This window comes from Ambystoma mexicanum, chromosome 8, assembly GCF_040938575.1.
Source record: "Ambystoma mexicanum isolate Mex_15411 chromosome 8, UKY_AmexF1_1, whole genome shotgun sequence".
Lineage (NCBI taxonomy): Eukaryota > Metazoa > Chordata > Amphibia > Caudata > Ambystomatidae > Ambystoma > Ambystoma mexicanum.
Window position 1 is genome coordinate 572,951,883 of NC_090929.1, and position 144,179 is coordinate 573,096,061.

A 144,179-nucleotide genomic window follows, 5' to 3' on the forward strand; every position below is an offset into this window, starting at 1 on the left:
TAAATGTCAGGATGGTTGAAAGCCTAACTTGCCCTATGCTAATGTGGGATTTCCCTAGCCGAACAAAACTAAGGAGTCTGATTCAGAAAGTTCCACTTAAAAGTCTGTCTGCGTCCAAAACCTATCCATGCCCTCACAACTAAAGCTAAACAATGTGTAGGGATGGCAACAGTAATGATGATCAAAACAAAGTTCCGAGCTTCTTCCAGCTGTTAGCTTCCTTTTCAGCTCCCCTTCCCCAAGTTCAAGAAAATTCCACAAAAGTCTCGAGATTACCTTTCCCAAGTTCAACAAATCCTTGGGGTTGCCTTCCCCAGTTTCAAGGTAACACATTTCCACACAATCCTTGGGGGTTTGTTACCCAGGTTCAAGACAATACAGTTCCACACAAGAGGGTCTTGAGAGCTCTGTACTGAAGACAGCATTGAAGTTCATCAAACCTCAGGGTTCCCTTCCCCAAGACTTTAAAGTAATAGTAACTTGACACTCCTTCTGAATTGCACAGTTTACTTACAGTGCTTCTTCTTGGCTTGTTTCACAATGTCTTTAACATTTACAATTGTGGGCTCCCTGGTCTAGGCGAAGTTGACAGGCCACATTGTCCACCCATCACAGGTTGCATAACCAGGATCCCTAGGCTGTTCAGCCCAAACAGGTTCTTCTGTATCTGCACCTGTGTACAGATTCACATTCACTTGATTTTTCTGCATTGGCCTCTAGGGTTTTATGTGCAGGGCTAAACTCTTTTGGATTGCCAACCTTTCGGTCATGCTCTTTCACTCTTGTGCTCTTATTTCATCTGTTGCTTTCAATTGGGCATTTTCACTTTTAACTTTCATCAGCCCGTAGCTTTGCCCCACAGTTCTCATTCAATTTGGTATTGAATATGCCTGATGTAACTTTTCCACGTAATTCTTATTTAGCTCATGGCTTTGGGTTTATTTCAATCTTTTATGTGTCATTTTATCTGGCATTCTATTTTTCTTCATCCTGGCTTCCTCTCAGGTCCCACCACAGCTGCCTCCTCACATGCAAGGTCTCATGCTGGTCTCTGCAACACAGGCATCCCTGTTGGTAATCCTCTTGTGCTTTCTGCCGCTCCTCTTATACACCTGCAACCACTTGACAGGTTGCAGGTGTGAACACTCTACGTGATTTGACTGACTGTAGTTAGAGGGACATGCCTGAGCTTCACAGTACTTTGCATGCATGTTTCTCGCCCCAGTATTAGAGTGGTGAAAGGAGTTGCTAGTGTGCATTACTCCTAGTCGCCTCTTTCTCGCCCCAGTATTGTCATAGGTAAAGTGTGGGAAAATGATTGGAGTTGTTTTACAATATCTCATAAAGGCTGGGCAAGGGTTTGGTTGGTTTTCAACCGAGAAATAGGTATTCCATGTCTCGCCTATTGGTACCCAAACCCCAATCACCAAGGACCCTCCACCGAGGTGATGCTCCCTAGCTTCTCCACCCCCTGGGTCAGGATCCAAAAGCAAAGGCATGCCCCTGGCCACCCGAGAAGATGATCCAGGGGGAGTATGGGTGAGGATACCTTCAGGTTTCTCACACCACTATGATCAACTGTATTACATTAACATAGTTGGCTAGTAACATTTTAAGGAAAGATTCAATACAATTATATGCTGCACATGTATTGTATATTGATCATATTTACAGGGGTAAGTAAAAGGCTAAATTCAAGAATTGGGGGATTGATGAAGGACTGCTGAGTAGGTAGATTCAACATTCTCAGCAGTCTTCCATCAATCCCCCAATTTTGTAGTTTAGCCCATAACCTAACCCTAGTCACCTGTTACATGAGAATTCAATGACCATGGTATGCTTACAAAACAATTAGAAACCTTTAGATGTTTAAGGCAGGAGTGTGAACTTGGCCTTATTATCTTTTAATTGTATATGGTTGCCCTAGGTTCTAGTCTTGCAAAGGTTAGGTTGTTTCTCCCTAAACCGGTTATGGATTGCATCTCTTTGTTAACATATGCTGACAATCTATTACAGCTGGAGTCTACAAAAATTGGTTTTCACCTACAACTGGGTAAGGTAGAAAATGATTCCACTGAAACTGCTGTACCATTCTTAATTCAATGTAAAACACATAGAGGGACATTTGAAATGAAATGGTAAACACCTGCAGGGAACCAGCAATGGTTACCCTTTGCATTTATCCTTACATGTTGATCGTCCCTTGCATGCAATTTGCATCACTCTCAAAGCAGGGTGTAAATATAAAGAGTAAAGAAGTCAAAATCACCTTTACTATTTACTTTCATCTCTGATTTGAGAGAAATAAAACATGGCCTGTGAATATGCTTTGCAGGCAGTGTTTCATAATGGATTCCAATGGAATATACCCGCCCATTAGCAGGTGCTCATGTGATACATATTCCATTGGAATTCATTTGTGTTACACATGCCTAAAAACACACATTATCATCTGTGAACATTTATTAAAATCATTAGTTTGACATCAACCCTATCTCTTTACTTCTTCATCCTCACATCTGATATCAGTATCACATGCTCCATTTTTTTAGGCCCCACCAGAAAGAATGTGTGGATATTCTAAAAGCTACAGAATGTTTCTGAATAAGCTACACTAGCTATCATTTTCTGTCAGCCTTTCCTCGTTCTGCATCAAAGGCGGCATTCCTTTTGTCTTATCTAGGGAGTGTGCCTGCATCCTGGGCTTATCCCTTATTCAAGAATAACGATATGTTGCTCTATGATTTAGTTGCTCTGACTAAAGATCTGGCCCTTGTGTTCGGTACAATCTACCAAACCCAGGCCTCAGATCTGGAACTCTGGGAACTACATCGGGCTATCAAGGATTGTTATAATATGTGTCTTGGTTCAATCAATTGGTAGGCACTACCACATGGCCTGGAGCCAAAAAGACATAATTGTTTTATACATTATTTAAGAGATAATCTAAATGATGCACTGTCAGGGAACCCCTCTATAATCTTCAACTACTATGTTTGCAATCTTCATTGCTTTGGTTTTACATATCAATCAAAGGATCATTACTTTAAGTGGGGGGGTGCAGAAAGCCTGAGCTCCATTGAGTGCCCCTCCTCAATGTTATATTATGTTATGTTATTTTGCATTTATATAGCACCTTATATACCATTGGTATGGTCTGAAGGCGCTGTTAGGTTGAACGCCCTTGGGAACCGAAGTTCAGGTCAGTAGAGAGAGTAGAGAGAGTCAAAGGTGCATGTGAGCACCGGTTATGTGTGCAGCTGGTGCGGAATTCATGTAATAGCAGCTTTTTAGCGGTAGGTGTGGTGGTTGAGAGATCTGTAGTATGTGTTTGTTCTGGCAGGATTTATCCAGACCGAATGTGGCTGTGTTAAGCCTGAGGAGAACGCCTGGCTGGGGGGTGTGTAACCTGCAGTGTTTACTTAGAATGATGGGGAGTGAGCGGCAGGTGTAGGTATGAGAACAGTTATACCGAATGGTGTCATAGTATCTCTGTGTTCTAGTTGAGTGGTGATGTAAAGAAGAGAGTAAGCGTGGTGGTGAGATATGATGGGTTATATGCTCTTTCAAGCGTTCCCAGCATTCCAAACCATGCTATGTATGTCACGCAATTCAATGCACTCCAGTCTGTTCCATGCACTCTTATTCGTTCCCCTTCTACGCACTCACCCCCTCTATGCACTCACCCTCTCTACGCACTCACCCTCTCTACGCGCTCATCCCCTCTACGTGCTCATCCCTCTACACACTCATCCCCTCCACGCACTCATCCCCTCCACGCACTCATCCCCTCCACGCACTCATCCCCGATACGCACTCATCCCCTACCCACATTCATCTCCTCTACGCATTCATCCCTTCTACGTGCTCATCTCTTCTATGCACTCATCCTTTCTACGCACTCATCCGCTCCCCGCACTCCACCACTTCTCGAAGTCATCCGCTCCCTGCACTCATCCGCTATGCGCACTCATCCGCTCCCCTCATCCATCTGCTCCCATCCGCTCCCTGCGCTTATCCGCTCTAAGCACTCATCCACTCTAAGCACTCATCCACTCTATGCCTTATTCTAAAACCAAAGAACAGATCCCATCTCCTGAGCCCATGCAGGTTGCAGGTATAACAGTGTCCTTGTACTTTGAAGAGACAAAAAGTGCCAAACATCTGGAATCTGTTCATACTATGGAAAATACAGACAGGTTATCAGGAATTTCCCTAAGGCCCCTCCTCTGAATCCGTCTGGAAATCCCATTAATAGTCTTGAAGGGACCATTAGGTGAAATAGACATAGCTCCCTGTTGGCAACACCTGGCTAACACTATGCAAGCTTTAGTTTCTCACATAAACAAATTGGTTGTCCTGGCCTGGATCTCTGCAGGTTGATACCTCTGCTCTCATTGCTTAAATGCAGTCCTTTAACAAACCCATGAAACCAAAGCCACAATCGGTACATGTTTGGGGCAGATGGTACAGCTCTTTCTTCATGATATTGGAATGCATCATTGACATTTCTTGCCTGGAAATACATTAAGGAAATGTAATCTTTGACTTGACCAATTTTTCATTGATAGAGTGATATTAGGCTTGCCATAACTGGTGTTTAACAACCGCAACATAAACTGGGTATAACACAGAGTCTCATTCAAACCCTGGCTCTGGAACCACACACAATAATCTCTTCTGGCACATGGTTTCAAGCTAATGTGGTCACTCATAATTTACATAAAAGCTGCTCCTCCACATGTTGCACAGGCTATTTACACATATTCAGTAGGGCCCAAACCACCACACTTGACCCCAAAGTGAGTATGATTGTTCAATTATATTAATTCTGGGAGATAATATCCCATGTGGATGGATCTATACTAGTCTATAAAATGGTCTAATTTGACATTCCAGGCTTCCATCCACCTATACACAATGTTTTATGTCTAAAAAGGAGATGAACTCAGGCCATGTATTGATTACCAGACCCTCAATAATGCTATGAAAAAGATACCTATGATTCCTCAGATCTGACTTAATGGAACAAGGAAACATTTAGGATCTGCCCAGATTCACACCAAACTGGACCTAATGGTTGTATAATTATGTAAAATATTGTTCTGGTGATGAGTGGAAAACTGCACTACAGATTCAATATGTGCTATTTGAGTTCAAGGTCATGATATTTTGCTGTGTAACTCCCATGCAACATTCCAACATTTTCAGTTAAACCCTGGATTAGCTAGTTAGTTTATATTCTAGTCTATTTATCTTGCCTCCCTGAAGATGAATACCACATTTCCAGTTTATTGCGGAATACAAAAGAAAACAATGCATCAACGTAAAATCTGAAAAATGGTTCTTCCAACAGACCAAAATCAAATGCATGTAATGCAGACTGATGCCACAGAGTATCCAGATTGACCACAACAACTACAGGTGGTTCTGAACGGACATCAACCGAACACCTGAAGGCCTTGCACAGTTTCTTTGGCTTTGACTTGAATATTGTTTTTGGCATCTGATTAGGGAGTTTTCATCTATTGCTGCATCCATGACAAGATTAACCACAGCCATGGTTCCCACCCGTAAAGAAACATTTACATCAGCTCCATTTCTTCAGCATGTGGACCCACTGGGACCATTCATTGTGGAAGCCAATGCATCTGATTTTGCCATTGGGCTTGTTTTATCTGTAGGAATTAGAAGAGGTAGTAAATAGAGGCAAGGGGATTCATGTGGAAAATGCAGACATCAACTAGCTGATGCTCATTACAAATGGAAAGACACACATTCTGGCAATGACACATTTTAAAATGGACTAGTTCAGGGCAACGGGTCATCTGTCCGGTTTGCACTGTGCACATACTAACCTAAACTAATGAATTAGTAACCCTTCCCATTAATTGGTAACCTGTCTTTAACTAATCAGTGCAAAGCAGGCTCAGATGAGATGTCAAAAGTGAGGTGTTTTTACAATGGAGAGAAAACATGCAAGTGCAGTTTACTGGCATGATTTCATTACACAAACTGTGAGGAAAGAAATGCACTCTTGAGAAGACACTATTGTGTGCTGCAGGAAGCATGGCCTTTTTGAAGAAGGGAGTATTGTACAAATCTGCCTACTGAGACTTTTCAGGGCTTCAGACAGGAATAGGGAAAAAGAGTGCATACATCTGATTGTGCGCTAATCTATGGTTTCTCCTAAATTGATTTTTTAAAATGCAGGGGAACTATTGTGTGGTAATTAAAAAGTTAAAAGCCAGTTTGGATGATACAGTTGAACAAATAAAGTGCCTACAAACGGAATTAGAGCAATCTAACACAAACATGCTGTTTAAATCTAATGAAATGGATAAGCAGCTGTCTCAGAAAAAAAGGCAGTTTGAGGAGAGAGAACAAGAATTCATTAAACTAAAAGGGGTCATAGATGCAAGAAGACATGACAAGAATAATTCCATTTTGGAAATGTAAATGCTGCAAAAGAATAATATGGAGAAAGAAAAGGAATGTTATGCTATAGAACAATAAATGGTTAAAATGTTAGAGGGGAGTGACAAGAAGGACAGAGAGTTTGATCAGTGCCAAATGAAAATAAGTGAAATGCATGCCGTGATTAATAAGATTAGTGATGAGAACTCTAATCTGTGTCAGGAGGCAGGACAACTTCATAAACGGCACAAAGTTTTGGAACAGCAAACATTTAGTTTTAAATTTCAGGAAAGGTGACAAGGCACTACATTTAACAGAGTTGAGATTATCCATAGCCCTTCCCGAAGGAATGATGTACCAATAATTATTTCTGTGGCTAGGCCTGATTGTAGCCCATTGGGGGGTTTTGACTCACCTGCTGGTGGTTACTATCAGTTCTACCCACCAGAGAAAAGAAATGAGAGACAGAATAATGCACCCCAGAATGTGCCAAGTAACACTATCAAAATAATGAAATCCATCAAAACTTTGATTAAACCATTCAAAAAGGGAAGCGATTGTTGTATAGAAGACCATTTAGAAACAGTACATGATATATTTAAAGACCTTAAGATACCTAGGGAACAGTATAGTCAGTACTTGCACCTAACGCTTGACTTTTCAACTGCTAGTGTCATTCGGGTCTCAATGAGCAGTAAAACCTGTCAATGGCAGACTTTGAGAAAGAGTTAGACATCATTTCTCACCTTACCAGCCAATGCAAGATGCTAAGAAAATGGCGTATACAATGACAGCATAGCCAGACATGTTACCTTGCCAGTTCCTCCAAGAATTAAAAAGAGCATTTTTCCATTTTGATGTGACTTTTAGTCCTAATTCTGCAGAATGTAAGACCGCATACTTTTATGGTCTCCAAAAAGACATTATATCAACCTCAATTTGCGAATTTGACAGAGAAAAATCAGTAGAGTGGATAGTAGAACAAGGGACTAAACTGTATGAGGTAATCGATTGTCAGACAGAGGAAGGGTCTAGGAATAGAGAGACAAAATCATAATCTAAAGATTCCAGACCAGCAATAATGCAGATGAAATCTGCAAAAATGGCACTTGAATCAGCCCAAACTCAGGCAGGGAAAGATAGGACACCTAACCAGAGAGGACGCCACCCCAAACTCCTATCTTCCAATCAAACGATCCGAGCAATAGAGAGACTTACATTAGTCCTAGATATTTGGGTGATAACTTTAGGGTAGGATTCCGACCCGATATGTCAGGCATGAATAACCATCAAAATCAAAATCAAAGGAACAATGACCAAGACCAGGCCCTGGGGTCGCAGAGCAGGTTTGTCCCTAATATCATGGCATATGGCCAACAAGAGAGACCATGGTATGTGGATAGATTCATTGAAAATGGAAACAAACATAGGGGATAGTTCCCGCCAAATGATAGACAAAATATTAATTATGTCCCGCGCCATTATAACCAGTCACCACCACTATTCGACCACATTCAAAGAATGGTCACACCGTGTTCTCCACCTCCTATGGCGCATGAGGTCAGAAACAACCCAAATAGAAACCAATCTCCTCTGAGGTACCAGAATAGGCTGAATCAAGGTGAATTTAACCAATATCGGCGTAGGCCACAAAGAGCAGATTCTAGAGAAATGGGGCCTCATTACGAGTCAGGCGTTAAGGGGTTAATGGCACCACAAACGGCACCGACCCTTAACGCCTAATTACAAGGTCCCTTAGCGCCATGGTGATTTTAACGCCTGCTTTTTGCAGGCGTTAAAATCTATGGCGCTAAGGGACCATGGTGCTAATTACGCCACCGTAATTTACGGTGGCGTAATTAGCGCCTTCCCCACTCCCATTATGCCCTATGGGGCAAAAATGGGAATGGGGAAGGGTAAAATGGGAAATGGGGATTTACCGCCCCACTCACCTTGGAATGGGGCGGTAAATCCGCCATCCACCATGGTGTAAACATAGTTTACACCATGGTGGTAAGGGTACGACCCAGGCGGTAACTTACCGCCTGGGTCGTAATGAGGCCCATGGACCAATTTCAATGCTTTGAGGCCCAAGTTAAAATGTTGTCTGAGCTAATAGGAAAACTCTGTGCAGTCCAAAACAGCTGCCAAGTGAAGGTGCAGAATGTCAGAGGAGTGATCTTGTGCGTTCTAATAGCCCATACACTGATCGAAATAGAGAAGCCCATGAATCATCCCTGTGTAATGGTCCTGATTTTCTTGCTGACCCAAAAAATAAAAACAAACACAAATGAAAGTGAAACAAGGGATACTCACACAAACAAAAAGGGTGTGTGGTTCAATTTAGGGCTGAACCAGACTATCGAGGTGTGTGCAGATGAAGAACAAAAAGGGGAAAATGAACAAGAAAAATCTGAAGAACAGAGAGACATAGTTAAAAAGAACATTTTATGTGAAGATAAAACACCTAATGAAGAGGTAGGATTAGTTACTAAAATATCCTCTCTTGAGAGTCAGAATACTGGTGAAATCCAGACAGGAAAAATGGTAGTTCAAAAGGAGGGTGCAGGCCAGTCACCTGAGGAGTATTTTCAACCACAAATATTTCAAGAGACCAAAAGGACAGGCACTGTGCAAAACTCAGATAGGTGTAATGTGCCAGAAATTGATAGGCTGCCATTTGACATTTCTGAAAATGCTCAGTCATAAGGCTGTGGTGAGAAAACTGAACAGAGAGATATTTGGTCGCCACGGTCCAGATGGGTTCTGAGCCCATAAAAATAGGCCAAGGAATCTAAAATTAAGTGGACAAAAAGGAGGGAAAATATCCTTTCACATGCCCATGTGTTTAGCGAGAAGTGAAAAGGGGCTGAGGAAGGTGAGTCCTGAAATCAGAAAAAAATCACACTTTTTGTGTGTGCTAGAGGAAGTTGAGGACAGGTATTATGCTCATATCACTGTAGACAGAAAATGTAATTAATTTGCAATGATTGACATGAGTGCACAGGCTATGATCATGTCCAAAGAGTTAGTAAAGAGTATCAATGAAGGGAGATCTGCACAAAATCATATAAAAGTGAGTCAAAATGAAGGCCTTGTGCACAGTTTCAATGGTGAGTAAATACCTATCAATGGTGTCAGTGTGGTTCACATAAAGATAGCAAAACACAGGATGAGACAGGAAGTATTGATCACATCTCTCAGTGAAATATATTTTCTAATGGGGACAAATTGCCTGAAAAGGTTGTCGCCCCTCATTGATCTGGTAAATGGGGTTGTATGGTCCCTAGCAACAAATAGACAAGGCCTAAGAAAATGATGCCACAAAACAACAGTGTAAAAGAATGCCATGCTGTGGCTAAGTCAGAAGATGCAGTGTCACTGTCATTCTAATGTGTCAGGGTGAGATGTGAGGTGAAAAAGAGAAACAGTCTCTAGAGATATATTTGGACCCCAAGAAAAAATGGCAAATGGAAATAGATGAAAACACATTGCGATTTAAAGGGAGAGAAATGCAAGCCAAATGGTACTACCGAGGTAAACACAAAAAAACACATTTCATCCCTTTATGAAATACACATAGAAGATGGACAGCCATGGATCCCTATCCTGTTGAATGAGCAGTCTGAAGTGATAGAAGCTACTTTAGCACTTGAGCGGAAAGAAGTTTCATTAATGAGAAAATGCTTCAGCAAATAATTGACAGGGAATGTATCCCAAAGTTCAGAATAAAAAACCAACACATTTTTGGGTTGGATAATCCGGAGTCAGGAAATAGAGTCATAGGAAGATGCATGCTAAGAATCATCATTGGCCCAAAGACTATTCATCACAATGTGTGGATAGTGAGTGGGGCACGAAATACATTCTATCTGGAAAATGACATTATGCACAGAATGTGTATGCTGCTAGACTTCCTAAATCACAAGGTTTGGTCCAGGTTGGGAGGATCTGCACCTGAACTTGAGGACAAGAGACAGGCTTATCATTTCGCACAGATGGTTTCATATGCGATTAAATTACAGGTGAGAAAGGGTATTACTATCCCTGCATATTCAAGACAAGTTACAATAGCGCTAAAACACAGAAAGGGACAACAGATGAAAGATTCTGATGCATTTCTGTCCCTAAATGAATCCATGAGGCAGCAAGTGCTGGAATGTGAATAGAGATTGGGGATGGACCTATTAAAATCCTTGTGGATAATAAAGGATGCAGGGATATTCATTTAGTGGAGAATTCAGCGTTAGGAATGGAAATACAAAAATCTCATTATACTGCATATTTCAGTAATGCAGTTACTAGGAATATCCCTGAAAGATATGTGAATGCACAGGGTGAGTTGCCAGAGTCTTTGGATTCTCAACCTAAAGGAATATTTAAAATTCAGTCTGTGTATCCTTATGAATCAAGTGAAATAGTGTGCTGTCACCAAGATAATTGAATTCTGTTTGATTTAAACTAAAATAAAACACAAACACAGCATATTGAAATGGAAGTCAATATTCCAAAATATTTAAATGTGTCAACTCTCCAAAGAGATACAGCCACACGGTTAGAGGAGAGTACAGAAGTTCTTCCGTTAGAGGAGTTCCCAACCTTTTCAAAAATGGTAGAAGAGCAGGTTCAGACGCATGCACGAATAATGAAGAAAAGGATCAGTTGATAAAAATATTTGTGGAATTAAAAGAAGTTTTTGACAAAGACGCGTATAATTGTGGCCTAACCGATCTACATGTTGCCAGATTACCAGAGGGACATGGTAGGGAACCAGTATTTGTGCAACAATAGTGGTTTCCCAGGCATGTTTGGAATCATTAGCTGAGATAATTAAGAGTCTAGAGTCCAGAGGAATCATTAGGCCCATTCATAGCACATCAAATACTCCCATATTGGGTGTGTTAAAACCTAATGGACAATGGTGTTTGTGTGCCGACCTACAAGAGTTAAATAAGAAAGGACCTGCTTCCAGGTGGTCACTTCCATTTATTGATCAGGGTCTCACACAGGTCCACGGGTCAAAGATGTTTACCACATTAGATCTTACAGCTGAATACTTGTGTGTGCCACTAGCTGAAGATATCCAAAACGTGTTTGCATTTTCTTTTGACCATGACCAATATGCATGGTCCCGGATGCCTTTTGATTTTGTCAATAGTGGGAGTGAATTTGGAATATTTTTGAGGAAGGCACTCCTAGATGAAGCAGAAAGGGAGATAATAGTTTATGTAGCTGATGTGCTAATTAAAAATGAGAATCTGAAAAGTAATTTCGATGAGATTAGACATGTGCTTGGTCAGTTACAGAAGGCGGGAGCTAAGGTATCTTTACAGAAAGCACTATGGTGTAAAAAGAAAGTGAACTTCTAAGGTCATGAGGTGACTGCGAATGGGTTGAAGCCACAAAATAAAAAGGTGGAGGCAATACAGAAATTGAAAGATCCTATTAATTTGAAAGGGTTGAAGAATTTGCTAGGAATGACAGGTTATAACAGGAAATGGATTGAAAATTATGCAGGAATTACACAACCTTTAACCAGATTATTAAAGCAGGGTGTACCCTGGAAGTGGGAAAAGGAGCAGTGGGAAGTGGTGGGTAGGCTGAAACAATGTCTCATGAAGGTGCCATGCCTGGCGTATCCCATAAAGTACCAGGAGTTCTTTGTATAGATAGGGTTCACTGACCAGTGTATGTCAGCATTGTTATCTCAAAGGCATGCTGTGAATAACAAAACTATTGCATAAGCTAGCAAGGCCTTATCTCAGGTGGAAATTTTAACAGAAGCGGCAGCCCTGATGGCGGAACCTTGGGCTGTGTACAACAGTGTATAACAAGAGGGGTTGTTAGCTGCCGATTTACAATTAGAACACACCGTTAGTGGTGTATGTTATAATGTTCTAACTGAACTGTATTGGTGTTCTCTTGAATCACCAGTGACCCAAATTGATCATTTTGATCATTTTTGCTATTCAAATGTAGTTTGTTTATAAGACTAGTATCAATCACAGTCTTGTTCATAGTCTCATTAGTGTAAAAGGTACATGGATTTAATTACATGTTATACAGCAACATGGTAGTAGGGGAATCAAGGAGATACATGCCATTTGGCTGAAATAGATAAGAAAAAAATGAAAGTGATATGCATATATATATTATGGTTATGATTTCCCTTCCTTTTTTCTCATGCGTTATATGCCGTCTCTTCCACAGTCCCTACTCTGTTGACTTTCGTGACACTTGTGGCAGCATTTTTGATTTCAAGATGTTATTCAATGTCCAGATTACTATGATGTGTACTCTATTTTGTTGTATATTAATGAATGCGTTGCCTTTGGTACACTACAACATGGCCGCCTTGTGTACAATACATTGTATTGACTTGTGCCATGTGACGCTCTATGCGTTGTTACCATAGAGTTTGAATTACGTTTTAAGGAGTCCCTTGTCTGTGTTTTCCATACCTATGTGAACAAGCGGTCGGAGTACCACGAAACTCGTCATTGTGTTATTTCAGGTTCCTCTTTTCTATGCACTTTTGATGAATAAAGAACATTTGGTGCTGCCTGATTTTGCCGTCACGCCTTTCATTTTGCTGAAGATTGGATTCTCTTTATTCAGCTGCTTTCTGGAGTGCAACCCACTGGTTTTGCCCTGTTCAGGGGCTCAATTTTCGTTTGAAAAAAAAATATATATATATATTCAGTGTAAAATCTTTGTTAAAGGGACTTTATGGTTAAGTTGCGCTACTAAAAACCTATGAAATTCAGTGAAAAATCTTTGTCAAAGGGACGTTATGGTTCCAAGTAAAACCAAAAAACCCTTGAAATTCGCCAGTTATGGTAAGCTAAGCAACCATAACTCGCGCCACCACCGTGCACTGCTAAGACTAACACCCAGGACATCAAAGATGATATCACAAATGTCATTGATGACATCACTGATGACATCACATGTGTATGTACTTTTCATGAAATATGTGTACAAGGGATTCTTATTATAATGTTGCGAAACAAGTGTCAAGGATCATTGCAATAAATATCATACCCTAATTAGTGCATTGAACAATGCATTGATATAAATAGCATTCTATTATGGGGTTCTATCTAGTGTACTAAGCTACTCATACAGAAACATAACATTGTGTGCAGTGTACAAGATGAAGGTATAATATTCGTAATGTTAATATATTGAATAATGAAATTATAATTGTTTTCTTAATAGATTTTTGTGGACTGTGAAATATGTAATAAGTAGCTAATAAAACACATGTATTACATAATTGCATTACTATAGACAAAACAAAAAGACACAAGAACACATACCAGGGTATATACAGGGAAAGTAAAGTTAGCAAAAAAGCACAAGTAGTAGCAGAAACAATTAATAATTTAACTGATTATTTTCATGCACATAAATGATTGCTCTGTTTCAAAGCTGCTATTTACCCTAGGTATATGTATCACTTGATGTGATTGGACCCTAAGGAAAGTAGTGTGAGTACAATGTATACAAATATGACCATATACAGGGAAAGTACAGCCAAAAAAAAAAAACAGAATTATCGGAAAGTGCTCATAAGTCTATTGATTATCTTTATGCACAAAAAGGATTGCTGTCTTTCAAGCTTGTGTCTTCCCGTATGTATATGTTTCATATGATGTGACTGGACTCTAAGGGAATTACTGTAAGAACCTACTTGAAGGATACGTCTACAAATAAAATAAAATGTTTAGTTTCTCACTGTTATTGAAGAAAACCATGTGGCCTAGATATGTCAGCAAAAGAAAAAAGAGGGAGCCAGACATGTGATGTCATCAGTGATGTCATCAATGACATTTGTGATGTCATCTTTGATGTCCTGGGTGTTAGTCTTAGCAGTGCACGGTGGTGGCGTGAGTTATGGTTGCTTAGCTTACCATAGCTGGCGAATTTCAAGGGTTTGGAACCATAACGTTCCTTTAACAAAGTTTTTTCATTGAATTTCATAGGTTTTTATTAGTGCAACTTAACCATAACGTCCCTGTAGCATTTTTTTTAACTAAATTTTTAAGGTTTTTATTAGTGCAACATCACCATAACATCCTTTTCAATAGATGAAGACCACTAACATCTTATGTCCTCAAAGTGGGAACGCCGGGTGGTAAAAAAAAAAAAAAGATTTTCCTTCCAACAAAATCTTTTACCAAGATGGCCACCATGGAAAGGGAAGGCGGGGTGTATAAAGAACACAACAGGGCATGAGCCGGAGGTGGGGGGAACAGGGGACACACATGGGCATGAGCGGGGGGTGAGAGGGAAGAACCGGGTACAAACGAGGCATGAGCAGGGGGTGGGGGGGGAGAAACACGGGGCATGAGCGGGGGTGGGGAGGAACATGAGGGAGACACGGGGTATGAGCGGGGGGTGGGGAGGAACAGAAGGGAGACACGGGGCATGAGCGGGGGGATACAGGGCACACACGGGACATGAGCGGAGGTGGGGGGAAAGGAGAGAGACAAGGGGCATGAGCGGGGGGTGGGGGAATACGAGAGAGACACGGGGCATGAGCGGGGGGATGGAGGGTAACAAGAGGGAAACACGGGGCATGAGCGGGGGGTGGGGAGCAACAGGAGACAGATACGGGGCATGAGCGGGGGTGGGGACAACAGGAGACAGACACGGGGCATGAGCGGGGGGTAGGGCCAACAGGAGAGAGACACAGGGCATGAGCGGGGGTGGGGACAACAGGAGACAGACACGGGGCATGAGCGGGGGGGTGGGGAGAACAGGAGACCAGACACGGGGCATGAGCGGGGGTGGGGACAACAGGAGACAGACACGGGGCATGAGCGGGGGGGTGGGGGGCAACAGGAGAGAGACACGGGGCATGAGCGCGGAGTGGGGGATACAGGAGACAGACACGGGGCATGGGTGGGGGCAACAGGAGACAGACACAGGGCATGAGCAGGGGGTGGGGGGAACAGGAGACAGACACGGGTCATGAGCGGGGGTGGGGGAACAGAAGACAGACACGTGGCATGAGCGGGGGGCTGAGGGGCAACAGGAGAGAGACACGGGGCATGAGCGGGGGCTGGGGGGGCACAGGAGACAGACACGGGGCATGTGCAGGGGGTGGGGGGAACACGAGGGAGACACGGGGCATGAGCGGGGGGGTGGGGGGTACAGGAGACAGACACGGGGCATGAGCGGGGGGTGGGGGGCAACAGGAGAGAGACATGGGGCATGAGCGGGTGGGGGGAACAGGAGAGAGGCATGGGGCATGATCGGGTGGGTGGAACAGGGGACAGACACGGGGCATGAGCGGGGGGTGGGGGGTACAGGAGACAGACACAGGGCATGAACAGGGGTGTGGGGCAACAGGAGAGAGACACGGGGCATGAGCGGGGGGTGGGGGAACAGGAGACAGACACGGGGCATGAGCGGGGGTGGGGGAACAACAGAGACATACACGGGGCATGAGCAGGGGGTGCGGGCAACAGGAGACAGACACGGGGCAGGGGGTGGGGGGCAACAGGAGACAGACATGGGGCATGAGCGGGGGTGGGGGGCAACAGGAGACAGACACGGGGAATGAGCGGGGGGTGGGGGGCAACAGGAGACAGACACGGGGCATGAGAGGGGGGTGGGGGGCAACAGGAGACAGACACAGGGCATGAGTGGGGGTGGGGGGCAACAGGAGACAGACACGGGGCATGAGCGGGGGTGGGGGGCAACAGGAGACAGACACGGGGCATGAGCGGGGGGTGGGGGGCAACAGGAGACAGACACGGGGCATGAGAGGGGGGTGGGGGGCAACAGGAGACAGACACAGGGCATGAGTGGGGGTGGGGGGCAACAGGAGAGAGACACAGGGCATGAGCGTGGAGTGGGGGGATACAGGAGACAGACACGGGGCATGGGTGGGGCAACAGGAGACAGACACAGGGCATGAGCGGGGGGTGGAGGGAACAGGAGACAGATACGGGGCATGAGCGGGGGTGGGGGGAACAGAAGACAGACACGGGGCATGAGCGGGTGGTGGGGGGCAACAGGAGAGAGACACGGGGCATGAGCGGGGGGTGGGGGGACACAGGAGACAGACACGGGGCATGAGCAGGGGGTGGGGGGAACACAAGGGAGACACGGGGCATGAGCGGGGGGGTGGGGAGGTACAGGAGACAGACACAGGGCATGAGCGGGGGGTGGGTGGCAACAGGAGAGAGACACAGGGCATGAGCGGGTGGGGGGAACAGGAGACAGACACGGTGCATGAGCGGGGGGCAACAGGAGAGAGGCATGGGGCATGATTGGGTGGGGGGAACAGGAGACAGACACGGGGCATGAGCGGGGGGTGGGGGGCAACAGGAGAGAGACACGGGGCTTGAGCGGGGGTTGGGGGGAACAGGAGACAGACACAGGGCATGAGCAGGGGGTGGGGGGAACAACAGAGACAGACACGGGGCATGAGCGGGGGGTGGGGGCAACAGGAGACAGACACGGGGCATGAGCGGGGGGTGGGGGGCAACAGGAGAAAGACACAGGGCATGAGCAGGGGGGTGGGGGGGCAACAGGAGACAGACACGGGGCATGAGCGGGGGGGAGAACAGGAGACAGACACGGGGCATGAGGGGCAACAGGAGACAGACACGGGGCATCAGCAGGGTGTGTGGGGCAACAGAAGAGACACGGGGCATGAGCGGGGGGTGGGGAGAACAGACATGGGACATGAGCGGGGAGGTGGGGGCCAACAGGAGACAGACACGGGACATGAGCGGGGGGTGGGAGGAACAGAGACAGACACGGGGCATGAGCGGGGGTGGGGAGAACAGGAGACAGACACGGGGCATTAGCACGGGTGTGGGGGGCAAAAAGAGAGAGACACGGGGCATGAGCGGGTTGGGGGAACGGGAGACAAACACGGGGCATGAGCGGGTGGGGGGAATAGGAGACAGACACGGGGCATGAGCGGGAGGTGGGGGGGAGGGGGAGAGACACACGGGGCATGAGCAGGTGGTGGGCGGGTGGGGGAGAAACACACGGGGCATGAGCAGGGGGTGGGCGGGGGGGAGAGACACACGGGGCATGAGCAGGGGGTGGGCGGGAGGGGGAGAGACACACAGGGCATGAGCGGGGTGGGGGGTAGGGAGAGAGACACGGGGCATGAGCGGGGGGTGGGGGAAGGGGAGAGAGACACACGGGGCATGAGCGGGGGGTGAGGGGAAGGGGAGAAAGACACACGTGGCATGAGCGGGGGGTGGGCGGGAGGGGGAGAGACACATGGGGCATGAGCAGGGTTGGGGGGAGGGAGAGAGACACACGGGGCATGAGCGGGGGTGGGGGGAAGGGGAGAGAGACACACGGGGCATGAGTGGGGGTGGGGGAGAGGGAGAGAGACACACGGGGCATGAGCGGGGGTGCGGGGGAGGGAGAGAGACACACGGGGCATGAGCGGGGTTGGGCGGGAGGGGGAGAGACACACGGAGCATGAGCGGGGAATGGGCGGGAAGGGGAGAGACACACGGGGCATGAGCAGGGGGTGGGCGGGAGGGGGAGAGACACAAGGGGCAGGAGCGGGGGTGGGGGGAGGGAGAGAGACACACAGGTCATGAGCGGGGGTGGGGGGGAGGGAGAGAGACACATGAGGCATTAGCAGGGGGGTTGGGGGAAGGGGAGAGACACGGGGCATGAGCGAGTGTGGTGGGGTGGGAGAGAGACACACGGGGCATGAGTGGGTGGTGGGCGGGAGGGGGAGAGACACACGGGGCATGAGCGGAGGTGGGAGGGGGAAAGACACACGGGGCAAGAGCGGGGGTGTGCGGGAGGGGGAGAGACACACGGGGCAAGAGCAGGGGTGGACGGGAGGGGGAGAGACACACAGGGCATGAGCGGGGGTGGGGGGGAGGGAGAGAGACACATGAGGCATGAGTGGGGGGTGTGGGGAAGGGGAGAGACACACGGGGCATGAGTGGGGGGTGGGCGGGAGGGGGAGAGACACATGGGGCATGAGCAGGGGCTGGGCGGGAGGGGGAGAGACACACAGGGCATGAGCGGGGGTGGGGAGGAGGGTGAGAGACACACGGGGCATGAGCGGGGGTGGGGGAAGGGGAGAGAGACACACGGGGCATGAGCGGGGGGTGGGGGGAAGGGGAGAGAGACACACGGGGCATGAGCGGGGGGTGGGCGGGAGGGGGAGAGACACATGGGGCATGAGCAGGGGTGGGGGGAGGGACGAGAGACACACAGGGCATGAGCGGGGGGTGGGAGGAAGGGGAGAGAGACACACGGGGCATGAGCGGGGGGTGGGCGGTAGGGGGAGAGACACATGGGGCATGAGCAGTGGTGGGGGGAGGTCGAGAGACACACGGGGCATGAGTGGGGGTGGGGGAAGGGGAGAGAGACACACGGGGCATGAGCGTGGGTGGAGGGGAGGGAGAGAGACACACGGGGCATGAGTGGGGGTGGAGGGGAGGAGAGAGACACACGGGGCATGAGCGGGGGTGAGGGGGAGGGAGAGAAACACACGGGGAATGAACGGGGGTGGGGGGAAGGGGAGAGAGACACAGGACATGAGTGGGGGGTGGGCGGGAGGGGGATTGACACACAGGGCATGAGCGGGGGTAAGGGGGCAGGAGAGAGACACGCGGGGCATGAGCGGGGGTGGTGGGGAGGGAGAGAGACACACGGGGTGGGGGTGGGGGGAAGGGGAGAGAGACACACGGGGCATGAGCGGGGGGTGGGGGGAAGGGGAGAGACACACGGGGCATGAGCGGGGGGCGGGTGGAGGGAGAGAGACACACGGGGCATGAGCGGGGCATAGGGGGGAGGGAGAGAGACACACAGTGTTCGTTTGCAGGCAGCAGATCCTGCTCCTCGGCCCTCCGCTGGCCACCGTGTGCCGATGGCGTGAGCGGGGGGCTGGAGGAACAGGGGAGACACGGAGCATGAGTGGGGGTGGGGGGACAAGAAGGACACACGGGGCATGAACGAGGTGGGAGGAATAGGAGACAGACACAAGACTTACCGTGCAGGCGGTGAGGAACAAAGATGGCGGGCGTCTCTGAAGCCAGGCGCACTGCACGCTTTCACCGCATCCAATGAGAGAGCACGTCAGATGTCCGCGGACATCACGCAAGCTGCTTGCCCAATCACCGTCCTGTCCGCGGAGCAAACAGGGAAGTGTGTCCGCGAAGCGAACACAGATATCACTGATTTTTTTCACTTACATTTTTGTCATTTTTTTAAAAACTACTGGACGGATTTACACCAAATAAAGCAAAGCACGCTTTCGGGACCAAGCCACCGCTCCTGCCACAGATTTGGTGTAAATCCAGTGGTTTGGGCTGTAGGCGTGAGCAAAGTTTTTTCCCATTATGTCTATGGGGGAAAAAAAAGTTTAGGGACCCCCCCATATAACTTTGCCCCCCCGGACGAATCCTCACCAAACTTTGCAAAAAAATTCAGAGTGATCCAAATACTTTTTTTTCCAAAGTTTGGTGAGGATTGGTCCAGGGAGAGCGAAGTTATAAGCCGCCCAAAAAGTGCTCTTCCTATGGAAACACCAACTTAACAATAACTACATGGCCACTACCGTATGTTGAATAATGAAATGATAATTGTTTTCTTAATAGATTTTTGTGTATTGTGAAATATGTAATACGTAGCTAATAAAACACATGTATTACATAATTGCATTACTATAGACAAAACACAAAGACACAAGAACACATACCAATATGGGTATATACAGGGAAAGTGAAGTTAGCAAAAAAACACAAGTAGTAGCAGAAACAATTCATAACTTAACTGATTATTTTCATGCAAATAAATGATTGCTCTGTTTCAAAGCTGCTATTTACACTATGTATATGTATCACTTGATGTGATTGGACCCACAGGGAAAGTACAGCCATAAAAAAAATACAACAGAATTATCAGAAAGTGCTCATAAGTCTATTGATTATCTTTATGCACAAAAAGGATTGCTGTCTTTCAAACCTGTGTCTTCCCGTATGTATATGTTTCATAAAATGTGACTGGACTCTAAGGAAATTACTGTAAGAACCTACTTGAAGAATACGTCTACAAATAAAATAACATTTTTAATTTCTGACTGTTAATAAAGAAAACCATGTGGCCTAGATATGTCAGCAAAAGAAAAAAGAGTGAGCCAGACCTGTGATGTCATCAGTGATGTCGTCAATGACATTTGTGATGTCATCTTTGATGTCGTGGGTGTTAGTCTTAGCAGTGCACGGTGGTGGCGCGAGTTATGGTTGCTTAGCTTACCATAACTGGCGAATTTCAAGGGTTTTTCGGTTTTACTTGGAACCATAACCTCCCTTTAACAAAGTTTTTCACTGAATTTCATACGTTTTTAGTAGCGCAACCTAACCATAATGTCCCTTTAACAATTTTTTTTCACTGAATTTCATAGATTTTCAGTAGTGCAACTTAACAATAATGACTTTCACTTTATACACATATCATATGGAACTGACTGAATCTCTTCTACTGTACTTGATGTCTGCGAACTCATTTAATGTTCGCGGACATGTTCGAAGAACAGTACCACTACCTAAAAACTCTGGGGGGGTATGTTTGATTGTTATATCATAACATAGGAACATTTAACAAATTCCAAAAGAAGCACACAAACACATTATATGTACTAATACATAAGAAATGTAACCCATATATACAACACACTAACCATTCATATAAATGCACTATGTTCTAAAATGGAATATACCACAAGAAAATAAATTGGCTTCCAACATAATTACCTCACAAACACGACAGAACTGAGAACAAGAGCAGACCCACTGAGTACATAGGACACATCTTACCTGAACTAGTAAGTGTACTTAATTTAATTCATATATTTATAAACTTTCTGTATTAGATAAAAAAATATATTATCTTTTTTTTTTCTCTCACAGAAATGTCTAGTACAGTATAGAAGAAAAAATTGATTTATTGTTAACTAATTTTAATAATTTGAAAACTTTTGTGGAAGATCATTTTAAACCCAAAACCTCGTACCATTGCCCCACATGTACTTGTCCCTCCTCACCATATCCCAGTCAATTATCCCCAAACCCTCTCCATAACCCAAAACGTTTTGATGAGACTTCCATCCCTTCTTCACCTAATAACAATCATGATGAAACCCCTAATTCTCCTGTTTTTGTTTCTGTTTCTGCCTCACCTTCTCTGTCATAAATTAATAATATATGTTAAATAAAGTTTAATTTTTATATTGTGTTGTAAATAGTTTCGTTTTTTTTTTAAAACAATGTAGGTGTCCATGGACAGTGCAGGTGTTCTGAAAGGTTCGTAAATAAATGAAAATGGAGGTGTCCCGAAGAACACTATACCTGTTTGTACTGTTCGCTAGCAAGATGAAACTATTCTAAGAACACACGCGGTGTCCTGAAATGCTCGTAAAAAAAACATTAAAGTGTCCTAAAGAACACTATATCTGTCCGTAGTGTTCGTTAGCAAGTTCAAACTGTTCTAAGAACACACGCGGTGTCCTGAATTGTTCGTAATTAAACGAAAATGGAGGTGTCTTAAAGAACACTATACCTGTCCGTACTGTTCGCTAGCAAGTTGAAAATGTTCTAAGAACACATGCAGTTTCCTGAAATGTTCGTTTCACGTGTGATGCAACTTTAATTAGTTCAGGACCCGAACAGTGTCCGTAGAACATCAACGCGCATGCGCTAGCCAATCTCCGTGCGTTTGGTGTCCTGTGGACATGCACTTCCTTCGTGGACTTGTTCGCGAACGGATCATATGACCGTGCCCACGCTGATCGCGTGTTCTGAATGCGGACACTGTTCGGGTCCCCGAACAAATGAAAAGGACATTTTCAATTAATCCATAATATTTTTCAATAAAATCTCACCATGGCACAAGTCCGACATAGTAATCCTGAGTTTCTACATACCTTTTGAAACTTTTCAAACTTTTTTTTGTGTTCGATCTGTCCGCGGACCGCGCACAAGCACCCCTATAAAAGACCACACCCTAGAGCTCATTCTTATTGTGTTTCTGGCTTTTCTCCAGAGCACAGCGAATTTTGCTGCCAACTGCAGATTTCCATCTGATGGCATCCCTGGCTGCTGAACTGCCACCTGGTGCTGCACCAAATTCAGCACCACCCCCACCCCATCCACCACCACCACCTCCCCTAGGGCCTGAAGAGGGGAACAGGAGTCAGGATGCGGAGGAGGAAGAAGAGGATGATGAGAATGAGGTAGAGGAAAACCCTAATATCCGCACTAGGCGTGAGTTTTGGGTGTAGCTGTTATTTACCATTGATGGGAATGTTCCTAAGGCTCGTGCGAACCGTGTTACCTGCAATGAGTGCAAAATGATGCTCAGTCGCGGGAAGCACGGTAAGTACAGCTTTGGGACCACTACTATGAAGCGACACTTGAGGTCATGTCACTCTGGGGCTATTCGCAGGGTTGTACCTTGCGAAGAACGTAGCAGGTTGATTTCCTCTACTTCATCCTCTGTTTCTGATCCTGTCACCACAATGACCACCTCTGTGGGACAGCGTCTTCCTGAAGCTGCCTCACAGGCCATACAGAATGCTGATGACCCTTACCTTTCGAGGGTCACAGTTGTATGTATATACTGTGACACATTACTCTGCAGGGGGGAGCGACTTTGTTATGCTTTTGAGACTATCGTCTCAGAGCACGAGAAGATCTGATCACTAACCAAATAAAACCCACTCTACATCTTCCTCTCTCAGCTCGCCCTTTCTTATCCCTGTGGTTGGTGTCCCCCCCTTTACCTTCCTACAAAATATCAAAAATCAAAAAAAAAATAAGGCTCTTTCAGAGCCACCTTTCACAGTTAAAAAATAGAAGTGAAAATAAATGAAGCAGGGCTCTTTGTATTTTTTAGAAGTCCGCTGACAGTTCGCGAACATTTTTTAAAAATTGGGTTGCTACCCCATCACAAACATTGCAATTTTCTCTGGGAGGAAGTGGTGGCTCTGAAAAGAGCCTTTGGGGGGTGTTTGTAAGTCAAAAATTATAAATGCTTAACACCTACTTCAAAATGGATGTTGTAATTCCGAAAAAGGTCGCAATGCATGTTGTACATTTCTCAGAAAAATCTGATTGCCACCATAAGTAAGATGGACTTCATCTTTGCGAAAAATGTTTGTACTACGAAACAGAATATTTTCTTTGTGAAAAGAAGACATGCCAACATCTTTTAGAAAGGCACAAACAGCTTTATTAACATTGTGCCTTGCTTTTTCCATTTGTGGACCAAATGAAGAAGAACGAAGCCACATTTGTCTCTGCGCAATCCGTGAAAATATCACTTGAGAATTAGGAAACATGTCCATAACCTTCCCAAGTCCTTCTTTCATAGCAAATTGCAAAAAAATTCCAGTCACATGTCCTAAACTGTTCCCTCCACAATGAATTCAAATTATGTCTGGATGTTGCTCTGTCTCCAAAGTAGCACAGAGAGGTAGCAAGTCCAACCACTTCATTCCACGTACTCCATGCCAGTGTACTTCCACATGTGGGAATCCAAGATCTACAGCTACTCCACAGCTTTCTGCATGCACCTTCAACCAATATATCCATGAATCTCCCAAAATCCATACAATCTTTTTCCTAAAATACACAGACATAGCTATCTGTTGTTCTCTCAGCAAAAACAGTATATGAGAAACTCTCTTCTGGCACAACACACCAACTAAACTTTCCTGACCAATCCCTTTTAGTACTCATTCTCATTTGCATGACTTCTGAACCCAAAAATCCCCGGATGTAACTCCCGATGTCCGCGAACTACCGCCATGTCCGCAGACATATCGTAACATGAATAGCCTTTCTACCATTTCCACTTCACTCTCTCTGCCATTCCCTCATTGGATGTAGCTAAGAAATCACATGACCATGCACCAATCACATTCAAGACCTCTACATCTAACTGCATCATCATAGATCAGCACTGCAAATGTACTGTGAATCTCTAAGAGTATAAGTGTCATATCATTGGCAAGCACCATCTACCAGAAATACAGTACAAGTCTCCAAGATTTCTACTTGCAGCTCCATGCATATCCATATGCATGAACACAAACTTCAGGTATGCATATTTTCTGTACAGTAGATGAACACATTTTCAAACAGACTTTTAGCTTGTGTAATCTATAAAATGAATTTACTGTATTTTTTTCAATTTCCTAAAATCAACTATCACTTATAAACCTTTATACTATTTACTTTCTTTATACACACACACTCAAATCATGTTAAACTAACATTTTTTAAAATGAAATATATAGACTACATATATTCAAACAAAATTGCATGCAAGCACAATCTATGTTTAAATCTTTAAAAAAATACTTATACAATTTAATATTTTTTGTTTTTATTTATTTATTTACTTAATTACTTTAATTTAGACATGACATTGAGGCGCTATTACCTAGAACAGCTTAGTTACAGAAATAGTGGTATTCACTGGTATATTATAAATTTCACAAGACATAGTAAAGATATTTTTTTTGCTACAGTTAGTCATTCAATACAATTTGTTCATTAAGAACATATCATATGTACTGAATTGATGCAATGTATCTTATGTAAATAAATTAGTTTAATGGTTTTAAAGAAGGCACTGAGGATGTCAATTAAAAAAATCAATATCTAAATTAAAGACACTTCTATATACAAACAAAGTTAGTAATTTGAAGCTTTTACAATTGCAGTGAAGACCAGTCTTCTGAAAAGAAGCAGCCGAATTCGAATAACAAAGAAGAACTAAGAAGTTAACGGTTAATTTAAGAAAAAAAGTAAGTAGAATATCACCATAATATTTGTATTATTAATCAAACATACTATAACGTTAATACAAGCTATTTCTGTGCCTAAAAATAGAGATTGTGTACCATTTTGTCCAAAAATCTCCATGTCTTAAACAGCGATTTACAGCCAGAATGGCCCACAAATTCCTATTTTTGGACACACAAATTACCCAACTGAACCGCTACAATTTTCATATTATAGAACAGACAACTGTTTTAATTGTATACATTAGATTTACTATTTGTACTTTTCCACACCACTAGCATACTTTTTTTTTGTCATCTGAACCCCAGTTTACTAACACATAAATTCAAGAATACCTATCCCTACTAGTTGTAGTTCCCAATGCACAATCACACACTACACTACATACATCTTTATCTTCTTACTCAAACACTCATGCACACAGCAGACATACATTCCAGAACACCCCAACCCATATCTTCTTTATTTTTTTAACAGACCGTAAAGAATGCCTACCAAAAGTTAAGTCCGTAGAAAGCAACGCAAAAGTAGAGCAAATGAAAATAAAAGTGTCCAACATAAGCATCCATCGCTAGCAGAATTTGTAAAAAAAGTTGAAACAAAACAGCTAATACAGTCATTTAATGAAACATAAGAAGTTTCAAGTACAAAAACTTTGCCTCCTCTATCAAAATGTAAAACAAACCAAAAAATAATTAACAGAAAATCAGCTATCACTACAGATAAAACTACTTCTTCAAATTTTAATATAGTGCAAAGTAAGCATACCAAGAAAAGTATTTTAGCCAAAATGTACCATCACAAAGTCCTTCAAAATCTTATAAAAACAGGAGAGAAATCAGGTTCAATGCTTAAAACCTATCGTAGGAAATTAATCTTAGAAGCGTTGATGGACAGTGCAATTCTTTTCAAAAGAAAGTTATTTATTTTACTGTTAAACTAAGTGAAATCACTAACAAAACTAATAACTGAATTACAAAAAAGACTTCTCAATAAGCGAAATGTCAACAGAAAGAACTTCTTAAGTATCTGCGGAGCTGAATGGAATCACAATACGAGCACAGAACCATATTTTAATGAAGAAGCGTACAAACAAAAGCAAACAAATATAATTGCCATACATAGCAGTGGTCGAGGTTATGAAAAAGTGAATAATACCATAATGGAACAAGAAGTACTCCTTACAAAAATATGCCCTGAAAACTTAGAATTATCCCTCCATTCAACTGAATCAGAACGTCTAGTGTACAAATGGCCATGCACGTCAATGTGTAACATTCCCAAACAATGTTTCAAATCTTTACGCCAATTCCTCAATAAATATGTAAAAAGCAAAGACAAAATCAAAATTAAATTACTGCAAAATATGGATACCTGTCCAGTGCGCAAGTACACAGGACTACAAGGACATTCATTGGCCTGCATTACAGGACCTACTTGTAAAACCACTTTCCATGATATCAAAAGGATATCAACACATCATTCAACTATAAGAAATCTAGTCTATAAACTGTACTATGCTAAAAGTCCTGCTTTAGCACTAGCAAAGTTAAATAACATCCTTCTACATAGTACAGCAAAAGACCTACTTGAAGAAATTCACTATATCCAGAAAAAATATTTTGGAAGTGAAAGCCATTTACAGAATGAAATAGCTTTACACCAATTAAGCAACAATTCTACACATGGCAACCTTTTGCTAAACACATACAAAAAAGAAATACTAAAATTCAAAAGCACATCAGCTGAAGTACCAAACCATGTATGTGTATGTTGCCGTAGAACTTTTTATAAAAGTAACACAAAAACTGTGGACCTATCATACAAAATAGAAGACAATGAAGATTCTAAATGGTTTGAATTAGCTCTCTACCTTGTAGCAGAAAACAAATACGAAATAACTGAGCCCTTAATACTTTGCAGTTACTGCACTATAAAACTTGACAACAACCAAACTCCTTCACGTGCTATAACAAATAATTTGGAATTATACCCAGTACCAAAACCCCTACAACAATTTCATTTATATGAGAGCATCATAATTCAAACAGTACACTCATTTCAAGCAATAATACGCCTTCAACCAAAAACAGCAAAAAAACCTCCCTCTGAATTGGTAAAAGGCATTCGTGGAAAAGTATTTTATTTACCATTAGATCTAAAAGAAAATGCGCATACTCTAGGAGTGCAACGTCCAATGCAGCAATCTTTAATTATCTTAGTAAATGGAGTACCTACAAAAGACAAAAAAATATGGCAACAGCTGGTAGATTTATATAAAGTTAGACAAGCCTTCCAATATCTTAAAGAGAATAATGAATATTACAAAGAAATTAATATTGAAGAAAACTTGAACGATGCAACTGAAATAATTCAAGAAACACAAGAAGCTGGTTAATTTGAGCTACTAGATCCTGCTACAATATCAAATACTTTAGATCATTATACAATTCATCCTTTGCACTGTAATGACACCGTAGAAGATGTACTTGAAACTTACCAAATGCGTCAAACAAAAGGATCGCCAATCAGCATGTGGGAAAAAAGTATAGAAGCACGTGCTTTTCCTCTACTCTTTCCTACTGGCAAAGGAGGACGGTATGATGATAGACCTATTCAAATATCAGCTTCAGAATACCGCTCATTACGGATGTATTCTGAAGTTCCCAGATTTAGACAAAATGTGGAATACATATTCCACCTACTCTTTGAAAGTGAACCAGCAACTTTATGTTACGGAGTTGCACACATATTAAAATCAGGATCACACTTTCAAAATATGACAGCTATACAATTATTAGAAAAAGTGCAACAAACGGATGAGGTTTTACAATCAAATATTACAAATCTATTAGCAAATATGCGTGGTACTAAAGAGTACTGGTTTCGACATCATGGAGATGTACGTTGTATGATCAGAAACCTTGGCCCACCCACTTGATTTGTTACATTAAGTTGTGCAGAATATGCATGGGAAGATTTACATGAATTCCTAAGCATATCAAATAAAAACAAAACAATCATAGATATACTAACACCTGGAGAACTTTGTTCTTTGGATCCTGTTAATGTTTCAAGATATTTTCACCATCGCTTCATTGCTATGCTACATTTTATTTGTAATAAAACTGTTCCTCCCCTTGGAGAAGTGCACCACTTCTTTTGGAGAAAAGAATACCAAGCCAGAGGAGCACCACATATCCACATGCTTTTATGGATTAAAGATGCTCCTAAATTTGGTCAAGACAGTGATGCCACTGTTTTACAGTTTATTGAAAAATATGTCACTTGTGAAATTCCATCAGAAGCCACAAATAGTGATCTTCATGCACAAATTTTACAATTTCAAAGACACACATGTGGAAAATATTGTCGTCACAAATACAAAAACAAAGGGAAATACTACACCAAATGCCGATTTGGTTTCCCTAGACCAGTTACAAATACAGGTCAAGTGAACAACCTCATGTCTTCAGTTAGACATAGTGTTAAAGGTAAGTCACCTAAAAATACATATTACATACAAAGAAAAGAAGAAGAAAAATATATCAATGATCATAATGCAATCATTGCCCACTTATGGAATGCAAACATAGATGCGCAGTACATTGCAGACAATTCTACTGCAGTTGCACGATATGTCCCAGCATACTTAACTAAAGCAGAAAAGACAGAGCTCCAAGACCTCTGGAATGACCTGTTATCAGATAAAACAGTATATCAGAAATTATACAGCTTGGGCATAAAAATGCTCACCAATAGAGAATGTGGATCATATGAAGCAGCTGATCGTTTAACTGGTACTGCATTGTATGGTAAATCTGAAAATATAGTATGTCTAAGTCTTGGTCCAGCTAAATCTAGAAAAAAAGTTCTAAAATCATATGAAGATATAGAAACAATAGCCAAACATGATCCCAACAGCCAAGACATTTTAAAAAACAATTTATTGGACACATACTACCCAAACAGAAGTAATACTTTGGAAAACATGTGTCTATAAAACATAGCCCAAAACTACACATCCAAAAATAATATGAAACCTGATGAAATAAAAAGGTAAATATAGAGTGACAAACTGTGAAGGCAGCTTAGTTAAACTCACTAAACCAAATTTAATTAATCATATCAAATTGTCATTAAAGACTCCTCAACATAAAGAAGTATATTACATGTCCCTGCTAATACTCTTCAAACCATGGAGAAAAGAAGAACAATTACTAGATAACTATGACTCATATGAGGATGCTTTCAAAGCAAATGAAAGCACTATAACTGATGTAAACTTTACACAGTACAAAACAATGTTGCACAATGAACAGCAACACGAAGAAGAACTCCAAGCCCAACTAGATAAGGACACTCCTGACAGTAGTCAACCTTCTGTAACAGGAAGCCAAGAACCACTGGCAGAACCACTAATAATAAATGAGGCAGAATTAGCTATGATAGAAGTAGAAAACACCATGTGTCAGTATGAAGATAAGGAAGACTTATATATACTACAATCAAAACTAAACAATGAGCAAAGTAGCATTTTTCAAGAAGTAACAAAACAAATTGCACATGGTGTAAAACATGAAAATAAAGAATGTTCCTGCCATAATTATAAACCTATACTACTGTAGGTCAGTGGTGAAGCTGGTTCTGGCAAAACATTCCTAATCAAAATCATTAGTAATTTCCTTCAACAATTAACAAACAACAAACTGTCAGATGTTGTCACTGCCCCCACAGGTTTAGCTGCCTACAACATAGGTGGTGTTACATTACACCGATTACTACTATTACCAGTAGAACACCAGAACAAATTTGACTATTACAAACTTTCTGAAGAAGCTGCAATGGAATTACGCAGAGTATTGAAACAAATGAAAATGCTACTAATATATGAAGTGAGCATGGTCTCCAACCTGATGTTAGCTTTGATTCACCTCAGATTACAAGAAGTACTCAAAACAGACTATGAAGAGCTCTTTGCAGGAAAACACATTATTGTTTTTGGAGATCTGCTTCAATTAACACCAGTAAAATGTGAGCCTATTTTTAAAACATTAGAACACAAACTCTGCCGTAAAACTGTTGGCAGCATTGGAAATGTCAACCTTTGGCAACATTTCCAATACAGAGAATTAACAGAAAACATGCGGCAATCTGCAGATCTCACTTATGCCAACATTTTAAAAAGTATCAGAGTTGGTATACTTTCTAAAGAAGCAGAAGCAATATTGAAAACCCGGCACATTAATGCACTTTATGGTGATAATGCATGTGCTACAGATGTTATGGAACAATTAGCCCACAAAAATGTCAATTGTACGGCCTTAATGCCAACTCTTGCAAGCTGTTTCAAATTCAATGAAATCATGCTAAGTAAAGAAATGCAACCAATCATGGAAATTAGCGCCACAGACAAACTAGATGTACATGGTATGACACTACCCATGAGTGACCAAGCCACAACAAGACTAAATAGTTTAGAAAAATCAATCTCAAACACAGCAGGCTTAGAAAAGATATTAAAGTTATCCTTAAATTGCAGAGTAATGCTTAAACGTAACCTTGATGTGGACCAAGGACTAGTTAATGGAGCACTGGGTACAGTTGTTGGCTTTCAAACATACCCATGCGACAACAAAATTCAGTTTGTCAATATACTCTTTGACAAACTTTCAGAAGTAAAAGGGATAGGACGCTCAACAGCTAGATTACTTCTCTTCAAAGATATGTATTTACGCAGAGAACAATTTTCTCTAACTCTTGCATACGCAGTCACGATTCATAAATCACAAGGTCTTACCCTAGACAAAGCAATGATAGAAATTGGTAACACAGTCTTTAAAGAAGGCATGAGCTATGTAGCACTATCACGCTTATGTACACTTGACGGTCCATTTCTAATCAACTTTGATGCAAGTAAAATAAAAGCTGATATTCCTTGCATTTTAGAATACAATAGACTTCGCTCACTATACAGCCCCCACCTAAACACATATTCTGTTCCACAAAAAGTAAAACGTTATAAAAGAAAAATAAATCAAACAGAAATGCAACAGGATGTCACTGCAAATCCTCCAAAGAGAGTAAAAGAAACTAATACTTCATCAAGTACCACAAGCAAAAAAGAATCAATTAGGGAACGTAAACCAGGTACTTCTTTAAAGAAGGAAGACAAACTCCAAAAAAAGCAGTTAGATACAGAACTACCTGGACCATTTAAATTCTCAAATATAGTTGGTGTAAATTGCTACGCAAATGTAGCAATGAATATTCTATTTCAATTAACACCAATTGTTGAGAACATTTACTTACACAGTACAGACCCATTGTGTTTGCAAATGTTAGTACTTCACAGAAATGCAGCAAACAATCCTGACAACACGTATAGTGTTTATGGAATAAGACAACAATTGGACTACTGTGCTGGAATGGTGAAATTTACTATAAACTCACAGGAAGATCCACAAGAATTTCTAATGAACTTACTACAAGTACTGGAAAACAAAAACATACCTATAAATGAAATCTTTCAGATTTCATACATGTGGAAACATACATGCACTCTCTGCAACAATGTGACACAAGAAGAAATCCCCAATGAACGCTTCATATATATATCAATACCAAATTGTGAATCCATTCCATTTCAGCGACTTGTACAAAATGCAAACCATGGTAGATTATGCTCTACCTGCAATTAAGATAATCGCTCCACATTAGTAATACAAACACATAGTAAATACATAATACTAATGCTTCTACGTTACAATGCAGATGGTACCAAAAACAACTGCAAGCTGACTGGATTCACACATGGTCAAATATCACTTGGTAAGAAAACCTTCACAACAATAGGTATAATCTACCACGCAGGAGCCACAACCAATTCAGGGCACTACACTGCATATATAAAAAAGAAATGTGGATAGTTCGAATGTAATGATAGTACCATTACTCTAAAGCAGAGATTACCAGGAAATCTTACAAACGCTTATTTGATGTTCTTAAAACCAAAATTTGATAACTAAACTGTATTTAAACCCTAAGTAAACTTGTGTTAAAAAAATATAAACTGTTAGAATACTCCAAAAGCTATCTAACTGCTCAAAGATTCTACAACAACTAATCAGATAAATGAATACCACTAAATTAGATCAAAAAATACAGTTAGAATACGCCAATTGGTATCTAACTGTCCCAAAATTTAACAATATCCAAATAGATAAATCAATACCACTAAAATATATCAAAAATATAGACAGTTAGAATAAGCCAATTGGTATCTAACTGCTCCAAAATTTCTTAATATCAAAACAAATAAATAATATGTTGCTGCTCCAAAAAAATGCAAGCCAAAGTATAAAGCATTAGCCAGAAACAACAAGTGAACACTGAAAACAAACAAACAAATAAAGTTTAGCATAACAGAAAAAGGTCTTTTTTTAATCCAACATGGATTTTTTTTTCTCCCACAGACCCAATGATTTTAGCAAAAAATACAGAAACTGAGCAAATTGCACAGTACTCTGCTTTGTAATCTACTAAATATGAGGGTCCATAAAAAAAAGTATATTGATTATACAATGTAATAAGTTATTACAAAATACTAATACTAACATGCTATTTTCTTTTATCACAGAAATTAACAAGAAATACATGTACTCCGGTTACTAGACCAAACAGTAAGTATACAATAATAAGGAGAACCATAGCAGCATATCACATCCATAGTATCTAATACCTTTGTTCCTTATACATTTGTTTTTTACCCAAAGTTATAAGCAAATATGAATGTGATACGCTGCGGTGGTTGCTGAATCCTGGGGGAATAGCAAGGGTTAGAAGTGGTCCTGCTGCTGGGTGAAGCCAGGTTTCAGTAACCACCAGCATATCAAGGTGTTGGTCCTCAATGAGGTCATGGATATCTATAGCATGGGCACCTCGTGAGGGGGCATTAATGAGTGCAGTTTTGAGGCTGGAGGGGGGCAGGGGGTGGTGTGTTATCTACGATGGGGGGAGGATCAGTGGTTATGTTATTGGTTTGGTGTTGGAGTGGTGTGTTGTGGAGGCTTTTGTGTTGGAAATTAATGGGCGTGGTGTTTGGTTTGGTCGGCGTATTGGGCGTGGTGGTGAGTGAAGTAGCTTGTGGGGGCATTTTAGTTCTAGACATGAGTCTATTGAATCTTTCAATACCCAGGATTGGAGTGGTTGTGTGGTTGATGCTGATAGGTATGGTGTAATTGTATATAGGCGGGTTGGGACTACGGCACGGGAGGTCTGAGGTTGCTACCTTCTTGATGGTGTTGGGTGAGATGTGGGGCTGAGGAGATGGTGTGGGGGAAGGGGGGTGTGTGGGGAGGAAAGGGGTGGGGCAGGGATGGGGAAGTGGCGTGGGCAACCTGGTCTAACTAATCCTTCGCCAATCTTGATGAAATGTCCTCTGGTGCATAGTGTAGCATTAGGGACTATACAAAAAGGGAACATGATGAAGCTGAGGAGCGCCAGCATTATATTAGTGGACTGGGAGCAATAGTTCAGCGCTGGCAGGCAGTGCTCTAATGTAATCACAGCATCAGCCTGGGTGGGGTGCACGGGCAATGGGTCACCTAAGTTCGTTTTTAACAAATCAGGGCACAGAAGCATAGGTCCCTAGCAAGGTGCACAGGCAATGAGTTACCTAAATTCGATTTTAGCAAATCAGGACACAAAAGCATAGGTCGCTAGCAAGGTGCACAGGCAATGGGTCACCTAAATTCGATTTTAGCAAATCAGGGCACAAAAGCATAGGTCGCTAGCAGGGTGCACAGGCAATGGGTCACCTAAATTCGATTTTAGCAAATCAGGGCACAAAAGCATAGGTCGCTAGCAGGGTGCACAGGCAATAGGTCACCTAAATTCGATTTTAGCAAATCAGGGCACAAATGTATAGGTCACTAGCAAGGTGTACAGGCAATGGGTAACCTAAATTCGATTTTAGCAAATCAGGGCACAAACACATAGGTCACTAGCAAGGTGCACAGGCAGTGGGTCACCTAAATTCGATTTTAGCAAATCAGGGCACAAAAGCATAATTCGATTTTAGCAAATGAGGGCACAAAAGCATAGGTCACTAGCAAGGTGCACAGGCAATGGGTCACCTAAATTCGATTTTAGCAAATGAGGGCACAAGAGCATAGGTCGCTAGCAAGGTGCACAGGCAATGGGTGGCCAAAAGTCGATTTTAGTTAGCATGGTGAGGAGTGGCATTATAATACGATCTTTGCTAGGGGAGTGACTGTGTGTGGGTACACGGAGGTAAGGAGTTCCAACTGTAAGTGGTTGATCGTGCAGCACGGTAGCAATAGCAGCTTACCTCGAGCAGGAAGGGCAGAGGTGTGGGCCCAGGCTCCTACAGCTCCATACAGCCTCAAGACAGGGGAGTTTTTGTATGGAGGTCAGCTTTCATTGGAATTGAAGAATGGTGCGGCGGTCAACATGTGGCCGTGTTATTGTAGCTGGTGGATTACAGATGCTATCGGCCTCAGGCAATTTGGATGGCCTTAGCCTCATGGTGTGAAGATGCAACTATGCAGCGTGTCGCGCTTGCTCTGTGGGGGCACAGGATTTAAACACTGCCCCAGGGGGGGCTGACCACACGTGTGCTACAGAGCGCAAACAGGAGCAAACAGGGTCGCCTGGCCTTAAGAGGCCTTTGGATGGCCGCCGGCTCTTCCGCCTGCCGGTGGGAGTTTGTATTTAAATACAAATACGAACAAGCGTTGCCGAGCAACGTGGAGGCGTCTCAGCCTCGTTTTCGTGCTGCATCGCGCCCGACATTTTGGAATTGGGAGATGTCGGCGCGTGCGGTCTAAAGGCGATGTTGGGGGAAAAGGGAGTTGTGGAAGCGATGGGGTGCCCTAGCAGGGGCAGAATGCAGCATCTGGTTGTGTCTGCAGGCGGGAGGGCAGGCTGCTGCGTGGATGCAGCGTGCTCCTCGCAGGGAACTCTCGCTGGGTCCTCGTGGCTGGGTCCTCGTTCCTGATGGATGTGGGGGCTCCTGCCCTCTCCACAACTGGGGAAGCAGATGGTTGGCAAACAGGGTCACCTGGCCTTAAGAGACCTTTGGATGGCCGCCGGCTCTTCCGCCTGCCGGCGGGAGTTTGTATTTAAATACAAATACGAACAAGCGTTGCCTAGCAACGTGGAGGCGTCTCAGCCTCATTTCATGCCGCATTGCGCCCGACATTTTGGAATTGGGAGATGTTGGCGCGTGCCGTCTAAAGGCGATGTTGGGGGCAAAGGGAGCCGTGGAAGCGATGGGGTGCCCCAGCAGGGGCAGGATGCAGCATCTGGTTGTGTCTGCAGGCGGGAGGGCAGGCTGCTGCGTGGATGCAGCTTGCTCCTCGCAGGGACCTCTCGCTGGGTCCACGTGGCTGGGTCCTCGTTCCTGATGGATGTGGGGGCTTTTATATTCCAAATTCAGATGCGCTGTGTTGTGAGATGGTGTGTGTTGATATTCTGGGTTCTGCGTCAAGTAACGTTATCGTGTTGGTGATGACTGGGTGCGTTTGGATATGCTGTCCAGTAACATCCTGGAGATAGGCTGAGAATATCACTAGGTTTGGCGATGTCAGCCTCAGGGGTGGGGCAAATGAATTAGTGCCGCCAGGGCAGTCCACCTTGGGCGAAGCAGCAACGGATAAGATTATCACAAGATGGCCACGCCCTGCTGCCTGATTTCGCATGTGTAAAAAAGACGAAAACTACGGTAAGGTGAATAGGAAATGTTTGTACGATCGATCAACATATACTTAGAAGCATATGCCCGAACACTCGGGAAAATAATATTTCTGAGCGCACTATTCTTTTAATTGCTGCATTAACTGCAGATGATTTTCTAAGGTCTTTCTTTCTGTATTATTTTTAATGTCTGTATGGTGTATTTAAAAAAAACAAACGGCCATGCACCCAAGACTCTATGCCCTGGCAACAACCACCGCAGCATATCACATCCATAGAGTCAAACATTTCAACTATGGTCTATGGAAACTTTTAATGTCCGTGGACATTATGAGTGTTCTTAGAACACTTTCAACATGCCAGCGAACAATACGGACAGCATTTTCAGGACACCCCCTACGAACATTTCAGAACAATGTGATAGTTCTTAGAACACTTTCAACTTGACAACGAACAATATGGACAGTGTCCTCAGGACACTCCCATTTTGTTTATTTGCGAACATTTCAGGACACTGCGAGTGTTCTCAGAACACATTCAACTTGCCAGTGAACAATACGGACTATGCCTTCAGGACACCGCCTACGAACATTCCAGGACACCGCGAGTGTTCTTAGAAACGTCTTCAGAACACCCCCATTTTGTTTATTTGCGAACATTTCAGGACACCGCGAGTGTTCTTAGAACACATTCAACTTGACAGAGAACAATACGGACAGCGTCCTCAGGACACCCCCTACGAACATTCCCCGGACACCGCGAGTGTTCTTAGAAGCGTCTTCAGAACACCACCATCTTGTTTATTTGCAAACATTTCAGGACACCGCGAGTGTTCTTAGAACACATTCAACTTGACAACGAACAATACGGACAGTGTCCTCAGAACACCCCCATTTTGTTTACCGTGGCCATGTAATGTATGCATCAAATCTGAGCATTAGTCTCAAAGTTGTGTGCAATAGATCATTTACATAAAGACAGAAAGGACATTACTTTATAATCAAATGAACAGTACAGTAAGTTCAAAAAATGAAAAAGGCTGCTGAAGTGCATTGGTGAAACATTATAACATACAACACTAACGGTATGTTCCAATTCTAAATCGGTGGATACCAACCCCCCCCTTGTTATACACTTATCTCAGGTGGAAACTAAGTTCAGTGAATGTGAAAAAGCATTCCTAACCACTGTTTGGGCATTGCAACACTTCTGTCCCATCATTCAAAGGGAAAGAGTGATTGAAACCAATCACCAACCTTTACAATTTCGGCAAAGCAAGAGAATTAGGTCAGGAAATGTGGCACAGTCCAGAATTACTTCCTGGATGTTGGTACTATAGGGATTTCTGTGGAAGTAAAATATGGACAAAATAAAAAGAGTCCAGTTGCCCAAGGGCTAGCGTATTTGCAGGATTGTGCAACCAAATGGGCACCCAATAAAGCATAAATAGAATCCAATTTGAATGAATTTGAACAATCCCCACACAAAGCATCAATGAGAATGTATGTAGGGATTTAACAACTGTGTATGTAGATGGTTGTGCATACAATGTGGAAAATAACACAAAAAAGAGCTTGTAGCAGTAATAGGAAATATTTAGTTTAAATGTGACAATGTTCCAAGATTAAGCATGAAAATTGGATCTAGAAGTAGTCAAGTGGCCCAGTTGGCTGCTATTTACAAAACAGTGGCTACCATAGTGGTAAACAAACTGAAAGAGATCGTTCTAGTGACTGATTCTGATTATGCACAAAATAGTTTTGTAGAATATTTACCTGGATGGAAGGTAAAAGTTATGCACACCTATAACAAAAAAACCTCTCAAGTATGGCAAGATGATTCAAGCCATAGACAAACATGTGTAAAAATATGATTTAATAATACATTGGAGAACAAATCTGAGGACATTGAAAGACACCAGGTGAGGACAAGGAGGGGAATGACAAGGCAGATCAGTTAGCCAAAATTGGAGCAGTGATGGGTGAGTTGTTTCCTATTGAACACCTACTTGGTGAAATACAGGTAGATGTGATAACATGGTCAAAATCTTGAAAGGTAGTTGAGCAGCGTGTGATACAGTGGAGTTTCGATACCCCAGATCAGGACCTGATCAAAGCACAAAAAGAAGACCCAATTTTAGGGATATTTTATGATCACTTGGTAGATGCAGAACAAAATCATCTGGCAGTAAAGGGAAAGAGGAGTTGAGGGTACTGTTAAAGAACAAACAGAGAATTAGGTTATAAGATGGATTGATAATTGGAGATTCAGTGACAGGTCGAATCCATTGAGTGGTGCCCTTGTCATTTCGGGGACTGATGTTACATCATGCGCATGATGCAATAACTGCAGGACACAGGGGTTCACAAAAAACGTTGGAAATTTTAAAAGATTACGCCTATTGGCCACATATGTCCCAAGATGTTGAACTATACACCAGAGGGTGTCTAGTATGTGCACAATTTCAACCTGCTTCACCTATGCATAGAGCATCATTAATGAAAAGAGGTTTGACCCTTGCATGGTCTGATTTGCAAATCAACTATTTGTTAAAGGTGGTTTGTTTAATGTCCAAATGGGTGGAATGCATTCCAGCACCAGATTACAGTGCACAAACGGCAGCCACGTTACTGGTGAATCATATTTTTTCAAGATTTGGGTTACCCCAAAGGATAGTCAGACCGGGGAAGCCATTTCACTAGTGCATTAATTACCAAAATCTGGCAGATATTGGATGTGAAAAGGAAATTACACATTTCATAACTGCCTTCGTCTTCAGGTGGAGTGGAAAGGAACAACAGATCAGTTGTCGATATATTAAACAAATGTGTGGCTGAATCAGATTCTAGTTGGGATGTACGGTTGCCTTTAGTATTGATGGCCATTAGATCGACCCCGGCTAGATCAATAAATCTCAGCCCTCATGAAGTACTAACAGGAACAAAAATGGTGTGCCACAGCATTTACTGAACAGGGCCCATGAGCAAACACTTTTAAATGCCTAGACAATTCACGAATATGTGGATGAGCTGAGGAAGCATTTACAACATGCTTTGGCATTTGTGCACTGGAATATGCAGAAGGCTGCTGATAGTGCAAAGACATATTATGATAGAAAGACATCGGCAAAGGAATATTAGGTCAGAGATCAAGTTCACAAGTTTAACTTTGGAAAAGGCAAACATAAAATCTCTTTTGTGCAGCATGGCAAGGGCCATTTAGAATAATAGACAAAGGGCCTTATTACGAGGTGGGCGGTAAGGGTTAACGGGTACCGATAAGGAGACGTGTGCTGGTAAACCCTTACTGCCCTATTCCGAGGTCCCTTAGTGGGAGCCGCTAGGGGACCAGGGAGCTAATAACGAATGGGGGCTCGAATGGGAATAGGGAATGGTTCTCGGAATGGGGACTTACCGGGTCCTCCAAGGTTGCAATGACCCCGTAAGTCCCTATTTCGAGAACCCGGGCCCGGAATGCGGTAAGGGCGTAGCCATGGTGCTAATAGCACCATGGCTACTTCCTACATTGTAATGAGGCCCAATGCCTACCCTGTGGTGTTCAGGATACATAAAAAGGAGGTTGAGATGACAGTGGAACAGTTTGTCCATGTAAATCAAATAAAGCCTTTCCATCCGAAACATGAGGTGAAAATGCTTGAGCAAGTTGAGGCTAGTTAAAAAGAAAATAGTGGATGCAGGGTGAAAAGATAATCTAACCAAAGAATGAAAGTAACATTTAGTGAGACCAATCATGATATAATTACTGTTTGAGTTTTTGTGGTTGTATGCAGTTTTTTCATGCAAATTACAAAGAGGGGTCCTGGGTGTCACTCAGGTAGACATTAGTCCGGGTTACGAGAGACTTACTCAGAGTCTTCATCTCACTATCTTCCACAGAGAAGAAATATATTATGTTATATTATGTTACTTGGCATTTATATAGTGCCTTATGTGTCATTGGTGTGACCTCAAATTGCTGGTAGGTTGAACGCCCTCAGGAACCGTAGTATGAGTCAGTAGAGAGAGAGAGTGTTGTATGGTGCCTGTGTGCACTGGATATGTGTGCAGCTGGTGTGGTTGTGGTATGAGAGGTGTTTTTTAGCGGTAGATGTGGTGCTGAGGAAATTGGTTGGATGTGTTCAGTCTGGAGGGTGGACATCCAGACCGAGTTCTGGCTGCGTTAGGCCTAAGGAGATGCCTAAACTAGCTGGAATGTGCTCAGCTAGCTGTGTTTTAATAGGATGATGAGGTGTTTGTTGGGTAATGTTAGTATGAGAACAGCTAGGCCGAATGTGTCATAGTATAGCTGTGTTCTAGTTGAATGATGGTGTATAGGAGAGAGTAAGCATAGTAATGTGATATGGTGGTTATCAGTATCATCAGTAATAGTTCTATCCGTTCCATCAGTTCTGTCCATTCCGTCCGTTCCGTCCGTTCCATATGCTCTATCCGCTCCGTCCACTCCATCCACTCTGTCTGCTTCATTCGTTCCAACCCCTCATCCGTTACATCCCTCAGCCATTCCATCCCTCATCCGTTCTATCCATCACCCGTTCCATCCTTCATCCGTTCCATCCCTCTTCTGTACCATCCCTCATCTGTTCCATCCCTCATCCGTTCCATCCCTCTGTTCATTCCATACACTTAGTCCCAAACATATCAGTCTTTGTTCTGCCTTGGGGCAGTCTAGCACCGAAATGCTAGGCAATTCTCCTCTGAAGAAGATTACCGATAGCAATCCCAGGATACCCCTTGTTTTTTGCACATTTAAGTAACTTTGGGTGTCACTCTAACTTAGTAGGGGAATCCATACGTGGACCCCTTGTTCACTATTCTTATAGAGGCACAGCACCACGGTAGTGTTGGCGTCCAATCAGACCGAAACATGTGTTTGGATTTGCTGTTGGTACTCTTGTTTAGAGGAGAATTGCTTACCATTTCGGTGCTGGACTGTCCCTGCGCAGGACAAAGACTGATATGATTGGGATATTTCTCCTCTGTGAAAGATAGTGAGCTAAAGAATCTGGGTAAGGCTCTTGTACCCAGGACTAATGTCTGGCAGAGAGACTCCCAGGAACCCCATTGTTTTTTCCAGTTTTTTCATGACATTGGTAGTTGGAGCAGACTTTTTTTCAATCACTGTGATAAAAGAAATAAACACATGTTATAGTACGTAGTTTATAAGGAGTATTGCATTGCATATCAGACATTTCTGTATTTTGTAGACCCTCATAGTTAGCACTTTAGAAGTTCTATAGTTCAAACCAGTGTACTGTTAAATTTGCTGTGTTCCTGTGTTTGTTGATTAAACCATTGGGTGTGTGGGAAAAAAACTGGATTAAAAAAACTTTCTACGTTGTGGTACAATACATTTCTTCCATTGAGTTCCGTAGGAGGAATTGAATATGTGTATGGTTTTTGATTTGGAAAGGTGGTAATGTTGTTGCAATTAGATAGCAGTTGGTGTATTTTATTTGTTTATTTCTTTTCCCATGTTAGTGGTATTCTTCTATCTTCTGGCTTGTTGCAGATTTTTGGGGCAGTTAGATGCCTGTTGGCGTATTGTAGCTGTTCATTTCTTGCTTCATATTTATGGTATTCATTTATTTGTTTGCATGTTGCAAAATCTTGGGGCAGTTAGGTACCTGTTGGCGTTTTTGAACTGGTCATGGTTTGAAGTTCAAGTTTTGTTTAAATTCATACACAGAATAGTTGCTAAATTTTGGTTTTAAGAATATTAAGTAAGCGTTTAGAAGATTTGCTGGTAATCTCTGTTTTACAGTATGTTAGTATCATTACATTTGATCCATCCACAATTCTTTTTTATGTATGCAGTGTAGTGACCTGCATTGGTTGTGGCTCCTGTGTGGTAGATTATACTTATTGTTGTGACGGTTTCCTTACCAAGTGATACTTTACCATGTGTGAATCCACTTAGCTTGCCGTTGTTTTTGGTACCATCTGCATACTCCATAGCACTAACCTCTGAAGCAAATTATAGACTACTTTCCATGTTGTTTTGTCTCTGTTCCCATTGTTTCATGTCCGTGTTCATCATTAGTTTTAACACAGGGCTGAATTAATGGGTAAAATGATAAACTGTACTAAAGATCGGCTACTGAGACACATTTCTGTTATCATTTTCAAACAGCTACATCCTGCCTTTCTGCGATTGTCATCGATTCCAGATACCAACTGACGAGTTTTTCAACCGGCAGCTGCAGATACACGTGAATGGCTGGATAGGAATGACTGTTTTTTGGGACGATCGCCATGGCCCCATATGCCCTTACGTGATACCAGTAATAAGGAGCAACCTGACATCATTTACGGTGGCCTAGCGCCAAGCTGATGCCAAAGCCTTGCGATTCGGAGTGCATTGAAGGTGCTTTTTATACCCAAAAGGAACACTGCATGACTCACGATAAACATTTGTGGATCGAGAACGAAGAAAGAAATTACCCATTTGCTTGAATATGACAGTCGCCGGATGTTCTCTGAGCATTTATTGTGAAAGAAAATGACTTTAAAAATTGTACAGTTTTGCTATTTCCTTTAAAATTATGGTTTTATTTATTTATTTATTTTATTTATTACATTTGTTATACGCCCAGACCCAGAGGTACCACAGCGTAGTTACAGACAATGGGAGAATGCAATCTTAGAAAGAACATAGAGGTATACAGGAGTAGCAATCAAAAAATATACAGTAATATGCAGGGCAGTCAGGAATACATAAATAATATACAAAATATACAATGCAGTCAGGTATAAGTAGTTACTAGGAGGGGGTAGGTAGGTGCTCTGGTTCAGTTAGAACTTGTTGAAGGGCCAAGTCTTCACAAGGCTTTTGAATTTGGGGAATGAGGTTTCATTCATAATGTGGGAGGGTAGCGCGTTCCAGTGTCTGGGGGCCAGTGTTTTGAAGCTACTGCCCCCTGCTTTCTCTCTTGTGTATCTGGGGGTTTCGAGAAGTGCGTTTTTGTTGGACCTGAGGAGTCTGGTCTGGGGCTTCATCATGACAGTGTTGTTGAGGTATTTGGGCGCTTTGTTGGCCCTACATTTGTGGGTGATGCTCAGGGTTTTAAATAGAATTCTGGCTTGTATGGGGAGCCAGTGGTGGTCTCTTCTGGTGTTGGAGATATGTTCAGATTTTTTGATGCCTAGAGCTGCTCTGAGGGCTTTGTTCTGCATGAGTTGAAATTTGGCTATATTGGCTTTGGATGTGCCAAGGAATAGGATATTGCAATAGTCTAGCTTAGACAGTATGAGTGCTCTGGCTAGAGTGACACAGTTGTTGGTTGAGAGGAATTTACGGCTGAGGGAGATGAGTTTGGAGGTGTAGGAAGTGGACGAAGCTAATATGTTTATTTGTTTGGACATGGATAGTGTTGCATCTAAGTACACGCCAAGGGTCTTGACTTGTTTGAGAACAGGGATTATGGTTCCATCGATGGTGAATGATTTGAAAGCGGGCTCAAGGGTGTTGATTTTGCTGGAAGAGCCTAGTATGAGGAGCTCGGTTTTGTCGTCGTTGAGACAGAAGCTATTGTTAGCCGTCCAGTTTTGGATGAGTGAGTAGATTTGGTTAACCAGGAGGGAGTCTTGTTCGTGATTGCCTGAGAGGGGAATGAGGATTTGGGTATCATTGGCGAAATTAGTATAGATGACACCCATGGCATCCAAGGCTGCAAATAATAGCTTGGTGTAGGCATTATACAAAGTAGGGGATAGGGAGGAGCCTTGCGGCACACCTGCAGGGACAGGCACTGGGTCTGCTGATTCTATGCCGATGGATACTCTGGAAGTCCTGTCAGCCAAGAAAGATTTGATCCAGTTGGTAGCGTTCTGTGCTAGGTTGAAATTGTTTGCTAGAGTGTTACAGAGTTTATCGTGATCAACCAGATCGAAGGCAGCTGAGAGGTCCAAGAGCATCAGAAGGCAGAGTTTACCTGCTTCTCTGGTGGCATCCATTTGGATCTTCAGATCAAGGAGGGCTGTCTCTGTGCTATGGTTGGGACGGAATCCTGACTGGCGGTCTCCTAGTAAGTGATGTTGTTCCAAGTGTTTCTGGATTTGGCAGTAGGCTATTCTGTCGATTATTTTTAGGAGAAATGGGACCGTCGTAATGGGTCGGTAATTAGTGGGTATTGTTGGGTCCAGGGAAGGTTTTTTTAGAAGTGGTGTCACCCAAGCTTTTTTGATACTAGTGGGGACTGTGTTTGTGAGAAAAGAGGCGTTGATGAATTCAGTGATGATAGGTGTGTGAGTGGGGGCGCATAGTTTCACTAGATGGGCGGGGAATTGGTCTTCCTTGCAGTTGGAAGCCTTGAGTTTCATTATGGTGTCGAATACCTCTTTGTTAGTCACTGGAGTGAATTGAAATGGGGGGCCAGTAGTGACATTTGGTGTGGTCATTGATATAGTGGGTGGAGATTTGTCAGCTAGGAGTGCTTTTTTACTATCAATTTTGTTTTGTAGTAGGAGGATTTTAGATGAGAGTGCGTTTTGAATAGTGGTGCACCAGTTGTTGCTAGCGTTAGAGGGTGCTGAAGTTTGACAAGGGCTTTCGAGTTCTCTAAGGATAGTAAAGAGTTCTTTACTATCTGAGGCCGCATTCGTAATGCGCAGGTTGAGGGCATTGGCTTTTTGGGTGATTATTGCTGATTTATAGGTTTTGTTGGCTTCAGCGAAGGTTGATGCCGATTCTGGGGTGTTGTTTTTCTTATGGAGGTGTTCAAGTGATCTTTTTGTGCGTCTTAAGGTTACAAGCTCCTCATTGAACCAAAAGCAGGAGCGTTTATCAGGTCTACGGGTTTTGGTGGTGATGGGAGCAAGTAGGTTGATGGTTTGGGTAAGGCCTTGTTGGTATTGGTCAGCTAGATAGGAGGGGTTGTTGGTGCCTAGAACCGTATGGGCAAAGGCAGCACTCAGTGCTGGGGTGAGTTTGTCGGAGGAGAGCTTTTTGATATTTCTAGTTTCAAATGTTTCTGGTTTTTTAGGGGTGATGTGCTCTGTACTGGCGTTGTCTATAGTGAAATTGATTACATAATGATCTGACCAATTGACTGGGAGGATGGAGCCAATGGTGACTAGAGAGTTAAGAGTGAGAAGCCAGTCTAGGGTTCTTCCTTTTGAGTGGGTGGGTTTATCTACCAGTTGTACGAAATTCATTTCTGACATGGCTGTATAAAATGTAGATGCTTCCGAGTCCAAGGGGTCATTGTAACCTAGGTATAAGTCTCCGAGGACTATGCATTTAGTTTTAGGCTTGATGAGGGGCGTTAGGAGAAGTGGGATGTCCAAGTCAGGGTGTGTGTTTTTATTGGGTGATCTGTACACCACTAGTAAGTTGGTAGTGGTTTTGGGGTTGGAGGTATACTTGACTAGTAGGAGTTCATAACCTTGTATCTGTTCTATTGGGCAAGCTCTGATTTCTAGGGTGGTTTTGGCTATTATGGCGACTCCGCCTCCTTGGGTATTTGTTCTGTCTATTCTCAGGATGCTGAATCCTGGGGGAATAGCAAGGGTTAGAATTGGTCCTGCTGCTGGGTGAAGCCAGGTTTCAGTAACCACCAGCATATCAAGGTGTTGGTCCTCAATGAGGTCATGGATATCTATAGCATGGGCACCTCGTGAGCGGGCATTAATGAGTGCAGTTTTGAGGCTGGAGGGGGGCAGGGGGTGGTGTGTTATCTACGATGGGGGGAGGATCAGTGGTTATGTAATTGGTTTGGTGTTGGAGTGGTGTGTTGTGGAGGCTTTTGTGTTGGAAATTAATGGGCGTGGTGTTTGGTTTGGTCGGCGTATTGGGCGTGGTGGTGAGTGAAGTAGCTTGTGGGGGCATTTTAGTTCTAGACATGAGTCTATTGAATCTTTCAATACCCAGGATTGGAGTGGTTGTGTGGTTGATGCTGATAGGTATGGTGTAATTGTATATAGGCGGGTTGGGACTACGGCACGGGAGGTCTGAGGTTGCTACCTTCTTGATGGTGTTGGGTGAGATGTGGGGCTGAGGAGATGGTGTGGGGGAAGGGGGGTGTGTGGGGAGGAAAGGGGTGGGGCAGGGATGGGGAAGTGGCGTGGGCAACCTGGTCTAACTAATCCTTCGCCAATCTTGATGAAATGTCCTCTGGTGCATAGTGTAGCATTAGGGACTATACAAAAAGGGAACATGATGAAGCTGAGGAGCGCCAGCATTATATTAGTGGACTGGGAGCAATAGTTCAGCGCTGGCAGGCAGTGCTCTAATGTAATCACAGCATCAGCCTGGGTGGGGTGCACGGGCAATGGGTCACCTAAGTTCGTTTTTAACAAATCAGGGCACAGAAGCATAGGTCCCTAGCAAGGTGCACAGGCAATGAGTTACCTAAATTCGATTTTAGCAAATCAGGACACAAAAGCATAGGTCGCTAGCAAGGTGCACAGGCAATGGGTCACCTAAATTCGATTTTAGCAAATCAGGGCACAAAAGCATAGGTCGCTAGCAGGGTGCACAGGCAATGGGTCACCTAAATTCGATTTTAGCAAATAAGGGCACAAAAGCATAGGTCGCTAGCAGGGTGCACAGGCAATAGGTCACCTAAATTCGATTTTTGGCAAATCAGGGCACAAATGTATAGGTCACTAGCAAGGTGTACAGGCAATGGGTAACCTAAATTCGATTTTAGCAAATCAGGGCACAAACACATAGGTCACTAGCAAGGTGCACAGGCAGTGGGTCACCTAAATTCGATTTTAGCAAATCAGGGCACAAAAGCATAATTCGATTTTAGCAAATGAGGGCACAAAAGCATAGGTCACTAGCAAGGTGCACAGGCAATGGGTCACCTAAATTCGATTTTAGTAAATGAGGGCACAAGAGCATAGGTCGCTAGCAAGGTGCACAGGCAATGGGTGGCCAAAAGTCGATTTTAGTTAGCATGGTGAGGAGTGGCATTATAATACGATCTTTGCTAGGGGAGTGACTGTGTGTGGGTACACGGAGGTAAGGAGTTCCAACTGTAAGTGGTTGATCGTGCAGCACGGTAGCAATAGCAGCTTACCTGGAGCAGGAAGGGCAGAGGTGTGGGCCCAGGCTCCTACAGCTCCATACAGGCTCAAGACAGGGGAGTTTTTGTATGGAGGTCAGCTTTCATTGGAATTGAAGAATGGTGCGGCGGTCAACATGTGGCCGTGTTATTGTAGCTGGTGGATTACAGATGCTATCGGCCTCAGGCAATTTGGATGGCCTTAGCCTCATGGTGTGAAGATGCAACTATGCAGCGTGTCGCGCTTGCTCTGTGGGGGCACAGGATTTAAACACTGCCCCAGGGGGGGCTGACCACACGTGTGCTACAGAGCGCAAACAGGAGCAAACAGGGTCGCCTGGCCTTAAGAGGCCTTTGGATGGCCGCCGGCTCTTCCGCCTGCCGGTGGGAGTTTGTATTTAAATACAAATACGAACAAGCGTTGCCGAGCAACGTGGAGGCGTCTCAGCCTCGTTTTCGTGCTGCATCGCGCCCGACATTTTGGAATTGGGAGATGTCGGCGCGTGCGGTCTAAAGGCGATGTTGGGGGAAAAGGGAGTTGTGGAAGCGATGGGGTGCCCTAGCAGGGGCAGAATGCAGCATCTGGTTGTGTCTGCAGGCGGGAGGGCAGGCTGCTGCGTGGATGCAGCGTGCTCCTCACAGGGAACTCTCGCTGGGTCCTCGTGGCTGGGTCCTCGTTCCTGATGGATGTGGGGGCTCCTGCCCTCTCCACAACTGGGGAAGCAGATGGTTGGCAAACAGGGTCACCTGGCCTTAAGAGACCTTTGGATGGCCGCCGGCTCTTCCGCCTGCCGGCGGGAGTTTGTATTTAAATACAAATACGAACAAGCGTTGCCTAGCAACGTGGAGGCGTCTCAGCCTCGTTTTCATGCCGCATTGCACCCGACATTTTGGAATTGGGAGATGTTGGCGCGTGCCGTCTAAAGGCGATGTTGGGGGCAAAGGGAGCCGTGGAAGCGATGGGGTGCCCCAGCAGGGGCAGGATGCAGCATCTGGTTGTGTCTGCAGGCGGGAGGGCAGGCTGCTGCGTGGATGCAGCTTGCTCCTCGCAGGGACCTCTCGCTGGGTCCACGTGGCTGGGTCCTCGTTCCTGATGGATGTGGGGGCTTTTATATTCCAAATTCAGATGCGCTGTGTTGTGAGATGGTGTGTGTTGATATTCTGGGTTCTGCGTCAAGTAACGTTATCGTGTTGGTGATGACTGGGTGCGTTTGGATATGCTGTCCAGTAACATCCTGGAGATAGGCTGAGAATATCACTAGGTTTGGCGATGTCAGCCTCAGGGGTGGGGCAAATGAATTAGTGCCGCCAGGGCAGTCCACCTTGGGCGATGCAGCAACGGATAAGATTATCACAAGATGGCCACGCCCTGCTGCCTGATTTCGCATGTGTAAAAAAGACGAAAACTACGGTAAGGTGAATAGGAAATGTTTGTACGATCGATCAACATATACTTAGAAGCATATGCCCGAACACTCGGGACAATAATATTTCTGAGCGCACTATTCTTTTAATTGCTGCATTAACTGCAGATGATTTTCTAAGGTCTTTCTTTCTGTATTATTTTTAATGTCTGTATGGTGTATTTAAAAAAAACAAACGGCCATGCACCCAAGACTCTATGCCCTGGCAACAACCACCGCAGCATATCACATCCATAGAGTCAAACATTTCAACTATGGTCTATGGAAACTTTTAATGTCCGTGGACATTATGAGTGTTCTTAGAACACTTTCAACTTGCCAGCGAACAATACGGACAGCATTTTCAGGACACCCCCTACGAACATTTCAGAACAATGTGATAGTTCTTAGAATACTTTCAACTTGACAACGAACAATATGGACAGTGTCCTCAGGACATTCCCATTTTGTTTATTTGCGAACATTTCAGGACACTGCGAGTGTTCTCAGAACACATTCAACTTGCCAGTGAACAATACGGACTATGCCTTCAGGACACCGCCTACGAACATTCCAGGACACCGCGAGTGTTCTTAGAAACGTCTTCAGAACACCCCCATTTTGTTTATTTGCGAACATTTCAGGACACCGCGAGTGTTCTTAGAACACATTCAACTTGACAGAGAACAATACGGACAGCGTCCTCAGGACACCCCCTACGAACATTCCCCGGACACCGCGAGTGTTCTTAGAAGCGTCTTCAGAACACCACCATCTTGTTTATTTGCAAACATTTCAGGACACCGCGAGTGTTCTTAGAACACATTCAACTTGACAACGAACAATACGGACAGTGTCCTCAGAACACCCCCATTTTGTTTATTTGCGAACATTTCAGGACACCATGAGTGTTCTAAGAACACATTCAACTTGACAGAGAACAATACGAACAGCATCTTCAGGACACCCCCTACAAACATTTCAGAACAACGCAAGAGTTCTTAGAACACATTCAACTTGACAGAGAACAATAAGGACAGCGTCCTCAGGACACCCCCATTTTGTTTATTTGCAAACATTTCGGGACACTGCGAGTGTTCTTAGAACACATTCAACTTGCCAGCGAACAATACGGACTATGCCTTCAGGACACCCCCTACGAACATTCCAGGACACCGGGAGTGTTCTTAGAAATGTCTTCAGAACACCCCCATTTTGTTTATTTGCGAACATTTCAGGACACCGCGAGTGTTCTTAGAACACATTCTACTTGACATTGAACAATACGGATAGTGTCCTCAGGACGCCCCCTACGAACATTCCCCGGACACCGCAAGTTTTCTTAGAAGCGTCTTCAGAACACCACCATCTTGGTTATTTGCGAACATTTCAGGATACCGCAAGTGTTCTTAGTACACATTCAACTTGACAGAGAACAATACGGACAGCGTCCTCAGGACACCCCCATTTTGTTTATTTGCAAACATTTCAGGACACCGCAAGTGTTCTTAGAACACATTCAACTTGTCAGCCACAACCCCCATTCATATGTGCGAACATTTCAGGACACAGCGAGTGTTCGACAACGTCTTCAGAACACCCCCATTTTGTGTATTTGCGAACATTTCAGGACACCGCAAGTGTTCTTAGAACATATTCAACTTTACAATGAACAATACGGACAGCGTCCTCAGGACATCCCCATTTTGTTTATTTGCGAACATTTCTGGACACTGCGAGTGTTCTTAGAACAGTTTCAGTTTGCTTGCGTACAAAACAGACACAAATTGAGTCCTCAGAACACCCCCCATTCAGTTTATTTAGAACCTTTTTGAACACCAGTGATGTCCGCAGACAAATCGAACACAAAAAGAACGTCTAACGCATAAAAAAACACAACTTTCATCCTATCTCATACACTCCCACCCTCCCCAAATACTCCTACACACCATCACACTCTACTAAATACAAATTTTGAACAAAGTTTCACTGCGCTGTCTGCGGACGACCGCGAATCCAAGATGGCAGGCGCTACTGAAAATCTGACGCGCTTCACGCTCCACGCCGTCCAATCAGCGAACACGTTGCATATCCGCGAACATCACGCAAGCCGATTGGCCAATCAGGACATTGTCCTCAGAGCGAACAGGGAAGTGTGTCCGCGGACCGAACACAGATATCACTAATTTTTTTTTACCTACTTTTTGGGCATTTTAAAAAAAACTACTGGACGGATTTTCACCAAATTTGCAAAAGCACGCTTTCGGGACCAAGCCGCTGCTCCTGGTCCAAATTTGGTGAAAATCCGCCCAGCGGTTTGGGCTGTAGACGCAAGCAAAAATGTTTTCCCATTCAGTCTATGGGGAAAAAAGGTTTTGGGACCCCCCCCTATAACTTTGCCCCCCCTGGACGAATCCTCACCAAACTTTGCAGAAAAAATTAGAGTGACCCAAATACTTTTTTTGCAAAAAGTGCTCTTCCTATGGAAACAGCAACTTAACCATAACTACATGGCCACTACCGTGGCCATGTAATGTATGCATCAAATCTGAGCATTAGTCTCAAAGTTGTGTGCAATAGATCATTTACATAAAGACAGAAAGGACATTACTTTATAATCAAATGAACAGTACAGTAAGTTCAAAAAATGAAAAAGGCTGCTGAAGTGCATTGGTGAAACATTATAACATACAACACTAACGGTATGTTCCAATTCTAAATCGGTGGATACCAACCCCCCCCTTGTTATACACTTATCTCAGGTGGAAACTAAGTTCAGTGAATGTGAAAAAGCATTCCTAACCACTGTTTGGGCATTGCAACACTTCTGTCCCATCATTCAAAGGGAAAGAGTGATTGAAACCAATCACCAACCTTTACAATTTCGGCAAAGCAAGAGAATTAGGTCAGGAAATGTGGCACAGTCCAGAATTACTTCCTGGATGTTGGTACTATAGGGATTTCTGTGGAAGTAAAATATGGACAAAATAAAAAGAGTCCAGTTGCCCAAGGGCTAGCGTATTTGCAGGATTGTGCAACCAAATGGGCACCCAATAAAGCATAAATAGAATCCAATTTGAATGAATTTGAACAATCCCCACACAAAGCATCAATGAGAATGTATGTAGGGATTTAACAACTGTGTATGTAGATGGTTGTGCATACAATGTGGAAAATAACACAAAAAAGAGCTTGTAGCAGTAATAGGAAATATTTAGTTTAAATGTGACAATGTTCCAAGATTAAGCATGAAAATTGGATCTAGAAGTAGTCAAGTGGCCCAGTTGGCTGCTATTTACAAAACAGTGGCTACCATAGTGGTAAACAAACTGAAAGAGATTGTTCTAGTGACTGATTCTGATTATGCACAAAATAGTTTTGTAGAATATTTACCTGGATGGAAGGTAAAAGTTATGCACACCTATAACAAAAAAACCTCTCAAGTATGGCAAGATGATTCAAGCCATAGACAAACATGTGTAAAAATATGATTTAATAATACATTGGAGAACAAATCTGAGGACATTGAAAGACACCAGGTGAGGACAAGGAGGGGAATGACAAGGCAGATCAGTTAGCCAAAATTGGAGCAGTGATGGGTGAGTTGTTTCCTATTGAACACCTACTTGGTGAAATACAGGTAGATGTGATAACATGGTCAAAATCTTGAAAGGTAGTTGAGCAGCCTGTGATACAGTGGAGTTTTGATACCCCAGATCAGGACCTGACCAAAGCACAAAAAGAAGACCCAATTTTAGGGATATTTTATGATCACTTGGTAGATGCAGAACAAAATCATCTGGCAGTAAAGGGAAAGAGGAGTTGAGGGTACTGTTAAAGAACAAACAGAGAATTAGGTTATAAGATGGATTGATAATTGGAGATTCAGTGACAGGTCGAATCCATTGAGTGGTGCCCTTGTCATTTCGGGGACTGATGTTACATCATGCGCATGATGCAATAACTGCAGGACACAGGGGTTCACAAAAAACGTTGGAAATTTTAAAAGATTACGCCTATTGGCCACATATGTCCCAAGATGTTGAACTATACACCAGAGGGTGTCTAGTATGTGCACAATTTCAACCTGCTTCACCTATGCATAGAGCATCATTAATGAAAAGAGGTTTGACCCTTGCATGGTCTGATTTGCAAATCAACTATTTGTTAAAGGTGGTTTGTTTAATGTCCAAATGGGTGGAATGCATTCCAGCACCAGATTACAGTGCACAAACGGCAGCCACGTTACTGGTGAATCATATTTTTTCAAGATTTGGGTTACCCCAAAGGATAGTCAGACCGGGGAAGCCATTTCACTAGTGCATTAATTACCAAAATCTGGCAGATATTGGATGTGAAAAGGAAATTACACATTTCATAACTGCCTTCGTCTTCAGGTGGAGTGGAAAGGAACAACAGATCAGTTGTCGATATATTAAACAAATGTGTGGCTGAATCAGATTCTAGTTGGGATGTACGGTTGCCTTTAGTATTGATGGCCATTAGATCGACCCCGGCTAGATCAATAAATCTCAGCCCTCATGAAGTACTAACAGGAACAAAAATGGTGTGCCACAGCATTTACTGAACAGGGCCCATGAGCAAACACTTTTAAATGCCTAGACAATTCACGAATATGTGGATGAGCTGAGGAAGCATTTACAACATGCATTGGCATTTGTGCAGTGGAATCTGCAGAAGGCTGCTGATAGTGCAAAGACATATTATGATAGAAAGACATCGGCAAAGGAATATTAGGTCAGAGATCAAGTTCACAAGTTTAACTTTGGAAAAGGCAAACATAAAATCTCTTTTGTGCAGCATGGCAAGGGCCATTTAGAATAATAGACAAAGGGCCTTATTACGAGGTGGGCGGTAAGGGTTAACGGGTACCGATAAGGAGACCTGTGCTGGTAAACCCTTACTGCCCTATTCCGAGGTCCCTTAGTGGGAGCCGCTAAGGGACCAGGGAGCTAATAACGAATGGGGGCTCGAATGGGAATAGGGAATGGTTCTCGGAATGGGGACTTACCGGGTCCTCCAAGGTTGCAATGACCCCGTAAGTCCCTATTTCGAGAACCCGGGCCCGGAATGCGGTAAGGGCGTAGCCATGGTGCTAATAGCACCATGGCTACTTCCTACCTTGTAATGAGGCCCAATGCCTACCCTGTGGTGTTCAGGATACATAAAAAGGAGGTTGAGATGACAGTGGAACAGTTTGTCCATGTAAATCAAATAAAGCCTTTCCATCCGAAACATGAGGTGAAAATGCTTGAGCAAGTTGAGGCTAGTTAAAAAGAAAATAGTGGATGCAGGGTGAAAAGATAATCTAACCAAAGAATGAAAGTAACATTTAGTGAGACCAATCATGATATAATTACTGTTTGAGTTTTTGTGGTTGTATGCAGTTTTTTCATGCAAATTACAAAGAGGGGTCCTGGGTGTCACTCAGGTAGACATTAGTCCGGGTTACGAGAGACTTACTCAGAGTCTTCATCTCACTATCTTCCACAGAGAAGAAATATATTATGTTATATTATGTTACTTGGCATTTATATAGTGCCTTATGTGTCATTGGTGTGACCTCAAATTGCTGGTAGGTTGAACGCCCTCAGGAACCGTAGTATGAGTCAGTAGAGAGAGAGAGTGTTGTATGGTGCCTGTGTGCACTGGATATGTGTGCAGCTGGTGTGGTTGTGGTATGAGAGGTGTTTTTTAGCGGTAGATGTGGTGCTGAGGAAATTGGTTGGATGTGTTCAGTCTGGAGGGTGGACATCCAGACCGAGTTCTGGCTGCGTTAGGCCTAAGGAGATGCCTAAACTAGCTGGAATGTGCTCAGCTAGCTGTGTTTTAATAGGATGATGAGGTGTTTGTTGGGTAATGTTAGTATGAGAACAGCTAGGCCGAATGTGTCATAGTATAGCTGTGTTCTAGTTGAATGATGGTGTATAGGAGAGAGTAAGCATAGTAATGTGATATGGTGGTTATCAGTATCATCAGTAATAGTTCTATCCGTTCCATCAGTTCTGTCCATTCCGTCCGTTCCGTCCGTTCCATATGCTCTATCCGCTCCGTCCACTCCATCCACTCTGTCTGCTTCATTCGTTCCAACCCCTCATCCGTTACATCCCTCAGCCATTCCATCCCTCATCCGTTCTATCCATCACCCGTTCCATCCTTCATCCGTTCCATCCCTCTTCTGTACCATCCCTCATCTGTTCCATCCCTCATCCGTTCCATCCCTCTGTTCATTCCATACACTTAGTCCCAAACATATCAGTCTTTGTTCTGCCTTGGGGCAGTCTAGCACCGAAATGCTAGGCAATTCTCCTCTGAAGAAGATTACCGATAGCAATCCCAGGATACCCCTTGTTTTTTGCACATTTAAGTAACTTTGGGTGTCACTCTAACTTAGTAGGGGAATCCAGACGTGGACCCCTTGTTCACTATTCTTATAGAGGCACAGCACCACGGTAGTGTTGGCGTCCAATCAGACCGAAACATGTGTTTGGATTTGCTGTTGGTACTCTTGTTTAGAGGAGAATTGCTTACCATTTCGGTGCTGGACTGCCCCTGCGCAGGACAAAGACTGATATGATTGGGATATTTCTCCTCTGTGAAAGATAGTGAGCTAAAGAATCTGGGTAAGGCTCTTGTACCCAGGACTAATGTCTGGCAGAGAGACTCCCAGGAACCCCATTGTTTTTTCCAGTTTTTTCATGACATTGGTAGTTGGAGCAGACTTTTTTTCAATCACTGTGATAAAAGAAATAAACACATGTTATAGTACGTAGTTTATAAGGAGTATTGCATTGCATATCAGACATTTCTGTATTTTGTAGACCCTCATAGTTAGCACTTTAGATGTTCTATAGTTCAAACCAGTGTACTGTTAAATTTGCTCAGTTCCTGTGTTTGTTGATTAAACCATTGGGTGTGTGGGAAAAAAACTGGATTAAAAAAACTTTCTACGTTGTGGTACAATACATTTCTTCCATTGAGTTCCGTAGGAGGAATTGAATATGTGTATGGTTTTTGATTTGGAAAGGTGGTAATGTTGTTGCAATTAGATAGCAGTTGGTGTATTTTATGTGTTTATTTCTTTTCCCATGTTAGTGGTATTCTTCTATCTTCTGGCTTGTTGCAGATTTTTGGGGCAGTTAGATGCCTGTTGGCGTATTGTAGCTGTTCATTTCTTGCTTCATATTTATGGTATTCATTTATTTGTTTGCATGTTGCAAAATCTTGGGGCAGTTAGGTACCTGTTGGCGTTTTTGAACTGGTCATGGTTTGAAGTTCAAGTTTTGTTTAAATTCATACACAGAATAGTTGCTAAATTTTGGTTTTAAGAATATTAAGTAAGCGTTTAGAAGATTTGCTGGTAATCTCTGTTTTACAGTATGTTAGTATCATTACATTTGATCCATCCACAATTCTTTTTTATGTATGCAGTGTAGTGACCTGCATTGGTTGTGGCTCCTGTGTGGTAGATTATACTTATTGTTGTGACGGTTTCCTTACCAAGTGATACTTTACCATGTGTGAATCCACTTAGCTTGCCGTTGTTTTTGGTACCATCTGCATACTCCATAGCACTAACCTCTGAAGCAAATTATAGACTACTTTCCATGTTGTTTTGTCTCTGTTCCCATTGTTTCATGTCCGTGTTCATCATTAGTTTTAACACAGGGCTGAATTAATGGGTAAAATGATAAACTGTACTAAAGATCGGCTACTGAGACACATTTCTGTTATCATTTTCAAACAGCTACATCCTGCCTTTCTGCGATTGTCATCGATTCCAGATACCAACTGACGAGTTTTTCAACCGGCAGCTGCAGATACACGTGAATGGCTGGATAGGAATGACTGTTTTTTGGGACGATCGCCATGGCCCCATATGCCCTTACGTGATACCAGTAATAAGGAGCAACCTGACATCATTTACGGTGGCCTAGCGCCAAGCTGATGCCAAAGCCTTGCGATTCGGAGTGCATTGAAGGTGCTTTTTATACCCAAAAGGAACACTGCATGACTCACGATAAACATTTGTGGATCGAGAACGAAGAAAGAAATTACCCATTTGCTTGAATATGACAGTCGCCGGATGTTCTCTGAGCATTTATTGTGAAAGAAAATGACTTTAAAAATTGTACAGTTTTGCTATTTCCTTTAAAATTATGGTTTTATTTATTTATTTATTTTATTTATTACATTTGTTATACGCCCAGACCCAGAGGTACCACAGCGTAGTTACAGACAATGGGAGAATGCAATCTTAGAAAGAACATAGAGGTATACAGGAGTAGCAATCAAAAAATATACAGTTATATGCAGGGCAGTCAGGAATACATAAATAATATACAAAATATACAATGCAGTCAGGTATAAGTAGTTACTAGGAGGGGGTGGGTAGGTGCTCTGTTTCAGTTAGAACTTGTTGAAGAGCCAAGTCTTCAGGAGGCTTTTGAATTTGGGGAATGAGGTTTCATTCATAATGTGGGAGGGTAGCGCGTTCCAGTGTCTGGGGGCCAGTGTTTTGAAGCTACTGCCCCCTGCTTTCTCTCTTGTGTATCTGGGGGTTTCGAGAAGTGCGTTTTTGTTGGACCTGAGGAGTCTGGTCTGGGGCTTCATCATGACAGTGTTGTTGAGGTATTTGGGCGCTTTGTTGGCCCTACATTTGTGGGTGATGCTCAGGGTTTTAAATAGAATTCTTGCTTGTATGGGGAGCCAGTGGTGGTCTCTTCTGGTGTTGGAGATATGTTCAGATTTTTTGATGCCTAGAGCTGCTCTGAGGGCTTTGTTCTGCATGAGTTGAAATTTGGCTATATTGGCTTTGGATGTGCCAAGGAATAGGATATTGCAATAGTCTAGCTTAGACAGTATGAGTGCTCTGGCTAGAGTGACACAGTTGTTGGTTGAGAGGAATTTACGGCTGAGGGAGATGAGTTTGGAGGTGTAGGAAGTGGACGAAGCTAATATGTTTATTTGTTTGGACATGGATAGTGTTGCATCTAAGTACACGCCAAGGGTCTTGACTTGTTTGAGAACAGGGATTATGGTTCCATCGATGGTGAATGATTTGAAAGCGGGCTCAAGGGTGTTGATTTTGCTGGAAGAGCCTAGTATGAGGAGCTCGGTTTTGTCGTCGTTGAGACAGAAGCTATTGTTAGCCGTCCAGTTTTGGATGAGTGAGTAGATTTGGTTAACCAGGAGGGAGTCTTGTTCGTGATTGCCTGAGAGGGGAATGAGGATTTGGGTATCATTGGCGAAATTAGTATAGATGACACCCATGGCATCCAAGGCTGCAAATAATAGCTTGGTGTAGGCATTATACAAAGTAGGGGATAGGCAGGAGCCTTGCGGCACACCTGCAGGGACAGGCACTGGGTCTGCTGATTCTATGCCGATGGATACTCTGGAAGTCCTGTCAGCCAAGAAAGATTTGATCAAGTTGGTAGCGTTCTGTGCTAGGTTGAAATTGTTTGCTAGAGTGTTACAGAGTTTATCGTGATCAACCAGATCGAAGGCAGCTGAGAGGTCCAAGAGCATCAGAAGGCAGAGTTTACCTGCTTCTCTGGTGGCATCCATTTGGATCTTCAGATCAAGGAGGGCTGTCTCTGTGCTATGGTTGGGACGGAATCCTGACTGGCGGTCTCCTAGTAAGTGATGTTGTTCCAAGTGTTTCTGGATTTGGCAGTAGGCTATTCTGTCGATTATTTTTAGGAGAAATGGGACCGTCGTAATGGGTCGGTAATTAGTGGGTATTGTTGGGTCCAGGGAAGGTTTTTTTAGAAGTGGTGTCACCCAAGCTTTTTTGATACTAGTGGGGACTGTGTTTGTGAGAAAAGAGGCGTTGATGAATTCAGTGATGGTAGGTGTGAGAGTGGGGGCGCATAGTTTCACTAGATGGGCGGGGAATTGGTCTTCCTTGCAGTTGGAAGCCTTGAGTTTCATTATGGTGTCGAATACCTCTTTGTTAGTCACTGGAGTGAATTGAAATGGGGGGCCAGTAGTGACATTTGGTGTGGTCATTGATATAGTGGGTGGAGATTTGTCAGCTAGGAGTGCTTTTTTACTATCAATTTTGTTTTGTAGTAGGAGGATTTTAGATGAGAGTGCGTTTTGAATAGTGGTGCACCAGTTGTTGCTAGCGTTAGAGGGTGCTGAAGTTTGACAAGGGCTTTCGAGTTCTCTAAGGATAGTAAAGAGTTCTTTACTATCTGAGGCCGCATTCGTAATGCGCAGGTTGAGGGCATTGGCTTTTTGGGTGATTATTGCTGATTTATAGGTTTTGTTGGCTTCAGCGAAGGTTGATGCCGATTCTGGGGTGTTGTTTTTCTTATGGAGATGTTCAAGTGATCTTTTTGTGCGTCTTAAGGTTACAAGCTCCTCATTGAACCAAAAGCAGGAGCGTTTATCAGGTCTACGGGTTTTGGTGGTGATGGGAGCAAGTAGGTTGATGGTTTGGGTAAGGCCTTGTTGGTATTGGTCAGCTAGATAGGAGGGGTTGTTGGTGCCTAGAACCGTATGGGCAAAGGCAGCACTCAGTGCTGGGGTGAGTTTGTCGGAGGAGAGCTTTTTGATATTTCTAGTTTCAAATGTTTCTGGTTTTTTAGGGGTGATGTGCTCTGTACTGGCGTTGTCTATAGTGAAATTGATTACATAATGATCTGACCAATTGACTGGGAGGATGGAGCCAATGGTGACTAGAGAGTTAAGAGTGAGAAGCCAGTCTAGGGTTCTTCCTTTTGAGTGGGTGGGTTTATCTACCAGTTGTACGAAATTCATTTCTGACATGGCTGTATAAAATGTAGATGCTTCCGAGTCCAAGGGGTCATTGTAACCTAGGTTAAAGTCTCCGAGGACTATGCATTTAGTTTTAGGCTTGATGAGGGGCGTTAGGAGAAGTGGGATGTCCAAGTCAGGGTGTGTGTTTTTATTGGGTGATCTGTACACCACTAGTAAGTTGGTAGTGGTTTTGGGGTTGGAGGTATACTTGACTAGTAGGAGTTCATAACCTTGTATCTGTTCTATTGGGCAAGCTCTGATTTCTAGGGTGGTTTTGGCTATTATGGCGACTCCGCCTCCTTGGGTATTTGTTCTGTCTGTTCTCAGGATGCTGAATCCTGGGGGAATAGCAAGGGTTAGAAGTGGTCCTGCTGCTGGGTGAAGCCAGGTTTCAGTAACCACCAGCATATCAAGGTGTTGGTCCTCAATGAGGTCATGGATATCTATAGCATGGGCACCTCGTGAGGGGGCATTAATGAGTGCAGTTTTGAGGCTGGAGGGGGGCAGGGGGTGGTGTGTTATCTACGATGGGGGGAGGATCAGTGGTTATGTTATTGGTTTGGTGTTGGAGTGGTGTGTTGTGGAGGCTTTTGTGTTGGAAATTAATGGGCGTGGTGTTTGGTTTGGTCGGCGTATTGGGCGTGGTGGTGAGTGAAGTAGCTTGTGGGGGCATTTTAGTTCTAGACATGAGTCTATTGAATCTTTCAATACCCAGGATTGGAGTGGTTGTGTGGTTGATGCTGATAGGTATGGTGTAATTGTATATAGGCAGGTTGGGACTACGGCACGGGAGGTCTGAGGTTGCTACCTTCTTGATGGTGTTGGGTGAGATGTGGGGCTGAGGAGATGGTGTGGGGGAAGGGGGGTGTGTGGGGAGGAAAGGGGTGGGGCAGGGATGGGGAAGTGGCGTGGGCAACCTGGTCTAACTAATCCTTCGCCAATCTTGATGAAATGTCCTCTGGTGCATAGTGTAGCATTAGGGACTATACAAAAAGGGAACATGATGAAGCTGAGGAGCGCCAGCATTATATTAGTGGACTGGGAGCAATAGTTCAGCGCTGGCAGGCAGTGCTCTAATGTAATCACAGCATCAGCCTGGGTGGGGTGCACGGGCAATGGGTCACCTAAGTTCGTTTTTAACAAATCAGGGCACAGAAGCATAGGTCCCTAGCAAGGTGCACAGGCAATGAGTTACCTAAATTCGATTTTAGCAAATCAGGACACAAAAGCATAGGTCGCTAGCAAGGTGCACAGGCAATGGGTCACCTAAATTCGATTTTAGCAAATCAGGGCACAAAAGCATAGGTCGCTAGCAGGGTGCACAGGCAATGGGTCACCTAAATTCGATTTTAGCAAATCAGGGCACAAAAGCATAGGTCGCTAGCAGGGTGCACAGGCAATAGGTCACCTAAATTCGATTTTAGCAAATCAGGGCACAAATGTATAGGTCACTAGCAAGGTGTACAGGCAATGGGTAACCTAAATTCGATTTTAGCAAATCAGGGCACAAACACATAGGTCACTAGCAAGGTGCACAGGCAGTGGGTCACCTAAATTCGATTTTAGCAAATCAGGGCACAAAAGCATAATTCGATTTTAGCAAATGAGGGCACAAAAGCATAGGTCACTAGCAAGGTGCACAGGCAATGGGTCACCTAAATTCGATTTTAGCAAATGAGGGCACAAGAGCATAGGTCGCTAGCAAGGTGCACAGGCAATGGGTGGCCAAAAGTCGATTTTAGTTAGCATGGTGAGGAGTGGCATTATAATACGATCTTTGCTAGGGGAGTGACTGTGTGTGGGTACACGGAGGTAAGGAGTTCCAACTGTAAGTGGTTGATCGTGCAGCACGGTAGCAATAGCAGCTTACCTCGAGCAGGAAGGGCAGAGGTGTGGGCCCAGGCTCCTACAGCTCCATACAGCCTCAAGACAGGGGAGTTTTTGTATGGAGGTCAGCTTTCATTGGAATTGAAGAATGGTGCGGCGGTCAACATGTGGCCGTGTTATTGTAGCTGGTGGATTACAGATGCTATCGGCCTCAGGCAATTTGGATGGCCTTAGCCTCATGGTGTGAAGATGCAACTATGCAGCGTGTCGCGCTTGCTCTGTGGGGGCACAGGATTTAAACACTGCCCCAGGGGGGGCTGACCACACGTGTGCTACAGAGCGCAAACAGGAGCAAACAGGGTCGCCTGGCCTTAAGAGGCCTTTGGATGGCCGCCGGCTCTTCCGCCTGCCGGTGGGAGTTTGTATTTAAATACAAATACGAACAAGCGTTGCCGAGCAACGTGGAGGCGTCTCAGCCTCGTTTTCGTGCTGCATCGCGCCCGACATTTTGGAATTGGGAGATGTCGGCGCGTGCGGTCTAAAGGCGATGTTGGGGGAAAAGGGAGTTGTGGAAGCGATGGGGTGCCCTAGCAGGGGCAGAATGCAGCATCTGGTTGTGTCTGCAGGCGGGAGGGCAGGCTGCTGCGTGGATGCAGCGTGCTCCTCGCAGGGAACTCTCGCTGGGTCCTCGTGGCTGGGTCCTCGTTCCTGATGGATGTGGGGGCTCCTGCCCTCTCCACAACTGGGGAAGCAGATGGTTGGCAAACAGGGTCACCTGGCCTTAAGAGACCTTTGGATGGCCGCCGGCTCTTCCGCCTGCCGGCGGGAGTTTGTATTTAAATACAAATACGAACAAGCGTTGCCTAGCAACGTGGAGGCGTCTCAGCCTCGTTTTCATGCCGCATTGCGCCCGACATTTTGGAATTGGGAGATGTTGGCGCGTGCCGTCTAAAGGCGATGTTGGGGGCAAAGGGAGCCGTGGAAGCGATGGGGTGCCCCAGCAGGGGCAGGATGCAGCATCTGGTTGTGTCTGCAGGCGGGAGGGCAGGCTGCTGCGTGGATGCAGCTTGCTCCTCGCAGGGACCTCTCGCTGGGTCCACGTGGCTGGGTCCTCGTTCCTGATGGATGTGGGGGCTTTTATATTCCAAATTCAGATGCGCTGTGTTGTGAGATGGTGTGTGTTGATATTCTGGGTTCTGCGTCAAGTAACGTTATCGTGTTGGTGATGACTGGGTGCGTTTGGATATGCTGTCCAGTAACATCCTGGAGATAGGCTGAGAATATCACTAGGTTTGGCGATGTCAGCCTCAGGGGTGGGGCAAATGAATTAGTGCCGCCAGGGCAGTCCACCTTGGGCGATGCAGCAACGGATAAGATTATCACAAGATGGCCACGCCCTGCTGCCTGATTTCGCATGTGTAAAAAAGACGAAAACTACGGTAAGGTGAATAGGAAATGTTTGTACGATCGATCAACATATACTTAGAAGCATATGCCCGAACACTCGGGACAATAATATTTCTGAGCGCACTATTCTTTTAATTGCTGCATTAACTGCAGATGATTTTCTAAGGTCTTTCTTTCTGTATTATTTTTAATGTCTGTATGGTGTATTTAAAAAAAACAAATTGGTAAGTACAAATAAAGTGCTGGGTAATAATTGGTTTATATAGAGAAGTGTAGTGTCTACCATTAGTATCACTGTTGTCACTCATTTCATCATGAGGAAAATTTTCTTCCAGGCATTCCAAAGTACTAGACATTTCTGTGTCTTACATATACAGTTTCCACTTATTTATTATTGAATGTAATGTATTCATGTGCTGCTTTTTGAACATGTTTAGTGTTTTTATTTTTTGGATGATATAATAATGTGAGATACCCCCTGAGTTTTTGGATAGTTTTGATGTTGTCCGAGTCTGTCCGTGAACAGGCGCATGGTCCGTGCATACCAGACCCACTAGTGCAGGTAGGGGGTTCAGTATAGTATTGTAGCATAACTTAACCATGACGTTCCTTTAACAAAGTTTTTTTACTAGTATATATATATATATATATATATATATATATATATATATATATAAGTAATTGGATCACTGATAATAAACAATGATAAAGAAAATCTATATATTCAAAGATGGTGATCAGATAAAAAAAGAAGATAAAGATCTCTAATAAAAAAAAAGAAGTGGTCTAAAAAGAAATATAACATTAAAAATATAATGGAGATACGACCACTGTTAAAAATGATGAGATCTGATAATAAAATATACAAATAAATAAATAAAATATTAAAAAAAATATATGATATGTATTGATGTGTTGGAATATCACTATTGTGTATATTATTGGGAAGTTGATTGTTGCATTAAGTTGGGGGATATCCATAATTTGTGATGCCTGGATTTCAATGTACATAGTATTTACGTAAAATTCTGGACATTTCAATTGGGGAGTAAACACATCTTAAAAGAATGTTTATCTTCTCCTGCAGTGATGTCCCAAGGGATCGCAGCAGTAGAAAAGGAGAGATGTATAGGAATTAGAGGAGAAAGTAAATAGTGGCAAGGGGATTCATGTGGAAAATACCGACATCAAATAGCTGATGCACATTACAAATGGAAAGACACACTTTCTGGCAATGACCCATTTTAAGATGGACTAGTTCAAGGCAACAGGTCATCTCACTAGTTTGCACTGTGTACACACTAACCTAAACTAATCACTTAATAACCCTTCTCATTAAGGTAACCTGTCTTTAACAAATCAGTGCAAAACAGGCTCAGATGAGATGTCACATGTGAGGTGTTTTTACAATGGAGAGAAAACATGCAAGTACAGTTTACTGGCTGTGATTTCATTACACAAACTGTGAGGAAAGAAATGCACTCTTGAAAAGGCACTATTGTATGCTGTGGGAAGCAATTGTTGCAGATATCTTTGGAAAGCTATTTTCCAAGGGGAAAAATACTGACCAGATCGCCTGATGTGTACACATCAGAAAAAGAGGCAGGTTCTGTTGATTGACAGGGATATAACTTAAATTCAAGACACAGAGGGGGTGTAGTCAGACGAAGAACAGATGAGTAGGAGACTGGAGAGCTGAGCTGCAAAACCTTACAGGGTGTAAACAGGAGACAGACGATAAACGGCAGAGCAGTTATCTTGGCATAGTATTCATATCATCCCTGTGGGCTGCTGGAGGTCGTGACACTGCATTTGCTGCCAGGCTGATGCAGAGGAGTGTTCCAGAGACAACAGTGCAAGAATCTTCTTGTGTGCGAGGTAGATATGCCAGTCCATAGGTGAAGGTATGCATGCTTGAATTAATTTTTAGTTAGCCAAAATGGGACTATTTCATGTATAAGGTTCAATGCCAAGCAAATGGTTTTGAAAACGTACAAGCTCCTGTTATTAAGCGTGGCTTCTGCTAATTTCCATAATACAAGGTCAGAGTGAATTGAATACATTTAATTTTGCTATTGAGCTGTGTTTATTTAGAAATTGTTGTTCCCTGCTTCGTCTTGCTTATCCACATTCGTACCGACAAATGTGTCACTGTTTAAATGTTGCATTTCACGATTGGTAAGTTTATTTGTCAAGATAAAAATATATTACAAAAATCACTACACGCTCTGATACATTTTTATGGCATTTGGGTTATGTCATTTAATCTATTGTGGGCTCTGTAATTAGACAGTGTGTGAGTATGCAGTATGTCGGCTGTGCATGTTTACAGCTGAACAGTTCTGCCAAAGGCAATAGCCCAGCCTCATAGATAAATTGTTGGGAGTGACAAGTGACACTGTCAAAATTCCAAGTGTAATACGTCCAGTAAATTTTCTTTAGAGTTGACCCGCGTTGAAATACAGGTTTTAGAATATTCTGAGGGGGGCACAATAACGCTATACCATTTATTTTTAAAAAGAGAGTACCATGAGATTAGGTGCATCTCCCCAGACAAAATCCCTTACATATCCCAATCCTGTTGCAGGACCAATACATCACACTGTGCTGCTTTCTTCACTTGTAAGGTCAGTATTGCCAACCTCATAATTACAACATTATTGACTAAGAGCTGCTTGCTTTGCCATGAAATGTTTTTTTCTCCCAGAGTGAATACACCATCTTCTAAATGATAGTCATAAAATAATGGCCGGACCACTGTTCTAAGCTTCACTCCTTCCACCTTTCTGACCTCAGGCTTCTGCCCATTCAGGAACAAGCACCCCAAACAAGGGGTCTTTTGGGGCCTTTGGACTTACAGTTAGGAAGGGAGGTGGAGGGTTCATCAATACAGTCAACCGTTCACTGTTGCTTCCCTGCACAACCTTCAGCCAGTCAAAATGAAATTGCCCGAAATCCTGCGAGAAGACAAGCTTTCACGAGATCGGCTCAATCAACTCACATGCAAGTTGCACCAGACTATTTAATGCCAAGATCCACTAAAATATGTGTCTTCCGCATAACATTGCAAGTTAGGAGAGAAGGTAGAGATGAGGTGGGCCAGAGGTGCCAAGTAAAGATTGAAGAACCAGGGTGGGAGCTTAAAACCCTGGGGAAATAAACAATTGAAAGAGTAAGAACATGTTAAAACACAGTCCCTTAAAATTAGAAATACTGATTGTAGGCACTCAGCCAAGTTACTGGCAACAATCTATTCGGCCTTCAGTACTTGGGACTTGCCCCAAACCAAATAAACATTAAAAACGTGTGAGTCGTTACTGATTCCAAACTCTCCGAAATCACAACAGTTGTTCACAACTGCTTCGGGTACCTTCAGGCACTTAAGCTATTTTTTACCTTCTTAGGACAGCCAAACAAAACACGTTGTCATTGACATTTTTAGTTATGTTTAGTATATCTTACACAGATGACCCACGTCTTGGTTTAACTTGCTGGCTCTTTCCATCCTTACACAGAATGCAGCTACCCCTGCCCCGAAAGGGCTTAAGTGTTAGGAACACATCACTCACGCATTTAAGGCCCTTAAGTAGCTCCCAGACATCGTTAGAGTGTATGTCCATCATGCATTCTATAATCATGGTCCCTGCTTCGTGGCAAATACGGCACTGAAATGTGCCCCCTCATATAACAAAGGTCCTCTAATTCCTTTCTACTTGTCATTCTGCTTTGAAAGAATGTATGTACCAGAAGTTGCTCCCTTACCTATTTGGAACCCATACTCTGGAATGCACTTCCACCGCACTTAAGGAAAAGCCTGCATATTTCGTATATTGAAAAAAAAATGAAAACTCAACTCTTTTCCTTGCAGTGTGTGCTATGGACATCATCCTGACATGTTTTCTGTGGATAGCACCATGGCAATAACGCACTTTATAAAACCCAGTACATAACATACTAGTACTCAGCGATCTTGTGTCAGAATATTCACCACAGCTATTTTTCAGTGTATATTATGCATTGCAATGAAATTTGCCAAACATTTAAACATGACAAAAACTGATGGTTGGTTTGAAAAAGGCAATATTGATTTTACAGACGTGGGGTTGAGGTTCAGCGATAATAAGTCGTGGGGGTTTTGCAGGTAACATTTTTTGAAAATTCAGTAAAAAATCGGCAGTGAAAATCAACTGTTAATAAATAGGTTGTAAAGACAAAAGGAAACTACATGTAAATGTTCCTGTTCTCATAGTATGGTTTCATTGCCTGCACCTGAATCACTATTGTTGGGCATGAAAGGGTGCTAATGTCAGGTTTTGTGGTTTGTGGAGTACGGCTCCAGTGTCTCCATACAGGTTTAGGGCTTCCTGTTACAAACCCCCAGTCTGGAGGATGAGATCTGAGCTGCCTTGTGCTGGCTGCACTTCTTGCAGGGCTCCGCCCAGTATGCAGAGTGCAGCATCGAGCATAACAGAAAGCAGAACACCAGTCCTGCTGCTCCTCAATTAAGCAATTTCCTGGTTAACGGTGCCCCATTCCCTACTAATCTGCTGGAGCTCAGGTTTGATTTACCTGTTCTGTATTTGTTCCGAACTGCTACTTTCATCTCTAGACAATAATAATATACTTATTTCGGTATATATTGAGCACGAACCCATCTTTGGAAAGCAGCAGAGAACTGTACAAGTAATAGGGGGCAGAATATTCAGCGAGGGAAGCAGATTGCAAGGGATCATTACAAGGGAGCAGCAATCTAACAATGGGACAGAGGAAGACTGGGCTATTCGGCAGCACGGTATCTACAAGCAACCAGGGGAGGATGCAGCGTATCCCACCCAGGTGAATTGGGCTAGTCTGTAGTTCTCCTAGAATTAGTATGTAATGTATTGATACATTTTGTAACATATCATTGGTTCTTGCCCACCTCCCCAGCTTCTTTCTATTAACTAGCTGAGCCACTCTCTGATTCCTAGAACTGCATCCACAATCTGGATGTTCTACCTCAATTGAGTTAACTCGCCCAACCGGCAGATCCATTACTGACATTTTTCATGACTCTCCCAGTGCACAATGCCCACTTTTTACTACCATATTTCTCAGTAAACAAATTGATAGTAGTGTGCTGTTGGGGTATGTGCCCATCCACGAAATCCTCAACTAACTCACGATAAAGCTCCCTTTATCTGGCAATGTTCTCTCAATGCATAGAGTACGTGCCTGCATTCCTCAGGGGATTTGTTAAAAAATAAAAAAACAAATCCCAAAAGACCACATTTTTTTCCCTCCCCATTTGACTGCATATGTGTGCGGGGGAGAAACCCTGCTGCCCCCCCTTACACCTCCACATTTATTATTAACTTTACCCACCCCACATATATATATGTGTAGTTATGGTTAAGTTGGTGTTTCCATAGGAGGAAGAGCATTTTTTGGGTGGCTTATAACTTCGCTCCCTCTGGACGAATCCTCACCAAACTTTGCAAAAAAGGTATATGGCCCACTCTGAATTTCTTTGCAAAGTTTGGAGATTTGGTCCAGGGGGGGCAAAGTTATAGGGGGGGTCCCAAAACGTGTGTTTTTTCCCATAGACATAATGGGAAAAAACTTTGCGCACGCCTACAACCCAAAACGCTGGACGGATTTACACCAAATTTGCGGCAGGAGCGGGGGCTTGGTCCCGAAAGCGTGCTTTTGCAAATTTGGTGTAAATCAGTCCAGTAGTTTTTTTTATTTATTTTTTTAATTAACATTATTTATTTGTTTTTAGTCAAGATACAAATCGAGACCTTTACAAATATTTCATACTTCAGTTCAAAAGAAAAAGTTAATACAGACAAAATAGTGCGTAAGTAGAACATATAAAACCAGCGCAACAGAAGATAAGTATCAGCAGCAAAGCATAAATAAAACTATCATACACATCATAGTAAAAAATGAGATATATCACATGAGCACATTCATCTACAATCAAAACAGAAATAGTCAGAGAACTAATTTTCATCTTAATGATTCCAAGATAGTTGGTCTCTTTCAATTTCGCGCGCAATAATTTTAAATAGTCTCGTAGTTCTAATTAAGGTGACATTTGTAGCGCCCCACATGCATTTCATCCAGATCCATTCTCTTGCTAGGATCGTATTAGCATGAAGAAAGGAGTCTATAATTTTGCATCGAGCGATTTCAAAATAAGTGCAATATAGAAATAGGTGTTTTAACGTCTCTTGTGTTTGATTACAGAATCGGCATATGTCAGAGTAAGAAACTGAAGCCTTTTGAAACCAATGCTTCAGTCTGACACGTGTATGCAAAAGATCAAGTCTGAATAACATAAAAGTTTGACAGACTTTTAGGCAAGGGCATAACGGGCATTCGCCATTCAAGGTGCTTGTCGATGCACAAATGTACAATATCCTGTAAAAGAAACATAGGTAGCCATCTTCGTGCAGGTGTCTGCCCAGTCACATTGGTATAATTTGTTCTTAATCTTTTCCTGAAAAAGCTCAAAATCTTCAATTGGTATGTTAATTTTTGCCATAATCGCGGAGATACGTTCTCTAAAATGGTAAATGGAAGCAGGGTTATTATTAAGTATCATTCTATGTAAAGCTGTATATTTTTTTTAAATTACCAAAATGTAAGGCAAATAAATTAGTGATATCTCCGTTTGCTTTGCGGACAGACTTCCCTGTTCACTCCGCGGACAGTGCCCTGATTGGCCGAGCGGCTTGCGCTATGTCCGCAGACATCCGACGTGTTCGCTGATTGGACGGCGTGGAGCGTGGAGCACGTCAGATTTTTGGTGGCGCCTGCCATCTTGCATTCACGGACGACCGCGGACAGCAAGGTGAAACTTGGTTTAAAAATTGTATTTAGTGGAGTGTGTTGCTGTGTAAGAGTGTTTGGGGAGGGTGGGGAGTATGAGATAGGTGCAATGTTGTCTTTTTTTTATGTGCTAGATGGTTTTGTTGTGTTCGATTTGTCTGCGGACAACACGGCTGTTCTGAAATGTCCGTAAATAAACAGAATGGATTCGGTGTCAAGTTGAAAGTGTTCTAAGAACACTCGCGGTGTCCTAAAATGTTCGTACATAAAGAAAATGGGGGTGTCCTGATGATGCTGTCCGTATCGTCCTCTGGCAAGTTGAATGTGTTCTAGGAACTTCCTTGTGTCCGCAGACATTAAAACGGTTGAAATGCTTGAATCTATGGGTGTGATATGCTGCAGTGGTTGTGGCCAGGGTATAGAGTGATGGGTGCATGGCCATTTGGCCATGCACCCAAGACTCTATGCCCTGGCCACAACCACCAAAGCATATCACACTCATATGCCATGCACACAAGAGTCTATGCCCTGGCCACAAGCATTGCAGCATATCACACTCATAGTGGCTTATAACTTTGGGTCAACAACAAATTTATAAGGAACAATGTTATAAGCCAGTATGGGTGTGATATGCTGCGATGGTTGTATTTATCATGTTATACTTACTATTTGGTTTAGTAACGGGAGTCCATGTTTTTCTTGTTCATTTCTGGGATAAAAGAAAATAGCATGTTAGTATTAGTATTTTATAAAGACTTATTACATTGTAAAATCACATTTTTATCTTTTTTTTTACCCTCATATTTAGTAGATAACAAACCAGAGCACTGTGCATTTTGCTCAGTTTCTGTGTTTGTTGCTAAAATCATTGGGTCTGTGGGAGAAAAAAAATCCATGTTGGATTAAAAAAAAACTTATTTCTGTTATGCTACAGTTTATTTGTTTGTTTGTTTCAGTGTTTACTTGATGTTTCTGGCTAATGCTTTATACATTGGATTGTTCCAGTTTTTGGGAGCAGTAAGATATTAGGTATTTGTTTGGATATTGTAAAATTTTGGAGCATTTAGATACCAGTAGGCGTATTCTAACTGTTTATTTTTTTATATAATTTCGTGGTATTGCTTTATCTAATTGGATATTTCTAAATTTTGGGACAGTTAGATACAAATTGGCATATTTTGACTGTCTATTTTTTGTTCTTATTTGGATATTTCTAAATTTTGGGACAGTTAGATACCAATTGGCGTATTCTAACTGTCTATTTTATGCTCTATTTGAGTGGTATTAATTTATCTGATTAGTTGTTGTAGCATCTTTGGGCAGTTAGATAGCTTTTGGAATATTGTGACAGTTTATATTTTTTAAGGTTTAAATACAGTTTAGTTATCAAATTTTGGTTTTAAGAACATTCAATAAGCGTTTGTAAGATTTGCTGGTAATCTCTGCTTTAGAGTAACGGTACTATCATTACGTTCAAACCATCCACATTTCTTTTTTATATATGCAGTGTAGTGCCCTGAGTTGGTTGTGGCTCCTGCGTGGTATGTTTTACCAATCGTTGTGAAGGTTTTCCTACCAAGTGATATTTGACCATGTGTGAATCCAGTCAGCTTGCAGTTCTTTTTGGTACCATCTGCATTGTAACGTAGAAGCATTAGTATTACGTATGGTTTACATTTTGTACAAGTTGCTGAAATGGAACGGATTCACAATTAGGTATTGATATATACACAAAGCGCTCATTGGGGATTTGTTCTTGTGTCACATTGTTGCAGAGAGTGCATGTATGTTTCCACATGTATGAAATCTGGAAGATGTCATTTATAGGTATGTTTTTGTTTTCCAGTACTAATAGTAAGTACATTAGACATTCTTGTGGATCTTCCTGTGAGTTTATAGTGAATTTCACCATTCCAGCACAGTAGTCCAATTGTTGTCTTATCCCATAAACACTATACGTGTTGTCAGGATTGTTTGCTGCATTTCTGTGAAGTACTAACATTTGCAAACACAATGGGTCTGTACTGTGTATGTAAATGTTCTCAACAATTGGTGGTAATTGAAATAGAATATTCATTGCTACATTTGCGTAGCAACTTACACCAACTATATTTGAGAGTTTAAATGGACCAGCTAGTTCTGTATCTGACTGCTTTTGGAGTTTGTTTTCCTTCTTTGAAGAAGTACCTGGTTTACTTTCCCTAATTGATTCTTTTTTGCTTGTGGCACTTGATGAAGTATTACTTTCTTTTACTCTCTTTGGAGGATTTGCAGTGACATCCTGTTGCTTTTCTGTTTGATTTATTTTTCTTTTATGTTTTACTTTTTGTGGAACAGAATATGTGTTTAGATGGGGAGTGTATAGTGAACGAAGTCTATTGTATTCTAAAATGCAAGGAATAATAGCGTTTATTTTACTTGCATCAAAGTTGATTAGAAATAGACCGTCAAGTGTACGTAAGCGTGGTAGTGCTACGTAGCTCATGCCTTCTTTAAAGACAGTGTTACCAATTTCTATCATTGCTTTGTCTAGGGTAAGACCTTGTGATTTATGGATAGTGACTGCGTATGCAAGAGTTAGAGAAAATTGTTCTCTGTGTACATACATGTCTTTGAAGAGAAGGAATCGAGCTGTTGAGCGTCCTATTCTTTTTACTTCTGAAAGTTTGTGAAAGAGAATATTGACAAACTGAATTTTGTTGTCACGTGGGTATGTTTGAAAGCCAACAACTGTACCCAGTGCTCCATTAACTAGTCCTTGGTCCACGTCAAGGTTATGTTTCAGCATTACTCTGCAATTTAAGGATAATTTTAATATCTTTTCCAAGCCTGCTGTGTTTGAGATTGATTTTTCTAAACTATTTAGTCTTGTTGTGGCTTGGTCACACATGGGTAGTGTCATTCCATGTACATCTAGATTGTCTCTGGCGCTAATTTCCATTATTGGTTGCATTTCTTTACTTAACAATATTTCATTGAATATGAAACAGCTTGCAAGAGTTGGCATTAAGGCCATACAATTGACATTTTTGTGGGCTAATTGTTCCATAACATCTGTAGCACATGCATTATCACCATAAAGTGCATGAATGTGCCGGGTTTTCAATATTGCTTCTGCTTCTTTAGAAAGTATACCACCTCTGATACCTTTTAAGATGTTGGCATAAGTGAGATCTGCAGATTGGCGCATGTTTTCTGTTAATTCTCTGTATTGGAAATGTTGCCAAAGGTTGACATTTCCAAAGCTGCCAACAGTTTTACGGCAGAGTTTGTGTCCTAATGTTTTAAAAATAGGCTCACCTTTTACTGGTGTCAATTGAAGAAGATTTCCGAAAACAATAATGTCTTTTCCTGCAAAGAGCTCTTCATAGTTTGTTTAGAGTACTTCTTGTAATCTGAAGTGAATCAAAGCCAACATTAGATTGGACACCATGCTCACTTCATCTATTAGTAGCATTTTCATTTGTTTCAATACTCTGCGTAGTTCCATTGCAGCTTCTGCAGAAAGTTTGTAATAATGTAATTTGTTTTGGTGTTCTACTGGCAGGAGTAGTAATTGGTGTAAAGTGACACCACCTATGTTGTAGGCAGCTAAACCTGTGGGGGCAGTGACAACAGCTGACAGTTTGTTATTTGTCAATTGTTGAAGGAACTTACTGATGATTTTGATTAGGAATGTTTTGCCAGAACCAGCGTCACCACTGACATACAATAGTATAGGTTTGTAATTTTGACAAGTGCATTATTTGTTTCATGTTGTACACCATGTGCAATTTCTTTTGTTACTTCTTGAAAAATGCTAGGTTGCTCATTGTTTAGCTTTGATAGTAGTATAGTTAAGTCTTCTTTTTCTTCATAGTGACACATGGTGTTTTCTACTTCTATCATAGCTAATTCTGTGAAATTTGTTATTAGTGGGTCTCCCAGTGGTTCTTGGCTTCCTGTGACTGAAGGTTGATTACTGTCAGGAGTGTCCTTATCTAGTTGGGCCTGGAGTTCTTCTTCGTGTTGCTGTTCATTGTGCAACACTGTTTTGTACTGTGCAAAGTTTACATCAGTTATACTGCTTTCATTTGCTTTGAAAGCGTCTTCATATGAGTCAGTTATCTAGTATTTCTTCTTCTTTTCTCCATGGTTTAAAGAGTTGTAGCAGGGACATGTAATATACTTCTTTATGTTGAGGAGTCTTTAATGACAATTTGATATGATTAATTAAATTTGGTTTGGTGAGTTTTACTAAGCTGCCTTCACAGTTTGTCACTTTGTATTTACGGTTTTATTCATTAGGTTTTAAATTATTTTTGTATGTGTAGTTTTGGGCTATGTGGTATAGACTCATGGTTTCCAAAGTGGTACTCCTGTTTGGGTAGTATGTGTCCAATAAATTGTTTTTTAAAATGTCTTGGCTGTTGGGATCATGTCTGGCTATTGTTTCTATATCTTCGTATGATTTTAGAACTCTTTTTCTAGATTTAGCTGGACCAAGACTTAGCCATACTAGATTTGCAGATTTACCATACAATGCAGTACCAGTTAATCAATCAGCTGCTTCATAGGATCCACATTCTCTATGGGACAGCATTTTTATGCCCAAGCTTTATAATTTCTGAGACACTGTTTTATCTGATGACAGGTCATTCTAGAGGTCTTGGAGCTCTGTCTTTTCTGATTTGGTTAAGTATGCTGTGACATATCGTGCAACTGCAGTAGAATTGTCTGCAATGTACTGCATGTCTATGTTTGCATTCAATAAGTGGGAAATGATTGCATTGTAATCCTTGATATATTTTTCTTCTTCTTTTCTTTTTATGCAATATCTATTTTTAGGTGACTTACCTTTAACATTATGTCTAACTGAAGACATGAGGTTGTTCACTTGACCTGTATTTGTACCTGGTCTAGGGAAACCAAATCGGCATTTGGTGTAGTATTTCCGTTTGTTTTTGTATTTGCGACGACAATATTTGCCACATTTGTGTCTTTGGAATTGTAAAATGTTTGCATGAAGATCACTATTTGCGGATTTTGATGGACTTTCACAAGTGACATATTTTTCAATAAACTGTAAAACTGTGGCATCACTGTCTTGACCAAATTTAGGAGCATCTTTAATCCATAAAAGCATGTGGACATGTGGTGCTCCTCTGGCTTGGTATTCTTTTCTCCAAAAGAAGTGTTGCACTTCTCCAAGGGGAGGAACAGTTTTGTTACAAATAAAATGTAGCATAGCAATGAAGCGATGGTGAAAATATCTTGAAACATTAACAGGATCCTGTGAACAAAGTTCTCCAGGTGTTAGTATATCTATGTTTGTTTTGTTATCGTTTGATATGCGTAGGAAAGCATGTAAATCTTCCCATGCATATTCTGCACAACTTAATGTAACAAACCCAGTGGGTGGGTCAAGGTTTCTGATCATACAACGTACATCTCCATGACGTCAAAACCTGGACTCTTTAGTACCATGCATATTTGCTAATAGATTTATAAGATTTGCTTGTAAAACCTCACCTTTTTGTTGAACTTTTTGTAATAATTGTGTAGCTGTCATATTTTGAAAGTGTAATCCTGATTTTAATATGAGTGCAACTCCGTAACATAAAGTTGCTAGTTCACTTTCCAAGAGTAGGTGGAATATGTATTGCATATTTTGTCGAAATCTGGGATCTTCAGAATACATTCGTAATGAGCGATATTCTGATGCTGATATTTGAATAGGTCTATCATCGTATCTTCCTCCTTTGCCAGTAGGAAAGAGTAGAGGAAAAGCACGTGCTTCTATACTTTTTTCCCATATGCTGATTGGTGATCCTTTTGTTTGATGCATTTGGTACGTTTCCAGTGCATCTTCTATGGTGTCATTAGAGTGCAATGGATGAATTGTATAATGGTCTAAAGTGTTTGATATTGTTGCAGGATCTAGGAGCTCAAATTGACCAGCCTCTTGTGTCTCTTGAATTATTTCAGTTGTATCTTTCAAGTTTTCTTCAATATTAATTTCTTTGTAATATTCATTATTCTCTTTAAGATATTGCAGGGCTTCTCTAACTTTATGTAAATCTACCAGTTGTTGCCAAAATTTTTTGTCTTTTGTAGGTACTCCATTTACCAAGATAATTAAAGATTGCTGCATTGGACGTTGCACTCCAAGAGTGTGCACATTTTCTTTTAGATCTAATGGTAAATACACTACTTTTCCACAAATACCTTTTACTAATTCAGAGGGAGGTAATTTTGCAGTTTTTGGTTGAAGGCGTATTATTGCTTGAAATGGGTGCACTGTTTGAATTATGATGCTCTCATATAAATTTAGTTGTTGAAGGGGTTTTGGTAGTGGATATAATTCCAAGTTATTTGTGATAGCACGTGAAGGAGTTTGGTTGTTGTCAAGTTTTGTAGTGCAGTAACTGCAAAGTATTATGGAGTCAGTTATTTCGTATTTGTTTTCTGCTATAAGGTAGAGAGCTAATTCAAATCATTTAGAATCTTCATTGTCTTCTCTTTTGTATGATAGGTCTACAGTTTTTGTGTTACTTTTATAAAAAGTTCTGCGGCAACATACAAACACGTGGTTTGGTACTTCAGCTGAAGTACTTTCAAATTTTAGTATTTCTTTTTTGTATGTGTGTAGTGAAAGGTTGCCATATGCAGATTTGTTTCGAAGTTGGTTTACAGCTAATTCATCTTGTAAGTGGGTTTCACTTCCAAAATATTTTGTCTGGATAAAGCGGATTTCTTCTAGTAGGTCTTTTGCTGTACCGTGTAGAAGAATGTTATTTAAATCATGGTACAGTTTATAAACTAGATTTCTTTTACTTGCATGATGTGTTGATATCCTTTTGATATCATGGAAGGGTGTTTTGCAAGTAGGTCCTGTAATGCAGACCAATGAATGTCCTTGTAGTCCTGTGTACTTGCGTACTGGACAAGCATTCATATTTTGCAGTAGTTTAATTTTGATTTTGTCTTTGCTTTTCACGTATTGATTGAGGAATTGGTGTAAAGACTTGAACATTTTTTTGGGAATGTTACACATTGACATGCATGCCCATTTGTACACTAGATGTTCTGATTCAGTTGAATGGAGGGGTAAATCTACGTTTTCAGGGCATATTTTTGTAAGGGGTACTTCTTGTTCCAATGGTATTATTAACTTTTTCATAGCCTAGACCACTGCTATGTATGGCAATTGTATTTGTTTGCTTTTGTTTGTAGGCTTCTTCATTAAAGTATGGTTCTGTGCTTGTAGTGTGACACCATTCACCTCCACAGATATTTAAGAAGTTATTTCTGTTGACATTTCGTTTATTGAGAAGTCTTTTTTGTAATTTAGTTATTAGTTTTATTAGTGGTTTCATTCTGTTTAACACTAAAATAAATAACTTTCTTTTGAGAAGAAGTGCACTGTCTATCAACGCTTCTAAGATTACTTTCCTACGATAGGTTTGAAGTGTTGAACCTTGTTTCTCTCCCGTTTTTATAAGATTTAGAAGGACTTTGTGATGGAACATTTTGGCTAAAATACTTTTCTTGGTATGCTTACTTTGTACTATATCATGATTTGTGGAAGAAGTTTTATTTGTAGTGATAGTTGATTTTCTGTTAATTGTTTTTTGGGTTGTTTTACTTTTTGATAGAAGAGGCAAAGTTTTGTACTAGAAACTTCTTCTGTTTCACTACATGACTGTATTAGCTGTTGTGTTTCAACTTTTTTTTTACAAATTCTGCTATAGATGGATGTTTATGTTGGAGACTTTTCTTTTCATTTGCTCTACTTCTGCGTTCCTTTCTACGAAGTTGCTTTTTGGTAGGCATGCTTTAGGGTGTGTTGAAAAAAATACAGAAGGTATGGGTTGGGGTGTTCTGCAATGCATGTGTGTCGTGTGCATGAGTGTTTGAGTGAGATGATAAAGATGTATGTAATGGTGTGTGATTGTGCATTGGGAAGTACAACTACTAGGGATGGGTATTGTTGAATTAATGTGTTAATAAACTGGGGTTCAGATGACAGAAAAAAGTAAGCCAGTGGTATGGAGAAGTATAAATAGTATATCTAAAGCTATACAATTAAAACAGTTGTTTCTTCTACAACATCTAAATTCTAGCGGGTGAGTTGGGTAATTTGTGTGGCGAAAAATAGGAATTTGTGGGCCATTCTGCCAGTAAATCACTGTTTAAGACTGGAGGATTTTTGGTCAGAATGATGCAGAATCTCTATTTTTAGGCAAAGAAGTAGCATGAATTAACCTTAGAGTGTGTTTGAGTAATAATTCAAATATTATGGTAACAATCTACTTACTTTTTTTCTAAAATGAGCAGTTTGCTTCTTAGTTGTTCTTTGTAATTCAAATTCGGCTGCTTATTTTCAGGAGAATGGTCTTCACTGCAATTGTAAAAGAAAGAAATTAGTAATTCGGTTTGTATATAGCACTGTTTTTAATTTAGACATAGATTTTTTAAATTGAAATGCTCCGTGCCTTCCTCAAAACCATTAAAACTATCTTATGACTAACTGTAGGAAAGAAAATATCTTTACTATGGCTTGTCAAAATCATAATGTACCACTGTATACCACTATTACTGTAACTAAGCTTTTCCACGTAATAGTGAGTCCATGTGATAGCCTGCTTTTCGACGTAAGAGGGAGTCAATGTCATAGCCTGCTTGTCCTATATAAATGTAAGTAATTATATAAACTAAAAAAATTAAAACCAAGTATGTGTTTGTACAAATATTATTCTTTGAGATTTGATGATAGATTGTGCATGTAATTTTGTTTGATCTTATGTAGTCTGTATATTTTATTTAAAACATGTTAGTTTAACATTATTTGCGTATGTGTGTGTGTACGAAGAAATTAAACGGTATAAAGGTTTGTAAGTCACAGTTCATTTTAGGAGAATGAAAAAATGATCATAGATTCATTTTACAGATTATACAAGGTAAAAGTCGGTTAGAAAATGTGTTCATGTACTGTATAGAAAATATGCATACCTGTAGTTTGTGTTCATGTATATGAATATGGACGAAGCTGTAAGTAGAAATCTTGGAGACTTGTCTAGTATTTCTCATAGATCGTGCTTGCCAATGGTATGAGACTTGTAGTCCGAGAGATTCACCGTACATTTGCAGTGCTGATCTATGATGATGCAGTTACATGTAGAGGTCTTGGATTTGATTGGTGGATGGTCATGTGATTTCTTAGCTACATACAATGAGGGAATGGCACAGAGAGTGAAGTGGAAATGGTAGAAGGGCTGTCCATGTTACGATATGTTCACGGACATGGCAGTAGTTCTAGGACATTGCATATTACATCTGGGGAATTTGGGGTGGGGAGGCATGCAAATGAGATTGAATGTAGCAAGGGATTGGTCAGTAAAGTTTAGTGAGTGTGTTGTGCTAGGAGAGGTTTTCTCAGATATTATTTTTGCTGAGAGAAGAACAGATAGCTATGGCTGAGTGTTTTAAAAACAGATTGTGTGGATTTTGGGAGACTCGTGGATACATTGGTTGAAGGTGCATGTAGAAAGCTGTGGAGTATCTATAGATCTTAGATTCCCACATGTGGAAGTGCACTGGCATGGAGTGCGTGGAATGAAGTGGCTGGACTTGCTACCTCTCTGTTCAACTTTGAAGATAGAGGAACATCAAGACATAATTGTAATTCATAGTGGAGGGGACAGTTTAGGACATGTGTCTGGAATTTCTTTGCAATTTGCAATGAAAGAAGGACTTCAGAAGATCATGGACATGTTTCCAAACTCCAAAGTAATTTTTTCACGGATTGCGCAGAGACAAATGTGGCTTTGTTCTTTCTCATGTGGTCCACAAATGGAGAAAGCAAGGCGTAATGTCAATAAGGCTGTTTGTGCCTTCCTAAGAGATTTTGGCATGTCCTCTTTTCACAATGAAAATATTATGTTTCATAGTACATACATTTTTCGCAGAGATGGAGTCCATCTTACCTATGCTGGCAATTACATTTTTCTGAGAAATGTACAAAATGCATTGCGACCTTTTTTAGAAATGCAGCATGCATTTCGAAGTAGGTGTTGAGTATTTATAATTTTTGACATACAAACACCTCCCAAAGGCTCTTTTCAGAGCCACCACTTCCTCCCAGAGAAAAATGCAATGGTTACAATAGGGTAGCATCCCAATTTTGCGAACTGTCCGCGGACTTTCAAGAAATAGAAAGGGCCCTGCGTTATTTATCTTTACTTCTGTTTTTTAACTGTGAAAGGTGGCTCTGAAAAGAGCCTTATTTTCTTTTTGATTTTTGTTATTTTGTATTTTTTTTGTTTTTTTACACATGACACACTAGGAGAGGAGGGGAAAGGGGGGACACTAACCACAGGGATAAGAAAGGGCGAGCTGAGAGAGGAAGATGTAGAGTGGGTTTTATTTGGGTAGTGAGCAGGTCTTCTCGTGCTCTGAGACGATAGTCTCAAAAGCACTGCGAAGTCGCTCCCCCCTGCATAGTACTGTGTCACAGTACATACATACAACTGTGACCCTCGAAAGGTAAGGGTCATCAGAATTCTGTATGGCCTGTGAGGCAGCTTGAGGAAGACGCTGTCCCAGAGAGGTGTTCCTTGTGGTGACAGGATCAGAAACGGAGGATGAAGTAGAGGCAATCTACCTACTACGCTCTTCGCAAGGTACAACCTTGCAAATGGCCCCAGTGTGGAATGAGTTCAGGTGTCGCTTCATTGTCGTAGTCCCAAAGCTATACGAACCATGCCTCCCGCGACTGAGTACCATTTTGCACTCATTGCAGGTGACACGGTTCGCACGAGCCTTAGGACCATTCCCATGAACGGTAAACAACCGCCACACCCAACAATCACGCCGAGGGTGGGTAGTAGGGTTTTCCTCTACCTCATTCTCATCATCCTCTTCTTACTCCTCTGTATCCTCACTCCGGTTCCCCTCTTCAGGCCCTTGGGAAGGTGGTGGTGGTGGAGGGGGTGGGGGTGGTGCTGAGGCAGATACAGCACCAGGTGGCAGCAGTGGAGCCACAGAAGCCATGAGGTTGAAGATGGAAATCTGCAGGTTGCAGCAAAAATCTCTGTGCTCTGTAGAATAGCCATAAACACAATGAGAATGAGCTCTAGGGCGTGGTCTTTTATAGGGGTGCTTGTGCGCAGTTCGCAGACATGCGCGCCATCCGCAAGACAGTGCGAACACCAAAAAAGGTTCAAAAAGTCACAAAAACTATGTGGAAACTTAGGATTAGTATGTGGAATTTGTGGTATGTTGAGTTTTTAATGAGAAATATTGTGGATTACTTGGAAATGTACTTTTAAAGTGTTCGGGGACACGAACAGTGTCCGCATTCAGAGCACACGATCAGCGTGGGCGCGGTCACATGATTGTTTCATGAGCATGTTCGCTAAGGGTGCAGCCGTCCGCAGGTCACCCAATGTACGGACATTGTTTTGCGCATGCGTGTTGATGTTCTACGGACAGTGTTCGGGTCCTGAACTAATTAAAAGTGCGTCACACGTAAGGACACCTCCATTTTTGTTTATTTACAAACATTTCAGGACACTACGAGTGTTCTTAGAACATTTTCAACTTGCATGAGAACATTACGGACAGATATAGTGTCCTCAGGACACTTATATTTTTGTTTATTTATGAACATTTCCGAACAACCGCGCTGTCCGTGGACACCTAAATTGGTTTTACCACAAAGAACTGAAAGTAATTACAACACAATATAAAAAAGTAACTTTATTTAACATATATAAACAATTTATGACTGAGAAGGTGGGGCAGAAACGGAAACAAAAACAGGAGAATTAGGGTTTTCAATATAAGTGGGATCAGGTGAAGAAGGGATGGAAATCTCATCAAAACGTTGTGGTCCATGGAGAGAGTTTGGGGTTAAATGAATGGGATATGGTGAGGGGGGACAAGTACAGCTGGGACAATGGTATGTTGTTGGTGGTTTTAGGTGATCTTCCACAAAGTTCTTTAAATCCGTAAAATTTGCCATAAGTTGGTCCATTTTGTGGGTAATGTGTTCAAGACTGTTATCCACCGCTTCTTTTTCTTTGGAAGTTGCAATTTTTGTAGGGTCTGTAAAAAGAAAATACATATGTTGAATGTATACAAAATAATATTTATTAATTGGTTTATATAGTAAAGTGTGTACCATTAGGTGGACTATCTTCTAACAATTTGTCTCGTGGGAAATGCTCCTCTAGCCAGTCCAGAGTACTACACATTTCTGTGAGAAAACAAAAAAGTAATATGTTTTTTTTTCTAATATAGAAAGTTTATAAATATATGAGTAAAATTAAGTGCACTTACTATTTCTGGTAAGATATTTAATCAGTAGTCTATACGTCTGGTCTTGCTGTTAGTTGTGGAGTGTCTGTGAGGTAATTATGTTGGAAGCCACTTTATCTTCTTTTGGTATATTCCATTTTAGAACATATTGTATTTAAATGAATGGTTAGTGTTTTACATATATGTGTTACATTTCTTAAGTATTACTACATATACCTTGTATGTGTGCTGCTTTGTGAATTTGTTAAATGTTCCTAGGTTATGATATAACAATTACACATACCTCCCCAGAGTTTTTAGGTGCTGGCACTGTTGTCCGAACATGTCCGCGGACCGTCAAATTCAGTAGAAAGGGTTCAGTATGTTCCATATTACATGTACATAAAGTCAAAGTTATTATTGTTAAGTTGTGCCACTAAAAAACCATGAAATTCAGTAAAAAAACGTTGTGAAAGGGACGTTATGGTTAAGTTGCGCTACTAAAAACCTATGAAATTCAGTAAAATAACTTTGTTAAAGGGACGTTATGATTAAGTTGCGCTACTAAAAACCTATGAAATTCAGTGAAAAAACTTTGTTAAAAGGGACGTTATGGTTAAGTTGCGCTATTAAAAACATATGAAATTCAGTGAAAAAACTTTGATAAAAGAGATGTTATGGTTAACTTGTGCTACTAAAAACCTATCAAATTCAGCAAAAAAACTTTGTTAAAGGGACGTTATGGTTCAAAGTAAAACCGAAAACCCCCTGAAATTCGGCAGTTATGGTAAAATAAGCAACCATAACTCACGCCACCGTGCACTGCTAACACTAACACCCATGGACATTAGGGTTCTAAACATCTGCAAACATCAGGGAAGGTGGCTGAGCTTATCACATGAGTGTACAACTATGTATTTCTACAACTATAGGAAACTATACGAAAGATATTAGGAAACTCTTTTGTTTTTTTAAAAGGTTGGGTGACACAAAGAGAAAAAGGGTAACATGGGAAAGTACAACATTATCGTATTTCCTTATTTAAAACCTTTTTGACAAAGGAGTAAGGGTGAAAAGGGAAGATTAGAGAGCGAGCCTAAAACAGAAACACAGTCAAAGAGGGAAAACAGGGATGATGAAGCAAAACTAAAAATTAACACACTACTTCAAAATTCTCATAACATCTTCTAACCAGGCCAAACTCACCTCAAATCTCCCCCAAAACCATCAATTGGCGAGCATGTTCTGTCCACACCTAACTTGACTGAATGACCGTTTAAAATGAGTTTCAGCCTGCCTCATTTTGCACTTTGAGAATACATTATGATATTAATAAGTTAATATCATGTTAGTACTGTTAGTACTGGTAATTATATTAGTTCATTAATCCTCTAATGTGTCTCCTGCAACAGAGGCATTTCAGGTGAGAAAAAAAATGGTGCGTGTTCAAATGTGAAAAAAAAGGATGTGTTTTTGAGTGAGTAGCCTTTCTTCATTTACATATCCATATGTTACACCGGCAACACATGGCTCGCTGTACCACACTATAGCAATACATTGATCCCATGCAGTGGTGCTGCACTCCAAAAACACGCTAATCCTACAGCACCCAGGACACCTGACTTTCTTGAATGGCACATTTTTAGCACCCTCTTCTTAGTAGGTAATGGCACTTCTATCCTTGTTCTTTGACAACTAATTTATGTGTTCTTTTTTAACGTTTTCCTGTGATGTTCCCTAGAAAGGTAAACCTGGTTGAAATATCCAGACTCCAGGGGATTGGTTATATGTGTGAAAAAGTGTTGAGGAATTGCCAGGGGTTAAGCTGGTGACATTTTCTTTGGCGATGCACACAAATAACACAAACCTTCCAGACAAAATACAATTCCACAAATATGTTCTGTTCTCTTTGTACACACGCTTCCACCATGGACAATACAACAGCTTCGAGCTACAGATTTTGAAATCAAGGACAATTTCTCCAGAACTGGTGACATAGCTGAGCAATTTGAAATATCACTTCAGCAGATGATAATAGCCCTGCTGCAGCATTGCTGTATTCTTGAAATTATGTCAAGGAAGGGGACATATTTACAGACAATCATTAATAAAATAATGGTGCGATAATCTGAAATGGCACTGCATTTCAAAATAGGAAATATTTGTTTCAATGTAAATTGCAGAATGATGTTGATGCACACGATGAATGGCAAGCAGACAGGCCGACAGGACTATTTACACATTCATGAGAAAATGATGGAAATCTCACATAGTTCACACTCAAAGGCACTAACCATGACTTTCAAATTTAAATGGAATATTGGAGAAATCGGATTTTCTCTTGCGTGCCCATTCGTTCTTAAGTGATAGACAAGAGGGCATTAATTCTATTCCATAGGAGGACATTGGTGGTCCTACCGTCCTCTGTTAAAAGAAATCAAAATAATACAGAACACACAATGGCAAAACAGGCAGTATAAATAAATATAAAATAACCTGAATGTATTTTATAAGCAGCTCAAATACATTAACGTGCTCAAAAATAAAGTGCTGCAAACGCAAGTGTTAAAAGAGAGTAGTTGGACCACAAAAAGTGGCCAATGGTATGCAAGAGACCCCAACAAAATGGATACCCTCGGGTCCCACACATAGCTGAATGCATTAAAAAAAGTTGAAATTCTCTCAAGCGTCATGTGTAGAACCTAGTGTCATATCCCTAGAAGGCTATCCTATGGCATCTGCCATTGCACCTCATATCATGTACCTAGGGCAGGAGTCGAAGTGTGCAAAAAAAAGTAGTTGAACTAAGTTCCCCGCTGCCCCGCCCCCTTTTGTCCCTGCTGCCCACCTACCTCATGCCCACTCCCTGCATGCCCCCATTGCAGCACAGAACACATACCTGTGTCCTGCTTTTTCTCTATTCCACCCGTCCCTCCCCACAAGTGTGTTTTACAACTGTACTACCAAGACCAAAAGAAACACAGTGAAAGAGAATGCAAATTAAACGACCATCTTGGATTGTGTGCTGCTGCTCATCTTAAACGACCACCATTACTTCCAGTCATTTCCCTCTTCGGCATGTCGCTTCATACACCCTCCACTGTCTAGTCACCCACAACTCTCACCACCTAAGAAACGTGGTAAAAACTAAAACCACCCTGGTTACTCGCCCATTACCTAAACACACCACCGGGCTTCCAGCAACTTCATGTTAATTATGCTTAAATGCAGAGGACACATGCTGATCACTATGGCTATGTGGTGGCTTAGGGATGGAATGTGTCTTAAGCAGACTACTGAAATAAACAACAGCATGCCAGAGTCTGCCAGATAGCTCTGCGGGATGTGACAGCCGGGCACTCACGGCACGACCAAGGTTTGAATTCCAAGTAAGAGTGCAGCAAAAATGACAAGTGCCCTTCCCTGCAGAAACAGTGTTGAAGGCAACAAAAAGGGAACAATGGTTGACTTTTCCCAAAAGTAGAGGAACATAGTACCTTTTAATTGCCGGCCACTTCGAGGTCCACTGGGACCCTAGAGACTGGCTAGGTAACAATCACTCCTGTTTTCAAACCAAAATCCTTTTTATGGCAGTACCTTTATTGCATTTATTTATTGGGTATTTATAATGTGCCTATACAGCAAATGGTGTTACCTACCAGCCCTGGGATAGGTTTTGTATAGTAATCTCTTTTCGTTCTACTTTGCGATAGTGTATTTTTTTAAGAAGTGTTTATATGTTTATAGAACCTTTATTGGACATTCCCTTATTTTGGACTGTGATACTGTGTTGTTTGGCTCGCTTACTGGGTCACCTTCACACCTCTCTTCAGAGTATAGCCTTCCCTCGGCCCGCGTTACCACCAAAGGCCAGGGAGGTATTTCTCTGGAATGTCCCTCTTTTACCTTTATGATTGCATTGTGTTTTGGTTTGTAGAAGTGTGAGGGCTGAATGGGCCATTTTAGTCATACTCATCCTTGTACTCCTGCGATGCAGAATCAAATTTATCACAGTCAGACCTTACTGGTTTTTCCCATGGTACAATATATGCAGTTCTACTGAACTCTACGTGAGTGTCTTTTTTTTCGGCCCCATCTTAGATAAGCAGCACTTAGCCTTTGCAAATGTGAGCGGGTGTGAAATTGTGAAAATGATAGTTGCCCATGTGTAAATGTATATTTGCACCTAAGAAAGTATTTATTAATTCTACCCCAAATTTGTAGCCTAAAAGTACAATCTGCATTTATTTTTTAAAGCAGGTGCCAGAAATGTTTTTGTGTAATGTGAGTTTAAATATCAAAGTGTTAGATTTTTATAGAAATGATAACCTTAAAGTTGTTTACCTTATTTCTACCAATGGATTTGTACCTACACCATGGTTTCTTTTTGCCAGCGATTGACTTCATATTATCAGTTCATAAATGTAAAATATATATTATGATCGATTAATATTGTTTACATTAGACATCCGTGCATTATGTTTTTTTATGATCCACTTCCTTGTAAATTATGGAATAAATACATTGCCATTTCCTTGGCCACCGATTTTTTAATCCGGTGCCTAATCAACTATATAACTTAAAAGTTCCATATATCAAAATGTGGATCAAGTCCCACTTTGTATTGGCAGTCAGATGCAAACATAAGTTTCATGCCGTCAAGCATGCCTTTAACAAGCATAAATCCTTTATCATTATATCATATTGGATAAGTATTGCTTGTATGTATCCAAAATATATCCAGTGCGTTCCAATATGTTGTCAACTAATTCGATCGAGGCTGAGGTGCAGTCATCTTTAGAATTTAGAATGCCCAAAGCTTGTGAAATGGCTAATAGAAAACAATGAAGAAAAATGCAAAGCTTTAGTTGCAATTATGCATGGAAATAATTTCTCTCTGTTGTCATAGTAACAAATGGTCTAGGGCAAGATAATGAGATGAAAGAAAAACGTGTATATACAGAAACAGATTAACTGTGATGTGTAATCTTATGATGGCGTTCTTTGTCATTTCAGGTGTATAAACCCTTCAGAATGTATTTATAGCTATCAACAAGAGTTCTCTCAAGGACTTTCAAGTTCCTCTTGTTCCTGGTTTCTGAATAAAACTCGACCTTTCATAATGGAATATAAATGTGTTATTCTAAGAGAGCCGAAGCAAATGCATACAAGAAATGCAGAAGTGCAGTCATGTATGATTATGCTATTGACAAGCGTTTGTAATGGGCGTCTGAAATAAATAACACTTGTGAATTTACCCTGCATGCTGCAGCCAATATATTGGGGCGGCGTCCAGTGATGTTTGAAAACGGTGTAGCTTTTATGCCTCCGAAGATAACAATGATATATCAAAAGGGGCCACCTCGGTGTTTTACAGGGCGTGTTTTGCAAAACCTTTATTCACAAAATGTAATGAATGTGGTTGCATGAAAAGAGGTGGTTTGACTCAATGTGCAGATCACAGATGTGCATGCATGCCTTCTGTACTGCCTATGCGGAACCATACTAATGTGGCTGTGGTTGGGCATATTCCTGCATTGATTTGTGAACTAGTTACGGACTGTTTGTATACGAGAAAGGTTGTCCTGTGCCTCTTCTCAAAAGACACAGCGATGTGCACAATTGGCAAAAGGGTTATTTCTGACCTTTCTGTGCATGGTTTAGTTCATGAAATAATAGCAGCAGGAGCCTCTGCCTTCCTATATACATTTCTAATCCATTCACCATTGAAATATATCTACTTACATTTATCCGTATTTCTTGTTTGAGGACCAACGGATGCTGAAAGTGAATTCATTAATTAGTGTGAAGAATTGCCATCTGGTAAAGGTGCAAGGCTTTTTTGATTTGTATTAAAATAATAAAATGATGTGGGTCATTTCATCTCTGCTGATCTGATTCTCCTTTCATAAGCTCCATGCCAAAAGCTGCATCAGTATCCTGATTTGTAGAACCTGCTGTGCCCATGGCAGAGGGTCCATAGTTTACGTATGCCCTCTGGCATTTCCTGACTTGGTAATGCCCCCGCTCCTGGCGAGGGGATTATTTGCTATTAGTTCCCCGGGCCCATTGGACCGGGGTACTAAAAGCATGTTTCTTCCTTTCGTACGGAAAGGAAGAAAAAAATGGCCACCGGGGGAGGGAAACCAAAGTCCCTTTTCCCTTTCCATTGTGGCAATTCAAGATAATAAAAAAAGTAAACAAACAAAATGGCCACCATGGAAAGGATGACAGTAGTCCCTTCTCCCTGTCCATGGAGGCCATTCAAAGAAAAGGAAAAAAGCAAGCCAAATGAATGGCAGCCATGGAAAGGAGAGAAGAGACTACTCGTAGTCCATTTTCCTTTCCATGGTGGCCTGTCACTGATTGGGAGTGGATGCGCTGGAGACAGAAGTGTTTCCAGCACGTACGCTCCGGAACAGGAGCGAAAAAAGCAGGGAAGTGTAGGGAAAGAGGGAGGAATCTCTGGAGGTGGAGGGGGAAACAGGAGCAGAGCACTTACCTGAATCCCCGGCTGGGGAAGATGGTGGCCTCCAGCCGCAAGGAGGCTCAGATCGGGGAGATCATCATGTGGTAATTCCCCCATTCAGAGCCTCCTCATTAGCTGTGAGGCTGCCCCCCCCTGCCGGGTACTAATAAAAGAAGAAGTATGACTGCACCTTTACATTTTATCTGTCATTGCTAAGGGAATTAAACAGACTTTATGTATAAAGCCTAATCTACAAATAATGGAAATACAAGGTGGAGCTCATTTTCAAAGTCCTGGAGCCTCCATGAAGGCATTAACACAATTATGACTGTCATAATGCCTCCATTCATGCTGTGGGTATTGTTTTTGTCAGAGAGTGTGGGTGTATCAGGAGTTACATTTTCACCTCCCGTTTGCCATCCACCTTCAAAAACAATATGGTTTCAAGCCAGCATGTGATTTTCATGCTGGCTTGAAACCGATGATTTCCCATGGAAACTGCTTCCTTTTTGCACCGGGGGGTTTAAATAGAGAAATGTATAAAGATTTCCGCTGTACACTTCTCATTTGCACTCTGCAGTGCAAATTATGAAAATTGCCGGAAGGGGTCCCTTTTGCACGTATGTGCAAATACAAGCTGCCCCCTCTGAGCAATTTATATTTTATTAGAAAATTAGCTCCATAATCACCATGTCATACTTACTAGAAGATCTTCTGGAATGTTGTGATTTCTTCTTTGCACAATGGAAGTTAAAAATGTTTTTTGCAAAATGTCCATTACACAAAGAAGAAAGCGAAATTAGACCAGAAAAGAGTGGTAGGTGCGGAGAAGAGGAGTGTGGGTAGGGGCGGTAGGCAAACATTGTTGGGAGTGAAGGAGCGGGCCATTGAGGTGCGAGAAGGGGTGGGGGTGAGGATACTGGGGTATCTCCTGGGTAATGTAAACAATGGGCTGAGGGATGTGGAGGAGTGCCTTGGGAGAGGTCAGAGGGAAGACGTGGGTTATTGAATTGGCCCCCAGAAAGTGAGGAAGGGTAATGGGAGTTAGGCGTGGGAGAGTGTGAGATATTCTTTTTGGAACTCCAATTGTACAAAAAACTGAGTGCAGTGGGAGTTTCAAAATGGATACATTTCTGAATAGGCACATACAATGTTTGGAATAGTGCATGGGCAAGAATGTGATAAATAATCCAGACGGCACATTAGAGTACCCATCTGCAGAGGACATCTCCCCTGTACCTTGCAGAGGGTTTATTCATTAGTGGAACACAAATGCACAAATGAAAACAGAAATAAAATACCACTCTGGGACTTTTTCAAAAGGTACACTCATTGATATCTTACAGTGTACGGAAAACGGGATAAGAGGTTTACCTTTAAGTAGGATTCTGCACCCTGGGACTCTTTTCTGTGGTATTTCGAAATGTTACCATAGCAAAAGGGTTGGGTTTGCTGAAAATGTGTAATATGGGGCCCACTTTCAAAATTATTTCCAGGGCCTCTTTTGGTTCTCAGTCCACCCCTGATAGTAACAAACCTAGCTTTCACTTAATTACTGAATGGCTGCAAAACAGAAAATTCAAATCCGATTTTAGAGCCGAGACTAGATGATATGATATGATATGATCGTTTATTTATATAGTGCCTATACACAATGTGTTTCAAAGCGCTTCAAGGCAAGGGAGGGAACAAGGGAAAATACAACCACATTCTTACAGGCCATGAACAGTAAGGATGTGAAATTAACTATCGGACTCGGCCTGACGACATTTCAGATAGTGCAAGAGCTAAGACATAGATAAGGAAGGGAGGGGGAGAGTGGGAAGGAAATGGAAACAGACAGGCGACTACTGTACTAGGCCTGACGACATTTCTGGTAGAGGCGGAGAAAAACAAAAGGTGAGGGAGAGGGGTGCAGAAAGGGAGGGGAGGAACAAAACAAGCGACTATCATACTAGGCCTGACGACATTTCAGATAGTGCTGGAGGGGTGGTGGGGAGGAAAAAAACAGTAATGGGAGGGTGGATGAAACAGATGAGGTTGCTATCATATTAATTCCAGGGACAATTCTGATGGAGTAAGTGCATAGAAGAAAGTAAGGGGAGGAGATAGGAAAAGGGAGAAGGGAAAGGAGGAGAGAACAGAGATTAAGCAGTCAACAAGAGTGGAGAAGCAAGCGTGGAGAGCGAATACAATTGCACAAGTCAGTAATAACACATAATGTTGCAAGCCAGGATACAAGATGAAGATGGGAACAGCATTATTCAGGGTCACCATGAGTACAAGATGCAAAGGAAGTACAGCATGAGAGTTGAGAAAGAGTGACGTACCGTGAATGAATGAAGTCCATAAAAGTCAAATCCAGCATTGGCCACAAGATAGTGATGGTGAAGAAAGGCACCAGGTGGGTGGGACTTGCTAAGTGGTGAAAAAGAGCAGCGGGCAGGAAGGTACTAGGTGGGCGGGGCTTAGGCCAGGTGACCTAGATCCACTTGCACCTGCTCCCCATCTGCAAAGGAAAAGAAGCTGGAGGGCTCCTTAAGTAGGGAAACAGAGCGGCAAGCAAGAAGGCAACAGGTGGCCACGGCTTGCAAAGTGGTGAAAAGGAGCGGGAAGCAGGAAGGCACCAGGTGGGCGGGGCTTGCTAAGTGGTGAAAAAGAGCGGGAAGCAGGAAGGCACCAGGTGGGCGAGGGTTGCTAAGTGGTGAAAAAGAGCGGCAAGCAGGAAGGTACCAGCTGGGCGGGGCTTGCTAAGTGGTGAAAAAGAGCTGCAGGCAGGAAGGCACCAGTTGGGCGGGGCTTGCTAAGTGGTGAAAAAGAGCGGAAAGCAGGAAGGCACCAGGTGGGCGGGGCTTGCTAAGTGGTGAAAAAGAAAGGCAGGCAGGAAGGCACCAAGTGGGTGGGCTTAGGCCAGGTGACCTAGATGCACTTGCACCTGCACCGCATCTGCAAAGGAAAAGAAGCTGGAGGGCTCCTTAAGTAGGGAAACAGAGCGGCAAGTAGGAAGGCACCAGGTGGGCGTGGCTTGCTAAGTGGTGAAACAGAACGGGAAGCAGGAAGGTACCAGGTGGGTGGGGCTTGCTAAGTGGTGAAAAAGAGCAGCAGGCAGGAAGGCACCAGGTGGACGCGTCTTAGTCCAGGTGACCTAGATCCACTTGCACCTGCTCCCCATCTGCAAAGGAAAAGAGGGTGGAGGGCTCCTTAGGTAGGAAAACAGAGCGGCAAGCGGGACAGCACCAGGTGGGCGTGGCTTGCTAAGTGGTGAAAAAGAGTGGCAAGGAGGAAGGCACCAGTTGGGCGGGGTTTGCTAAGTGGTGAAAAAGAGCAGCAGGCAGGAAGGCACCAGGTGGGCGGGGATTAGGCCAGGTGACCTAGATCCACTTGCATCTGCTCCCCATCTGCCGGGGGGATCCCGGCTGGATCACCGTCATTCATTGAAAATAATCCTAAACAAAACGATGCCAATGAATTGTGCAGCGAGTTGATCTATACTCAATCCCTCTCAATTATTATTAATATTTTTTTAAACAAGCCTTATTAAGGGCCATGCCCTGACAATATATACAAATAAATAGAATGGAAAAGTGCTTAAAGGGCAATGTGCTTATGTCAACAGCTGCAAGAGATCGATTGAAGGTCTCCAATGGAGGCATTCAAAAATAAAATGGAAACTATTTAAAGCAGAATATAGGCACTTACATAAATTGACAATATAAGGGTAGCAAACGTCCTGACAATGCCTAAGCAAGACTTAGGCACTGATTTACAAACATCTTTAACATGGAAACATCCCATTGAATTTTATGTTTGTAAATCAGGCCCTTATTGTGCATTGGTGAACTGCAACAGCAGTGTAGGCACTAGCCAAAATATAAGATTTTGAAGACCTCTCCATCACCAGCCATTTTCTATGTTGCTTGAATTTCATAATACCAGAAGTAGAGAGGCACAACATCTGGCATTATTAAATGTGGCCAGATGTACAATAAAATAAAAGAACAAAAACAAAAACCTTTTCTCTTTTTAGATTCCTGGTCCCTTTTGACTGTGTGTATAATGATGTGGTGTGTGATTTTGTTAACTTCTTTCCCCTGGTTGTGCACAAAAAGTAAAAATAGAGAAAACAAATATTCTCTTTTGTAGTTCTGCTTTTGATTTGAGTGTGAACCATAGAACTCTTCTGATGTTTGAGTCTCCTTCCATTGTGTGTCTCAGAGCCCTTCCCAGTTGTCTGTGTGAGGGTTGTGTAAATCCATTTGTATGCCCTAGTCAAGCACTTATCATTATTGTTTTTGTCTAGCGTGAGTCCTCCCTTGGCAAGGAATTGAAATGATGAAGCAGGAGTGAGAATCCTGTTTTGGTGAAAAGGTGGGGGGGGGGAAGGTATCCACTTATCGGGGATAAGGGTGTTAATTGCAAGGTGCAGGTTTTCGGGGAGAATCTTTTATATCTTGTAGCTGTGGGGCTGGTAGGTGGTAGATGGCCAGATCCAAAGCAGATATTTGCTAAAAGGAAAGGAGGCAGAGCTCACAGAAGAGGGTCTGCCATTTTCAGGGGACGTGTAACAAGAAGAAGTGGGGAAAGGGCCGTGCATGGAGTCTTCATGCAAGTGGTAGCGACAGGGTCTGGAGATATAAATGGGGTTAGGAGACCATAGCTGCCTTAATGTGGCAGCTTGAATGCACCCAGAGGCACCCTGCGTAAAGTTCAAGTTGGGACAGGGAACAACATAGGTCTGGATCTACTTCAGAATGCTGCAGGGGAACTTTGTGAAGGGGATGAATACACCATTATATCAAACTTGTGAAATAGGTCAGTCAAATTAAGTATATAAAGAAATCATTGCTCCCTGGGAAGCACAGCAATACCCTTGCACATGACTCGCAGCCATGGTCTTACTAGTCTTAGAGTGGACATTTCAGCTTGCAATGAACCCTCGTACACAACACCATCAAGCACATGAGACAATATTGAGGTTGTGTCTGCAGGTTTCTAAAAAGAATATAAACAGTATCGAGGCTGGCACGATAGACACAAGCCTCCCTTATTCCCCCCTGCCACGTAATCCTGCCCAAGTGCCTCTTCCCTCTGTGCGAGTAGCCCCACTGGCACTATCTACTGACAGGACCCCGCCTCCGGCAACACAGTTTGTTGTTGATGGTGACAGTCATGTGCATGTGGTGCTATTTGGGCAGGTAATGAATGTCTCTATTGCCAGTTTTCCATTATTTTGGGGAGTTTAACCTGAAGGAAGCAGAGGAAGCAGTGGCGAGGCACATGCTCCTACACTATCCTACCTTCTTGGTTGTGACTGACAGGACATTCTTCAAGAGGGTAGAAAAAAAGACAGGTGCGACAATTGTCTTGACTTCTAGAGAGAACCTCCACTTAATTAAAGAACATTGAGACATGACGAATGCCAGACATACATTCGCTTTCTTGGCCACAGAATATGTGTTAATGTTCAATGTCAGATTTAGGCACTGCTCCGCTGTCCTCAGAGTTGACCAACTGGTTGTGTGAAAAGATGTTTTTTTTAATCTTTAGCTCATTCAGTGAAAAAGTTCAGGATTACATTTCCCATTATTTTCAGAAATATATCACTGAGTGCTATAGGTCAATAACACTTGGGGACAGATTTGTCAGCTTTCTTAAATACAGGAACTATGGTATTTATATCCAAGAGGCAAGGAGAATCTTTGAATTTAGGAGAGCCTTTAAAAATATAAGAGGAGCAGGGCCCATAGAAGACATTGCAGTAAGGTGCAAGATATAAAGAGATTGAGCGAGAAGAGAGAGTGCAGTCGAGAGACACAGAGACATACAGTAGAGAGAGAGAGATTGCAAAGACTGCACCACGTTGAGGTAGAGAGAGACAGAGAGAGAGAAAGAGAGAGAGGGAGGGGCAGAGACAGAGAAACAGAGAAAGAGTGAGAGTGTGAGAGAGAGAGAGAGAGAGAGAGAGAGAGAGAGAGAGAGAGAGAGAGAGAGAGGGAGGTATGGACCGAGGAACAAACAACAGAGAGAGACATACAGCAATGCCCCCATCATTAATGCCTCCCTGACTAAAAAGTAATTCCGAGACACCCTGGAAACTGGTCTCATGCAACCTTTTTTGAAAAATCTGCCCCTAGACCTGGCCAACTAAGGCCCATTATGAAACTCACATGTAATGGACATATCTTGGAAATGTAGGTGCTACATAACTACTTGCTAGAATCCCACAACAACTTTTGCAAAACTATCAGTTGAGGTTCTGCCCCAAGTGTAGCTTTGACACAGCCACCATCCAGGGGATGGGTGATACCCTCCAAATCATGGATAACGGTGACTAAGGCCTCCTCACTGGGAGGAAGGGTAGCTCAGAGGCAACGTGTTTGTCAGGAAGCAAGACAATGCAGCGCGACACCGGTTTCAATCCCAAACCTGTGCTTAGAAAACACTCATTGGTATTAAGCGTGTATAAAAAGAACAATTATAATTCTCCTTGACCTCTTAGCTGCGTTCAAAAACATCGACCACCACATACTCCTCTCCCTCCATGGCAACATGATGGGATTCAGTTGCACTGCCCTGATTTTTTTTACTTCCTACCTGTCAGAAGGACTCTAGGCCTTACAGATGTACACATTGGGCCTCATTACGACTTTGGCGGTAGCCATGCCCTTAATAAGGGCATGGCTGCCACCAAAACCGGGTCCGGGTTCCCTGAATGGGGAATTACCGGGCCATTCCAAGTTTGGAGGGCCCGGTAATTCCTCCTTCAGGGAACCCGGGCCCGGACCTTCCCCATTCCCATTTGAGCCCTCATAGGGCTCAATGGGAATGGGTGCAGGCAGCTAACAATGGGCCGATCACGACCGGCCCATTGTTAGCTCCCTGGTCCCCTCGCGGGACCTGGTAAGGACGCCTGGCTTTACCAGGTGTCCTTACCGGGTCCCGCGAGGGAACCTTGTAATCAGGCGAATGGGTTTAACGGGTCCGCCTCCATTAGCGGCACCCGTTAAACCATTCTGCCAGGGTCGTAATGTGGCCTATTGTGCTCTACTGACTGCCATTCTCCTCCTAAGACCCCCAAAGCTCCACCCTCTTACTGATTCTTTTTCACCTTTTCATGGAGCCTCTGGGCACCCTCCACAAAGATCCTAATAAAACCATCCACCAAATCTCTACTATACTCAATTATACATGAAAGTACAACACCCTTGTGGTCTCGCACATCAACTGGTGAAAGGTCCTCTTGACAGGGCTTCCAGCTACTCACCTGGTCCCTCTAAAAGCAGTCCACCATGCTGCATCACATCTCCTTTCGGGTGCACAAAAATTAGACCAAATCATCCCTTTCCTACACAACCTACACTCGCTTCATCTCCAGTCAAGGATACAGTACAAGACTGCATGCATCATCTACAAAGCAGTGACAAGCAGCACAATAAAATACCTGCCAGCTAAGCTCCACATATCTGGTGGCACATACTGTTTGCTCAACAAACCCACCAACCAGCTCAAATCACAACTTGCATGCAGAAAGAGGACCCACTAACATCATTGCGACATGCCTGCCCTCTGAAATGCTCTTGAGCTAGGTCTGTGCTTTCAACAACACCATTTTTTATATAATCTAATAATATAATTAAAGGCCAATATGTTTGTCCAGTGCAGTAGCTTTACCTGTTGTCACTGCTAGAGGGAGCTGTTGTCTTAGGGTAGGATATACAGTGGTCCAATTTGCATAGCTTCGCCTGTTGTCACCACTAGAGGGGGCTTTTAGCTTAGGATATATAGGGAGCCTACTGTGTCAATGAAAATCTGTACACTAGTTATATATAAACCCTTCCACCTGAAATGTGAAAGTAAAATATTCCATTTCTACCAAGACACACATACCCAAGGCCACCTAACAACCATCACTGGACTGTCACCTCCACTTGAGAGACACATCAGCACGGGGTTGCAGGTATGCAATTTAGCTCTAATGCAAGCCTTGTAATCCCAGCACAATGCCTTTGTCTTACAAGGTAGTGTTATTATACTTAGCTTCCCAAGACAGACATTTCTCAATACTACAAGCAACTACATACCTGTTTTCTCCCTCATTCGGGATCATCAATGTATTTCATTGTGTTTTGAGCATTGGGGCATGTTTAACAAACCCCAGTAAAGTTATGGTGGTTTTTGAGCCAAGTAACAAATTCCACAATGCACCTGGTAACCATTGCTGGAAGTTCACCTCCATTTCAGAGTCACATCAGCAACACATCGTGGGTATGCAATTGAGCTCAAATGCAAGCATTGTGCCCCATACAATTGCCTTTGTGTACAGGGCAGAGGTACTTTAACATAGCATATTTCACTTTCGTATAGATGAACTGAGAGAATTTAGGCATCCCAAATATCGTTTTGAGGATAGAACTCTTATGAAGGAGTGCCGGCTTAGGTATACTGACATCAAAGCAGCTAAAACTACCTATTTCTCTACCAGGGTCACGCGAGCACTGAACCAGCCTAAGGAGCTGTTTTCGGTAGTCAGAGAGCTTTCTTCTCTTAAGCCGATTTCCACTAGAGTAACCCCCTCACAAAACCTATGCAATACTCTCTCCGTTATTCACAGAGAAGATCCAGAATATTAGGAGATATTGTATGGCAGAGTGCTGCATCCCCTGTGTTGTCTCCCCTATATCCCTTTTCAGGGCCATTGCCAATCAAGTAACTTTTTTCAGATTTTTCTCCTGTTACCCAGGATCAGATACACAGAAATATCCTCAATTTGCTATTGTGGTCTCCTATAGATCCCATCCCTCTGGAAATGCTGAAGAATATCAGTTCAGAGATCTCACCTTGCAATAACGCTAGCAATGTATTGTTTATGCTGGGGAAAATGTGTCACATGTTAAAACATGCCCTTCTAACAACTCTTCTGAAAAAGCCCACCCACGATCTTTTAATTCCAGCCAATTTTTGTCCCATTTCTCTCCTCAAATTCATGGTTACGGAGCCTGTCGTTACTCCACAGTTCCATGCCTTCTTTGAGGAAGCTGCAGCTTTACATCCTCACCAATCAGGCTTCCACCCCCTTATGAGGACAAAGGTCATATTGGTGTTACATGTGGACAACCTGGCTGGTATCCTGGACCAGGATGGGGTGGGTTTTCTTATTCTTTCGGATCTCTCTGCAGCGTTCAACACCATTGACCATACTATCTTGTGCCAACTTTTTGTGGAAGTCGGTATTGCTGGTGCTGTATTGGAATGGCTTAAATCCTTCTTAGTGGACCATTCCCAATCACTGTCCCTCCCTTCATGTAGGTCATGGCCTGTGGTGCTAGTTTGCAAAGTCCTGCAGAGCTTGGCAATATCACAGCTGTTGTTCAATCTTTATATTCATCCCCTGGCTGACCTGATAAAACACCATGGTTGTCATTGTTATGCTTATGCTGATGACACCCAACTAATTCTTCGAGTTGACCCTAATCCTTGGGTTGCTGCTACTTGTCTCATGGATGGATTGCTGATGTCAGTGCGTGGATGAGTCCAAATTGGCTCATGCTTAATGGAAGTACAACTGAGGTCCTGATGGTTGGCCCCCCATTGGCTCGGTCCATAGGACCAATGAATGTTGTCCTCCCTCCTTGGGTGACCGTCCGTTTCCTGTTGAGTCAGTAAAAAACCTTCCGGTAAAGATTTCCACCACCCTCTCTCCTGAACTCCAAATCAATAGCAGATGTAGTTCTGGTTTCTTTAAGTTGAGAACTTTAAAGAAAGTAATGACATTTATCCCTGCTGAGATGTAGGGTCCAGTAATTGCCAGTGGAGTTATGGGTATTCTGGACTACTGCAATGCTACTCTATTGTACCAACCTACATATCATCTCCTGAGGTTACAGGGCATCTGAAAAACAGCAACCTGGCTTATGGCGGTCCTTCTCAAATTCTCCCATTCTGAACAAACTCCACTAGCTCACCGTGGAGGGCAGAGTGAAGTTTTAAGGCAATGTGCCTAGTACACTGTGCGTACAATGGCCAGGGGGACTTTTAGCTTCAAAAAATGCTCACTCCTTATTCCCCTGGAAGTGTACTGTGTACGGCTGGTCACTGATGCTCATGCATACCTTGGTCAAAAAAAGGACTGTCAGTGGTCGAGCATTCTCTGTGGCGGGGCCCAACCTTTTGAATGCTCTGCCCCTGAGGGTGATTGACAACTATTTTGATTTTTGCAAGGCTCTTAAAACCTTGTTGTATCCCTCTGATATGGCTAGTCGCTTGCCTCTTTTCTCTTTGATTCACTGTTTGGCGTTCAGTTATACGCGACAAGACACCTTCAGGTATTAGCTGCATTTGATGATGACATACCATAACATAACATAGCATAAGCAACTCAAGACATGTATTTCTCAAGATGACAGACTTATCCTTATTAGGGATCATCAGTGTAGTATAGTCTGACAGTCTTGTGGTTGGAGTTTTGGGGCATGTTTAACAAACAGCAGTAGAGTTATGGTGGGTTTAAAAAGTCTTGAAGAAATAAAAACCTCCATCTGAAATGTGAAAGTAATATATTCCATTTGAGACATCCTATCATGAGACCAGGTGAATTCCACATAGGATGCAACTCTTGGGTCTAGTACATTAAGGTGTATCTCAGAATATGCACATTCTTGGTATACTCAAAAAGGGTCAACATTACAAAATAGTATTTTCTGGTGTTGAGAGGCTCTTCAAAATACGCAACTGTGTTTCTTCCGGGAGTCACTCACAGTCTTTGGCATGAAAGCTGCTCTGACAACTGATGCCATGGTCACTGAACAGTCTATGACATTTGGCCATGGTCTCTGTAGCATCACTCTGGTTTTGTAGGTATTCGTTTCGAAGTTGCACAGCATCTCCCAGAGGTGAGCAGGCCAGAAGGGTCTAATATTAATGAAACGAGAAACCAACCCAGTCTTACTTCCCTTATAGCCAAGTCTATTCTCACTCATGCCTATCGGTCTATTCCTGCATTTCCCTGCAGCCCTCAAATTGACGGTTGACTAACCTGCTTGACTTTCTTCCACATGCTCATCCTCCCACATCCCCCAAACAGCAGGTAGGCTGGCATTATGATTTATGGCTGTCACTCTCCCTAGGACCTCCCACTATCCTTCTGTCTTCATTCCTGATTCCGCTCCCCCAACTGCATCTCCTTCCTCCTTCCACTGTCTCTGCTCTCTGTGGATGGTCTACTTTTTCTTCTTTATCGCACCACTTCTTAACCTCCTTCAACTTCGCTTTCTCGCTCCGCTCCTAGTTGGTGTTCATCTCCTGCAATGTCTCTTGCTCTATCCCTATGTCCCTGGTGTTCACCCCCTCTTACTTCTCTTGTTGTCTCCTACCTTCCCTCACTGCCCTGACACTCCCTAACTTTCTCGCTTTATGCTGCTCCCTTAAAACTCTAAAACTCTAAAAATAAATGATGGCCACCTTTGGAAGTGTGAAAGTAATTGGCTGAACTTCAGGTGGTGTTGGTAGTTTGGTATTCGGCTGAGCTGAGTAATTCCCCCAAAAATATTTAATTGTGTTCAACTATATGCCGAAGAGACCGCTTTACAACAGGTTCATCTTTATTAGGGTGTGGGGGAGAATGGGCCTCACCTCAAATGTTGTCCTTCACATCTTTTTTTGGGGCTTCTCCTGGATTCTTACTTAATTATTTAGCGATGAAGTGTAGTGAAGGTTATGTTATATCTGGATGGATTAATCAATATATATATATGAGTTGTGGTATTTTTCTCATTTGTCCTACATGTGCACCCCATGTCTCTTCCATATTTTCCCGATTTTCCCCCTCTTTTAACTTGGTCTTTCATTATACCTCTTTCCTACATACTACTTTAGTTCTTCACTACCCAAGCAACCCTGATCATGGTGGAACTGTTTGGGATTTCCTTTGCCTTTCAGTTCTATATAAAGGGTTCTTTCCTGTTAAGAGGGGCACGTATCCTGCAAAATAATCGTTAAATGGTGGTTTTTGCTCTTCTAATAAAACACAATTTAAAAAAATGTTTAAGATACAATGTACACATTAATTGAAAGGAACGCTTAATTAAAAATAAATGTTTACTTCCATGGACTAAAACATCACCATCACATGTATGTAAAAGATAATAAAATGTACCTTAGATTTCTGTACCTTTATAAACCAAAATATACAGCTGGGAGCCCATTATTTTTTACATTTATGCTTTAAACAAATGTGTGAACGTTTGAATAATTAATATTTAAATGCTGAAAAAATAGCCATGTTGCAGAGTTTCTATTGTTACAAAAAATACACCAGTGCAGTTATAACTGTACCACATATGTTTGCATAGCCAAACAGGGTTTGATGAGCAGGGCACCCACGACACTCCTCTGTAATCTATACTGGGGCCAAAGAAAAAGCCAAACCCAGAACAGAGGGTTTCAAAACATGTGATAGAATGAGGTCTCTGGACGCCTGCAAGAAAGAAAGGAGAATGTCAAGAAAACCACAACATGAAGCATCATCCAAGAAAAATCTGAAAGTACCTGTTTACAGGTTTCAATGTCAATGAAGGATCTTGTCAACAGGTGATACATGCCAGAGGAAGGAAATGGATGTGCACAGAAGTGAGGACACTATAAAAATAATCTAAAGAAGGAAATCAGAAACCTGAGGGGAAAACCAAACAGATGTCAGGTCTAGTATAGTATCTAGAAGTTATTACCTAAATTATACACCACAAAGTGGTTTCTTGGTGCTAAATCCAAAAAAAAGACTCAGGGCCTCATTAGGACCGAGGCGGTAAGGTGTTAACAGTGCCGGTAAAGGTGCTGGCGCCATTAACCCCCATACCGCCTCTTTACGAGGTTCCCTCGCGCGACCCACTCTGGACGTCTGGTCAGGCTAGACGTCCTTTGCGGATCCCGCGAGGGGACCAGCATGCTAACAACCGGCCCGTCATTAACAGGCCCGTTGTTAGCATGCTCCCCATTCCCATTGAGCCCTATGGGGGCTCAAATGGGAATGGGGATGGTCCGGGTTCCCTGAATGGGGAAATACCGGGCCCTCCAAAGTCGGAATGGCCCGATATTTCCGCATTTAGGGACCACGGACCCAGACCCGAGTTTGGAGGCAGCCATGCTCTTATTAAGGGCATGGCTGCCTCCAAACTCGTAATGAGGCCCTCGGTGTGTAAGTTGTGTGAGAAGAGACGTGTCTTAAGATAATATAAAAAAACTGAAATGGAAAGAAATGCAAATTCGTTGCGAAAGGGAGTTTATAGAAGAGGGGCATGACAAGAAAAGGGATGACTACCTGTTGGGTATGCTAAAGGCTAAGAGTAACCAGGAACACCTGGTTAATAGACCAGAGACTGCAAAGGGTACATAATGAGAAAGATTGCGAGGTTTAATAGTAAGATCACTAAGAAGTTGAAAGCATGCAAAAAATGTAGAGGGTCTTCAGGATGACCCTCTGGAAAATAGGAAATCAGTGTAGCATGGACAATAGGGATTGGTGTGTGTGGTGCAGTGCAGACCAAAAATCTGTCACACAAGACACTTCTGATGCACTATGAGTGGTTTAGGAGTGCCAGTGCACAGACCTAGAAAAAGTGAGTAAGCATGATACATGCTAGACTGTACTAAGGCAGGGGAAGCAGAAATGTGAACTGCAGTGGTGAGTAAGTGGAAATCTGGAACCAAATAGCGAGAAAAAATGACAGAAGGAGGAAACTTGTTTAATATAAGGAACCCGATTTAGATGAGCCTCAAGACACAACACCAAGATGTGTATAACAACCGCAGCTAGCAGTCTAGCGCCACAAGAGGAAGGCCAGTGGTGCTTGAGGCCATCTAAAGAAATGATCTCTGTTTTGTTCTTTTAAAATGAGATGGATTGAGTTCAGGCTCATTCAGACATGCAAGACAAAAAGGCAAGATTCAAAACATGGAGCTATCCCACTGATTTCCCATCCAGATGGATTAATTGACATCAGCATAAGTATTGAAAACAAAACTACAGGTGAAGATCTGAGAGACAAAGGAGTGGGCACACAGATTAAAGAGAATTGGAAAAGAGAAGATATGTGTGGAACACCACAGTAACGGTGCAAGACTAAGAGAGGAAAGTGAGTAAAGAGAGACATAGGGAGATCAAAAAATAAAGATAAGAACCAGAGAAAAGCAGCAACAACAGTGCCACAATTGTGACAGAAGACAAGAGGGTTGGATGGTTGACTGTGTTGAAGATCACACATAGTAAAGTGCAACCCATGACATGTCCACATCCAAAACCAAAGGAATATCATCAAGGACATGTAAAGGTCAGCCTGCCCTGGATAAAATCCTGTATGAAAAGGAAAGCTGGTGGAAACTGTGCTGATCCACAAAATGTGTGTATCTTTGTGGTAGAAGCAGACTCTGTAATGAAAGCTGAAGCTGGGAGGAATGAGAGTTGTGGTGATGATAGTGTCAAAGGAGTGATTATTCAGTTGAGAGGTGACAATGGGTGTCTTCAAAAAGGAAGGGACAAGCACAAAACTGTAAGAAACATTGAGAACAGAGAGAAAAACAGAGCATATAAAAGCAGGACACTAGTTCAAGTATTAGATGCTGCAGGAGTTCAAAGGAGAGCATGATCTAAGTGTGAATATGTAGACAAGAACATCATAAATAGATGGGGGACAGACCTCAAGGGCAGGAGAAGAGCAGTCAGGAATGGAAGAAAACTGCACGATGTCTGTAGAGGCTGAACTGAGGGTTGTCAGAGCAAATAGCTTCTACTTTCGCTAAGAAAAATGAGTACAGTTGTTTGCATAACTCAGATGTTCTATTACCCCAGGTTATAAAAGAAGGACTAGATTTCTAGGGCTGTGTTATGGAAAGAAAAAGAAATGGACAACTATGGGGTGAGTGGAAGAAAAATTGATAGTGACAGAAATAGTGACATGGTCAGTCCATGGATGAGAACAGGAAGAAGAGAAAAAGCCCAAGTCAGGACTACTGAAGAGAAGGTCTAGCTTGTGGCTCACTGTTGTACAGTATAGAACATTAGTTAATTGAGGTGGAAGGCAGACAAATTGTCTAGCTCAGCTGTCAAAGGTGCAAAATCAGGGCAAGCTGTTTGGAAATTCAAATCAATTCAATATGTAGAGGTCAGAGTGAGTGAGGGCAAAAAATCAATTTGAAGATACTCAAAAGATAATTTAGCTTTAGGTGGTCAATATAATAAAACCAATGCAATTTGAAGGACAGTAGAAAAAGGGTGTGCCACTGCTAGGTATTCCACAGAAGTTCAGCCAGGAAATGATGTCATGGGGATCCTCACTGAAGAGTGTGAAATAATGGCTAAGCCAAACTCTAAAATAAGTCGGTCTACATAGATGAGTGATGAAGTGGAAAGATTCAATAGCAATGCCAGGGGAATCTTGAAGACAGGTTTTAGTGATACAAATAAGGTCAGATGAGTGAACTGTGACTAAATCAAATATTTCTTCTAGCAAAATGTATTCCTCATTGTTGTATTTAAGAAGCAACTGTGCATCCGTATCCACAAGTGCAGGAAGCGCTGCTAGGTCCTTATGACCCGGTGGACACCTTGAATAGTGCAGTTCATTGTAGACCACATTTCTCAATCGCCAATTTCAATTATTCATCCTTTAAAATGTTATTTTGAGTATTCTATTACCACTATTCAAAAACAATAACACATCAAATGTAAAAGTATTAATCCATATTGTGCTATTCAAAATTAAAGAAGAGAAAAATAATGGGGATTTATTTTCAAAACGTGAAATGTCTTTAAATCTTAATGGAAAGCAAGAACGGACAAGGACTAAGCATAAAGACACTGGAAGAGAGTTCTAAATTTAGGAGATAACACAAGAAGAATACTTTTTTGCTGTGAATAATATCCTCACAGGAGAATTATCCATCTAGATTCACAGTTTAATGTGAATCTCTTGAGGACCAGCAGAGGTAGATTCATTGTCAGAAGGATTTTAGGTTGCCAAAACTGAAAAGCAACACCACAAGTTCTAAACTGAATATGTTTTTAAAAGGGCTACCAATGGGGTGTCTTGAGAAACAGAATGATGTAGTAATATTTCTTTACAACAACAACTAATCAGGTTGTCTGATTTTAGAGGTCTAAATACACATTTTCAAATGCCCGTAATGAGATAATTGCCTCTTTCAATATGTGAAAACGTGGCGGCCTGGACAACAGAGTGAAATCATTTTTTTGTGGACAAAGAACTTTATCTGATGTTCTAAAACTATTTGATATTATGCACTTAATGATGGCCGTTTATTGTCAAGCCAAATACATTATTGATGAGCAAAGGGGACAAAATAGGAGACATTCCATATTTACTTGAGATGGTCAACAAACATTGAGTCGTCTCAACATTTGGTTTTCCAGGTGAGCACAAGACAAATTGTGTTGCTTTTCTGTGTTTAAGATTGGCGTCCACATCCAGGACTCAAGATTATTGATCCATTTCAGTTTATCAATCATTAATCGACTGTGGGTCTTAAGGTGAAACAAGCAATTCAATACAATAATACAATTTAGCTTGAATGTTACACATTAATAAAAAGAGGATTGATCACAATAGAAGTGCATTATTTATAATACAATCAAATGGCTACACTGAACATCATCTGTCTTCTTAAACAGGTTCTGTGCACTTATTTAGCCGCTGCATAAACTGTTGGTTCATCATCTGATCTACCACAGAATAACACTGTTTAAGAGGTATTTCGTATCCCTTGCACCAACAATCTTAGATTTAAATAGGCTTTCTAAGATTCAGATATAATGTGCATATAAGCATAACATGCCTGTCACTTTGAATTATAGATTTACAATTGTAACATGTATTAGTGGATCTGCTGTCCCATTTATATAATGGGTCTGCAGGTGGGAGGGTTTCTACACTGAATTAAAAATACAATAAGCATAGGACCTTTAGGTTCAATAGTTCCATATATTTTCATAGCTTATCATTCACCTCTTACTCAAACACACTCTGATAGATTATTTGTTTTTAATTATGTTCATAAGTATTACATCTTCAAAATCATGGTAATTTATGTTTCTAATAGCCTTGGCCATATTATTCAATAACCTCTGGTTTGTTCAATGCTCTCCATGGTGAATGTCATAAAATAGCTCTCTAATGTGCATGGACCATGGTATTGTTGTTCCACCCTTCTGGGACAATATACCCTTCAGTGCATTCTTGTACCTCTCTAGGTGTGGTGAGCCCTATAATTTTGTCCAATACAACAACAGTGTTAACTTAACCAACCAAGCTATACTAGGTAGGAGGAGGGTGAGCACGGTAGCAAGCAATCCTAGTGCACTTTTTAAAAGCCCATTCCTTATTGGGCCCAGTATACCCCCATTTCAGCTCCATATTGTGCTTCCTGGTGGACAGGTATCATGTATGCCTCCATAGAGACCCTCATTGCACCACCCCCAAAAGGTCTTGTGGAGCTAGTGATTGCCCCACTATACCTAGAGGGCACAACATCAGCTTCCTCTAACTGGCTATTCCCATTGCCTCTTTCTGTGACTGTTGTACCCAGGAAATCATACAATTTAATGTGTTCTTTGTTTTGCCCACTTAGAGCATTTGATAGTTTAGATAATCATGTCCGCTTCCCCATAAAGATCATAGTTTTAGTCGTAGAGCAGTTGATTTTCAATCCATTGTCCTTGCAAAACTGTTCAGATAGGATAAGCAGTTTCTTTAATCCTACAGGGTTCTGGGATAAGAGCATCACATCATCTTAAAACATCAGGATTGGGTACTTATCTTTGCCTAATGATGGTGCATCAGTGGGAGTAGATAAAATACTGGCTATCATACGGTTATTGGAAAGACAAAAAGGCTTTGAGTCAAGCATGCAACCTTCCTGTACACCCCTATGGATCTTTAACAGTTGTGTTGTTTCTCCATTTAGCCCCCACCTTACTGATGCTTCATTGTGTATGTATAGTAGTAACAGAGCAGAGAACAAAGCCCGGGGTAAGTCTAGACTTCTTAGTGAATCCCATTGCTTAAGTCGAGCCACAATAAAATGCGGTCTGCAAATCAATAAACATATTGTATATATTCAATTCTCTTGGTGACAAATAATTGTCCTTTAATAGAAAACATCTCAGGCACTGATCATTTATACTTATTCCCACCATGAAGCCTGCTTGTCGATTCTCCTTAATCTCGGAATCCAGGTGGACCAGTAAAGCCCTTGCAAGCATTTTACCCCCACAGTCTAATAAGGAAATTGGGCAGAAATTAGAGGGATCACCCTGCCACTCTTCTTTGAGACAATATTCTCCCTAGTCCATGATTTGGGTGTAACATTTTAGACTATAATTACATTGAACTGTCGGGCCAGGTTTACAACTTGAAAATATCAATTGGTATTTTATCTGGCCCAGAAGCATTAATATGTTTTTTCACATCTGTGACCTGACAGATCTCACAAAAGGCATAGAAAATGAGGTTGTGTTACTTGTTGCTAGGTTTGGTTGTGGATTCCAGAATTTAATTCACTAAAGAAATCTTTGAAATTGCTAAACCATCTCTCTTCTTTCATATTACCATCAAAGATGATCCTTTCTTCAGCTTGCCCGTTACTTATCAAATGCAAGAATGTTGCACTATCCTTATTACTTATAGCATCAAACAGGCTATTCCATATCTTTTCTGCATAATCTTTCAATTTATTGGACACTACTTTCTTTTACTTGGTTCATGTAAAGCAGTTCTATCAAAATATCTATATTCTGCTCACAGTGGGGAAAATATGTTTGAGCTTCTCTAAATTCACTGTTGTACCAAGTATTTCTTTTTAGTATCAGGTTCTTAACAGTATTGCATGGTCGATTATTTTCATGGTGTCACTGTAGGATTCATCAATCAGTTCAGTAGGTTCTCATGGGCCCCACAAATGAATCCAAGAGAGGGTAGCAATTCATGAAACATGCTTAAAAAAAACCTGTTTTATTAATACAATACAATTTTTCTACATATCTGGCTGATCCAGCTGTATTGTTTGGTGTGCTTTTTATGTTCCCCATAATGGACTCCTAACAGTTTGAGCCACTTTCTACAGAAAATACAAGGGGACAGTGATCGCTGTCTGCTCTAGGTGGCAACTCCTAATTGTTGCCCACGACTCCAGATTATTCAAGCTATAATCAATATAACTAGATTGTGAGCCACTAGCAAAGGTTACCCTCACTGGTCAATCACCATTCACTCTACCGTTGCATTCCCTAATATTTAGAGACAACCATACATTAATGACTTCAAGAGCATTCTTTAGCAGTGTTTTGGGCCAGTTAGCTGATAAATCTCGTGTATATCCCATGTCATATCTTCTTCAAGCATTTGAGTTGATATAGCTAAAAGCTCATGCTGCAAATGTAAATTGCTGACTACAATTATATGGAACTCTATTGGGTGATTATTCTTCCAGCTTTCAATGTGTGTTTTCATGAGGTGGATGTACTTCATCCTGATACGTTTTGATTCCCCTTTGGAATGCCCTCACTGCCGCTCTGAGACTTCTCCTTAAGTTCTGGAAGCTTCTGAAAACCCTCCTTTTCTCTTCCTCCTCCCCCCCCCCCTGCTAATATCCCCATCTGCCTCTTTGAAAGGTTGCCTGCTTCCTTTAGATTCTTCTGGGCACCAGGCCCTCCTCGTCCAGTCTACCCCTGCACTTGGTCACCCCTGATCCCCCACCTGCACTTGCCCTCTGGGCTCCCTCCCCTTGCACAATACTTGCTGGGCCTGCACCCCCTGAGACCTTCCAGCCCCATCCTTTTCACTTAGCATGTGGACCTTCTCTCCCCTGCAGTCTCTGCTTTTACCCTGGTACTGTCCACCTGGCCTCCCCTGGCACTTGTGTATCCCATGGGCCCTACCGCCCTGACGAGCACTTCTCCCACCCCTCTCCCCTGTACTTCTTGTTACTGCACTTGCACGATCCGAATGTCACAGGCCTAGTTCTTCATCCATGTTCGCCCCGTCTTGTTGCGTCTTCAAACACAGCAGAAGACTAATCCTAGCGCTAATTGACAGCGTATTTCTACTGAAAAGTAAGTTGTTTATAATCATTTTAAACAGAATGAAACCACGAACTAAATTAATCAGTAAATTACAAAAAGAACTTCTAAACATGCTCAATCTCAATATAGATACCTTTTCAAACTTCTGTGAAGGTGAATGGATTCACACAAGCAGCACAATGAAGAGGCTTATAAACAAGAACAAAAAACCCAATTGTCATAGACAGTAATGGCTGATGGTATGACATGGTAAGAGATACCATTATGGCACAAGGCATTCTTATAGAAAAAACATCCCCAACAAACATTGACCAACTGTTCCTTTCGCCCAAACAATCAATCTAGGGTACAAATGAACTTGCAGCTCAATGTGCAATGTACTCCAACAATCCTGCAAATCTTTACGACAATTCCTCAATCACTGTGTGAGACTAAAAGACAAAAGTAAAAAGAATACTTTACAAACCATGCACTCCTGTCCAGTGCATAGCCACACTGCACTGAAAGATCATTAATTAACCTGCATTTCGGGAACTGCTTGCAAAAGCACGTTCCACCACATCAAAATGTAAGCCACACACCATCCCACTATACGGAATCTTGTGCATAGATTGTTCTATGCAAAAAGTCTTTCTCTGAAAATGCAAAATTTAAATAACATTCTCCTACGTGGAACAGCCTAATAACTCCTTCAAGAAATACAGCACATCCAAAGTAAATATTTTAGAACTGAAGTTCACTTAGAAAATGTAGTGCCTTCAGATAACATTAGAGAAAACCTAACAAACACCAACCTCCTAACAAACACATACAAAAAAGAAGTAGCAGTTTTAAAACACATCTGCCAAATACCAGACCAAGTGTGTGTCTGTTGTTGCAGAACATTTTATAAAAAACAACACAAGTAGTAGATGTTATCTACAAAATAGACGACAATGAGGAATCTCAATGGTTCCAATTAACTTTATATCTAACAACAGAATATACATACAAAATAACTGGCCCCTCAATAGTTTTCACGTACTGCAATACAAAGCCTAACAATAACCAAATGCCATCACATGCTGTGATTACAATTATATAAACATAGAGGAGAATTTAAGAGTAATCAACCAACTAATTCAGGATACACCACCAACTGGCCAATTTGAACCTGTAGGTCCTATTACTGCAGCCAACATTTTGGACCAGTATACAATTCACCCACTACACGCCAAAGACACCATAGAATATGCATTTGAAACTTTTCAAATGTGTCAAGCCAAAGGAACTCCAATGAGCATATAGGAGAAAAGTGTGGAAGCACATTTCTTTCCTCTGCTCGTTTCGACAGGAAAATGAGAACGATATGATGAAAGATCCACACAAATAACTGTATTGGAATATCCCTCTTTACAAATGTATTCTGTAGACCCCAGATTCAGACAAAATGTATAATACATTGTCCACCTCGTGTTCTAAAGTGTACTCGCAACTCTATGTTATGGAGTTGCACACACATTAAAAACAGGCTCTAATTTCTCTAATTACCCAACCGCTTTAAACGATAAAAGACAAAGATGAAGTTTTGCAGTCAAGTATCACAAATCTCTTGGCAAACATTGGTGGTACAAAGGAATACTGTTTCTGATGTCATGCTGATGTACTTTGTATGCTAAGGAACCTAGGCCCACCCACATAGTTTGTTACTTTAAGTTGTGCAGAATATGCATGGGATGACTTGCACGACTTCTTACGCATAACAAACCAAAATAAAGAAGGAATAGACATATAAACACCAGGAGAAGTCTGTTCTCTTGACACTGTGAATGTATCAAGGTACATTCATCATCGCTTTCTTGCCATGCTGTACTTCTACTGCAATAAATCTACCCATTCACTCCGAGAAGTGCAACACTTCTTTTGAAGAAAAGAACATCAATCCAGAGGAGCACCACACATCCACATGCTTTTGTAGAATTAGATCATGACAGTGATTCCACTGTTGTACAGTTTATTCACAAATACATTACCTGTGACATCCCTTCAGAAACCACACATAATGACCCATGTACACAAATCTTACGCTTCCAAAAACATAAGTGTGGCTAATACTACTGACATAGATATAAAAACAAAGTTAAATACTATTCCAAATGCCGTATTGGCGTCCCTAGACCAGTTTTAATAATAGACTGATATCGTCTGTTAGACACAGTGTAAAAAGAAAATCGCCTAAAAACACATACAGCATTAAAATGGATGAAGGATCAAAGTATGTCAATGATTACAACGCAATTATTGCCTGCTTGTGGAATGCAAATGTAGACATGCAATATATTGCAGACAATCCCACTGCTGTTGCAATATATGTTTTAGCCTATCTCACCAAAGATGTGAGAAAACAGAGCTAAAAGACCTCTGGGATGACATATCATCTGACAAAACACTGTCACAAAAATGATACAGCTTCTGTATAGAAATGCTCTCCCATAGAGAATGTGAGAGCTATGAAGCTGCAGACCGTTTAACAGGTACAGCCTTATATGGCAAATCTGAATACATTGTCTGCCTAAACCTTGGTCCAACTTCATCCCGAAAAAGAGTACTGAAATCCTACCAAGAGATAGAAACAAATACTCTGAACAGCCAGGACATTTGATTAAAAACTATTTAATAGACACATCTTACCCAAACTTAAGTCCTGCTTTGGAAAACATGGGCCTCATTACGAGGTGGGCCGTAAGGGATTACTGGTACCGATAGGGGAACTGGTACCGGTAATCCCTTACCGCCCTATTACGAGTTCCCTTTGTGTGTCCTCCCTTAATGCCTGGTTTTACCAGGCGTTAAGGACGGGACCTGCAAAGAGACTTTGGTGCTAGTAACGGTACCGCAATGTGCGGTACCGTTATTAGCGCCTTCCCCATTCCCATTGAGCCCTTTGGGGGCTCAAATGGGAATGGGGAAGAGCCTTGGTGAATGGGGAATTACCGCCCCCACCAACCTTGGAATGGGGCGGTAGTAGCTACATTCACCAGCACAGAGTCGTTAACGATTTGGAGGCAGCCATGGTGCTAATAGCGCCATGGTTACCTCCAAACTCCTAATGAGGCCCCATGTACAATAACAGACAGATTCATACTATAGTAATGTACTTACTTTGTAGGATGTGAAGAATACTCTCCTTTTGTTGGTGTCTTCAGGAATTGTCTTCTTTCCTGTAATTGTAAAATAAAGTTAGTAGGTATATATGGCAATGGTGAAATACTTTTAGTAAAATAGGTTGTTATTTATGAATGTAGGAGGGATTGTTGGGGAAAAAAGAGTTAATAAAGGTGTGTTATGGATAGTGTACTAAAGTATATTTACTATATCGTTAGATCAATTGGAATACGAGTAGTGCTGTTTCATTATGAGAATGGATTTGCTGGTAACACAGCATGAAAATGTCAACACTAAAGGAAAATCTGTGCCGAAAATAATGGCAGCACAGAGCATCCGGAAAAGGGGCCGAGGTGTGAGGGAATAACACTCCCAATGCACGTAGGTGCTCCCAATAAGCACAGAAACAGCACAAATGAACCACACCGACACCAGAAACACTTCCCAACACAACCGTGCTGGCCCTCATAGTAGTAGCAATGGACATGGAGGTGCTGCATGCTGGAGTGCAGCTGTATAAGCTGGAGATGCATCCGTGGCAACAGGAGGACAGGGAGTGGAGGAGGAGAAGGAGGAGGAGATGGAGGATGATGAGAATGAATACCATGAAAGTGGTGATGCACAGGCATGCTGTGATTCCCTGCACAAGGGCAACACTCTGGGCCCTGACAGATGATCAGATACACACCTTGTTCCGTCTCAACAGGGAAAGTATCCTGGAACTGGTGGACCTCAACCAGAATGACATTGGGAGCAGTATAAGCATCGGGACAGCCATACCACCCCTGTTGAAGCTGGTTTCAGTACTGCACTTCGTCACCACAGGCACTTTCCAGCACTCTGTGAGCCAGCTGCATGGCATATCGCAGCCTGCATTCTTCAGAGTGCTTGTGCATATCATGGATGCCCTCCTGTGCCATGTGGGCCAGCACATTGCCCTCTCAATCACCCAGGCACAGGTAGATGCCACCAAAACCCAGTTCAATGCAATTGTGGGCATGCCCAATGTGTTAGCACCATTGGACTGCACACATGTAGAGCTAGTGCTCCCCCACGCCATAGAGGAGGTGTACAGGAACCGTATACCAATTCACCATCACTCACTGCTGTGCCCGCTTCCTAGGATGAACCCACAACTCCATGGTCCTGCGGAGCATTACCCTGCCGGTGTACATGACACGATATGGGGACAAACAACCTGGATATTGGGTGAGTATATATACACCTACACACACATTGCTGCATGGGTCATAGTCCTAAGCCACGCTGCAACTGCAGGTCCATCAATAGCATGCCCAATTAAGGTCCCACGACTCACATGAAAAACACTAGACATGAGTGGTACCACTGACAGGCCATTCCATTTTGACCCCATATGGACATGTACATGCAATGCACTACAAGTACCGTAATGCAACATTGCCATTTCACCAATTCAAGCATACCTGTACACCTTTCCACCTAGGCCCAGGTAACACATGCCCTCATGAGAAATGGTGCATGCATGCAAAATCCAAATCTGCGTAGAATCCACAGTCACGGGAAGCAACACCGTTGAGCATCACTCAAACACGGCAAATGTCAAAGTGAACACCAATGGTTCCCATGTACTGCACAATTTCCGCTATTGCAGCACATGGTGCTCAGGTGGGACTGCAGTGTGAGTAGCACATGGGTGGTATCCCAGTGGGAATGGAAGGGAGAGGGGCAACATGTCCACACTGAGCTGTGACTGGCTTTAGTGCGTCCAAAGTGGGTATTGGCCTTCCATGCCGTATGTGCATGTGAGCCGGCATGTGTCATACATGCAAGTCAATTAATGTCCGGTCAGCATTGCGGGTGCCATGCACAGTGTACAGTTGCAGCTGTGGCAGGGAAATGATAGCGTTCAACCCAGACAATTTGGATGCACAGGCATATGGATGACTCACACTAGGGCCAGTCAGTGGCCAGTCCTGTCCTACCCCTGCAACCAATCACAGTTACCCAAACCCTGCACAGACAACATGTCCTGCAGTGGCTGTCACAGGTTGTAGCAGGGCGCCTGATGCACCACCAGTCCACAATAACAGATGCATTTATTTGACTTTACAGTCATTGTGAATATCTCTGTCCAGCCACATGCATGTCATGCCTCACCTCGTTTCCTACCCCTTGCAGGTAATTCTGGAAATCTGCTATTTCTGCGGTTGATGACCCCTCTGGGAGATCCCCAGACACAGAAAGAGGTGGCCTACAATCGTGCACATGTGCAAACCCGGACAACTATTGAGCAGACCTTCCGGCTACTGAGGGCAGGTTTTCATTGCCTACACCGGTCTGGGGGTACACTCATGTGCTGGCAAGAGAAGGTCAGGAAGAGTGTCCTGGTCTGTCCATTGTCACACAATATATGTGTCAGATGCAACATACCTCTGCCCCCGGATATGAACATGCCACCACCAGAAGGTGAAGCCGAGGGAAATGGGAGGCAGCTCCAGCCATGCATGTGCACATGGGTGCCAGTGATGGGCATGTGGCCCATCAGGAAATCATTGACAACTTTTTTTGACTCCCCATCCACTGTTCACAACCCATACCCCTCACTGCATGTGACATGCACAACCAATAAATCAGACCACACCAATAAAGAATGTCGAGTCACTGATGTACCTGCTTATATTTCAGGTAGAACTATGTACAACCAACACCCTGTGCGCCCCTCCACTCCCCAAATATCCCCTCCCCAAATAGCCCCCCCGAACACTCTCTACCCAAGCACTCCTCTCACCACACACCCCTGAAAAAAATGTGGTTCAAAGTCACTGCCTATGTTTTTTGACAACACAGGCCTTGGGCTGTGCTGGTGATCCTGAAAGCCACTGGAAGTGGTGCCTTGGGCTACCCTGGTGGGAGCTTGCAGTGACATTGGGGGGGGTCAGATCACTGGGCACCCATTTGTTCCACGGCAGCCTGCAGGGTGTGCGTCAAAGACTCAGCAAGGGCAGACACACCCTTAATTCCCTCCAGGACTTTCTGAGCTAAGACCATCAGGGCAGAGGGTGTGCGACCCTGGGTACAGGCTCAGCAATGGCTACTTCCAACACCATATCATCGTCAGTGGATATGCCAGGATGTGACTCTGGCTGGTGTTGGGTGTGCACTTGATATGTTGGCGGGCCCAATCTTAGCTCTGCTGGGGCAGCTGGTTGTGGCACAGGGCCAATGGCTGCACTGCCGGCGCAGGTGGTTCGGGTACGGGGACAATAGCTGCCCTGCTGGCGCAGGTGGTTGTGGCACTAGGCCTGATGACTGTGCTGCTGCAGCCAGCAATGGCTGTGATGTGGTGCTGTGTGATGTTGTTCCCTTCATTTGTGTGTCTGCCTAGGCTGTGGAAGGTCCAGCATGGTCACTGTCAGAGAATGTGCCTGTCAGTATGAGATGGGCATGCAGTTATTCACCTGTGTGTCACCTCAACAGACTTTCAATACACAGATACCTCATTGTGTGTGACCTTGCCTGTACATGGAGTCTGGTTGTCAGGACTTCTCTGATGCATGCATGCATGTGCGTGTGGTATCGTGTGGTATGGCTGCACTGCTGGGGCAGGTGGTTGTGGCACTAGGCCTGATGGCTGTGCTGCTGCAGCCAGCAATGGCTGTGATGTGGTGCTGTGTGATGTTGTTGCCTTCCTTTGTGTGGCTGCCTAGGCTTTGGAAGGTCCAGCATGGTCACTGTCAGAGAATGTGCCTGTCAGTATGAGATGGGCATGCAGTTATTCACCTGTGTGTCACCTCAAGAGACTTTCAATACACATATAGGTCATTGTGTGTGACCTTGCCTGTACATGGAGTCTGGTTGTCAGGACTTCTCTGATGCATGCATGCATGTGTGTGTGGTATGGATGCACAATGGTCATACTCCTCCCACACTGCGTTGTACTAGTGTGTGAATTGTATATGTGCTACTTGTCATGTTGTCCCGTTGCGCACACAGCCAGTACTCATGCGCCCATATGAGCATGTGCATGCATTGAAGGTGTCAAGTTTGTGCATGTCTTATCCTGGCCCAAGCACCTGGCATCTGTCTGTGCATTGATGGTATTGATGTTGTAATCATGTATCATTAGCATGAACTTGAACATATCCGCATGATGTGTGTGGTGCATTTCACAAGCGTCTTATGTTTTTATTTTTTATTTTGATGTGGCTTGTTGTACTCACCACACTCTGCTTGCATCCCTGATCTAGCCTCTGCCACTTCTACTCCCTCTATCCCCTTCATGTGCAGCACTGTGCTGCATGGCTCATCCAACAACGTCAATTTCAGCGAGGAGGCTGTTCCGCCTCTGTTGGCAAGGCATTCCCTGTGGTGGGTCAAAAAGAGGTTCCTTACTCGGAGGCTGCCGGTACCTTCTAGGCCACCTCCTCTCATATTGCAGACTTTCTGAGCTGGCTGGTTCACTGATTGTCTGAGCCAAATAGTGTGTCTGCATTTGACACTATGGAGTCAATCAGCGTGGTTAGTTCAGGCTCTATGAACCACGGCTTCCATTGACGGACTTCAGAGACATGAGAATTTGCTGTTCATTCCATGTTGCTGGTGTTTCTGTGACTGGATGGCTGCAGGAAGTGCCCAATTATGTATAGATTGCCATTGTTACTGTAATTTTGCATGCCGGAATCACTGTTATTGCCATTTTTCCACACAGAAACACTGCCATTTCATGGTTTTGCCAGTGGTTCCATCATTTCGGTAACACTGATTCTGGCAACGTGGGAGGCGAGGTTGTGATATGCAGGCGATTCCATCACTGTGGAGCTGAAAATGGTGCTACCAGGATGACGGAATGGCCAGCGATTTTACAGCTGACTTGTTATGAGGGCCATAATCCTTTAAATGAGTCATGTTTATCATTTGCAGTGTAGAAAGTAAACTTTCAACAGTTCCAGTCATTAGTGTTTTATTTAAAAGTGCAAGGGACATACATGATGTTTTGAACTCATACAATATTTCATTTTGCTATGATGGGTAGCCAGCATCCATATATTATGAAACTGACTCTTGCATCTGCTTTAATCAAGACAAGCTACAGTGACTCAGAAGTCCTGTTTTCTCATGAACTTCACTGTTATCTATTTTCTGCAATATCTTGATTTGTCTTTGAACATTATCTTTTGTGTGCAACACTTGCAGAAATCTCTTTAAGAGTTTACCAGAAAACTTGTCAATATTGCACAAAGAATTACACGCCCATGCCCGAGTTTCTTTTCATACTTTATCACAGAAGGTCCTAGACTTTCTGCTTTACTAGTGACCGACTTTCGGATTTCTTCTTTTTCAGAAACCACATCATTTTTAACTCCATAGCTAGGTCAACTCTTATCCATATCAGGGGTTACATTCCATTATTGAACGCACCTTTCTTCATTAAACATTCATTCTGTATGAGAAGTGTGTTTCCACTTTGCTCCAGAAACTTCACAGGGTATAGTGAAGGAAGGGCTAGGATGTGGAGGCAGTGCACATGCAGATAGGATGTGCGGGTGCGGATAAACACACTGAAGGTAATCTGGCTGTGAGTAGAAAGAAAAGAAATAGGGTTAATTGATTCATGTGTAGAATACAGGGGTAGGGTGAGTGGGTTGGGGTAGTGTAGCTCGGCAAGAGTAGAGAGAATAGGGATTGAGAGGGTGGCTAGGGTACATAGGATGGGGTATAGTGGGTGGGGGTAGAGATGATAGGGATAGAGACAGTGCATGTAAGGTGCATAGGTGAGTGGAAAAACAGAGAATGGGAGTAGAGTAGTTGGGAGGGGTTACAGAGTTTAGCCAAGGCTGCCTGCACAGGAATAGAAATAATGCAAATAGAATGGATGTGTGGGGGTAAAGAAAATGGTAGTAGAGTGGACTTGTTTAGGTAGAGAAGGTGTGATGTTGGCAGGGTTGTATTAACAGGGTAAAAGTTGAATTAGTGTGCATTCAGACAGTGGCGCACACATAGGGTAAATAGATAAGGTAGAGAGGAAGGAGGTAGGATGGATAGGAGTACAGTGTGTAGGGTACAGTGGAGCAGGTAGGATGAGTGCATGTTAATAAAGAGAGTGGGGGTACAGTGGTAGATCAGAATTAATTGTCGTTAGAAAAAGAGTTATGCTTGAGGGTAATCCCCTCATGCCCAGACATGGAGAAATGTCCAATAATGCTGTTTTATCTAGCCCAAGCAGGGATACACACACAGATTCCACAGCTCCAAAGGTAATCTCAACTCATTTGCAGGGGAACAGTGAGTTTTTAACCTGCCATTATCTCACAACCAAAAGATACATTCCTTGCTCTTAGGCGAAATAGGATTGTGTGAAAATTATAGGCATAATTACAGTCTATAGGGGACAGATCATTTGATTGGTCTGGCTAGATCTGGTAGCTCCACCTGGCACTACCCCCCAGGTCATTGCAAGCCTTGGCACTTTAGGAAGTTTACCAACATGTGAGCAAAAATGATGGGTGGGGAAGGTGAGCTCAGAGCACCACCTGCTTCCCACCATTGTTTCACCCCTCTGACTTCCCAGACCTTGAGCAAGGATACTGCATTCTCCATTGTCATGCTGTGTTGCATTTATTTCATCTTCTGTCTTTAGCCCTTATCTGTCTGAATGGGCTTTGTTCCGCAGCTCCAGGTCACGTGTTCAGGGACCATAAAAATGATTTTCTCTGCTGGCATTTATGAGGGATTTCAGCATTTTTGTCCTTGCAGGTTCTCTATCTTTTCAGCTGACTCGAGCCCTCTTCCCCACTGTCCTTTTTAAGGCTGTACATGCTGCCAGGCCTGTTTTGCATATCTTAGAAAAGTTAGTGTATGTGTATCTGGACTCAGCCCTGTGTTTTGAGCTTTCCCAATTCGTTTAATGCAGGTGTGGATTCCATTTTGCTGATAATAGTTTTTTTGGTTTCAGAAAGCAGTTCATGTGTGTTGTTTTGCACCTCGCTAATGTCTCTGCGGGCGTGTTCAGCCATGTCGCTTTTTCGTGATTCCTTTGGTGATGTCATTTGGGTATAGTCTGTGGGGCTTCTTCAGTGGGTGGCATCCGTCATCTTGGTGGTAGGCTGGGGGGGTTGAGACCCCCTCAACAAGAATATACAGGATGGCGGAATAGTGGATGGGGTGACAGAAGGTGGGATAGAACAGACAGGTAAGGGTAGAAACGTTGAGTGTAGGGTGGATGAGTAGGAGTAGATACAGTGAGGGTTGGATGAATGGAACACAGAGTAGGTTGGGAAAGTGATGGCAGAGGTATGGGGGATATGTGGATGAGACCAGAGAGGATGAGATAGGTCGGGTAGGGGTAGACAGGATGATGGTAGGGTGGGTACATGGGAGCGCAAATGATGGGAGTAGCATCTGTGCAGATATACAGAAAGCAGGCACAAACAGCAAATGGATGGAGGGTAGAAAAAACTGGTGTAGAATGGGTCGGTGGGAATATAGAGGTTCTGAGATATGTTGGGTGGGTGGGGATGCATGTGCTTTGGTACTATAAATAAGTAAAGACCAGCTATAACCATGCAATTCTTGTTTAATTGTGCATCCTCAACTAATAACGTAATGATATAATTCAGAAGTCTGGACACTCAACATAATGATTGGGGGACGTTTGCAAAGGACCTGGATATATGAAGGGAGCACTGCAGAGTCTCATGCTGTACATATTGAAAGATGGGGGTACGTTGTAACTGTTCAAACCCATGCTGTGTCTTTTCTATATGAAGAAAAACTGTTCTGGTGTGCCTGTCATACTAGAGGAAATCCTGCACTGTGGAGGCCAGTGCTCTCACGTTACCTGAGCAGAGCTTACATGGCCACTGCTTGCTATATAGGTACTATGTGAGTGGATCATGGATTGGAAAGGCCCCCACTAAATCTAACATATGCAACCGGAGCAGTCACTGTCAATGCCCATACTGTGACTGTTAGGTGTGGGGTGCAATTGCACAGCCAATGCCCATATTATGCCTATTCTATATGAGGAGAGCAGGCAATACCAATCCCATACTGTGACTTTTATGTGTGAGGTGAGATTTCACTGCTGAGGCCTATACTGTCCTTGTTTCTCTTGAGGCAATGTGCACTTGGGTGTCCATTCTGTGTCTCTTTTACTTAAGGGGAGCTTGCACTACTGAGGCCTTTCCTTTGTTATTTGTGACTGGTGCTTTAACTGCTAGGCCAATGTTATATACATTATATGTGAGAAAAGTGGCCATTGCTGAGTCCCATGATGCAACCATTCTATTTGATGGAAGCTTACACTGCCCTTTCAATCGATTCTATATGATGGATACTTACAATTCCATGTCTCATGCGTACATAGTCTGTGTTGATGAAAGGTTACCTTACACCTTCTACTTGAGGTAATGCCTGAATGCTGAGGCTGACTGTAACGTGTTCTGTTCAAGGGAAGCTTGCAATACTGAAGTCTATGATGACATGTTTGTGAGGAAACATTCACTTGTACTGCCAATATTGATGTACACTATTTGTACAAACTTGGACTACTGTGTCCAATTCTGTACCTGGTCTGTTTTGGAAAATATTGTTCTATTTATGCCTTTTCTGACCTATGCTATTAAGGAATCTTATGTTGACATGTTATGTGTTTGTGTGTGTGAAAAACCGAGAAGCATAGATGTTTAGCATATGCAAAGCTTATGTTGCTGTGATACAAACTTTGTTTGGTTGTTTTGACAATGAAAGTTGCAGTACTGCGGCCCACAGTTTCCCTGTTCCGTGTGTGATAAGGAATATTGTTATGCTACCCCAGCAAGCTCACACAATTCCAATCTATAAAGTACTGAACCCCTTCTTCACCTCTTGGCTGGTAGGGCAGTTTTTACACTGCTGAGGCCCATGCTGCAACCATTCTATTTGATGGGAACATAAACTGCAGATTTGATCTAATCTTTATGATGAATGCTTCACATAGTCTGTGTTGAGGGAAGGTTACCTTACACCAGTGCAGACCACAAAACTCTTTTGTGTCTTAAATGTCTTAAAGCACTGCTAGCTTCCAAAGAAAATGTCGGAGCCCAGCACATATTTCTTTTTACAAACTAAGCATTGGGTTTAGCAAAACAGCAACAAAGAACACAGGATTAAAATCTATTTTCTCTCATAGATAACCACACAGTAACATACACTGCAGCATATAAACTCTTTTAAAAACACACACATTTCCAAATTACCACACAAAACTTGTATTTAAAACATCAAAGGTGGCTATGAAACCATTGTAAAAGAAATCATGTTTCTACTGCTCTGTGAGCATTGTTTTATTTTCACTGGAGCAAGTATATCTTATTTTATTTTATTTATTGTGCATTTGTTAGGCGCTTATATAACAAGTAAATTGTGTTTCAAAGTGTCCACAGGGCAACCTTGAGGGGAACACAGGATAGAAAACAATGAATTCACTGAAGGATAAAGATGACCCACTAGGCCTTGTGACCATTCAGAGCATGCAAGTGCAGAGAGAGAAGCAGTGAAGAGGGAGAGGGGGGGGTAAGTGCTGGAGTTCCCAGGTTTGTGATTGAGCAGCGGGTGTAAGTGCCCAGTTTAGGAAGTGCTAGGGAACTTTCAACTGCAGAAAAATGTAAATGTAAATGGGTAAGTGCAGGCTTACAATGGTGAGGCCAGTAAGTGCCAAGGAAAGTGCTGTCTGTAGGCAGAGGCTTAAGGTGCTTAAGGTGATTGGGTATGGGAGTCCAGGGCCCCCGAAGGACACATAAGGCCCTGGTCACCAATCACAGCGACTGTGAGATTAGCAGAGGAGGAGGAAGGGAAGGAGGAGGTGAAGAGGAAAGTCTTGCAGAGTTTCCGAAATTTGAGGAGGCACAGCTCAAGACGAAGAGGGAGGAGGAGGCTTTTCCATAAGAGGGAGCCAGCTGAGGAAATAGATCGGCCTTGATACACAGAGGGTTGGTACCAGAGGCACGTAGAAGTCTAGAGGCAGAGTATTTAGTCTCAGGAGGATAGCTCAAGGGCAGCATGCCACCCTTGGAAGCAAGACGACACGTAGCAACACAGGTTTGATCCACTGGTCCGCGCTTAGAAACCTCTGGGTATTACGTGCATTATAAATAACCTATCATATTATATCATAAGAGCAAGTTGCAGATAGCGTGGTCCCCAACCCCAGACAGCCTTATTGATGATGCAGAGGGATTTAAACTTGATCGTTGCAGCAACCGGGAGCCAGTGAAGAGTTTTAGGGCAGGAGAGATGCAGTCTCCGGGCTTGAAACCAAGGATAAGACTTGCTACCCTATTCTGGATTAGCTGGTGGGGTAGTAGAGAAGAAGAGGGTAGATTCAAGAGAAGGCTATTGGAGTAGTCTTGCCTAGAGAGAACTAGAGCTCTGGTAACCTTGAACTTCTAGGGGAAAGTGAGAAATTGGAACATTCCTTTGAGTTGAAAGAGTTGAAAGTTAGACTTCTTGGCAATGTCCTGAATGTGAATGGGGAAGGAAAGAGAGAAGTCAAAGATGACTCCAAGGTTTCTGGCATCAGATGAAGGAGAAGTGGCAGAGCCCATAGAGGATTGCCAGAGTGAGGCGAAGAAAGAGGGAGCAGGGGTCCCAGAAGGAAGGATATCAGTCTGCACCAGGACTGGATGGCAGATAGGCAGTCCGGGATGATGGAAGATGCAAGATGTAAGTCTCTCGTAACCAGGACTAATGTCTGGCAGAGCGACTCCCAGGACCCCCCTTGTTAATTTGCAAACTTATGTAACTTTGGGTCTCACCCTAATTTACTAGGGGAATCCATACATGGATCCCTTGCTCACTATTCTTAGAGAGGCACAGCTCCACCCTACTGATGAGGTCCAACCAGACCGAAACACATGTCTGGGGTTGCTGTTGGTACTCTTGTTCAGAGTTCAATTGCCTAGCATTTTGGTGCTGGACTGCCCCTGGGCAGGACAAAGACTGATTTGTTTGGGATATTTCTTCTCTGTGAAAGATAGTGAGCTAAAGACTCTGGGTAAGTCTCTCATAACCAGGACTAATGTCTGGCAGAAGGACTCCCAGGACCCCCCCTTGTTAATTTGGAAGATGCGAGATGGTCAGCAGGAAGTATGAAAAAGCGTTGTGTGTCATTTGCGTAGCAGTGGAGATTGGGGGAAAAGGAAGAAATGTAGAGTGTCAGCGGAGCACTGTAAGTGTTAAAGAGCCAGGGGAGAGGTTAGAGCCCTGGAGGACACCACAAGTGGAGAAAGAGGTAGGTGAGGAAAAGGTGATCAGAATGACCTTGGCCTAACGGTCAGTGAGGATGGAGGTCAACCAGTCCAGTGCCCACTCCGAGATACCCAGGGTATCATGTAGCCATTTTATGAGGATTGAGTGATTGACTTTGTCAAAGGCAGAGGAGAAATCAAGTAGAATGAGGACAGCTCGAGAGTTAGAATCCAGAAATGCGAGAAGTTCTTCATGGGTGTTCAGAAGAGCAGTGTCCATGCCTCTGGATGCTCAGAATCCAGATCGATGCTTGTGGAGACCACCAACAAGTTCAGTCTGTGAGGTAAATTGGGGGAAGGCCAACTTCTCCAGGAGTTAACAGAGGAAGGGAGTGAAATAGGGTGGAAGCTGGCTGTACAAGTAGAGTCTGCTGAAGTTTTTTTTCTAGAGGGTGTGCACAAGGGAGTGCTTGAGGGGGCAGGGAAAAGATCCAGTAGCAAAAGAGTGATTCTAGAAATCATTGAGTGCATGGGCAATAGAACCAATGTTGTCCTTGATGGTTCTGGAGGAACAAGGGGAAACCTGTTTGTAGTAGACCTTCATAGAGAGGACAACTCTGGTGACCTCATCAGGAGTGACAAAAGAGAAGGAGGAGAGAGAGGAAGAAGGAGGGTGGGGGCAATAGGAGGCAAAGGAGTGTAGTTGGGGTTGGGGAGAGGGTAGCAAAAGTGCTCAGGATGTCCAGAGTTTTAGTGGTGAAGTGTGTGGCCAGTGCATTGCAGAGGGCCTGGGACGAAAGAGGGGAGGAGACAACTGCAGAAGGGTTGGCTAGTTCTCTGCAGATTTTGTAGTAGAGTTCATGCGTGTTGTTGGATGCACCAGATACCCGAGCCTGGATGTGAGCCCTATTCTTGGCATGGATGGAGAGTCTGTATTGCCTTTGGAGCAAGCAGCAGGCCAGTTTGTCAGAGGGTGAGCCTGAGGTTTGCCACTTCCGTTCCACAGCTTTGCACTTGTGTTTCAAGGCTGCAAGTTGGGAGTCAAACCAGGTATTACTCTTAGAGACAGGCTTCAGGCGGATCCTCATGACTCAGGCAGGAATGTCCAGAGTGTTAGTAATGGCCAGATGGAGGTTGCTGAGAGCTGAGTCAGAGATAGAGTCCTGGGTCGGGGGATAGGGGTGATGAAGGTGGATGTGAAGGCAGCAACTGAAACTCATTTCTTAGGATGGATGTTCGTGAACTTGGTTGGCAGGGCTGGAGTAGGTGCTTTCAGAGGGCCAAGGGGAACCAAGTAAGAGGAGAGGAGAGACTTGCCTGACCAGGAGAGATGTGTGATCAGTGGGGGGGGAGAGTGATAGATCGGTATGGATAAGGGCATCAAAAGTGAGCCCTGCTGATTGGGTTGGACCAGAAGGGAGAATGGAGAGGGAGAGCGAGGTGCAGAGGTCAAGAAAGAGAGTGGATGCTGTGACAGAGCAGTCCGAGTGGATGTTGAAGTAGCCCAAGAGAAGGAGTTTAGAGGAGGTTGAGCCGAGAGAGTTGCAGAAATCAGCCCATTTGGCGAGGAACAGAGTGGTATCACCAGGAGGCCTGTAGATAATGGCAATGGTCTGAGAGGAGGAGGGAGAGATGACCAACATGCAAACCAGGCTATCAAAGGAAGACTAAGGCTGGGTGGATATGAGGGAGGAAGGAACCCACTCAGGGAAGATTAAGGCAACTCCACCACCAGCACAGTTAGGTTGTGGCTTGAAAATGATCTTGCAACCATCAGGGAGAAGGGAGTCAAAAGCAGTGCCTGAGCTAGAATAGAACCATGCCTCAGTAAGAGCAAGTATGTCAAGGTCAATGTATTCAAGAAGGAGGTAGATGTTGGCAGAGTGTTTGTTGGTTGAGTGGGCGCTAAGTGTGGCCACATGAAGGAGGTCTTCGCTTTTGAAGGTTTTCCAATGAGGAGTACAGGGGCGTGGTACACCGGTCGGAGTGGGAGAGACTGAAAGAGTGGTTGGGGAGAGGCAGGCGAGGGAAGGAAGTTAATGAGGGAACAGCAGGCACTGGTCAAAGAGTAGGAGGTTGGGTTGAGGACCCTGAACAAAGATAGTGCCATTGTGCTAAACATTAATGATACAGTGGGATGAAGAGAATTCCGCCAAGACGATCTCCCACTTGGTGCCACCATTAATAGGAGAGTAGGTTGTGGAAAAGTCAGACAAATCTACCTTTGGCTTAGCCCTTAGTGGGCGACCATGTTGTCAATCTTAGACAAACTCCTAGGGGTGTGTGGATCACTATGCCCCCCCTGCGCTTGTATCTCAGGGTCTTTGTGCACTGTGTTACTCCTAGATTACTCATATCTTACTCCTATGGAAACACTAACATAAGACACAAAGAAAACACATGAATCGATTCAACAATAGAAACACTTTTATTCCTACATAGCAATGCATGATGCAAACACTACTATAATGCAAATCTCGAATTTGAACCTTTTATGCTTTTGGTGCAAATCTACCAGCAATGCACTAACTATAAGCCGTACAGGTTTCTAATGCAAGCAATCTAATAGCAACTCCCTTCCACACCATACTTCAAACTCTCTCTCTAAGACAAACCGTGTCTGATTTACCCCATCTATCATGTCAGCCAAAGCTCTATGTAAGTGTCTGTTCTAATTCCCCATGCACATGTCTTATTCAGCAATACTCCACTTTTTCTCTGTGTTGCTCTGTCTCTCCTTTAGCGCTAACTCTGCAACCAGCCAGTCAGTCAGGGCCAGGCCTCTCTCTGCCAGATCCCTGCCAGATCTCATCAGCTATGCTCAGAATGCTTCCCCAATGCTCTCTCGATCTCAGAGTCATCCAAACGTCTCTCAATCTCTCAATCTCTCAGAGAGCAGCTCCATCCAAAACTCTGTCTCCAACAACTAGAAACTCCCAAAGCCTCACCTCTCATTATACTGTTCAATGACGTATACATATCCATGGTTACACTCGTTCTCTCTAAGCTAAAATGCTGCTCTTTCTGTCTGTCAGCATTTCTAAATCTGAGCATTGCCTAAATGTCTGTGATGCATGTACTTGTAGTTTTCAATCACTGCATGTTCTGGTCAATGTGACATTTTCTACATATCGTTATCATATCTTCTGTCTGCCTGCGGTACAAAACACCATCTCCACATATTTCTCCATTCAAATCCCTCTCTCCTCTTCATGACTCTGCCTGCAAAGCTCTCCCTCCATGGTGCTGCCTACCCCCACCTTCTCTCTGTCTACAAAGCACCAGCCCAGGGCTGATAAGGCTCAATGCAGTCTCCACTCGGGCCAAAAGTTGCGTTATCTGTCTGCCAAGCAACTGTTTATGCATACTTGTTCACTAACTCATAACAACTTCTCCGCACTCTGCGGTGCTTCTGTGTGTCTCAATTCAGGATGTCTTAAGAGCCAGCTAAATGCATTCTCTATAGTGCTTAGCACATTAACTTGTAAACCCAAGCACTATCTATATGCAGACTTGTGTGAGAGCAGAGATGAGCTGAGGAGTCCATAGATCTGGGGAGGGGACAGAGAAGAGGATATCAGTGAGGACCTGCCTGGAAGTCGCGCAGACATAGGTGTCTGTGATGGGTAGGACAGAGTTGGCACTAAGGATGTCTTTTTTGTGCTTTTATTCCTCCAGACTATGTGGGATAGGGAGTGTAGGTGATTGTGTAGCAGTTAGAGAAGATAGGAGAAATGGTGAGTGCCATCAGGGTGGCAGAGGATAATTGAAGGAAAGTGGGGTGGCTGCACTGCACAGTCCTAGCCCCAAATTTGCCAAGCGGCCTAGTAGATGGACGAGGGGCACAGTAAGCAATGCAAAATATGGGGTGCAGGATGTTAAAAATGCACATACCTAGGTTTGAAAATCAAACAGGACACAAAATGCAATGCAAAAAATGTGGAGCAGGAAGTTAAAAAAATACGCACACCTAGGTTTGATGATCAAACAGGCACAAAATGCAATGCAAAATATGGGTTGCAGGATGTTAAAAATGAAGACACCTAGGTTTGAAAATAAAACAGGGCACAAAATGCATTGGATAAAATGGGGTGCAGGAAGTTAAAAAAAATACACACACTAGGTTTGAAAATCAAAAAGGGCACAACATTCAATGCAAAATATGTGGTGCAGGATGTTAGAAAAAATACACACCAAGGTTTGATAATCAAACAACATGCAGTGAGGAAGAGTAAGAATAGGTGAGGCAGCAAGGCAGAGGGAGAAAGGTACAGTTATAATTCAGATATGTTAGTGGAAAAGGCAGTGGAAGAGGTCAGCCACCACTCACTTGATGATCTGCCGAGAGCATGGAGGTGCAGGGGGACAAGTTTCTGTGGGCACTGGATGCATCAGGAGGCTCCTTCATGATTCAAAGGGGGATGAAAAGGAGGGGGCTTTCTGAGTTCTTCCAGACACAGGCACAGGCAGGAGCCTAACTGGGTTGGCCTTGGCGGAGTGGGCCAGCTTCCGCCTTCTTGTGCCTCCAATTGGATGATGAAGGCAGGGATACCGAATCAGCAAGGCAGCAGGAGGCTCACAGGAAGTTGTTCTCACCCCATGAGGTGGCAATGGCCCTTTTGAAGTAATTTTTATAAGTTATTCGAATCAATGTCCCATTCAGTAGTGTAAAGGGAGCATCTTTACATTTGGATCCCCAAGGAGTGTGCAGTAAGATGGTAGTCCTGCACATCAATTCGGCTCAGGCAGTATACTCAATGGTTCTATACTATACACCTCACGGGAAGGAAGAATAGCTTTTGTCCTGGAAGCAAGACCATTTTTTTGCAAAATAGGTTTGAATCCTGATCCCGTGCTTCTAAACCCCTCGTTGGTATTAAGTGCGTTATAAAAGAACAATTATAATAATAACATACAACCTGGTTCTTCAAACTGAAATCATTTTTCTTTCCTAATCAACAACTGCTAGCAATTCTTGCACACATTTTTAAATATACAACAGTACCAGTGTATTTTGAACAATTACAGTAAGATAAAAAAATAATTTCCTGAAGCCCTATTAACAGCATACAATCAACTAAAACCTTCATCAAGACAGTGCGAAACAACTTATGAATGCAAATAAAATTATGTCACAGAAATAGTCTAACATGGAATGCTGCTTGATCAGTCTCCTTAAAGCACACAAGTAAACCAGAAAACCCTGTTTTAAAAATCAAACGTATAACCTTTTCCAACTCAAACACATAAACATGCTTAACATACCATGAATAAACCACAGTGAAAATAAAGCATGCAATATCTAAAAATGTACTATCCCTCAACTTTAACTAATCCAAAAGATACACAGATCTTCACACCGGCCACAGACTCAGCATCTGCACAATGTGAGTTCTGCAATCAGAATGGCTAATGTCTACAAAATGGTGCCTATACTTTAAAAAAATCAATGGCATAAGAACAGGACTATAGAAAGCAAAGTACTAAAATGGCTGAAACATTTTCACTGCAAGCTATCAGAGGCAAGCACACAATTCCAACAGTAAAACAAACAACACCAAAACATACAAATCATGCATTCCCCAGTCCTATTAGTAAACATTCAAACTAAGAATCATTTCCCTAGAAACTGAGAATGAAAACAGATATCATGACTGGTTGTAAATTGTGTGGCTCATTGTAGATAATTAGCTCTTTTGGTTACTGACTTTTTGTGAGAAACTCCTGATTCACAGAAGCGTTTAAAACAATTATGGATACCAAACAACAAAATTCCGTTCTACCTTTCTAACCTGTATATAAATGACGGAATACACCTAACTGATGAAGGAAATTGCAGTGTTCCTTGATAACATCAAAGCAGTACTCCAAATATGCTAAAATACTACACTCAGTGTAACCCAAATCAGTCCTTTTATGGACGAACTAATACATACAAATTCAGACATATAATAACAAACAAAACTGTTATTAAAATAAAATTATTGTTCTATTCTACTCCCAGCTATGAACAATCCCCTATAGCTGTGGGTATATGTACGTACATTTTGTACATACTCTAAAAGATATATCCAAAGGTTTCAAAGTTCTAATGACACAAGGGTAGAGGTGAGGACAAGGAATCAGAAAGGCGTGTAAAATTGTCTGGTGTAACATTCACAAAATAAAATTATTACTGCACAGAAATGTGTATGCCGATAGCTGTGGCTAAAAGCAGTCATTCATACCCTGCGCTACACAAATCCACTAAAATCCATGATGTCCTATTGGCTTAGTGATAGCCACGGGTATGAATACCTGCTTTTAGCCGTGGGTGCATGTACATTTTTTACATACACCAAAAATATTTCCAAGGTTTCAAACTTTAAATGACTGAAGGGTACAGTTGAGGGCAAGAATCAAAAAGACATTTGAACTTGTGTGCTAAAATACCCATGCAATAATATGATTACTGCAGAGAAATCTATATTACAATAGATGCGTGCCACTGAAGTTATAAGCTGCAGTTATAAGCGCGGCTACATAGACCGGCCAAAATACATGATATCACATTGGCTTGATAAAACTCACGGCTGCAGCAACCTCTGAGAAGGTGCGATGTTTCATGAGCTGGAATTTAGCAGCAAGCATAATGACACCCTCTGTAGCCGCAGCTATGAGTACATTTTAACATAAGAGAAAACACAAATGTGCAGATGCTTCAAACTTTTCTTTTAAACATTCATTTTTATTTGCATTTCATCCAAATAAATTGCATTTTCATAAAACATAATAACAATTCACCTTAATCCCCTTGTAGGGGTAAAAAGGTTTCCATGGAAGGTCACACGAAAAATCTAGCCCAATTTTCCTTCTGATTTCCCCACCCGCCATGTCCACCCAGTATCTCTTAAATGTTTGTCTACCCAGGGTTTTGTATATGCTCAAGAGAATGTCTATAATGTTGGTCGTCGATTCTAGTATTTTTCCCAAAAGGGGTTAAGTCCCTGATTAACGAGTCACCCAACTTGTGATCTGTGAATATACCCCTCTAACGCAAATAGTCAAAGAACGAGATTGTGTCGCTACCCAGGACCTTCTCTAATCGTCCCAAATTCCCTAAAGAGACCATGTCCAAATAATTGGCCAGCTCTTTTGTGCCCCCCATCCAACCACTGTTGGGCGTATCTCATCCACTGGCTTGTTAGAGCAAATGGGGGGGCCCACGCTGACGACAGTGGCGACTATCACAAGGATAAAGCTTTGTTTTTCCATACCTCCCAGAGAACAGCTAGCGTGGGATGTTTACGTACTTTACTCGGAATATCTTTCTGGGATGCCCAAAGGAGGTTCCTCACCTTTAGCGGGGGTAATTCCAGGTCCTCAAGGAAGGACCAGTAAGTTGCTGTGGTCTGGTAAGCCAAATCTCCCTGGTCCTGTGGAAGCGTTAGGGTAGCCATTTTTACTCTAGGTCTCTTTTTTATTCACACCAATTTGGATAGGGCACACCTCAAGTCTGTAAATAATATATCCGGGAGGGCCAAGAACATATAGAGGATTCGTGGGAAGACATTCATCTTAATGGATGTCATGTAACCATACCAAGATAGGGTCAGGTGCTCCCAGCGCCTAAGGTCTTACCTTAATTTTGTCCCCCAAGGGGTATACATTCGGCCTGGTTAGTACTGTCAAGTCTCTTGCCAAGTAAACACCCACATATTTTAATCGTTTTTTTCCAACCATCATGCCCATAAACCTTGAGCATGCGTCCAAGTTAGTGCCACCCCCCCACAGGCATGAAGCATGACTTATCAACATTTATTTTTAGACCTGAGAAGGACCTGAAGAGCTCCACTTGCACCAAGAGAGTGGGATGCGATGTGGAAATGTTTGTGAGATAACCTAGTATGTCATACACGAACAGCAGCAGTTTTAACTCTTCCCCTTCACACTTGATACCCCCAATTTCTTGGTTAGCCCTAATCGCAATCGTCAAAGGCTCCATAGTGAGGGCATATAGGAGCGTCGATAGGGGACAGCCCTGTCTCGTCCCTCTCCTTTTGATCGATTTGGACAAAATATTATTGACCTGTACCCTCGCTGTGGGCGCTGCATTCTGCGCCTCCAACTATATAAGGAAGCCAGGCTGCAGTCCCATATTTGAGAGCACTGCTGTCATAAACTGCCATTCTACCATTTCAAATGCCTTTTCTGAGTCCATAGAAACTAGACTTGGTGTATTAGGTTTTGCAGTAAGCTGCAATTGAGGCTTCACACTTTAAATAACATAAGGCTAGAGGTGAGAAGGCAAAAACATTTTATGTGAAATTTTAAGTTCTAGCATTTAAAAAAAAAAAATTTGGTTAAAATGTAATGGTAACCGCAGCTACAGGCATGGGTAAAAACCTTCCCACTCAAGCTCTTTGCTCCTCCACCTCCAACTCCCTCAGGGTCTGTAGCTTCTCAAAGCAACAAGTTGGTGGCAGATCTCTTTCCTGAGCAGGGGCCTCCCTCTGGAACAGCCTCCCTACCACTCTGAAACTTGAGGAGAACCATCTACGGTTCCGGAAGTACCTCAAGACCTTCCTCTTTGCTTCCACCTTCGCTCCCCCTCTACCCGGCTGATCTGTCTGCTTTGGCACAATGCTCCTGGTTTTCCCACTGCTTTCACGCCCAGGTCCATGCCCACTCAGCCAATCATCCGCACTGCCCCAGGCAACACCTGCACTTGGGTCTGTATCTGTTACCCTAAAGTCCCCTTACCTGCACTTACCAGACACCCCTTCTCTGTGCTCAAAACCTGCACTTGCCACCTTGCTGGCTGAACTTTCTTTTATATGGTTGTACCCCTTGCTCAGCATTTTCCACGTTTCCCCTCTCCTTTGCACTTTTCCCCCTTCCCTCCCCCTGTTTTCAATGTCACTGGGCCTAGTAAGATTGTTGTTTTGTCTTCCCTTGGTCCCCTCCCATGTCTCGTCGCGCTCTGAAACACTTGTGTATGAGCGCGATACAAATAAAATATTATATCATATCATAGCCAGAGAATCCTCTAAATCCTAACTCATAAGTTTTTAATTGCGAACATGTCTATCAAATATGGTGCACTCAGCAGGGTTTGACTTATGTAGGAATAAAATACCAGATCTATCTTGCCATTGAACTGCATTTACAATGGGAATGCACCCAATGGTACATTTTAGGCATTGGTCTCCACAAAAAATCCTTAGGGACGTCAGGTTGATGGTAAAACGAGGGTCTACCAAAAGGCTTACTTTCAGTTTCTGAAATGGCAGTTCTTTTGCTATCCCCAATTTAGTTTTCAGAATGTTACTTGTAAGTTTGAGCACCACATGTTTGTCTCATCCTGCCTGTACCTGATCTGCAGGACTAAAAGGTCATGTGTTATAAAATGCCAAAACTGGACCATGGTGGGAGATGCCACCTAGATGGTTGGGGATGGGCCATTTCAGAACACCAGGTCAACTGTTGCCACTAGGAATTCTTTTTTTCTTTTTAGGTTGCACATTCTTCCTCTTTTGGTAAAGAAATAAAAAGCAAACACACTCAAAAAATAAAAGAATACAAAAAGAAAGGTTCCCTTTTTTAACTTACATTTGCGAACCCTAACGTTCTTCCCTTCCAGTTCCACTCTCCTCCTTCCCTTTCCCCCACAACAGCGCTCTAAAGAGCCACCTTCTAAGTTATAAAAATAGACTACATAAAACTGAAAAAGTAGATCACTACATCGTAGATGATGTATTTTATGCAGTTTGTGTTGCTGAAATGTATTTTTCAGAGTTTTTATTTGTAGCCATGGGTATGTTGTTCATTGACTTTTTTATACCTGCAGTTATGTGATCATAGTTAAAAAAAAGAAGATTTGATATGTGTTATGTATATATATATATATATATATATATATATATATATATATATATATATATATATATATATATATATATATATATATATATATGTATATATTTATGTAATGAGTACTTAAAAGGAGTATTTTGAGGTACACTGAGTATAGTATTTCAGCACATTTGGAGTACTGATTTGATGTTATACTTTATTTATTCTGACAATGTGTCACACTATTCAATTCCCTTGTGAGGTCCATTTCGAAGGTTTCAAAAACAAATTCAATGTATTTCTGTGCACTTTCCTTAGATTATGTATTACATGCCTTTCCATACATCCAGCTAATCTTCCCACATCACCATTCTCAAACCAAATTTACTTAACTTAGCCAATGTTTCTCAAAATATTCCCCAAGTTCTTCCACATCACTGTTTGTTGTTAAATCAAAATCACCTTTTCCTCTGCAATCTTCAGAAAAATATTCAGAACATGAGAAATCAGTGGACATGTTGTCAACGTCTTCCTCAGTATTTCTATCAATTTTGTCAAGAAATAAAATGTTCCACAAATAACCATTAAAATATCCAAATGGCCAATGTGCACTCATCAACCTCACAACTTCTAATGACAGCTATGGACAGAAGTCACTTTCAGCACAAAGGAAAGTAAACACCACCATCCAATACAACATGTTTCATAATATATCTTCAATCAAACAATCACACATTTTTTACATCACCTCTGTAGCCGCAGTTACATGATAGACGGAGCTACACAAACAACCCTTTTAAACCATGGCTACAGCAGCCCACCAAAATAGGTGACATGCCAATTTCTTGTTGGTAACCGCAGCAACTGTCATCACTGTCATTGTAGCTGCGACTAAGTGTGCTACGCTGTAATTGGCGCTATTGTAGCAGTGGATACGACTTCCATGTTGTTGCTGCAATTACCCACACATGCAGTTTGCCCAATTGCATTGGTTGTACAGCAGCCACAGTTATGAAATCTTTTTAAATGGTGAGATTAGGATGCAAAAGCATAACTAGATTTAGAAATGGTAGGACGGGTTGGTATGGGTCAAACGGTGGAGTGGCTGGGTAGGGTTACAGAGGATGTGGTTAGGGTGTAAGAGATGGTGAAGTAAGATGGTGGCAGAAAGGTTGTGAGTAGAGTGAGTGGGTGGGGGTAGTCAGGGTTAGGTATGGTGGGTGAGGATAAAGAGGGGGAGTATAATGTCAAATAGGGTTCCAAGGATGTAATAGCTAGACTGTACAAGCTATTCCTCCTGGCGGCCCCGAGGGACCCTTCGACCACCCAGGTGAGATGGGGGAGGATCTAGGGGAGGATATTGATGACAAAAGGTGGACCATCATGTGCAGACAGGCTAACTGCTCAACTGCCTCACTCCAATACCACCATCAGGCCCTGAAATTGCTGCACAGATTGCATTATCCCCGACAGAGGCTAGCCCGGATGAGGGAGGGGTACGATTCACACTGCTGGATGTGTCATGTTGAAAAGGGAGACTATGTGAATATGTGGTGGAAATGTCCGGTGGTCCAGATGTACTGGGAGGAGGTCCTGTCCCAGATAAAGGGAGTGGATGGGATAGGGAGGACTTTGTCTCTGTGGCTTCTACTTTTTGGGGTTGAGGAGGAGGGAGACCATGGTGAGACACATAATCATATGTTTCAGGTCATGTTGGTAGAGGCTAGGTGCTGGCTGGCCCAGAGATGGAAAACTCCTTGAATGTCTGGGAAGTAAGAATGGGTTACTAAAGTTATAGAAATCTACAACATGAAGTTTCTGACTCATCTCATGGACAAATCCAGGTCAAACATTGAAGGACAGTGGCTGCCCTTTTTTGAAAAATATGGACGGTCTGAGTGAGGGTCTTGAGAAACCCCTGAGGTGTTGCCCGGGTGATGCACAGTTTCAGGGGGTGCGGGGACTGTGGGAGATGTTGTTCAGGTTGCGCAAATGAAAAGTGGAGGATGATGTGTACAAGGTTCTAGCGTGCATAGTAATCACAGCCTGAAGGGGAGGGGAAATGATACCTAATGCGTCCGCAACAGGTGAATGATCCATGGCTATCAAAAGGGGGGGGAGGTGAGGGGGGAAATGTTATGATTGAAACCTAACAAAATGTTTTGTTTGTTTTCATATGATGTTATAACTCAAATGTTAATAAAAATTAATGTTAAAAAAAAGAGGGGTAGTATTGTGGGTGGTTGTGGTAGAGTGGATGGGGGTAGGTTGGGTGGATGTAGAGAAGATGGGATGCAGTAGGCACACAGAGGTAGAGACGCTAGCCATGGCCACAGTAATATGTGCACAGTGATTATGTAATGAATATGAACATTGTAAATAGAATAATGTGGTTATTGTGCTTACAAACTGCAATACCCATCATATTAGGAATGGACACTTAGATATGGTGGGAAGGGTATAATTTGCACTTTTCTGTCTGTAAAATAAAGGAAAACATAATTAGTTAGAGAACATACTCTATGAAATACTATCAGTTGGTTATACACATTTGTTACATTTTTGTTTAGCCTCATATTGCCAGAAGGCTTTGGACCAGGCAGAAACCTCCAGGGGATTAGCGTCCAGTACCATCACTTCGGTCTTGTCTGCATTGAGCTGCATTGAGGTTAAGCCAGTTTCTACACATCCAGATTTCGATGTTAGACAAGCAATTTTTCAAACAGGCAACTGCTGCCGTCTGATCACGATCAACAAGCAAAATGATGTGCATGTCATCAGCATAGGCAGGAAACCTACAGCCATAAGTATTGATGAGTTTGGCCAGCAGAAGCATATATATATATATATATATTACATGGTCACGGTAGTGGCCATGTAGTTATGGTTAAGTTGCTGTTTCCATAGGAAGAGCACTTTTTGGGCGGCTTATAACTGGATGGATCCTCACCAAACTTTGCAAAAAAAGCAGTTGGGTCACTCTGATTTGGTGAGGATTCGTCCAGGGGGGGAAAGGTTATAGGGGGGGTCCCAAAACTTTTTTTTTCCCCATAGACTGAATGGGAAAAAACTTTGCGCACGGCTACAGCCCGAACCGCTGGACGGATTTACACCAAATTTGCGGCAGGAGCGGCGGCCTGGTCCCAAAAGCGTGCTTTTGTAAATGGTGTAAATCCGTCCAGTAGTTTTTTCAAAAATGACCAAAATGTAAGGCAAAAAAATTAGTGATATCTGTGTTCGCTTTGCGGACAGACTTCCCTGTTCGCTCTGCGGACAGCACCCCGATTGGCCCATGGCCTTGCGTCATGTCCGCGGACATGCGACGTGTTCGCTGATTGGACGGCGAGGGGCGTGGAGCGTGTCAGATTTTCTGTGGCGCCCGCCATCTTGTATTTGCAGTCGACCGCGTACAGCGCAGTGAAACGTGGATAAAAAATTGTATTTAGTGCTGTGTGTTGGTGTGTAAGAGTGTTTGGGGAGGGTGGGGAGTATGAGATAGGTTCAATGTTTTGTTTTTTTATGTGCTAGACGTTTTTGTTGCGTTCGATATGTCCACAGAGAACACGGCTGTTCTGACATTTTGTAAATAAACTAAATGGTGGGGTGTTTAGAGGACGGAGTATGTGTCATTTTTGTTCGCAAGAAAAGTAAAAATGAGCTATGAACACCAGCGGTGTACTTAATTGTTCGTAAATACACAAACTGGGGGTGTCCTCAGGACGCTGTCCGTATTGTAATCTGTCTAGTTGAATGTGTTCTAAGAACACGCGCAGTGTCCCGAAATGGTTGCAATTACACAAAATGGGGGTGTTCTGAGAACGTTGTTTGTATTGTTCGTTGTCAGGGTGAAAGTGTTTTAAGACCACTCCTTTTGTCCGCTAATAGTACAATTTCCTAGGGGCGTCAACCGACTTTTTGTCCACTAAAGAAACGATAAATCCGGCTGGTGTGCGCCGACATTATGTGATAATCCTATGACTGGCGCTATTGACCTGGCTGACTTGCTTTTGCGACACTAAATCATATATCCCGCCCCTAAGCCTGATATTATCAAAGCATTCATATTCCCTGCCTCTCTCCGTGACGTTACAGGGTGCGTAATCAAACGCGCCCAGTCGTCTCCAGTCCTACGCGACTTTGCACAGAACCCGGAAGACAACACACATTATGTCACAACACAGCGCGCCACAATTCGGAATATGAAACAGTGATTTAAAAGCAAACAGCAAGATTGTAAATGTTGTAAAGTACATTTATTTGACATCAAATGTTTAGAGAATATTCAGCAATTTGCATTTGTCTTTGTTGTCGATCCGCAAAAGTTCATGTTGAGGCACGCGATGTTCCTTTGCGGTACAGAGGGTGTTAGATCAGCTTACAACTCAGTGCGCCACAATTCGGAATATGAAACTGTGGTTTAAAAGTAAACAGCAGGATTGTACATTTGGTAAAGTACATTTATTTCACATGAAATTTTTAGTGAATATTCAGCGATTTGCTACTGTCTCTGCTGTCGATCAGCAAAGGTTTATTTGAAGCCACGCGTTGTTCCTTTCCGGTAGATAGGCTGTTGGTTTATGATAAAAGCAGTAAATGGTCGCATTGATAATCGGAAGGTTGCTCCAACAACGAGCCATTAGACCACCTTATTGGTTGGTATGTTGTTTGTAGCCGCTAGTACTGCGTAAGGGCATATTGGTCCTTGGCGATTGTCCCATAAAATGGTGAGGGTCATGAAGTTGCATATTTGGACCTGCACCTGGCAGTTGAAGACCCCATCCGTTGGAGTCTGTAAATCGTGACATAGGCAAAATGGAGCCACATACCTGTTTTAAAAAACATAAATTAGTCTCACTAGCCGATCTTCATTAAAAATCATCATTTTATTTATTAGGGCGTGAAACTATTTGCTATTGAAGATAGTGCAACAGAGTATGTTAATAATAAAATAATAATATTTTCCCATTCATATAGCGCTAAGAACCGTGAGGTATCGAAGCGGTGCTTATTATTAACCACGGTGTGTGGTGCTCATTTATCGACCACGGAATGATGAAAGGCTGAGTTTGGTCTTGCCGGGATTCACACTTGCGTTAGCAAGCTGTGCACGGATGTCAAAGCGAGCACTGTACTCGCTGTGCCACTTGACAGGCTACAGTGAAGTGGCACAGCGAGTAGAGCGCTTGACCGCCTATAGACCGGTTAAATTATTTCTATTAACCCACCCTGTGTCGTCTGCCTTTTTCAGAGCCCTCTAAACGACAGGGGATCAATTCGGCGGTGATAGTGCGCGGTAGAAAATATTATGCCACTTTCAACGAACAAGTTCAACTTGAGCGGTCTTTGATGCTACGCTATTGTAATTATATTTGGTATACAATAATCTAAAGGGTTACTTACAGTACAATTGCAATTTCCATTGTCAACGAGTGGTGCAGTCCCAAAATACGACTCTGCGTGTGCCAACGATCTTTTGCATAGTGATATAATATATAAAAGTGGTTTCGTTTCAGAAATGTCATCTTTATCTTCTCTTACGTTTTAGCAACACTGCTTCAAGAGAAGTCTTTCATCACAATCTCTGTCTGTCAAGGTCAAAACACAATAGAACCTTATAGTCCGCTTCGTGAGCCTCTCCGGGGCCCGAGAAAAAAATGGAAGCAGCTGACCTTCATTGTGAACAAGCATAAATTCTTACTTTGCAACATTCTGTGTAAAGCCATATGTAGAAGTTGTGGAAGCAGCTGACCTTCACCGTGAACGAGCATAAATTCTTACTTTGCAACATTCTGTGTAAAGCCATCTGTAGAAGTTGGTTTTTGCACGCCATGTTTGTATATTGTTTGCGTGATATTAAAAAAAGTTTGTTTAAAGGACGTTATGGTTCTAAGTACAGCCGAAAGACCCCTGAAAATCGCAAGTTATGGTAAGCTTTGAAAAATAACTGGCGCCACCACCGTGCACTGCTAAGACTAACACCCAGGACATCAAAGATGACATCGCAAATGTCATTGATGAAATCACTGATGACATCACGTGTGTAAGTACTTTTCAATGAATTTGTGTACTAGGGATTTTTATTATAATGTTGCGAAAAAAGTGTCAAGGATATTGCAATAAATATCATACTGTTATTAGTGCTTTGAACGATGCATTGATATAAATAGCATTGTATTATGGGATTCTATCTAGTATACTGAGCTAGTAATGGAGAAACATAGCATTGTGTGCAGAGTACAAGATGAAAGTATAATATTTGTAATGTTAATATGTTGAATAATGACATAATAATTGTCCTGAAATGTTCGAAAATTCACAAAATGGGGTTGTTCTGAGGACGTTATTCGTATTGTGTGATTGCTTAGCTGTATGCAATGAGGGAATGGCACAGAGAGTAAAGTGGACGCCGTCCGCGGACACCGCTGCTGTTCGTGGACAGGGCGTGCTACATCCGGGTTTTTCCAGGAAATCCAACATGGAAAGAAGACTGTACGGATCAGCCAATCAGATGTCGAGGTTGTGGATTTGTGTTGAAAGAGACTGTGTGTGGTGAAGATGGCAGAAGTGGAGAAAGTCAGGGTGTTGGTGCTCGGTGATATGTTTGTGCATGGTTTACAGCAGTACGCTGAATGCAGGCATGTTGCAAAGAACTTTGATGTGAAAGGAGTGGAGGTGGTGTGGAGCAGTGTGCCTGATTGCAATGTACAGGGAATTGTACAAGTTTGTGAGGATGTGGCCACGATGAACAGTCCGCATGTGGTAGTTTTGCACTATGGTGTTTTCCATTTGGGCAACGTCAGTGCCCCTACTTTGTTGGCTGATTTGGAACACTTGGTTCAAGCAGTAATGAAGATCCTTCCAAATGCAAAAGTCATTTTTTCTGGATTACTACCTAGGGCAATATGGGACAATAGTTCAGTTTTTTGTCCTCAGCAAAATATTGCTAGGTGTGTCATCAACCGAGGCATGTGTGCCTTCATGGTTAGAGCTGGTATGTTCTTCTGTAACAATGAGAATATTGATGCCAGTAATGCTGTTAATTTTAAAGAAGATGGCATTTCTTTATCTTTTACGGGAAATGCCTTTCTATTTTGGAATGTAAGGGTTGCTTTGGAGAAGGTTATGTGAAGATTTTAGGAGTAAAGTAAGAAAAAAAACAAGAAAAAAAATACAAAATAACAAGTGTCTGTCAAGCATCTGTAAAAAAAAAATGTCTCTTTTCAGAGCCAACTTCAAAGGGGAAATGGGGCACACTATTTAAATTTACATTCACCACGCTCAGATTTTCGATGTGTCCGCGGACATGGCGGTAGTCCGCGGACATGAAAATCACTACGAGGGGGTTAGTATGTTCTATGTTACATGTATATGAAGTCAGGGATATTATTGTTAAGTTGCGCTACTAAAAACCTATGAAATTCAGTGAAAAAAACTTTGTTAAAGGGACGTTATGGTTAAGTTGCGCTACTAAAAACTTATGAAATTCAGTGAAAAATCATTGTTAAATGGACGTTACGGTTCCAAGTAAAACCGAAAAACCCTTGAAATTCGCCAGTTATGGTAAGCTAAGCAACCATAACTCGCACCACCACCGTGCACTGCTAAGACTAACACCCAGGACATCAAAGATGACATCACAAATGTCATTGATAACATCACTGATGACATCACATGTGTATGTACTTCTCATGAAATATATGTAGAAGGGATTCTTATTATGTTGTGAAAAAAGTGTCAAGAATCATTGCAAGAAATATACCCTAATAAGTGCATTGAACGATGCATTGATATAAATAGCATCCTATTATGGGGTTCTATCTAGTATACTAAGCTACTTATCCAGAAACATAACATTGTGTGCAGCGTACAAGATGAAGGTATGATATTCGTAATGTTAATATGTTGAATAATGAAATGATAATTGTTTTCTTAATAGATTTTTGTGTACTGTGAAATATGTAATAAGTAGCTAATAAAACCCATATATTACATAATTGCATTACTATATACAAAACACAAAGACACAAGAACACATACCAATATGGGTATATACAGGGAAAGCGAAGTTAGCAAAAAAGCACAAGTAGTAGCAGAAACAATTCATAACTTAACTGATTAGTTTCATGCAAATAAATGATTGCTCTGTTTCAAAGCTGCTATTTACTCTATGTATATGTATCACTTGATGTGATTGGACCCTAAGGAAAGAAGTGTGAGTACAATGTATACAAATATGACCATATACAGGGAAAGTACAGCCATAAAAAAACAACAGAACTATCAGAAAGTGTTCATAAGTCTAGTGATTATATTTATGCACAAAAAGGATTGCTGTCTTTCAAGCTTGTGCTGACTTTCAAGCTTGTGTTTTCCCATATGTATATGTTTCATATGATGTGACTGTACTCTAAGGGAATTACTGTAAGAACCTACTAGAAGGATATGTCTACAAATAAAATAGAATTGTTAGTTTCTGACTGTTACCGAAGAAAACCATGTGGCCTAGATATGTCAGCAAAAGAAAAAATAGTGAGCCAGGCATGTGATGTCATCTTTGATGTCCTTGGTGTTAGTCTTAGCAGTGCACGGTGGTGGCGCGAGTTATAGTTGCTTAGCTTACCATAACTGGCGAATTTCAAGGGTTTTTCGGTTTTACTTGGAACCATAACGTCCCTTTAACTAAGTTTTTTCACTGAATTTCATAGGTTTTTAGTAGCGCAACTTAACCATAACGTCCCTTTAACAAAGTTTTTTTCACTGAATATATATATATATATATATATTCCACAGATGTGCTGAAATAGCTGAGCCCTGAGGGACGCTGCAAGCTAGAGGAACCAGGGCAGACGAAAAGGGAGGCAAGTACAAGGACTGGGTTCTATCAGATAAAACAGACCAAAACCACTCCAAGACAGAGCCAACAATTCCGATCTCCCCAAGGCATTGACAAAGAATCGCGTGATCAATAGTGTCAAATGCTGCAGAGAGGTTAAGTAATATAAGAACACCAATTCCACCATTGTCAAGGATCAGAGAGAGATCATAAATAACAGTTTCCAGGACAAGCTAAATCCATATAAGGGGTTAAAAGCCTGTTTGAGAATGGTACAAAATAAGTTCAGACTCCAGATAATCTCTCAATGGGGGCATCAGATAGACTCAAGGACCTTCATCAAGTGCTGCAACATTGAGATGAGCGGGAAAGGTATAGGGACAACAGGGTCCAAAGAAGGCTTTTTGAGCAGAGGGATGACTAGTGTGTGCTCCAGGAACCCCGGAATGGTACCACTCTGTAATGAGTGGTTAACCAGGACAGTAACCAACTCGGGACTAATAGCTTTCAAGACTCGAAGGGGGACTGGCCAAAGTGGAAGAGCAGATTTGAGAAGATTTATTTATTTATTTATTTATTTATTTATTTATTTATTTATTGTATATTGGTTTGAAAAAACCTTTACAAATTTTCATTATCAAAACATAAAATTGTACAAAATACATTTTATCATTTATCACAACAATTTTAAAACATCATTTTGCACATATAGTAAGCATTTTCATACGACCACTGTGGAAACTTTGCATTCATAAAACGACTCACGCAAGTTTTCAATTTTTTTTTTTTTTTTCTTTCTACTAAAAGAAGTTGTGGTGAATAAGATTCTCAACTGTACATAATTCTCTTTTCCATCTTCCTACTTAGCCTGGTCATATTACCCAAGAACATATCCATGTGACCACCCATGACAGATTTCCATCCTTCTATGTAACTTTGCATACATTTGCCAAGAACGCTATCACCCTTATTTTTAATTTAATATTACGGCCATGTAGCATTTCAAACCAAATTTGCTCTCTAAATACACACGATGTGTCAATTACAAATTCCGTAAAGTAAGCTAGTCTTGCATTCTTTAGCATGGTGCAGCCTAACAGCAAATGTGACAGAGATTCAGGAAGATCTTCGAACATGCAGAATCTACATACTTTCAAATTCTGTGAAATCAATTTTCTTAGTGCACATATTTCATTGGTATTCATCACATTCATTCTAAATCTCATAATACTATGTCGCAAGTTCCGTGAAGGACATTTTACTAGATATTGCTCAGGTTCCGGGAACCATTTCCAAACCGACAATACTTGCGCATACAGTTTTGAGTTTATTATTACAGAATTATTTGCAACCCAATCGAAGGCTTTAATCATTGTTTTGATTTTAGCAGGTCTTTCTAAGAGGACATTCAATGTAACACCCATATTACTCAGGATCTTTTCCACCTCTACTTTCAAATTCGACATATATATCCCTGTATCATTCCTACATACTTGATATATTGAATTCTGCTTGGCAAGAACACATTTTCTGTAAACCATCGCTTTTATGCAATCCATGCAACATTTTAACGAATTAAAACCAAACTCATATTTTATTAACTCCATCGGTATATATTTTGGCAGAAAAAATAGTAGCTTTTTCCAGATTTTTGATTCAAAACTTTTTAACTGTAAAGCTTCTTTCTCTGGGTAGAATTCAAGGCCATAAGACAGCCTTGGGACCACCTTCTTAAGGTAGAAATCTCTACAGGCACTCATAGAGAATTTACCATACTTGCTTTCAATAACTCTCATTTGATTTGCTGCTTCAATTGTTTTTGCTACCAAACATTGTTTCACAAAACTGTATGACATATTGCTAACAAAGGAGTAGCCCAAGTACTTGAATGCTTTCTGAAGGCGGACTGCGGTACCCTCAACAAACCAAACAGGATTTGCACATTTCTTTTTACTTTCTCCAAGATTAATCACCACTGTTTTCTGCGGATTAATTTTCAATTTCAGATCACTTATAAAATTAACAAAAGCATCAATAAGCCTCTGAAGACCAATCTTAGTTCTATCAAAAAGAATGAAATCGTCGGCATAAGCCAACCACTTGATCGCAATTCCACCAACCCTGGGTGCCAGTAGGCCCGCAGGGTCCAGTCTAGCATTAGCTCCAGAAACGTATAAATTAAATAAGATTGCTGCCAATGCACAACCTTGTTTCAAGCGATTCTTTGCATGAATTTCCTTAGACATCAGTCCCTCATTATTAAGTCGCACCTTTAGAGTTGTGTTTGAATATAGATGAATAATCATGGAGAGTAAACCGCCCTCTATGTTTAACATTGCCAATTTCTGCCATAGAAGTAGCCTATCCACCGTATCAAATGCTGCCGAGAGGTCCATTGAAGCAGCATAAATGGGTCCACTCCCCTTTTTAGTTCTTTGATTTTGCATAATTGTAGCTACTAGACCCCCAGCATCGGTTCCCAAATCTTTACGAAAGCCTATCTGTCGGACATCTAGTATGTCTTTTTCCTCCATCCAAATTAGTAGACTCTCTAGAATTATGGCCGAAAAGATCTTTGTCTCGATATTTAATAAAGATATTGGTCTATAATTCATCGTGCTCTGTCTGTTCCCTTTTTTAAAGATTAGAATTACATAGGAAACTGGCATAGTTTGTGTCTCAATTACGTTTTTGAATAGTATATGGAGTATTTTCGCCCACAGCCTTTCATTCTGCTTTTTCAACACCATGGCCAAATGGTTTGGTCCCGGGGTGCCGGAGGCTTTCATTTTCTTTATTATGGATAGTATTTTTTCCACAAAAACATCGAGGGACCATTGACAAGCCATCGTTTCAAACATAAATTCATCATTACCTGAACAAGCATACAACTTCTCAAAGTGTTCACACCATACCTTTTCACTGATGGGATTAGTGTTTAATTGAGTTTGGGTAATCTCTGTACTATTAATGATGGCCCAATAATTTCGCGAATTGCTTTCCTTCATTGCATTCAACATTTTTTCACCATCCTTCTGTAATAAATAGGCTTGATGATGCAGCCTCCAATTCCTATAGGCTTGTCGTCTCTTTC